General features: G+C 39.2%; 2 protein-coding genes across 3 annotated transcripts; both read left to right on the top strand.

Moving 5' to 3' along the window:
- The first annotated feature begins 12,415 nt into the window (after nt 1-12,415).
- On the top strand, nt 12,416-49,670 carry ahnak (AHNAK nucleoprotein). The gene is made up of 6 exons (XM_088081018.1): nt 12,416-12,665; nt 21,251-21,314; nt 26,398-26,456; nt 26,613-26,769; nt 28,078-28,295; nt 28,419-49,670. The coding sequence occupies exons 4-6, from the start codon at nt 26,613-26,615 to the stop codon at nt 48,789-48,791; spliced, it is 20,748 nt and encodes a 6,915-aa protein (XP_087937144.1). The 5' UTR covers nt 12,416-12,665; nt 21,251-21,314; nt 26,398-26,456; the 3' UTR covers nt 48,792-49,670.
- A 257-nt stretch (nt 49,671-49,927) lies between these two features.
- Nucleotides 49,928-102,594, top strand: klhl4 (kelch-like family member 4). 2 transcript variants are annotated; one of them, XM_042493109.2, is made up of 12 exons: nt 49,928-52,867; nt 62,489-62,958; nt 75,069-75,236; nt 77,681-77,817; nt 78,142-78,338; nt 83,412-83,624; nt 86,432-86,618; nt 88,160-88,384; nt 92,150-92,312; nt 94,795-95,007; nt 99,371-99,542; nt 100,277-102,594. In XM_042493109.2, exons 1-12 carry the CDS (start codon nt 52,787-52,789, stop codon nt 100,334-100,336), a joined length of 2,286 nt encoding a protein of 761 aa, XP_042349043.2. In that variant the 5' UTR covers nt 49,928-52,786; the 3' UTR covers nt 100,337-102,594. The 2 variants fall into 2 exon arrangements, with proteins under 2 accessions (XP_042349043.2, XP_042349044.2); XM_042493110.2 differs by lacking the exon at nt 49,928-52,867 and adding an exon at nt 57,201-57,371.
- The last annotated feature ends 7,647 nt before the right edge of the window (nt 102,595-110,241 follow it).

Raw genomic sequence — 110,241 nt, 5'->3', positions numbered from 1 at the left:
GGCACTAAAACTCAGCATAGTAATTTAGTACTGGAATGGAATGAAGGAGGTCAAAGGTGAGTGTGTTGAGGGGAAATAGCTGAAGAAGGCAGGGAGAGACAAGACGATTCGTTACAGCAACTAAGCAGGCTTTGGTAACGATGCCTGGAAGTAACATCTTGAAGTTGAAGCAGGTCATCATTGTTTAGAAACTGGACTATTTATTAGTTATTTCTTGTGGAGTTTGCGTTGCCCTGCAACAGAGGTTGCCAGTGTGAGAGTGGAGAGGAAAGTGCGTGACATGAGGGAAGAGAGAGAGAGGTACGGCAGAGGGAAAACAGACAGCCCCTGCGCTTTTGGACATGAAACCCCAGAGTTGTCTGTGGCTCATATTACCAGATTCTGGAGGTGGGGCATTGGGAATGATGTTGTCAAACTACAGCAAAACTATAATACGCACTACTATGACTACCATGCGTAGAAATATTGCTCACTGTCTGTCATGGAAAAACAAAATCTTGGGTACAAAATGAAATAAAGATATAATCATGCTAATAGATGCCCTGTCATTATCTTTCCAGTGGATGTAGTAATTATACTCATTATTCAGCATTGTGTATTAAAAAATACTAACCTTAAAAGTGAGTCAGAAATGAATAGCTTTGCATTACTTTGAGGTTTGGGAGTGTACTGAACCTTCAATTTTGTCATTGGCCTCAGGGTAACCATTATCTTCTCATGAAACACAACTGCAATTGTCCCATGTTGCAAACAGGTACTTTTCAGGTTTAAAAACTAAAATCAGCACAGTTTAGAATAACAGATATTATTTCAAGACGTATTAAAAACTTCTTACGATATTCGTTAAAAAATAGGCAGTTTTGGCCTGGAGGAGCTTACTCAACAAACAGGTACCCCAACTTTGCTTGTGAACGGATAGATTGCCATGTCGTGTATTGACTTGTTGGTGGTTTATGCTTTAAACCCCCCTCCACCCAAAGAAAGAGTCGAAGTGTTGGAACATTTACAGCTATGATTGGAATGTGCAGCCGAGGAAGGTATCTACTTGTGTTGAAGCACAACAGATGGCTGGTGAGCCAAAGGGAGGAGAAACTGTTGCAAACCCCCTTATCATTCCCTTAGATCGATGAGTCAAAACAGTTGAACAGTGAGTGATTGTTGGACGCTGTGTAGAAATTGATCACACGGTGGGCTAATCACATGCGAACACAGGTATCTGTGTCTCAATGAATGTGTCAAATCCATGAAGTTACCTCACTTTCCGAAAGGCTGGTCTGTTGAAATAACTGGGCGTAAGTTATGCATCCAAATGTAAACTTAATAACGCTGACTGCACAATATGACAACAGTGGCAAGACCGAACATGTGAAAGGTGTTTCCAGCAGCATCAGTCTGTTAAATGAGTCTAGTGTGCAGACATGAAAAGACTGTTCGGGCTACGTTGGAAGAACAGGAAGACGGGATATTATCTCACCTAAAAGACAGTAACAAAGCAGACAAAAGTTTCTTACTACGTTACAGTCTGCTTTGTGGCATGTGATATTTATCCATACACACACCGGGCATTGCTATGGAAACACCCATGCAAGTACCTGCCCCCTTTGCTTATTATGTTGCTATAGCAGCCATCCCAGAATAGTCTCCTTTTTTCTCTCTGTCAGTCCCTCCCTCCCTCGTGTTCGTGACTCACAACTCGCAGTGGAAACCACAATTCAATCTGTCTCTCATTCCCCTTTTTCCCTTTACATTCTTCTCTGTACCAAAGGAGCAGCTCGCCTCTCTGAATCATCAGTGTGTGTTTGTACGTGTGTGTGTGTGTGTGTGTGTGTGTGTGTGTGTGAGGGAGCACGCGCTGTTGGGGAATTCCAAAATGATTACCAATGTCGAGTTACTATGGTGATAGCAAATATCAGGCGGGGTGACCTGTGTGTTGCAAGATAGTGTATCTTGAGTACTGCACACTGTCATTATCTGACTGTGATTTCTTTGTAGTTGTAATCTCTCCATGGATACACTCGGCGCTCAGTTGTTACGTTAGGTCCACTTTGTTTTGACAAGTCCCAGCTTATGGTCTGCTTACGCACGGGGCCCCAAACACAGGATAGCACGAAATCATATGTACAGTAATGCGTTGCGTACGATGCAGCAAATGATGCATAATATATAATAAGAACGTAAAGGGATAACTCTTTGAACATCATCTCTGATTTTGTTTAAGCTCCATGTGATTTGCCAATCATGAGACAATCCAATTCTCTGTGCTAATTAAATCAAGTTGAAATAAATTGGATTTTAAAAACAGGATGACAGCCATTTTTAAACATTCACATGAATTTTCCAATTATGTTCAAAACTTAACTTTTAGCAAATAAAGATGGGAGGGGGAAAAAAAGGTTCAGATTCATTTGTTAAAAAAGCCAAAGCCAGCAATTTTTGACTGATTTACATTTTAAATTTATTTTGAATATGTTTGGAAATTGTCATTGGCAAAGTAAAATGAAAGAAATTAAAAGTAAGCAGCAGAGCTGCCTCTCTGCATCATGTTAAGATATATTATAGCAATAGCAAGTTGCTTTTTCTCAGAGATTCATTACTTTCTCTCCTCTGTAGAGTGATTTTTGGCAATGGGTAACATTTTAGATTTTGTTAAAAATATGTTTGGAAATTGTCTTTGGCAAAATCAAGAAAGCAACTGAATGGTTTCTTTTGGCATTGTATTAAGATATATTGTTCTAGCACTAGCGAATTTATTTCTACAGCACATTTTGTATGCAGGGGAAACTTAGCATGCTATCATCAAATAGCAATTAAAAACAGTAACTAAAAAAGACAAGTAATATAAAAACCCACGGAGTACTATTATAGATGCATAAACATATATTCAGAATTGTATTGTTGTAGCAGGATGCGGTTAAGTGACTGTTAAGTACTTCTAATATGCTGTTAGTTAAATCATATAATCACATATTAGTGCTGCTGAATTACTTTATTACATCCGCAACTGATTATAAAGAAAAGATTCCCCTTCTCTAGATTAGGCGTGTCAAACATACGGGCCGTAACCAGCCTGCCAAAGGATCCCGTCTAGCCTACTGTATGACTTTACACGCCTAATATTGATGCACTTGTAAGTTAAACAGTGAGCTGACAGGTAAAATGCTGCTTCAGAGGCTTTTCCAGCCTACATGCATACATACAGGTCAATGAATACTTATTTGGTGGTCATATTTAAAAAAAACTGAGCACTGTAAAAAAATATTGCTAGTAAGCATCTTAAGTACAAAAGAATTAGTACCTGATTTATATCTGAGAATTATATAGATGACCCCAATTGCGAAGGCTGAAACTATAAGACAGGGGATAACTTAACCTGTTTCGTTAATAACTTTCACTTTAGTTTGGTGCGGTGATGCCAACATTACTACACAGGAGTGGAAATGTATGGGAAAGTTAGCATTTATTGGCAGTGAGTTGTACACCAACTGAATGTGGGAAAGCTGAGGTATGTTTTTGAAATTTTTTTTCCAACATCTCAGGCTGTTCATCATCTTTTTTTATAAATGGATGAGCGTTTTCAGAATGTACTTGTTTACACGAAAAGGAAGCAAAAACATTCTTTGTTATTAATAGATTATTATGCAATGGTTTTACCGGTCTGGCCCATTTGAGTTCAAATTGGGCTGTATGTGGCCCATGAGCTAAAATGAGTTTAACAGCCCTGCTCTAGATAGTAAAGACCAATATGCAAAAATTAGATCCCAATCCAAGATTGATTTATAAAGCACATTTAAAAACAACAGTTTACCAAAGTGCAGTACAAGCCAAAAATAGCAAAACAACACAGGCAATAGAACACAGAACAAAATAACAATAATGATAAAAACACAGGAAAAGAACACAAGATTATAGAAAATATTTGTACAGTGCTGCATTTCAGGTGTTAATGAATTAGGTGACAAACTGTTTGCATGAAACTTTTTTAAACTGCGTCCTTAGACTTTACAGTTTACTGAACACATACTGTAAAAAGTTCCAATTGCACTTATTTATTTCCATACAAAATAACTGTATTCATTTTCTTTATCTTTAACACCATATTACCTAATTGTATGAAATTATATGATTTAGCATAATACTACCTCACATTAAATTCCTGATTATTATAGCCTATAAATGGGAAGGAGCTCTCCACACAACCTGTGGGGGTTAGTTATTTGATTTGATCAACATTTTTTATCTCGGCAATGCAAACAAGATAGTTTCAAAAATTCAACATATGCGTGTAACCCATTGTGCTTTTTGCAGTCAATCAAACAGAAGAAATAAAAGATAACACTAACACAGGAAATGTTTGTGTTGTTGCACTCACTAAGTTTTGGACTCAGAGCTGAAGGAGCAGTTGCTGCAGGTGATAACACATAACTGGCATTCATGACTATTTTTATACTGGAGGAACTAGCATGTACTTTTTTTATGTTTTCGTGTTCATCTGAAAAATAGATTCTGATCTCAATAAGTCTACCTGTTTAAAAGTCAAGTGCTTGAAATAAACTGAAATAAATAGCAACAAGAAGAGTAAACAGCAGTAGGAAGATGAGGCTATGGTAGGTTATTCATCCAGTATAATTTTGCAGTATTTTTGACTCCTCTTCAGCAATAGCGCATCCAGAACACAAGATGAAACTGTAACAAATTTCCTTTGACATTCTTCGACACTGACAATGCCTCTTTGACAGTGTTTATCTGTCTGTCTTCAGCAGTCACAATATTGACAATGTTGCATTGTGTAAAAAAAAATCTAATAAAGTTGGTAAACAAAGAACTCTTCTATCTGCACACAATATGGTTTGTGTAGTGCCTGCTTTTAATAATGATCTTGACAAAGATTTTAAAGTTTAATGACATTTTTGACCACAAATGCAGCAAACAAGATCAGTTTCAGTGAAAACAGACACTTTGTATAGCTTTGCTATTTATGTAAATCAGTATTTTGTTTGCGATTACTGCAGTCTTCACATTGCTTTTTTTCAGAACAGGTGACAAACACCCCCCGTAGACATTTTCAAAATGTGACACATGCAATAGCATAATTATTGAAGCTATTGGTTACACCTTTAAATACATTAAAAGTAAAATATGCACCTCCAGTGAACATCTGGAAAAAGATAAGAAAAAAGAGCAGCAAACACTGGTTACGTTCTCAAATCTGTTTTGGAATAAAACCCTATTGTATTTCATGTTCTCACAAATTATCTTGATGACTCAAACAAACAGGCTGTGTGCCAAGTACACTGCGTGCTTTGTCTGAAATCAGGAAAGAATTTCAGTTAATAATTGTGACATTTTGCCAGTATAATACATTGGTTTTCTCTCTTTTGACCTCACATAACCTTTATCAGCCAGTCCTCTGGGTTAAAACCTCTATTGAAATGTGTTCAGATAGTCCCTTGTGTCTGATTAAAGTTGTGTTGCACAATCAAATCTGCAACTCCCTCCCATCTGGCTCTTGTGCCAGTAATGGGCAGTTGCTAAAGGAACTCTGATAGAATTTAAATAATCATTACAACCAGGTATGGTGTCATTTTTGTTTGAGCATATCACAAGTTGCAGTTTTGCTCAGGCCAGTGCCACGTGACTTCCCTTATCCTGCGGGAGACATTAATCATACACATACAGTCACATGTACACAAACAAGCAAACGCAGGCAAATACACACACACACACACACACACACACACACACACACATATTCAACCATCCATCCCCACCTAATCCTCTGATTTTCCTCTCTTCTACAGTCTGAGCTCCCCTGTTTTCATTGTAGTCATGGGCCGTGAGTCATCGAGCGTCTGAGCCAAGCTATTTGCGCTGGTTCACACTGGCTGACACACCTAGCACCAGGAAACACACCCATTCCCACATATCCTTGTATTCAACTAAAGTGACCTGCACAAAGCAGTGACACTCAGAGGGGATTCAGTTTGTAAAAACATGCACTGCATGTGCAAATGATTCAGGACATCTCCCTTATAGCTGTTTATCCCGATTGCACAAACCGCATTATCTTAAAGCTCGGTCTCCAACTCTTCTACCAATTTTCATCTGCTTATCTTGATCTTCAGCTCTGGCTGTGGATTGATTTAGATTTTATACAGGCGAATCAATAAGTAATCAAGGCGTTTATCTAGAGTCGCGTCATCAGTGTAAGAATGAGCTCTTAAATAACAGTAAAAGTCAATAATGGTCATTTGGAGTTGTAAAGAACGCACTGCTCAGCCAGTGTTTACTGTGGGGATGACCTTAAACACTAAAACACGCAGAAAAGTTGTTGAACGGCACACAGTTCGGACAGACCTGCCGCTGTTTACATGTGCACACATCTTAGGACTTGTCTGTCTGGAAGCACCAATTGCTCTAAGCTGAAACTGTTCTTCAAAGGCAACAACAGCCACACCTCAGTGGCAAAAAGTCAAACATGCACAGAGCTGAGCAAACAAACGCAGTAGCAGGGAACTTTGTGTTTGATGAGGATAATGATCCTTTTCATCAGTTAAGCAACACAATTGAAAAGCACAGGGCAAGTACTTTAAAAAAGATAACATAAAAGATCTCTGCAGTCAATAAAATTACGTAATGCATGGTGTCCACCTACTCCAGAACTTTCTGAGATCAATTGTGTTTTAAGTTATTTTACTATCCTTCCGAATTGTTTATTTAAAGCACTGTTGAGGTCCAAAGAGTCAAGCAATACCACTCTTCATACAGAGTTCTTTAGGATCTCTGCTTATCTTGCACATAGTTGAGATTACTCCTTCTCTTTTATCTCAGCATGCACAGAATTACACATGCACCCATGCAAACAATCGGTCTTCTTTTATTCACAGAAGTGCACCCCCTTTTGAAGAGATAATAAAATCAGAGCTGTCTTGGCTCATGTGGTGTAATGTGATAATATTCAATTATGTGTATGCACATATGTACAAGCTTGTGTGTTTGTGTGCCACTCCCTGGTCGAGCCCTAAAAAGCCACACAGATAACTTCCTCTGTATTTGCTCTACTACATGCATGTTTGCTATTTCACCTCATTGAGGACAGACGTGACATATATACAAGGAGGTAAGGGGTGTTTCAAAAACGTTCAGCACTGATGAGAGGCTGGTGAGAGGCTCAAGCGACAATGCATTTGCAAAACTAGATACACACAAATTGGTGATTCCCAGCCAGGAGAACTTGTAGCAGTTGCAGTGTACGCAGAAAGATTATAGAGTCACAAAACACATTTTTAAAAATTGAAATTATAGTTTGATTAAAGAAAATTATCCACATATTAAGTCAGCTAAAGTACCTAAAGCCGACACATTGCAATTAAGAGTGTGTGAATTAATAAATGGTTTTAAGAGATAACTTAAAGCAGTGGTGTCCAAATGTTTTTTAATGGGGGCCAGATTATATATTCCCAAAATACATCAAATAGGTAATTTAGGAAAAATCACAAACAGACAAGACAAACAAAAGTGTTTCATCTTAGTGAAAATATATTTAACTATCCACTGTTCCTGAAAGCAATGGACCTCACTGTCTTCTTTACACGTTTTGCTTTTGCTTTGCTGTGGCCATATCTCGTGCAAAGCAGGAAATATCTGTTGTTAGGCAACCGTTCAGTTTGTTTGTTTACTGTCTGTGTATAAAAATATATTTGTCCTTACTTGATGCATGTGTACAAGCTGTATTATAGTCTTGCCACTGTGAGGTGAAGGGAAAAAATGCAAATTGAACTCACTTCTACAGTTCTACAATTTCATTTAGCAGACGCTTTTATCCAAAGCGACGTACAACACAAGCAAGAATTTAGACTTAAGGAAAAAACCCTTAGTAAGTGCAAAAAGTGCTTCAGGTGTGATTGGTCACAGGTATTGCCGTCTAGTGGCAGAAGAAGTGCTGCACAGCGCCACAACCCCCCCCCCCCCTTTTTTTTTTTTTTTGGAAACCTACTTTTGGAAGTAATAACCAGTAGCGATCTCAGCATCTGAGATTCAACAATCTCAGTATCACTACTTACGATGACAATCAACATACAACATCAATTGTATTGTATGAGTTTTCAATTGTCTCTTAAAAGTAGAAAGGGACTCAGCAGGACGCACAGAGTTTGGAAGTTTGTTCCACCATTTGGGAACAACAGAAGAAAAGAGTCTGGCTAGAGATTTAGAGCCGTGCTGGGCTGGAAGCACCAGGCGTGCTTGATTAATCGATATTGTGTGGAGGGCCACATATAGCCTAATATGTTTTGAAAGTCAAGCCAAGGGCTGTTCAAAATTAGTCTACGGACCACTATTAGTCCCCGGGTCAGACTTTGAACTTGCCTGGCTTAAAGTGAAGATAGTTCAACTACTTAGTCAAAAATTGATGGATTTTAGAGATGTAACTAAGTGTAATGGGTAAGCTCTTAATTTAAGGTAATGAATAGGCTACATTTTAAAATAGCTAGCTGGGAGTAGCCTTATGGACAAATGGTTGAAATAGCTGGATAAATTTATGGACAACTAGTTGACAGCTAACTACAAGTCATAGATAGAGGCTGAAATTGTTATTCCAGCTAACAGATGAATGGTTAAAACTGTTGGCTTAAAGTAATTTAATGATGAAACATTTGAAATAGCTTACTAAAATAATGGAATAATTAATTTACTTAGGCTACTTTTTCATTTACTCACACATTTATTTATGTGTTCATAATTTAATTAATTTATTTCTCCTTTCATTTGTCCATAGTATAACACGCTACAGCATCTGCTAAAGGTTAGCATTAGCTTTGATGCAAACCAGCACTACAAAGGCCCAGGAGGAGAGTGACTCTGCCCTTGCACCTCATGTTAAGGTAAGTTTTTTTGTTTTTGGTTTGTTTTGTTTAATTGTTGTTTTACTTTTTTAATACGCCATTTCCTCATTAAATTCACGTCTAAAAAATGTTTGAGGCAAGCAATCACCTGTGTCACCTCCAACATTTACAGTTTTACAAACGTTTTCGGAGTTGAGAAGCTCCACGAACTGCTGTGACATCAAGCTAACATTGGCGCGTTCGACATGGATGTATAATGAGAAAGAGAGTTGGAGATGGGGCCCCATTCATTCCTACGAAAGTCGCTGCATGAAGCCAAAATGGTTCAACTTCTGCATTTAAAATTACCAGGATGAGCAGCATTGCTTCTGCACCGTGCGGCCAATAGAGCAGGTGCCCAGGTACACGGCTACTTCTAACTTTACGCTTTCATAACTTAAATGGGGATTAGATGATTCAATCATGTGACTCTGCTACACTTTCCAATTGTTATGGGACCTAATTGAATATATTCCGATAGTGAAATGAGTTATTTTGCACAGGTTGTGATACTCAAAAAATGTTTTCCTTTTACAGACGTCTCTTTCACCATGTAAGTCTATGGGAAAAAAGGCCTTTCGGGCAGCAGGCAGGGCATCACATGACGGTGTAATTACAATGTTTGACGACTATGAAAATTGGCTTCAAAGTTTGACACACTCCCTGGGGTCCTGTGTTTACACGAGTGATACCCAACAGACTTCAAGTCATTTTGAATTAAAATAGTGAGATGAAGCTTCAAATTTTCGCTCGAATCTCGCTGCGGATGTGTGTGAGTTCTGCAGTGGCTCGGTGATAATGTAAGTGGTCATGTTGTTGCATTTTCATAACGGAAACACTGCATCAGAATGACTGGCCGGCTGGCTAATATTAGCTCGCAACCCTCACAGGCCAGCATCAGAGACTCACAGTTTGAGTTGTCTGGAGCATTTTCAAGAGACCGATCTTACCATTTAAACAACTTAAAAATCAGTTTGGCCCTTTGGACTCTTCTTATATAAAATATGCTCAACTATCCTCTATTATAAGAAATGTGAAGAGGGGACTGTACCTGTTATCTATGATTTTACACCTAAAAGTAACATTAATGGATCAATGATAAAATAGAAATGGTGAAGATAAATAGTTTAAATGTTAAGTTTCTTTTACTCCAAAGTGATAGAAGCATAAAGACTTTCATAGACATTTAGATAGATAGATAGATAGATAGATAGATAGATATACTTTATTGATCTCAAAACTGAGAAAAAAATGATAGATCAGTAGCATGAAAAAATATTCTTGCTGTATTAACTTACATAACATTGTTAAATGATACAAGGTTTAAAATGAACCAGTGAACGCATTTTGAATGTGGCGGGTGGTGCCGATGAGGATTTTCTTGAGTTCACCTGATAGAGCTGTAGGGGAACATCAAAAACAAAGCAGAGAATTACTATCCTAAAAATATCGGTGCAGTTACAGAGTTTTATGAGACATTTTCATCTGTAAGCCTGTAAGGCCTCGTGTGCTGCCCTTAATATTACCCGTAATCCCATGCTGAGTTTTTCTGAGGCACTACCCAAAATGACTCAAAGGCTCATGTCATTTCTTCTTTTACTTCACCACACAGATGCATATAAATACATGCACAAATTCAACTGTGTCTCTCGTACAACTTTGGCGTGATCAATTGCAGTGTTTTCTAAAACAAACGTCACAAAGTGTGGGAAAAACATTTTCTAATATTGGGGCGGGTTAAACAGCGCTCTGTTTGCTTTGGCTGGCCCGGCATTAGAGCTTGTAGAGACAAAGCCTGTGTATGAGCAGACTGAGATGGGTGCAGCATTGTGTGATAGCAAAACTGAAACATCATTCAGTAGACTACATCATGACTGTAAGAGGAACGGCATTGGCTATGACTATGTTTCATTCTAAAAAAAAATCTTTCATGTGACACTAGTGATTACAAATTTTTTTAAGGGAGGAGAGACTCGTCTTCACGCTGACAATGACTGAGATTACTAATACAATTGCAATAATTTCCACCTATGAAATGACAAAATAATGCTTTCAAAATCTTTAATATGTTTTAAAAATCCAAAACAGGCATAAAGTTATTTAACGGAAAACATGCAGCTATTAGTACAATTCAGTGAGACTTGTTTCAGGGTGGGCATTGTTCAAACAATAAACTTTGGAAAATCCTGCCCTGTAAATACACACTTTGTCTTTTGTGTGTAAGTAAAGGACTCACTGCTTAGTCATTTTGCTAATGATAACTTTGTGTCACTTTGTGTGCAGCAGTTTAAATGCTGTAATAACATGTTTATGCCATTGCCTATCATACGATACACATATTGTGGTGTGTTACTTTGTGTAAGCTACTTCATACAAGATTAAATTGGATGAAAAACCCGTTTTAATTTTTTTCTTTCTATTTAATAAATAGATTATAGAATGACAAGAAGTTATGCAAAGATACAGTGAGTTTTAAAGGCTGCAGTGATTATTGTGTAAGATTTTATGCAAGGCATTTAAGCCTTTAAAACCTGAGCAAATAATTTAATCCCTCCAAAAATATGGGGAGAAGGCAATGAGCTACTCAACACATGCCCCAAAAGAGAGTAGTAAAAAAAAAGAAACAACAAAATTAACTAAAAATAATAAGCAAACAAACAAACAAAAAAGAATAGAAAGAAAAAGCAACTAACAAGAAAATGAACCAAAAACTGCAGAAAATGATAATAATAATAATGTAGATTTTTTTTAAATAACATAATTGTAAATTAATAATTATAAATATAGTTTTCTGGACATTTGGCCCTAGTTTTGGATATTTTTTTAATAATCCCACCTCCCCACCCCCTTTAAAAACTAATTTTCAGGTAATTTTCTTCACCACCCTTTACTAATTTTTATGATATTTCTTGACAATGGTCATTGCTGTTATCTCCGTGTTTTTCAGGAAAAATAACACCAATCTGCTCAGTGCTCAGGTTTTAAAGGGTTACATAGCTTGTGAGAGGCATCTGAACGCAGCACAAGAAAGGCCGCCTCTTGTGCATATTTGTCAGTTGGGTAACCTAAAAAAAATGCGTCACATGCCTTGAATTTGCTTAATGAAACAGTCAAAATTTATCTTTCAGTTTTTTATTATTATAATAGGCAGCAAAGGCAAATCTTGCTTGAATAATATATGAATAGAAAAAAATCCTCTCAGCCACTGGTAGTCGCTCACTTTGATATTATAATTACCTTTTATAAAAGCAGTTTCAAAAGCACTGACTGCTGCTAAAAGTTTGGTGATAAATGTAAATACTTTTAAAGACATTTAATGTAGCTATGTTATAGTAAATTAACATTTCTTTCCATTTTTTTAAAGCAGAGGTTGGTTTTCCTACTTCATGTCATTGGAGCCCTCTATGTGAAACAGTGGGTGGTCCCAGGACTGCTGAGAACCACTCCCTCGCACCGGTCCCCTCCCCTGCATTCCCCTCCTTCTGCAAACCAGGAGCCCTACCCCAGCTCCCTGTCCAACCACTCTGCTCAGCCCAGAGGAGCAGCCACACAGAAAAAAAGTTTAAATCAACTCAGAGCTGAGGAGGGAGGGAGAGAGGAGGGGGGAGAAAACGCCCTGGAAACTTGGTTGATCAAGAAATAGGAAAAGAGTGATAGAATCCTAACAGACTGCAAAGTTGTGACTGGAAGAAGAGCTTTCCTTGGGCTGGGGAGACAGGGACACGACACGTTTTCAAGGATGCTCAAGCTGGTGTGAGGCTTCTTGGGCGCAAAGACTGCGCACAGGTAAAGATGCACTTTTTTTCTTTTCTCACACTGAAGTGAATGCTTCTTTTAGAAACAGTTTTTGTAAACTTAGTTAGCAGCTGTGCTTTCCTTCAAACTTAATTGTGCTGAAAAAGAGCAAGTTGTAACAACTTGCACAAGGTTTACAGTTGCAAAATCCAACATTCCTGAAATATTCTAATGGGCACTTGTAGTGTGTGTGTGTGTATGTGTGTGTGTGTGTATCAGTGGTAAGATTACTGTGCCTTTGTCCTACTTTATTGCATGTGTTTATCTCCTGTGGTGTCCTATGGCTTTTCCTTCAAGGAAATTGTGCTGTCTGAAAGTTTAGTATGAAGAGAAAATGTGTAGTAATAGTTATGTTTTTTTCTATAAAGCTGCAAAGTGGCAGTGTTTTTGTGTGAATATCATCATACTATAAGTTTTAAATGACGATTTAAAATTGCAAAAGACCTGAGAAGTGGGTGTGTACCCACAGCCACCACATGAATGCAGAGGACTTGAGTGGAGTTGCGCACTTAATTTTTCTTTCAACTTCACACAAAGGTTGTTATCCAAGGTGCATATGAGTTCTGAACCAGCTGTCATGGAAACAATATAGAGCATTTTCTCATGATTTAAAGAAATAAGAGGTATGCAAAGTACCTCTACTTGTATACTGATTTGACTATTGTGCAACGTGGATGTCCTTTGCGCACACATAATCTCTTGTCTTTGGGATAGTTAACTTTTTTAGCACATACATCCCACACACTGAATGAAAGTTGAACAGAACAAGTTGGAGAAAGGAAAGAGTTTAAGCAAACACCCTTTGTTCAGACTAGGAAGTTTAAAAAGTAAAGGTAATTCTCCTCAAGAGCCTGCAGCAACGAGCTTGGGTGTGGATTCCTCTCTTTCACCTCCCTCCGCCCCCTCCTTTTTCCCCTCCCTCCCGTCTTGCTTTGCTGTCTCCTCACAGAGGCACACCCTTTATAGCCAAAAAAAAAAAACTATATGAAAAAAACCCTATACATGCTGCCGATGTCTGTCGCAGTTGGAAACACATCCAAAGGTCTTTTATGGAGTATTCAGATGGTTTCAGCTAAATTAAAAGTACTGATCATAACTTTTCTCTGCCTGTGCTCTGTGTCGTAGGGTGCTGTATAATTATTAGTCATATGGATTAGTCAGTGGAAATCTCATATGTGGGCCTTTTTTAATGCAGTCTGCTTTTGTGGAATGTGACAAACTTGTATGAGGGTTCTTGATGTGATAAAAATCAGGTTTTGAACAGCTGTGTTACGTAAGAGATAGTTGGATACTATCACTACTGCTTTGCACTGACGCATGTTTGTTTCTTATGACTTACTTTTCAAAAAATCTTGGACGGGGCAAGATTTCTCTCTTTCTTTTACCTTGGGTCTCTTAACCTGGGCGGCAAGCCAGGGTGTGCAGGGGAGGAAAGAAGGGGGTAGAGAGGGAGAAGGAGGGAGGAAGACAGGGAAAGAGAGTCAGGGAGTGAGTTAGTGAGGGGGGATGGGCGGGGCGGGGGCGAGGAGGGGAGTAATGGAATGTAGTGGTTTGGAAAGACAAGCTAATTGAAACCAGGTTTGAGGCGTAGAGGGGGGAACTTAGACTTCGCACTTTTGGAGAAAGAGAGAAACACGCTTTATCTGCCCCAAAAAGTTGAGAGATATTTATGTTTCTGCCAAACTTGTGCACATATTTAAAGCACAAACAGCATCTTTCCAGTTGTGCCTCAAACTAGAATCATAACATATAGTCTGGTCTGTGTTTGATGTGACGTATTTGTTCAAGTTGAGGGAAAAGTTTAGGAAAAATGCAGACCAGATGTAATCCCTTGTCGAATCTCAGTTGAAAGTCAAACTTCTCAGTGTGGAGCAGCCTGTCCTCCACTGCTCCCTCCTGCCACACCCAAAAATCATTTCAGTGTTAGGAAGAGTTGCTTTTTGTTCGCTCTGCACAGCCTTTTTCTACAATGCGCAGTTAACTCATGTCGAGTGCCCCACAGCTGTAAATGTCTGGCATTTCTCAAATTACTCTTGTCAAGGTGATTGATTGTGACACAGTCTGCTTTAAGAACCAAATGGTGACACAGGCCTAAAAGGTCTTTGGGCAGTAAGTTATAATCTAAGCAATCACATGTTTTGTGTTCTCAGCATTTCAAAATTTAATGTTTTACTAGCTGATAATATGGCTCAATATGGTATCCATGATGTTACATATGATAGTGTGGATGTTGAATTTTGCTGCAAGCAAGGGTATGGACTTATACAAACACAATAAATATGAAACAGATATTTCCAGCGCTAAAACTTTCAAAACCGGTTCTTGACTGCCTGCAGCTAAAGCGCTTGTCGGTTAACAGGGCCTCATCTCAGCCCAGGGCGGACACTGTTTGTCTAAATAGTTGTGCTGTCTACCAATGCAGCAGTACAGAGGCTACATTATGTTGTCACCTGGGGTAATATAAGACATTTGAGATGCCAAAGAACCACACTGTGAAATACAGGGGAAGCTTAGTTGCTCAGTCATCAGAGGGAGTGCGCAGTGCCGGTCATGCTGATTTTGTTGCACTTGCCACCCATGTGACAAACAGTGTCTTCCCACTAGCCTTAAGAAAAGGACATGCCTCATGACTGTTTGGAGTTCTAGCCCGATCATGTTAAGATATTTTTCACAGAAGCACTATATATTCTTGGACCGTTGAGTGGCAGTCAAGGCAAGAGGAGTGGTGTTACTCAGCCGTGCCAGTGTGAAACGGAAAGAAACTGGTCTCTAGCACACTTCCTCTGTCATTTCCTCATGGGTTTGTTGAGTGGGTGGTTTGAAGGAGGGACAGCGAGGAGAGGCAAAAAAAGGGAGGTGGATGTATTGAATAAGCTAGAAGAAGGGTGGGTGACTGCGATCAAACTAGCTTATTTTTTTCACACTTCTTTAGAATCGAAGCTCAGCTTTTGGACACCCGGCTGACTCTCTGAAGTCACACCCAAGGGATTGGTTAAATAAAACAATAGAAAATTTGCAGATGGGCAATGGCTCCAGGATGGGAAGTTTAGTTTTCACCCAGCTGCAAATAAACATCTAACTGTAGTGTGCGAGTTTAGAAAGTCTTTCGAGGCAATCCATCCAGCTGCCACTCCCTTCTCATCCATCCAGTGCTGGTTTTGGAATGTGTCAGCACGTCCTCCTCAGTGTGCTCTGTGGAGCACCTATCATTAGCATGGCTTGCCTTGTTGTTAAGAAATAGTGATTTAAGAAGTATGATGAGATAGTCCTCACAAGTCACTCATAATACCTCTGAAAGTCACACCCATGCACATGCATGCAATTCCGACTTGTTTATTGTCGCTCTTAGCTTGGTGTGGCCTCTGCAGGTTTGGGATTTAAAAAGGGTGTGAATCATTTTTTTGATAAGCTGATAACTTTCCCCACTGCTCTGCTACACATCTGCTATATGACTCCATCCAAAAACAATCAATCTTAGCCCTTCGAAACCTAAGCAAACTGGCTTGATTTCCTTCATAAACATGGGAAGGAGGCAATGAGCAACAAAAGAAGTAATTACCAAATATTAGCAAGAAATTAATAAAAGTAAAATAAAATGACCAGAAAATTAGTTCTTGTTTTTTTTAAGAAAAAGGGGGAATGATCTAGAAAAAGTGCTTAAAATTATAAAAATTCTAAATATTCTGTCATAATAATTAGCAATAAATATAGTTTTTCTCTGGCTTTTTCTTCTTTCCTTAGACATTTTTCCCTACTATTACAAAAAAATTCTAAACCTACTAATTTCTTACAATATGTGGAACTTTTTTTTTTTTTACCAAGTTGCTTATTAAATTTTTCCCCATGTTTTTGAAAGAAAGTGCTCCAATTTGCACACAGATCAAAGAGTTAAATTCTTTTGAAAGGTGTTTGAAAGCAGCACAAGAAAAGTGATGTCCCTCCTCATTGACTGTTGCCTTACTGCCCAGTCTACTTGCACCCAAGTAATTGTCTGTCTTACACCCCCAACCCCCATGTTGCCCTGCGCAAGGAATGACGCGCAGCATCTGTTACAGAAACTCTATTTGGAGTGAGGCAGCCAAAATGTCAGGGCAACAGGGCTTGGAATGTAAATTTAGAAATACATTCGGCTTTGTTTAGGTTTTCTTTATCTGCCACGAGATACACAAGAATGGTGCTCGTAACAATCCATCACTCCCTCTTGCTCTTAACTCTGCACCACTCTGGTGTGGTCTGAATACGTATGTATGAAGTTTGAATATGTAAGATATGTAAGTATGAATACATATCCTAAAACTCTGTGCTTATGCTTGAAGCTCCTGAGCTAAGGAAGTCTATATATACATCTGCTGCTATGGTTGCCATCTAACCCTCCTCTTAACCTTCTTGTCTCCTGCTCCATGAAAGGACTTGCATTTGTTCTTGTTCAAACAGCAGCTGCGAAAGACAAACTAAATTGAGTTGAAGTTGTGCAGTTATATGGCGTAGCCTATATAAGGTTTCTATGGATGTCTTTACACCTCATGCAAGCTCTTATTTATGTAGCGGCACTGTGTGAACTCCCCTTTCTCTCTCTCTCTCTCTCTGCTGTAACTAGTTATGCCACTTCAAAATTTGCATACACAACTCAGTTATTTTGCAGCTCTGCTTGTCATCATTTTATTACTTGATTAATTTATTGCTCAATGTGTTTGGCTCTAAAACTGCTGTAGGCACTAGTCCAGGATCACTTCTCATTTCAGGACTTCAGCTATAGCAACACTGTTTTGTCACATTTTTGCAACAATATTATTGTTGTTTTTTTTTTCTTGTATAGCCCATGACACTATAGTGCAACTTAAGCTGAGACAGAGGGAAAAACTCCCCTGAAAAACTTGACGCATAAGGAAAAAATGGGAGAAACCCCAGGAGAGGAAATTCAAAGTGCGATCCTCCCTTTTTGGATGCCTAGGGGTGTAATAGAGAACAATGAGTAAAGATAGGAGCCGTGATTTATCTGATACTTTCCGCCTTATATACTGTAAAACATTTCTTTTACCTTCTTTTTGTGAGGACTTAGAATATCATTCACATGAAACTCAAGAAATGAGCCCTGGTCTTGTTTGTGATCTCATAAAGAGGAAGAGAGGAGCATTTTAAGAGTTTTCTTCAGTTTTTCCATTTTGTGCACAACTCCTGCCAAAGTCACAATAGTTTAATCAGCAGCAGGCCAAGTTGGCGTCAGTGGGCAGGCTTTGGTCTTCTGCAGGACTTGTGGTTTGGTTTAGGGCTATGTTGACTATGGAGTGCAGAAAAGAACCATTTATTTTGGAATGGATTCCTTTTATATGTGTCACACATATGTCCTATCTGCGTTTTTTAGGCAGGGGTTGAACCTACGCTGGGGCCTGCTGTGTCTGTCTGTACTTGCTGCGTCAGACTACAATGAAGAGAGGAACAGGGAGTCTCGTCTGTTCTGGCAACACAAATGATTTGGTCACTGCTTGTCTCTTTGCTTCTGTGCTCTGAGTGCCTTTTTATTCGTTCATAATCAAATCTTATCACGACGCAGCATTGCTACGCCTGATTTGCTTACGATTGAGCTTTAATCATTGTCACACTGCTCGTGTTTTGTTCCCCAAATTGATTGGATTTGGCAATCAACCTGATGGATTGCCTGCAGCCATTTTGATCAGTTTCCAGTGTGCTGTGACCTACTTAAGCACAAATGAGGACAGTCCAGGTATGCACCCTCAAGATATAGAAGACACAAGCGCTGCTGGGATGGGGTGTAAACAAACAGCAGTGAGGTGCTCAGTGCTGTTAGTGCATCTACCTGCTACACAGGTGGAGCCAATTAAAATGTTGGCGGTGACATGGATGATGAAAATGGAATCTGCTGCTCCTGTGCTGCTTTCAGTCTCCATTTGAGCGAATGTGCCTTTAAATGTGCATATCTGACTGAGTGTGGTGTTCTTGTTTATTTGAGCAGAACCTGGAGGTTGGGGGTGATTGCAGGGGGAGGGTGGGCACTCAGACAGGGTGCAGGGTGGGCGGCATAGAATGAAGCTAGAGTCAGAGAGAAAGAGGACATTTCTTTGGAGTTAGTCACTGTGGGGAGAGGCTGGGCTCTCTTCCAGCTGGCCTGACGGCTCTATCAAGGAATGTGTGTGACTAGAGGCCTGGGTGGGGCTGTGGACTGAGCTGCTCCCTCTGTAAGCAGAACACACAGGCAAAGCGACGTGATCCGCCTCGTGGACTCTGGCGTGGTATTTCTACTCTGCAACGCGGCATTTGTTTTTATTTGTTTTCCCCGCCGTCGGTGACCGCGCTTCACCTTACTGTGCATGTTTGTGTGTGTGTTTATGTGTGTGGCCCCACACAAGTATTGACGATAGAAGGAGGGGAAATCTTTTTTTGATCTTTTGAGCCATGTTTGTGGATGCTATCGCAAAGCACATTCATCAACAAATCTCAGGGAGAAAAAAGTCATACGCATTTCTGTCACAATCAGAGACCTCACATTCCCTTTTTCTAATTTTGTTTTGGACACTAGTGATGCACTAGACTGATACTTGACAAAAATGTACCTCCGTCATTCAGTCCGCCCTTTACCTGGGTGACTCCCAACATGGCAGTCTGATTAATACGTCTCTGTAACAAGAGTACGTGTTAGAAAGTGTACACAGCTGCTCCGACGCAAGTCTCCCTACACAAACAAAATGACAACCACGCATTGGCTGGCATTTATCTCAGCTATGTCCCGTCTATGTCAGTGTTGGACCTGTTCAAAAAGGAAATCAACAACAATGCACCCTTAGGCAAATCTTTGAAGAATTTTACAAGCTTTGTTCCAATGATTTAAGGAGTGTGTTTACTCACCTCATTTAGCATTTAGCATAGGTATTCAAAATCAGAAATAGTTGTGCAATCACAGTCATTTGGCAAAGTTTTCATAAAGTAATGAGCAATTTAGTTTATTGAGCAGGAGAGGAGAAGGTTAATGACGGGGTTGCAGAGTCTGTCTCTGAAGAATTTTTGTGAGGGACATGTTCCCACTGGTAGATGCCTGTCTGTACACGCATCAAGTTTGGTTCTGTTTGTACTGGGACTGACAAAGAGAAGGCTTTGTTTCACATTGTGCCGGTGGGCTGAAGCAATAATCCTCGTAAGTCCGGTAAAATTTTGGGCTTGTCACAGCGGGTGAGAGTAAGATCGACTTGGTATGGAGGCTGACACTACATCTAAACAATCTAAATCATGAATATGGTTGCAACATTACTTTATCGATTTATTGGCTTATGCGGCTGCCCATTTTTGCAGTTAAACTACACTAGTTTCATACTTTACTCCTTGGTAGTGCATTCTTGTCTGACAGTCATCATAGAAGTAAATGAAACTCGAGCAGAGGAATTCATAATCATAACACATTTCCTTAAAAAATATCTTGTTTCTTTTTAACAATCAGGTTTAAATTCCATCAAGCTGAACTGGATCCTGGATAGGAAGTGTGCCCATCTATCTGGTCATGTGCACAAGTGAGGGGCCACACCAAACAAGTAGCTGGATTTATTTACTCAAAGGGAGTCTTTTGCATAGCTACCTGCCAGGGTCAATACTGCTGCTACTGTTGGTTAACTATTAAAGGCTCTGATTGGTCATGTGCGGTCCATTGAGCCTGAACGATAAAATGCCATGAGTAAATCTTGAATATAAGTGTGTGTGATTTTGTGTTTCATGTTGGGTCACACCTCTTTACACAACAGTGACTTGTTGTGGAATGTAATTAAGTACATTTACTCAAGTACTATACTTTAGTTTGAGATGCTTAACTTGTGTGTTTTAAACTTTAATCTTATTTTTTTACTTCAACTCCACTATACTCATGAGGGAAATATTGCAGTTTTTATTGCAGTATCTTTTTTTGATAACTTTTGTCACTGTACAGACTTTTGTAAGCAGACCATATGAAAACATACAAGTTTTGCTGAAATGGTTGATCAGTTGTTTAGAAAATGTATTAGTAAATATTTTCACAATTGTTGGAAAAGAATCGAATGATTCCAGCTTTGAGGTCGGAGTTGTTTTTCCTTTTAATTATTATGATTTAAATGTTTATGCATTGACTACTTTTACTTTTAATATTTAAGTATATTTACCCGATTGCATTCAGATGATTTCTTTTGAAATGGCCAATTTCTTCGCCAACATATTTTTAAAAATGATTTTGTTATTTATTGATGATTTTTTAAATTTATTTTACATTTTTTTCCTTTGTTTTTTTGTTGCTAAATTTCAGATAATTTTCTTTCAGCTCACAACCTGTAACTTTTCCCCATGTTTAAAAAAAAAAAAAATCAAGCCAATTTGCTCAGGTGTTAAGTACAATTTTTAAAGCAGGACTTTTACTATCAACAGTGAGGAATATTTTTCGTGATCTGTCAAACATACAACTGAAATATGGCATGCTGCTGTGAATGAGAGCAGCATGATGACGTCAGCGCAGGCTTCTTTCAATGATAACAGTAGAACTTCTTGTCTTCTTGTACTCATATCATTTTAATGTCAATCCCATTTTTTTGTTTTTCTGTCAACAGAAGCTAAGAACACAAGAAACACAGCGTTGGACCGAAGGCCTCGGCCCTGCTTGAGCAATCCAAGGTGAGCGTCCTCAGACATAATGCACAAGATCCAAACATCTGGTACTGGTTCAGTAAAGGAAAGACTACAGTTCTTATCACCCATCACTCCTCTCCAAGGCCATCTAGTCAGTGTCACCTTAGAACAGCGTTTTTTTATGCGGCCAGACGTCAAACCCCTGTTGGAATGTTTGTTGCAAAGCCTCCTTTGAACCTGGAAGGTCATAGCACTGCCATTCAGCTGTGAAAGGCCCGCCTTGTGGAAACCTGACACTCGGCTGCTTCTGCTCCCCTGTGACTCCTCTTTGCACCCCTCCTTCCTGCCCCAAACACCACCTGTTCCGCTCGAACCCCTTTCCCCTTCTTATGAAACAACCCTGTCAAGAGCCAGCCGAGCTCATACTGTTTTAACTGTTTGTAGTCGGCAGCTGTGAGCCATTTATTCCTAAGGAGTGGCGGGAAAGCTAGCAGGAGAGGCTGTACCAAGCGTTATGCAGGCCAGTGACAGGCTATAAGAGAGGCGTTTCCACAAAAGCTCCTTGGTCGCATTCTAGTTAACTGAAGCTTTTGTCTGGCGCACTGTCCTCACATCCCCCCTTGCTCAACACACATACCAGGCCATAATAAAATGTGAGAGATAAACGAGCTGATCTGTTTCCCTTGGCCCCCATGCCTCCACGGTTTCCTCCAACGCTTCTCGCAAAAATCTGGTTTTGTTTCATCTTCAAATATGCTTTTGATGACGTCATTAATCCAATTTACAGACATTTGGCATCAGGAATGTCAATCTCTGGCATGTCGGAGAAATGCAAGGGAAAGGAAAGAGGACGGGTTGATTGTCATGTTGCCTGATTGCTTTGAGTCACAGGCCGCCTGCCTGTCTTATGATCCCAAGAACAGAGCCTTACTTATTTAGAATCCATTCACAAAACAATTCATGCCTGATCACATGATCTTTGTCAACTCAATTGTGTCTCTGTGCTCCATATCCGAAATAGGTTATGCTATGTTGGAGCATATTCTAAGCTAAATAGGGTGATTCTTAAACTTGAGAGTGATAAAGAATGAAGAGTGAGATGTGTAAATATTCAGGATGCCATCTGCGCAGATGTAAGCTGCTGAGGAGACCCTTCAGTTATTGCGCTGTGTTTTTCCTCCTCTTACTTTCAACTCATATGCTGACATTCCACAGAGCGGTTTCACAACCATTCCTCTCCCTTTCTCGCTCTTTAATTTTTTTTATTTTTTTTTACCATTTCCTCTTCTCTCCATCTCCCTCCCTCTCTTTCCTTCCCTCCTATATTGCTGTGAGCCTCAGCTCCTCCCTGCAGCCTGCTGCCAGAAATATGTCAAAGCTGTGAGAACGGGGACAGCTCACATAGTTCAATGAGGGAGAAAGAAAATAAGTTTAAAAATCTAAGATAATTATGTAGGAAAATAGATAGATGGATAGACAAAGTTGTGTCCCAAGGTTATCCCTGTGAGTGAGATATAAAGGAATGAATTAAAAAAAAAAATGTTTTCTCTCCTTTGCTCTTGGGGATGTTTTGTGAACACATGGATGTTGCCTCCCCCTTCCTTCTGTAGGATTTTAAAAAAAAAAAAAAAAAAACAACTTAATCCAGCCAACAATAATATGTGCCTTGTTTGGGAGTGAAATGCCTCATATTCACTGCCCCCCTTTCAAACTGAAACTGAATAGTTCTGAGTAATGTCAGCAAGCCCTGAGAAGCATGTGGAAGGAAAAAAGTGGGAAAACGAAGATCATGTGAAAGGTTTGTCGGCTATTCTTGTCTGTTTTCATTAACTGAATGAAGAGAGGAGCTAGATGTGTAAAATTAACCGTATTGTGACCCATGGGATGAACACAAATTGTTTTGGTTCAGTCCAAATACTCTCAGGCTGGGATCAGAGGGGCTGGAAAAAGATGCTGTCAGTGGCAGTGTCAGTTGACCTGAGCGATATTTGATCTACATGAGCTAATTGGGTGAAGCTGGGTCTTTGGCACTACAAACGGCCTTGTTCGTCCCACTCGCACATTTCAGCTGTGTTTGCTCCACGTTATGTTGGGAATACTGTAAGACTTGAGCTTTACATAGATTTATGTTACTTGCTTCTGTCATGTCACACTGACAGAGACGAGAGAGAGAGAGGAGGGAGAAGATCAGGTTGTAAGATGCCTGCAAGTGTTTGGCGGCATATTTGGCATAAACAACATCCCTATCTCTGGTATTATCATGCTCAGTGGCCCTTGCCCTTGTTTTTCAGTCCTGAGTGTGTGAAGAAAGATATTTTAGTGAGTAGGCTTAATGTTACCACAAAGCATCTCATGCATGTGGGATCAATCTATTAACTGACTAGTGTTAATTGGTGCATTGCTTGTTGCGTGCTCTTGGACAGTGTCCAGTAAGCTAGGGAAACCAGTTTGCAAAACACTTTGCTTTCCAAGCTGTACGTTTATAATGCCTTTTCACACATCCTGACATTCACAAAAATTCTGCTCTGTTAATGTTTGAGAAACAAGTCTACAAGCAAACAAGTCACACACACTCAACGAAGAGCTACTAAATTTACAGTGCACTGTTTGACATCCCAGCAAGCTAGCCAAAACATCAGCATCTTCTTCTAAGCTGCTCATTTGTTTAAAAAAAAAAACTGTAAACTGGCAATGTGGTGAGAGTGGCAGATGGCCGTTGACCAAATGATTCTTATTACCGACCCTTTTGAACGAGCTGTTTCTTTATCGCTGCCTCAGGTTCCTCTTGTTCCCAGCAGCTTGTTATCTTGCAGAACAGTGTGGCAGCTTTAGTGAATGGGGAATGGGGAACGAAAAAAATAACCCTTTCTTCTTCTTTCCTGATCTGTGACTTTATATTATTGAAAAAAAAAATTATGTCACCAGTTATGTTAAAATTTTACAAATGCAATGTCTGAAAAAATGAGTCATGATTGCCAACATCCTATGCCTTAGCATTCTTAAGACTTTTGAAAGATTGATTTATGACATTTTATTGCTAGTTAAGGCCTTTTTTTGAGGAATAAATTTGAAGCATTTCCAGGCTTTTTTAGGATCTGCGAGAACCCTGTAGGAATGTAGCTGTGACCATGCCTGCCCTAAAGAGCAGGAAGGCAAACCACACCAATTTTCAAAATTCATATATGTTATTCCTATGGTCAAAAATGTTAGTAAACATGGATTACAGTCTGGCAAATCAAACAGCCAGAGTGCTAAAACTCAAATGTGTGATGTCCTAAGTATAAAGTCTAAAACTGCTCAAAGACTATGAGTTGGAAAAGATGTTATGGATGACACCCAGGAGGATGTTCTGAGTTTATGGGATTTTTTTCAGGACTGAGAGCATTGTAATAGAATTAGGCTCATTTGAGTTCATTGTTTGTGGAGAAGCTCCAAACTTTATGCTTGATGATATTACAAGTTTGAGATTTCTCTGGTTTTGGGCTTTGAGAGAAAGGAGCTCATGTGCGCAAACACTGATTGATGTTTCTGAGGCCATAGAAAGAAAAATTGTAATTCTTAACTTGTAGTGGTGTGTGGTGTTCCCACCTCTAGTGGGGGTAACATAGGGATGGGAGATACCAAGTTTAGTCAGTCTTGTCACCATACAGTAGTAAAAAGGTGTATTTTTGTAAAGAAAAAGAAATCAAAATACAAACATTAAAAGTCATATGTCCCTCCCCTTAAGCCAAATTAAAAGACAAAGCCCTCCAAAGTGCTTTAAAAATTATTTGACATGCCTTCCCAATTTGTTACCCCTCCCCCTCTGCTCATAAATAACAAATAGTCCCTTATCTGGTTATTTCTACAATAGTATTTGAATACAATTATCACCAGCAGTTTGTTATGTATTATCTCTGCAATCTCACTGCATGTCATCACCTCTAATAATGATCTTGGAGGAGGTCTCCTTATCTCAAGGTAAAGATAGAGGCAAGACATGCCAAGTTATATAGATCACACAAACAAAGTGAGAAAAAAAGGCATATTTGACTACCCCCAAGTATTAAGTGCTTAGCTGACCACCCAGGACTTGTATCTTGCAGTTCTCTGAAAAATGATAAAGCTGGGTGATAAAACTACTAAAAATCCTCTACTGTCCCTTTCTAAGTTGCTCTCTGGTTGTCAGGTCCACCTCATAAAATGTATGCAACCAGTCACCACTATGACTCATATCCTGTTTCTTTTGTGCCAGCCTGTGGCTAGGCTTTTGCCATTTATTTTGGCTGATTAAAGGCAAATAGACAACTTACTGAAACCTACCAAGTTGCTGTGCAGCTTGATGTGGTAAGCTGCACCAGGCAGCTGTAGAATGAGTCTGTTATTGAAATGGCTGTGGTAATATAGCTTTGTCAGTGTCTCATAGTGCAATATCATTCAGCCAAAAAGCTTCTGTACTGCTAAATATTGACTGGTTTCTGTTGGTACAATCAAGTCAAATTCTCCAGCACTGGATAAAACACTGCACGTGGAATAATTTTGCCTTTTTAAATTAAACTATCAACAACAAAATTGTGAGTCATGTTGCACGATAGTGGTTGACAAATGAATGCAATGTAAAACATTCAAAGCATTGCTTGCTAGATAGAGACACATGGGTCAGACAGCTTTATGTAATTGAAGGTTGTGGAGGGTTTGGTAGTAATGAAACAATGATTGTCTGTTCCAAAGAGGTGTATGGGTATGTGTTATGCATTTCTGCGCTTCTGTGTGTTTTTTCATAAAGCAAGGCAGCTTCAACCATCATTTTTCTTTCTATTGACATCGGAGCTCGGGAGCAGGACTGGGCCGCTTTCCTCAGGGCAGGGTGTGGTCTGACTCCAAGCAAATTTCCAAAACATAATAGCACTCAGAAGCGAGGGAGAGAGGGAGGGGGGTGGAGGCTGTGTTGTGTGACAGGGTTTCACTACCATCTAGTGTTGCCCATTGGGTCCTACAAGCCAAACCTACTTGAGTGCTGCTAAATAGGATTTATCTGAAGGGTGACAGATGATCATTTTGTCTGGAAGAGAATACTTTATGAACATAAAGTGATGCACTGTTTTTATGATTTTGTCTTAATGATTATTGTTGTCTTTTCTGAATGCAGGAAAACCAAGATAGCGCTTCCATCACACCGGGGCTTAAACTCAGGAAAGCAAAAACAAGGTATTTTATAAAGTTAAGATCAGAAAAAATCCCTTGTATTTTCTATATTTTATCCTGCATACCTTGGTGAAAATGCACATGCTGTAAGTTCTTGCTAACTACTTTATGTTTTTTTCACTTGAGCCTATTATTTACTGTATATGCTTATTTATACAGATGGCTGAAGAGGAGGAAACAAGAGAGGTGCTCTTTCCAGATTGGGAGGGTCCTGACAAAACTGGCTTGACCATTGAACAGACAAGTGGAGGAGAGCTCTATGTTAAGGAGGTGAAAGGAGAGTCCCCTGCGGCACGATCTGGAAAAGTATATGAAGGTAGAAAATACATTTTGTTTCTCAAATCATTAAGTACTAGTGCAACAGGCCGAGTGCTTGGCCTGTAGTGTTGCTGCTTGCAGCTTTCTCAAGAATTACCCATTCAGACACACTTGACACCACACCTTTTTGGGTCCTGAGCAAGACACCTAGAGCCCAAATAGCTTGTTCATTCATCGACATCAGTTCGTTTGTCTTTGAATATTGCGAACATTAGACACATAGAAAACTGTTTTGTTAGAGTTAAGTTACTGAATATTACATAATATTGCACTGCATTAGCATGAATTTATTCATCAGTTTTTTTCAATTAAATTTTCTATCAATGTGTTACAAACTAAGTTTTGTTTTATAACCAACAGGACACCACTGATGTGTGACAACTTTTTGGGATAGTAAAATTGTTAGAATAAAGCATTGACTATGTTTCCAAACAAAACACCAAAATTATGCGAAATCATTTTTTTCTCCAAATTAGGCATTGTGGTATAACCAAAAGGAGACCACTGATTTGTCATGTGTGAGGTTATTGAATATTTTTGTAGTATCTTTTTTCGGTGCACTTTATAGACTGTCCCTTTGCAGTCATCTCACAACAGGCTGCACAGAGAGAGCAGTGTAATCTGCTCAATTGTAGGACAGCTCATTTTAGACAAAAAGTTGCTTGTTGTCTCAGTTGGAAAGAGGCATTGTTTGTATTTTAAAAAAATTTTGCTCATGAGTTTTTGATCTAGGAAGTTCAAACCCATGCATATATATCATGACATATATGCATGCAGCATAAAGGAACTGCTTTAGTCAGGCAGCTGCTGTTCCCTTTTCCTGGTACTGCACACCCGCACTTAATCTTTTCACAGCACAGAGTAGCGTTCACTGGCCTTTGACCCCTGGTTAGACGTTAGTCAACTATGGCAAAGAAATACACCAAACCTCTCAGATAATGTAATTTGTGGTCAGAAACATTGTGAAATACACATAGTGAGACATATGCTGCTCACAGTCTGCTCTCTGCAGAGCCCTGAAGCCCTGCACCTGTTGCTGCACAGAGTCACAGAGCCTTGTTTGCTTGTTTATTTAAAATGTATTAATACTGAATGTTTCACATGCTCAAATGCACCAAATTTTGACAATGCACATCTTTGGGGTCCCAGCAAAACATTGACCAAATGGGAAGAAGATTGGATGAACAGGGACACACACAAAGACAGACAGAGAATTCTTGTGTTATAGTAAGACGAAATGAGATTTGTCTTACCTACATGTTGACAGGTATTCTAACAGACTTTTTTGTCTCTAAAAAATTCATAGGTGATCAGATTGTGGGTGCCACTGTCTACTTTGACAACATGAGCTCAGAAGAAACGGCTGAGCTACTGAAGACACTGAACCGCCACAAGGTTGGACTGAAACTACAAAACAAATCTCCTTGCTGCTCACCCTTGAGCACACCATGTCGTTCACCAATCGGCACCCTAACATGGGAAGGGAAGACTCGGTTTGGAGGTTCCAGTCCAGACATCATCCTTGTAAGTTGTTGTTGTTGTTATTCTAAATTACATAATTATGTATTTGTTTATTTAGAGGCTACTGCAAAGGACATGTTATAATAACAGTTTCATATGGTACGTCCTTTCTTTTTCTATCAATAGAGTGGGGAGGATGAGGACTATAAGAGAATATACACAAAAAAGATTAAACCACGGCTGAAATCTGAAGACCTTGCAGAAGGAGTGGATGTTCGCACAGAGCGGCATAGCAGCACAAGCAGCGATGGCAGCACAATTACCACCATCACCCGCCGCATCACTACCTACACCGTTGATATGCCAGGTGGCATAAGTGAGCATCTTGAACTTTCAAGCCCAGAGTTCAAGGGGCTAAAGCACGAATCTGGAGATGGCTCTCCTCATATCAGAATCTCACATGGCAGCCCTTCAGGTAAAGTGGGAATAGAAGGGAGTGTTTTTGAGGCAAGCAATATCTCTTACACTGGGCCACAAGTCAGCATCACAGAGACACACTCAGTCAGTGGGGGTGTTCAGACAAGAGAGGTAGAAAGAGAAAAAGGTGCATATCCTGGATTTAAAGGGTCTAACTTTGGAGTAACAGGGGTTAAAGGCCAAGGAGACCTTGAGAGCTCAAGAGGAAGAGGAGAGCAAGGTGACAGAAGTATTCAGGTGTCAGGGACAAGCATGACACTAAGAGACAGCACAAACACTGGTAGTAAGCATGTTTCAATAGGAGGGCTGGTAGGTGCAGAGATAACCTCAACTGATGAGAATGGAGGGTCAATTAGTATGTCTTTGCCAGGAAAAAGCATGCAGATTTTGACTTCATCCACGGATAAAACACAAGAGGGAAGTGTCGACACCAGTTTAAGTGGGGGGACAAAGGTGAAGGTATCAGAAACTATCATCAGTCACCCACAGGCAAAGAAATCAGGCAGTACTGATATTCAGAATGTCAGGCTTGATGGAGGTTCCATACTTACTGATGCTGACTTGAGAAGTGGCAGGATAGGAGGATCAGCAATAACAGTAGGCACTGTTACCTCAGGATATTCCTCAAGGCCAGGCAAGATTTCAGTGGCAGGTGTGGATGTCAACCTCACAGGTTCAAAGTTGAAAGGTGATGTTGATGTCAACCTGCCAAGCACAAAGGGAGTAATAAAACCATCTGGAATAGACGCTGAAGTCCCAGGCTATGAAAAAGGTCAGACAGGGACAGATAGTTTACCTAGCGCTAACATTAAAGGACCAGTTGTAAGCGTAAGTCTTCCAGAGGCTGACTATGAAGCACCAGAAATCAACTCAGGCATTCAAACCAATGTACCAAAGGTTGATAGCAAATACAAAATGGAAGTGTCTAAGGTAAAGAAATTATCTTTATCCGGGCCAGATACAGATTTGAACGTGAGGAGTAGCAAGGCAGATGGAGATATTGATGTAGCAGCGCTAAAGCCTGAGGGGGAACTCAGGGCACCCAAAATAGACATTAAAGGGGCCAAGGAACCAAAAGTTGACATAAAACCACTTAAGGTTGGCATCAAAGCACCAGAAGTTGATGGTGAAGGAGTGAAATCCAAGGTGTCATCCAAAACAGGACCCACAACGCCAGAATGGGATATCGGTCTAAAAGGAAGTAAGGTGGAGGGAGATGTGGATATGTCATTTCCAAAGATTGTGGGACATACAACAAAACCTGAGGCTGAGAGTAAAGGACCAGCTGATTATGGAAGGCCTAAAGGTAGATTTGAGATGCCTGGAATCGAAATCAAAGCATCCAAAGTTAATGTTACTAGCCCTGATGTTGACATTGACATTGAAAGGGCTGATGCAAAACTCAAAGGAGACAAATTCAAAGTGCCAACCATATCAGGAACAAAAATGTCAATGCCAAGTGTCAATCTGAGAGGACCAGAACTTAAAGGACATTTGGATGTATCAGAGAAAGACATGAAAACTCCTGGAATTGAAATCAAAGATTCAGGCATTAATGTTAAAGGGCCAAAGATTGGATTTGAAAAAACAGAAATCAATGTGCCACCAACTGACATAAAAGGTCCAAGGTTGGAGGGCTCAGATGTAGATATAACCCTTCCTAAGGACAACACTGATGTGAAACCACCTGGAGTTGTCATCAAAGGCCCAGAGTTTGATATCAAAGGACAAAAGATTGGATTTGACAAGCCAAAGATAAAAATGCCAACAATTGACATCAAGGGTCCAAAGGTAGAAGGTCCAGATGTGGATATAAACCTTTCCAAAACCAATATTGATGGGAAAGCTCCTGAAATTGTAATTAAGGGTGCAAAACTGGAAAATAAGGATGTTGATATGAATGTTGCCAAAGCAAACATTGACGTGAAAGCACCCAAAGTTGACATAAAAGGACCCAAGGTTGATGTTAAAGGACTGAATTCAACTGATATGGATTTAAATCTGAGGGGTCTCACACTTAAAGGTGATGTGGATGTGTCAGTGCCAAAGATAAAAGGAGACATAGAAACACCTGAAATAGACATTAAAGGTCCGAAAGTGGAGGTTCCAGATGTTGATGCAAAACTTGCCGAAGGCAATATTGATGTAAACATAAAATCTCCTAAGATTGACATGAAGGGACCAGATGTTGACACCGAAGGTCACGTGGGTGGATTTAAAATGCCCAAAATCAAAGTGCCATCCATCGGGTTGAAAGGTCCAAATTTTGAGGGGCCAGAAGTTGATGTCAGCCTCCCAAAAGCTAAAATTGATATAGGAGCAGCTGAATTGGATATCAAGGGACCAGATGTTAACATTGAAAGGCAAGGTGGTAAAATCCTAGGACCAAACATCAATATGCCAACCATTTCAGGGCCAAATGTGGATTTAAATCTGAGAGGTCCTAGTTTGAAAGGTGATAGTGATGTGAAAGTCCCAAATATAGAGGGAGACTTAAAAGGCCCTGAGGTCAACATCAAAGGTCCACAGGTTGATACTGAAGGGCCAAAGGGTGGATTTGGGTTGCCAAAAGTCAAATTGCCATTATTTGGCATCCAAAGACAAAAAGTGGAGAGCCCAGATGTTGACATAAACCTACCCAAAGGCAAGATTGATGTAGACATCAAACCTCCCAAGGTTGAAGGTCCAGAAGTTGACATTAAAGCACCTAAGATTGACATCAAAGGTGCACAGGTTGACATTGAGGGTCCAAAAGGTGGATTTGAAATGTCAAAAATCAAAATGCCATCACTGAACATTAAAGGTCCAGAAGTGGAGGGTCCAGATGTTGATCTAAACCTTCCAAAAGGAAAGATTGATGTAGACATAAAACCTCCCAAGATCGATATAGAAGGACCAGAAGTTGACATGGAGGGCCACAAAGGAGGAATCAAAATGCCTAAATTCAAAATTCCTTCCTTTGGATTAAAAGGTCCAAAAGTGGAGGGTCCAGAAGTTGATGTTAGCCTCCCGAAAGCTGATATTGATATTAAAGCCCCCGAACTGGATATCCAGGGACCAGATGTTGACATTGAGAGCCCAAGTGGTAAATTAAAAGGACCCAAAATCAGCATGCCAAGCATTTCAGGACCAAAACTGTCCATGCCAGGTGTGGATTTCAATCTGAGAGGTCCCAAACTGAAAGGTGATGTGGATGTGTCAGTGCCAAAGATAGAGGGAGACATAAAAGCACCTGATGTTGACATCAAAGGTCCACAGGTTGACATCGAAGGTCCGAAAGGTGGATTTGACATACCGAAAATCAAAGTTCCATCACTGAACATTAAAGGTCCAAAAGTGGAGGGTCCAGATGTTGATGTGGACCTTCCCAAAGGCAAGATTGATGTAGACATAAAAACTCCCAAGGTTGACATAGAAGGACCAGAAGTTGACATGGAGGGCCACAAAGGAGGAATCAAAATGCCTAAATTCAAATTGCCTCACTTTGGATTTAAAGGTCCAAAACTGGAGGGTCCAGAAGTTGATGTCAGCCTCCCGAAAGCTGATATTGATATTAAAGCCCCCGAATTGGATATCCAGGGACCAGATGTTGACATTGAGAGCCCAAGTGGTAAATTAAAAGGACCCAAAATCGGCATGCCAAGCATTTCAGGACCAAAACTGTCCATGCCAGGTGTGGATTTCAATCTGAGAGGTCCCAAACTGAAAGGTGATGTGGATGTGTCAGTGCCAAAGATAGAGGGAGACATAAAAGCACCTGAGGTCGACATCAAAGGTCCACAGGTTGACATCGAAGGTCCGAAAGGTGGATTTGACATACCGAAAATCAAAGTTCCATCACTGAACATTAAAGGTCCAAAAGTGGAGGGTCCAGATGTTGATGTGGACCTTCCCAAAGGCAAGATTGATGTAGACATAAAAACTCCCAAGGTTGACATAGAAGGACCAGAAGTTGACATGGAGGGCCACAAAGGAGGAATCAAAATGCCTAAATTCAAATTGCCTCACTTTGGATTTAAAGGTCCAAAACTGGAGGGTCCAGAAGTTGATGTCAGCCTCCCGAAAGCTGATATTGATATTAAAGCCCCTGAATTGGATATCAAAGGACCAGATGTTGACATTGAGAGTCCAAGTGGTGAATTAAAAGGACCCAAAATCGGCATGCCAAGCATTTCAGGACCAAAACTGTCCATGCCAGGTGTGGATTTCAATCTGAGAGGTCCCAAACTGAAAGGTGATGTGGATGTGTCAGTGCCAAAGATAGAGGGAGACATAAAAGCACCTGAGGTCGACATCAAAGGTCCACAGGTTGACATTGAAGGTTCAAAAGGTGGATTTGAATTGCCAAAATTCAAAATGCCATCATTGAACATTAAAGGTCCAAAAGTGGAGGGTCCAGATGTTGATGTAGACCTTCCCAAAGGCAAGATTGATGTGGACATAAAAACTCCCAAGGTCGACATAGAAGGACCAGAAGTTGACATGGAGGGCCACAAAGGAGGAATCAAAATGCCTAAATTCAAAGTACCTTCCTTTGGATTAAAAGGTCCAAAACTGGAGGGTCCAGAAGTTGATGTCAGCCTCCCGAAAGCTGATATTGATATTAAAGCCCCTGAATTGGATATCCAAGGACCAGATGTTGACATAGAGAGTCCAAGTGGTAAATTAAAAGGACCCAAATTCAACATGCCAAGCATTTCAGGGCCAAAACTTTCCATGCCAGATGTGGATTTCAAACTGAAAGGTCCCAAACTGAAAGGTGATGTGGATGTGTCAGTGCCAAAGATAGAGGGAGACATAAAAGCACCTGAGGTCGACATCAAAGGTCCACAGGTTGACATCGAAGGTTCAAAAGGTGGATTTGAATTGCCAAAATTCAAAATGCCATCACTGAACATTAAAGGTCCAAAAGTGGAGGGTCCAGATGTTGATGTAGACCTTCCCAAAGGCAAGATTGATGTGGACATAAAAACTCCCAAGGTCGACATAGAAGGACCAGAAGTTGACATGGAGGGCCACAAAGGAGGAATCAAAATGCCTAAATTCAAAGTGCCTTCCTTTGGATTAAAAGGTCCAAAACTGGAGGGTCCAGAAGTTGATGTCAGCCTCCCGAAAGCTGATATTGATATTAAAGCCCCTGAATTGGATATCCAAGGACCAGATGTTGACATAGAGAGTCCAAGTGGTAAATTAAAAGGACCCAAATTCAACATGCCAAGCATTTCAGGGCCAAAACTTTCCATGCCAGATGTGGATTTCAAACTGAAAGGTCCCAAACTGAAAGGTGATGTGGATGTGTCAGTGCCAAAGATAGAGGGAGACATAAAAGCACCTGATGTTGACATCAAAGGTCCACAGGTTGACATCGAAGGTTCAAAAGGTGGTTTTGAATTGCCAAAATTCAAAATGCCATCACTGAACATTAAAGGTCCAAAAGTGGAGGGTCCAGATATTGATGTAGACCTTCCCAAAGGCAAGATTGATGTAGACATAAAAACCCCCAAGGTCGATATAGAAGGACCAGAAGTTGACATGGAGGGCCACAAAGGAGGAATCAAAATGCCTAAATTCAAAGTGCCTTCCTTTGGATTAAAAGGTCCAAAACTGGAGGGTCCAGAAGTTGATGTTAGCCTCCCGAAAGCTGATATTGATATTAAAGCCCCTGAATTGGATATCCAAGGACCAGATGTTGACATAGAGAGTCCAAGTGGTAAATTCAAAGGACCCAAATTCAGCATGCCAAGCATTTCAGGACCAAAACTTTCCATGCCAGATGTGGATTTCAAACTGAAAGGTCCCAAACTGAAAGGTGATGTGGATGTTTCAGTGCCAAAGATAGAGGGAGACATAAAAGCACCTGATGTCGACATCAAAGGTCCACAGGTTGACATCGAAGGTTCAAAAGGTGGATTTGAAATGCCAAAATTCAAAATGCCATCACTGAACATTAAAGGTCCAAAAGTGGAGGGTCCAGATATTGATGTAGACCTTCCCAAAGGCAAGATTGATGTAGACATAAAAACTCCCAAGGTCGATATAGAAGGACCAGAAGTTGACATGGAGGGCCACAAAGGAGGAATCAAAATGCCGAAATTCAAAGTGCCTTCCTTTGGATTAAAAGGTCCAAAACTGGAGGGTCCAGAAGTTGATGTCAGCCTCCCGAAAGCTGATATTGATATTAAAGCCCCTGAATTGGATATCCAAGGACCAGATGTTGACATAGAGAGTACAAGTGGTAAATTAAAAGGACCCAAATTCAGCATGCCAAGCATTTCAGGACCAAAACTTTCCATGCCAGATGTGGATTTCAAACTGAAAGGTCCCAAACTGAAAGGTGATGTGGATGTGTCAGTGCCAAAGATAGAGGGAGACATAAAAGCACCTGATGTCGACATCAAAGGTCCACAGGTTGACATCGAAGGTTCAAAAGGTGGATTTGAATTGCCAAAATTCAAAATGCCATCACTGAACATTAAAGGTCCAAAAGTGGAGGGTCCAGATATTGATGTAGACCTTCCCAAAGGCAAGATTGATGTAGACATAAAAACTCCCAAGGTCGATATAGAAGGACCAGAAGTTGACATGGAGGGCCACAAAGGAGGAATCAAAATGCCTAAATTCAAAGTGCCTTCCTTTGGATTAAAAGGTCCAAAACTGGAGGGTCCAGAAGTTGATGTCAGCCTCCCGAAAGCTGATATTGATATTAAAGCCCCTGAATTGGATATCCAAGGACCAGATGTTGACATAGAGAGTCCAAGTGGTAAATTAAAAGGACCCAAATTCAGCATGCCAAGCATTTCAGGACCAAAACTTTCCATGCCAGATGTGGATTTCAAACTGAAAGGTCCCAAACTGAAAGGTGATGTGGATGTGTCAGTGCCAAAGATAGAGGGAGACATAAAAGCACCTGATGTCGACATCAAAGGTCCACAGGTTGACATCGAAGGTCCAAAAGGTGGATTTGAATTGCCAAAATTCAAAATGCCATCACTGAACATTAAAGGTCCAAAAGTGGAGGGTCCAGATATTGATGTAGACCTTCCCAAAGGCAAGATTGATGTAGACATAAAAACTCCCAAGGTCGACATAGAAGGACCAGAAGTTGACATGGAGGGCCACAAAGGAGGAATCAAAATGCCTAAATTCAAAGTGCCTTCCTTTGGATTAAAAGGTCCAAAACTGGAGGGTCCAGAAGTTGATGTCAGCCTCCCGAAAGCTGATATTGATATTAAAGCCCCTGAATTGGATATCCAAGGACCAGATGTTGACATTGAGAGCCCAAGTGGTAAATTAAAAGGACCCAAATTCAGCATGCCAAGCATTTCAGGACCAAAACTTTCCATGCCAGATGTGGATTTCAAACTGAAAGGTCCCAAACTGAAAGGTGATGTGGATGTGTCAGTGCCAAAGATAGAGGGAGACATAAAAGCACCTGAGGTCGACATCAAAGGTCCACAGGTTGACATCGAAGGTTCAAAAGGTGGATTTGAATTGCCAAAATTCAAAATGCCATCACTGAACATTAAGGGTCCAAAAGTGGAGGGTCCAGATGTTGATGTGGACCTTCCCAAAGGAAAGATTGATGTAGACATAAAATCTCCCAAGATGGATATAGAAGGACCAGATGTTGACATAGAGGGACATACAGGAGGATTTAAAATGCCCAAATTCCATCTGCCATCCATCGGGTTGAAAGGTCCAAAAGTGGAGGGTCCAGATGTTGATGTCAGCCTCCCGAAAGCTGATATTGATATTAAAGCCCCTGAATTGGATATCCAAGGACCAGATGTTGACATTGGGAGCCCAAGTGGTAAATTAAAAGGACCCAAATTCAGCATGCCAAGCATTTCAGGACCAAAACTTTCCATGCCAGACGTGGATTTCAATCTGAGAGGTCCCAGACTGAAAGGTGACGTGGATGTGTCAGTGCCAAAGATAGAGGGAGACATAAAAGCACCTGAGGTCGACATCAAAGGTCCACAGGTTGACATTGAAGGTCCAAAAGGTGGATTTGAATTGCCAAAATTCAAAATGCCATCACTGAACATTAAAGGTACAAAAGTGGAGGGTCCAGATGTTGATGTGGACCTTCCCAAAGGAAAGATTGATGTAGACATAAAATCTCCCAAGATGGATATAGAAGGACCAGATGTTGACATAGAGGGACATACAGGAGGATTTAAAATGCCCAAATTCCATCTGCCATCCATCGGGTTGAAAGGTCCAAAAGTGGAGGGTCCAGATGTTGATGTTAGCCTCCCGAAAGCTGATATTGATATTAAAGCCCCTGAATTGGATATCCAAGGACCAGATGTTGACATAGAGAGTCCAAGTGGTAAATTAAAAGGACCCAAATTCAGCATGCCAAGCATTTCAGGACCAAAACTTTCCATGCCAGATGTGGATTTCAAACTGAAAGGTCCCAAACTGAAAGGTGATGTAGATGTTAAGGTGCCAAAGATAAAGGGAGACATAAAAGCACCAGAGGTTGATATTAAAGGTCCACAGGTTGACGTTGAAGGTCCGAAAGTTGGATTTGACTTGCCAACAATCAAAATGCCATCATTTGGCTTCCAATGTCCAAAAGTGGAGGGTCCAGATGTTGATATAAATGTCCCTGAAGCTAACATTAAAGTGCAAGCACCTGATGTTGATGTCAAAGGTCCACAGCTTGATATCCAAGGGACTAAGGGTGGATTCGAAATGCCTAAAATTAAAATGCCATCAACATCAGGACCCAATTTGCCTGAATTTGACATCGGGTTTAAAGGGCCCAAGATAAAGGGAAATGTGTCAGCACCAAAATTTGAAGGAGACATAAAAACGCCTCAAGGTGAGATCAAAATTCCTACGGTTGAATTTGAATCTCCATCAGGAGAACTTAGTGGGCCAAAGGTGAAATTACCTAAAATATCTGGACCAAAAATATCATTGCCAGATGTTGACATCAACTTGAAAGGATCAAAATTGAAGGCCGATTTGAAGGGTGATGTTCAGCTGCCAAAATCAGAACTTGAGGGACCAGATGTTACTGTTGATGTTCCGGAAATTGGCGCAAAGAAATCTAAATTCAAACTGCCAAAGTTTGGATTTAAGGGCCCAAAGATTAAGGGTCCAGAAACTGATGTGAAAATGGCTAAAGGGGATATCAGTATCAAAGGGAAGACTGGTAGTACTGAAGATCTTGATCTTGACATGGGATTGACTGGTCCAAAAATTAAGGGCTCGAAATTCAAGCTGCCGAAATTTGGCTTCAAAGGCCCAAAGGTTGAACTGCCAGAAGTTGATATTGATCTTCCCAGAGCTGACACTGAAATGAAAATTCCAGATGTTGACATTGAAGGAACAGACATTAAAATTGAAAGTCCAGATGCCAAAATTAAAGGCACAAAACTAAAATTGCCAACTATTACAGGACCGAAAATCCCAATGCCAGATGTGGATTTCAAACTGAAGGGTCCAAAACTCAAAGGTGATGTGGATGTGTCGGTTCCAAAGATTAAGGGAGACATATCAATACCTGATGTTGACATCAAAGGTCCAGAGTTTGATATCAAAGGTCCCAAGGGTGGACTTGACATGCCTAAAATAAAAATGCCGTCATTTGAAATCAAAGCTCCCAAAGTGGAAAGTCCTGATGTTGATATAAATCTTCCCAAAGCAAACATTGCTGTAACTGCACCTGACATTGACTTAAAGGGTCCAAATGTTGAAATCGAAAGCCCTGATGCAAAGCTCAAAGGACCAAAATTTAAACTACCATCAATATCAGGACCGAAGCTGCCAGATTGGGATATGAGCCTGAAAGGGCCCAAACTGAAAGGTGATGTGGATGTGTCAGTGCCAAAGATAGAGGGAGACATAAAAGCACCTGATGTTGACATCAAAGGTCCACAGGTAAACATTGAGGGTCCGAAAGGTGGATTTGAAATGCCAAAAATCAAAATGCCATCCTTGAACATTAAAGGTCCAAAAGTGGAGGGTCCAGATGTTGATGTAGACCTTCCCAAAGGCAAGATTGATGTGGACATAAAAACTCCCAAGGTTGATATCCAAGGACCAGATGTTGACATTGAGAGTCCAAGTGGTAAATTCAAAGGACCCAAATTCAGCATGCCAAGCATTTCAGGACCAAAACTTTCCATGCCAGATGTGGATTTCAATCTCAGAAGTCCCAAGCTGAAAGGTGATGTGGATGTGACAGTGCCAAAGATAGAGGGAGACATAAAAGCACCTGAGGTCGACATCAAAGGTCCACAGGTTGACTTTGAAGGTCCAAAAGGTGGATTTGAATTGCCAAAATTCAAAATGCCATCACTGAACATTAAAGGTCCAAAAGTGGAGGGTCCAGATATTGATGTAGACCTTCCCAAAGGCAAGATTGATGTAGACATAAAAACCCCCAAGGTCGATATAGAAGGACCAGAAGTTGACATGGAGGGCCACAAAGGAGGAATCAAAATGCCTAAATTCAAATTGCCTTCCTTTGGATTTAAAGGTCCAAAACTGGAGGGTCCAGAAGTTGATGTCAGCCTCCCGAAAGCTGATATTGATATTAAAGCCCCTGAATTGGATATCCAAGGACCAGATGTTGACATAGAGAGTCCAAGTGGTAAATTCAAAGGACCCAAATTCAGTATGCCAAGCATTTCAGGACCAAAACTTTCCATGCCAGATGTGGATTTCGATCTAAGAGGTCCCAAGCTGAAAGGTGATGTGGATGTGTCAGTGCCAAAGATAGAGGGAGACATAAAAGCACCTGAGGTCGACATCAAAGGTCCACAGGTTGACATTGAAGGTCCAAAAGGTGGATTTGAATTGCCAAAATTCAAAATGCCATCACTGAACATTAAAGGTCCAAAAGTGGAGGGTCCAGATATTGATGTAGACCTTCCCAAAGGCAAGATTGATGTAGACATAAAAACTCCCAAGGTCGACATAGAAGGACCAGAAGTTGACATGGAGGGCCACAAAGGAGGAATCAAAATGCCGAAATTCAAAGTGCCTTCCTTTGGATTTAAAGGTCCAAAACTGGAGGGTCCAGAAGTTGATGTCAGCCTCCCGAAAGCTGATATTGATATTAAAGCCCCTGAATTGGATATCCAAGGACCAGATGTTGACATAGAGAGTCCAAGTGGTAAATTAAAAGGACCCAAATTCAGCATGCCAAGCATTTCAGGACCAAAACTTTCCATGCCAGATGTGGATTTCAAACTGAAAGGTCCCAAGCTGAAAGGTGATGTGGATGTGTCAGTGCCAAAGATAGAGGGAGACATAAAAGCACCTAATGTCGACATCAAAGGTCCACAGGTTGACATCGAAGGTCCAAAAGGTGGATTTGAATTGCCAAAATTCAAAATGCCATCATTGAACATTAAAGGTCCAAAAGTGGAGGGTCCAGATATTGATGTAGACCTCCCCAAAGGCAAGATTGATGTAGACATAAAAACTCCCAAGGTCGACATAGAAGGACCAGAAGTTGACATGGAGGGCCACAAAGGAGGAATCAAAATGCCTAAATTCAAAGTGCCTTCCTTTGGATTAAAAGGTCCAAAACTGGAGGGTCCAGAAGTTGATGTCAGCCTCCCGAAAGCTGATATTGATATTAAAGCCCCTGAATTGGATATCCAAGGACCTGATGTTGACATTGAGAGCCCAAGTGGTAAATTCAAAGGACCCAAATTCAGCATGCCAAGCATTTCAGGACCAAAACTTTCCATGCCAGATGTGGATTTCAAACTGAAAGGTCCCAAACTGAAAGGTGATGTGGATGTGTCAGTGCCAAAGATAGAGGGAGACATAAAAGCACCTAATGTCGACATCAAAGGTCCACAGGTTGACATCGAAGGTCCAAAAGGTGGATTTGAATTGCCAAAATTCAAAATGCCATCATTGAACATTAAAGGTCCAAAAGTGGAGGGTCCAGATGTTGATGTAGACCTTCCCAAAGGCAAGATTGATGTAGACATAAAAACTCCCAAGGTCGATATAGAAGGACCAGAAGTTGACATGGAGGGCCACAAAGGAGGAATCAAAATGCCTAAATTCAAAGTGCCTTCCTTTGGATTCAGTGGGCCAAAACTGGAGGGTCCAGAAGTTGATGTCAGCCTCCCGAAAGCTGATATTGATATTAAAGCCCCTGAATTGGATATCCAAGGACCTGATGTTGACATAGAGAGTCCAAGTGGTAAATTCAAAGGACCCAAATTCAGCATGCCAAGCATTTCAGGACCAAAACTTTCCATGCCAGATGTGGATTTCAAACTGAAAGGTCCCAAACTGAAAGGTGATGTGGATGTGTCAGTGCCAAAGATAGAGGGAGACATAAAAGCACCTAATGTTGACATCAAAGGTCCACAGGTTGACATTGAAGGTCCAAAAGGTGGTTTTGAATTGCCAAAATTCAAAATGCCATCACTGAACATTAAAGGTCCAAAAGTGGAGGGTCCAGATATTGATGTAGACCTTCCCAAAGGCAAGATTGATGTAGACATAAAAACTCCCAAGGTCGATATAGAAGGACCAGATGTTGACATGGAGGGCCACAAAGGAGGAATCAAAATGCCTAAATTCAAAGTGCCTTCCTTTGGATTCAGTGGGCCAAAACTGGAGGGTCCAGAAGTTGATGTCAGCCTCCCGAAAGCTGATATTGATATTAAAGCCCCTGAATTGGATATCCAAGGACCTGATGTTGACATAGAGAGTCCAAGTGGTAAATTCAAAGGACCCAAATTCAGCATGCCAAGCATTTCAGGACCAAAACTTTCCATGCCAGATGTGGATTTCAAACTGAAAGGTCCCAAACTGAAAGGTGATGTGGATGTGTCAGTGCCAAAGATAGAGGGAGACATAAAAGCACCTGATGTTGACATCAAAGGTCCACAGATTGACATCGAAGGTCCAAAAGGTGGATTTGAATTGCCAAAATTCAAAATGCCATCACTGAACATTAAAGGTCCAAAAGTGGAGGGTCCAGATATTGATGTAGACCTTCCCAAAGGCAAGATTGATGTAGACATAAATACTCCCAAGGTCGATATAGAAGGACCAGAAGTTGACATGGAGGGCCACAAAGGAGGAATCAAAATGCCTAAATTCAAAGTGCCTTCCTTTGGATTCAGTGGTCCAAAACTGGAGGGTCCAGAAGTTGATGTCAGCCTCCCGAAAGCTGATATTGATATTAAAGCCCCTGAATTGGATATCCAAGGACCTGATGTTGACATAGAGAGTCCAAGTGGTAAATTCAAAGGACCCAAATTCAGCATGCCAAGCATTTCAGGACCAAAACTTTCCATGCCAGACGTGGATTTCAATCTGAGCGGTCCTAGACTGAAAGGTGATGTGGATGTGTCAGTGCCAAAGATAGAGGGAGAAATAAAGGCACCTGATGTCGACATCAAAGGTCCACAGGTTGACATTGAAGGACCAAAAGGAGGATTTGAATTGCCAAAATTCAAAATGCCATCATTGAACATTAAAAGTCCAAAAGTGGAGGGTCCAGATATTGATGTAGACCTTCCCAAAGGCAAGATTGATGTAGACATAAAAACCCCCAAGGTCGATATAGAAGGACCAGAAGTTGACATGGAGGGCCACAAAGGAGGAATCAAAATGCCTAAATTCAAAATTCCTTCCTTTGGATTTAAAGGTCCAAAACTGGAGGGTCCAGAACTTGATGTCAGCCTCCCAAAAGCTGATATTGATATTAAAGCCCCTGAATTGGATATCCAAGGACCGGATGTTGACATTGAGAGTCCAAGTGGCAAATTAAAAGGACCCAAATTCAGCATGCCAAGCATTTCAGGACCAAAACTTTCCATGCCAGATGTGGATTTCAAACTGAAAGGTCCCAAACTGAAAGGTGATGTGGATGTGTCAGTACCCAAGATAGAGGGAGACATAAAAGCACCTGATGTCGACATCAAAGGTCCACAGGTTGACATCGAAGGTCCAAAAGGTGGATTTGAATTGCCAAAATTCAAAATGCCATCACTGAACATTAAAGGTCCAAAAGTGGAGGGTCCAGATATTGATGTAGACCTTCCCAAAGGCAAGATTGATGTAGACATAAAAACTCCCAAGGTCGATATAGAAGGACCAGAAGTTGACATGGAGGGCCACAAAGGAGGAATTAAAATGCCTAAATTCAAAATTCCTTCCTTTGGATTAAAAGGTCCAAAACTGGAGGGTCCAGAAGTTGATGTCAGCCTCCCGAAAGCTGATATTGATATTAAAGCCCCTGAATTGGATATCCAGGGACCAGATGTTGACATTGAGAGCCCAAGTGGTAAATTAAAAGGACCCAAATTCAGCATGCCAAGCATTTCAGGACCAAAACTTTCCATGCCAGATGTGGATTTCAAACTGAAAGGTCCCAAACTGAAAGGTGATGTGGATGTGTCAGTACCCAAGATAGAGGGAGACATAAAAGCACCTGATGTTGACATCAAAGGTCCGCAGGTTGACATCGAAGGTCCAAAAGGTGGATTTGAATTGCCAAAATTTAAAATGCCATCACTGAACATTAAAGGTCCAAAAGTGGAGGGTCCAGATATTGATGTAGACCTTCCCAAAGGCAAGATTGATGTAGACATAAAAACTCCCAAGGTCGATATAGAAGGACCAGAAGTTGACATGGAGGGCCACAAAGGAGGAATCAAAATGCCTAAATTCAAAATTCCTTCCTTTGGATTAAAAGGTCCAAAACTGGAGGGTCCAGAACTTGATGTCAGTCTCCCAAAAGCTGATATTGATATTAAAGCCCCTGAATTGGATATCCAGGGACCAGATGTTGACATTGAGAGCCCAAGTGGTAAATTCAAAGGACCCAAATTCAGCATGCCAAGCATTTCAGGACCAAAACTTTCCATGCCAGATGTGGATTTCAAACTGAAAGGTCCCAAACTGAAAGGTGATGTGGATGTGTCAGTGCCCAAGATAGAGGGAGACATAAAAGCACCTGATGTCGACATCAAAGGTCCACAGGTTGACATCGAAGGTCCAAAAGGTGGATTTGAATTGCCAAAATTTAAAATGCCATCACTGAACATTAAAGGTCCAAAAGTGGAGGGTCCAGATATTGATGTAGACCTTCCAAAAGGCAGCATTGATGTTGAAATTCCTGATGTAGACATGACGTCTCCTGAGATCAATATTGAAGGACCAGATCTTGACATAGACAGTACAAGTGGTAAAATTAAAGGTCCTAAATTTAAACTGCCATCTCTATCTGGACCAAAGTTACCGGACTTTGATATGAGTCTCAAAGCGCCCAAAATAAAGGGAGATGTTGATGTGTCTATTCCAAAGTTTGAGGGTGACATAAAAGCTCCCACAGTTGATATTGAAGGACCAGATGTTGATATTAAGGGTCACAAAGGAGGATTTAAAATGCCTAAATTCCACATGCCATCCTTTGAAATGAAAGGTTCAAATGTTGAGGGGCCAGATGTTGATGTAAACCTCCCAAAGGCTGATATTGATATTAAAGCCCCAGAACTGGATATGAAAGGACCAGATTTTAACATCAAGAGTCCAAGTGGTAAAATCAAAGGACCCAAATTCAGCATGCCAAGCATTTCAGGACCAAAACTTTCCATGCCTGATGTGGGTTTAAATCTGAAAGGTCCTAAACTGAAAGGTGATGTGGATATGTCAGTTCCAAAGTTAAAGGGAGACATAAAAACACCTGAGTTTGACATCAAAGGTCCACAGGTTGACCTCGAAGGCCCAAAAGGTGGACTTGAAATGCCAAAAATCAATATGCCATCGTTTGAGATCAAAGGTCCCACACTGGAGGGTCCAGATGTGGATGTAAATCTTCCTAAAGCTAACTTTGATGTGAAAATGCCTAAAGTAGAACTTAAAACTCCAGAGACTGACATTAAAGGCCCTGATGGAAAATTTAAAGGGCCTAAATTCACTAAGCCAAACATATCAGGACCCAAATTTTCAATGCCAGATGTGGACATTGAAGGGCCAGATGTTGACATCAAGGGTCCTAAAGGAGGATTTAAAATGCCTAAATTCCACCTGCCATCCTTTGGATTCAAAGGTCCAAAAGTGGAGGGTCCAGAAGTTGATGTCAGTCTTCCAAAAGCTGATATTGATATCAAAGCACCTGAGATAGATATCAAAGCACCAGATGTTGACATTGAGAGTCCAAGTGGTAAATTCAAAGGACCCAAATTCAGCATGCCAAGCATTTCAGGACCAAAACTTTCCATGCCAGATGTGGATTTCAAACTGAAAGGTCCCAAACTGAAAGGTGATGTGGATGTGTCAGTGCCAAAGATAGAGGGAGACATAAAAGCACCTGATGTCGACATCAAAGGTCCACAGGTTGACATTGAAGGTCCAAAAGGTGGATTTGAATTGCCAAAATTCAAAATGCCATCACTGAACATTAAAGGTCCAAAAGTGGAGGGTCCAGATATTGATGTAGACCTTCCCAAAGGCAAGATTGATGTAGACATAAAAACTCCCAAGGTCGATATAGAAGGACCAGAAGTTGACATGGAGGGCCACAAAGGAGGAATCAAAATGCCGAAATTCAAAGTGCCTTCCTTTGGATTAAAAGGTCCAAAACTGGAGGGTCCAGAAGTTGATGTCAGCCTCCCGAAAGCTGATATTGATATTAAAGCCCCTGAATTGGATATCCAAGGACCAGATGTTGACATTGAGAGTCCAAGTGGTAAATTCAAAGGACCCAAATTCAGCATGCCAAGCATTTCAGGACCAAAACTTTCCATGCCAGACATGGATTTCAATCTGAGAGGTCCCAGACTGAAAGGTGATGTGGATGTGTCAGTGCCAAAGATAGAGGGAGACATAAAAGCACCTGATGTCAACATCAAAGGTCCACAGGTTGACATTGAAGGTCCAAAAGGTGGATTTGAATTGCCAAAATTCAAAATGCCATCACTGAACATTAAAGGTCCAAAAGTGGAGGGTCCAGATATTGATGTAGACCTTCCCAAAGGCAAGATTGATGTAGACATAAAAACTCCCAAGGTCGATATAGAAGGACCAGAAGTTGACATGGAGGGCCACAAAGGAGGAATCAAAATGCCTAAATTCAAAGTGCCTTCCTTTGGATTAAAAGGTCCAAAACTGGAGGGTCCAGAAGTTGATGTCAGCCTCCCGAAAGCTGATATTGATATTAAAGCCCCTGAATTGGATATCCAAGGACCAGATGTTGACATTGAGAGTCCAAGTGGTAAATTAAAAGGACCCAAATTCAGCATGCCAAGCATTTCAGGACCAAAACTTTCCATGCCAGACGTGGATTTCAATCTGAGAGGTCCCAGACTGAAAGGTGATGTGGATGTGTCAGTGCCAAAGATAGAGGGAGACATAAAAGCACCTGATGTCGACATCAAAGGTCCACAGGTTGACATCGAAGGTTCAAAAGGTGGATTTGAATTGCCAAAATTCAAAATGCCATCACTGAACATTAAAGGTCCAAAAGTGGAGGGTCCAGATGTTGATGTGGACCTTCCCAAAGGCAAGATTGATGTAGACATAAAATCTCCCAAGATGGATATAGAAGGACCAGAAGTTGACATAGAAGGACATACAGGAGGATTTAAAATGCCCAAATTCCATCTGCCATCCATCGGGTTGAAAGGTCCAAAATTCGAGAGTCCAGAAGTTGATGTCAGCCTCCCAAAAGCTGAAATTGGTATCAAAGCACCTGAAGTCGACATCAAAGGTCCACAGGTTGACATTGAAGGTCCGGAAGGTAGATTTGATATGCCAACAATCAAAATGCCATCATTTGGCTCCCAAGGTCCAAAGGTAGAGGGTCCAGATGTTGATGTAAACCTTCCAAAAGGAAAGATTGATGTAGACATAAAATCTCCCAAGATGGATATAGAAGGACCAGATGTTGACATAGAGGGCCATACAGGAGGATTTAAAATGCCTAAATTCCATCTGCCATCCATTGGGTTGAAAGGTCCAAAATTCGAGAGTCCAGAAGTTGATGTCAACCTCCCAAAAGCTGAAATTGGTATCAAAGCACCTGAGGTCGACATCAAAGGTCCACAGGTTGACATTGAAGGTCCGAAAGTTGGATTTGACATGCCAACAATCAAAATGCCATCATTTGGCTTCCAAGGTCCGAAAGTGGAGGGTCCCGATGTTGATGTAAACGTTCCCAAAGGCAAGATTGATGTGAGTGCATCTGGCGTTGACATTCAAGGACCACAGATTGACATAGAAGGACCTGATTCAAAAGTCAAAGGACCCAAATTTAAAATGCCAACTGTTTCAGGACCACAATTGTCCATGCCCACCGTTGATTTTAACCTGAGAGGTCCCAAACTGAAAGGTGATGTGGGTATGTCAGTGCCAAAGATAGAGGGTGACATAAAAAACCCTGATGTTTCCATCAAAGGTCCACAGATTAAAGGGCCGAAGGGTCAATTTGACATGCCAAAAATCAAAATGCCATCAGCTGACTTTAAAGGTCCAAAGATGGAGGGCCCAGGTATTGACATAAATATTCCTAAATCTAATGCTGATGTTAAAGTACCAGATGTTGATATCAACCTCAAAGGCAAGATGGATGCATCAGTGCCCAAAATGAAAGCAGACATCAAAGGTCCAGATGCCAGTGTTGCAGTACCCACCATCACAATGGAAGGTGTGTCTCTTGATCCTGCAAAGACAGGCGTTACATTTCCCAAGTTTAAAGGTCCTAAGTTTGGAATGAAATCCCAAGAAGTCGAGGGGAAGACACCCACGTTGAGTGTGGGAGTAAAAGGTTCCAAAACAGAAGTTAGTCTCCCTGATACTGAAGCAAGTCTTGATGCCCCTGATATTGATATAAATGTAAGGGGGAAAAAGGGGAAATTCAAACTTCCTAAAGGGAAAGGAAAGTCAAAGAAACCTGGTATTGACATAGAAATTCCAGCAGTAGACCTAGATGCAGACACACCTAATATTCATGTCAAAGGAACAAAGGTAAAGAAGCCTCTTTTTGGTAAGCTTCATTTTCCTGATGTGGAACTAGATATTAAGTCACCAAAAATGAAAGGCGATGGATCTTTATCAGAGGGATTCAAATCACCTGACATAGAGTTTCCATCTGCCAGCTTCAACACCACTGTTGAGGGTTCTGGTATTGGCAGTCCAAATGTTAATTTGGGAGGGGCAGACGTGAAATTAAAGACTCCTAATATTAAAATGTCAAATGTGAATGTGTCCACATCTGATGTTGATACAAATCTAAACAGACAAGGAGAGGCAAGCATGTCTGCAGGTTTTAAAGGCCCAAAAATAAATTTGAAAGGTGGTGCAGGGATTGATACAACTGGTTCAGGGGCTAGTGCAAGTGGTGGCCTTAATTACCCAGAAGGTACTGTAACATTTCCCAAAATTAAGGTACCAAAATTTGGTATTGCTCTGCCTCAGGTGGAAAGCCAGGGAGATGGAGGAAATGTTGAGTCAGCTAGCGGAGGCATAAGTATACAGTCTCCATCTATTAGTTGCCAAGTCAGTTCACAAAATATTGAGGTTCCCAGTCCAGAACTGAGGCACAGTGAAGGCAAAGTAAAGGTAAAGATGCCAAAATTGTTTGGCAAATCAAAAGCAAAGGGCAGTAGTGCAAGTGACCTTCAGGGACCGGAGGTAGAATTGAGCACAAGTGGAGGAGGTGGAAAATTTGAAGCAGAGGGTGATCCTAGGCTCAGTGTATCAGCTAAAGGCAAGTCAGCCTCACTGGATCTATTTCAGAGATCAAGACATCGGTCTTCTTCTCTGAGTGATGAGGGGGGACTTGCAGTTAGTTCTCCTTCAACTCACTTAGAAGCTGAGGGTGGCGACATTTCATTAGACCTAGGAGGAGGCAAGGTCAAAGGAAAGAAAGGCAAGTTGAAGTTTGGCACCTTTGGAGGTTTTGGTTCAAAGTCAAAGGGCTCATATGAAGTGTCACTTGGTGAGGAGGGTGAAGCAGGTGCAGGAGTTTCTCTACCTTCTAAAAAATCGCGATTGTCTTCATCTTCCAGCAGTGACAGTGGTTCAAGAGGTGGTTTCAGGTTCCCAAGACTTGAACTATCTGTTTCACCAAAAAAATAATTAAATATGAGGCAAGTTAAACTTTCTCATGTACACCCAAATAGTCTTTTCTGATGTGGCATTTTTTCATTCTAAAGCTGTTTTAAAGGCGATGTACAGCCATCTCAATATTGTTAAATATAATTGTTTTCAGTAATTAGACAACAGTGCATGAGATTGTTTAAAATCCCTTCAAACTGTAAATAAGATAAATTTGTATTGTAATAATAAATGCTGTTTCTTGTACATAGTCCAGATTTATTGAACATATGCCATCTCACCAAATTTTTACCAATAGTTTAATATGGGATTTGCCTTTTTTGTCATGTTTCATTCTATTACATGAATGGTATTAATAATTGGGTGTGGTATATTTGTATCCAGGGGTCTATTGCACAGAACAGATAGTTATAACAGTAATTTTGAAGGACAGTGTTGCTTATACATCCAGACACAAATATAAACAGTTACCATTTTTTAAATGTATGAAATTATTTTATTTTCAAGCTTTGATATTATATAATCAGTGCAGAAGCATATCTAGGCAATATAGAGCTGGCCCTTTGTAACACATTCTGAAGAGTAATGGTGTTGTATATACCATAATTGCAAAGACAATCACTGTTTGGAAACTATCAACACTTTGAAGTGCTGTCAGTACTTTTCTGTTAATTTTTCAGAAACTTTATTCACCCTCTGATTCTGTGCCATTTATCAAAAATATGCATTGTTAAATTTGTTTTAAATATGTTTTGTCTCCTAATCCTGTGTCAATGTCATTCTTACCTGTTTTGTGATCCTCTTAATTTTATTTCCTGTCACTCTCTCTTTGTACACAGACCTTTTGATTATGTAAAAAGAATGTCACAAATAAACTGTCACTTTTTGATTGCAACAAAATCTGTGTTGATAAGAGAGTTGCATAGTTTTGATCAGATGGAGGTAGAGCATGATTTTTGGGTTTCTTTTGTGTGCATTCTGCCAAATAAACAAAATAAAAAGATTTATATAATTTACCAGGTTTCTTAAGTCAGAATTTGCCAGTGCCTGAATCCCATGATATGACATGGGCAATACTTAATTGTGTTTGTCTATATTTTCTTTTACGTTAAAGTTATTTTATCTTTTTTCTAGTCAAGTAAATTTCCCTCAACTGCATTACCTTTTAATGGTTCCTGTATATATTATGTTTGGTACTATATTTATTTCAGTGACTAGATTCACTGTTATATTACATTATTTGTTATTCAGACTTATTTGGATTGATACATATTTTTAATATTATTGAAGTTTTTCTGAATTTTTAAAGACACATGCATCCGTCTAAAGGAAACATGATAAAACAGATGCTAGAGGGGTATCTAAAGCATCACACTTTGAAGTACAAAGACATAACAACTGTTGTTGGATACAGCAATACACTGAATTTAGTGAGCTGGTTATTACACAAAACCAGAGGTAGGGGAAGTACTGAAGTTTTTTTCACTTAAGAAAAAATACCAATAGTCTATAACAATGTAAAAGTACTCCACTACAAGTAAAAATCCTATTCAAAATCATAGTTTAAAGACTACTTAACCCACATAATGACCATTTGTAAATTAATTGTCATGCTGTGTTAAATTTCTGATGAAAACTTTGTTTTTGGCACATGCCTCCGCAAAAAACAAACAGGTTTTTTGCTGTCGTTAAACATGGTCCAAGGTAACAGGCATTACTAATTTATATACAAATGGCATTTTTTGTGGGTTATGCATTTCTTTAAGCAAAACTACAAAAGAATTGTTAGCTAAATGTATTGAAAGTATCAAGAGTAACATGACTTTATGACTGATCATCATTGTTTTTGCAACATTCTAATGTTGTGGCAGGTTGAGGTGGAACTGTTACAATTAATTCATATACAGTTTTGCTGAATTAGCCTCAAACTGTCATTTAAATCAAACAATTCAAGAAGTTTTGCTTTTTGGTAAATGCTAATAAGAATGTGGGCAGAATCTGCAATCTGATAGGCCACCCCATTATGAATGGCTATTTGCTCAGTTAGTTAAAGCTATTTAAGTAAACTGAATGTTCATTTATAGGTGCAATTCAGTCTTAAATCTGATAGGCAGTAATGTGCCAGGGTAATGTCTAGCCTGACTATTTTTTTTGCATTGTTTCTACATCTCAAGGAGGAATAGACTTAAGACTTTTCAAGGCTGTTTGAATACCAGTTGAAATTAATTGTAAGACCAGTTTGGAGAATAACCAAAATTAAAGAACAGGAACTGACATGAAATACTTAAGGTTGGGGAAGTGACTAAATGTTTATTGTTACATATAAAATAAATTAATGAAGCTATTTTCAATATATAGATCATTTAGGCTCAAATTTAAGCTAAATTTTGGTGATGGAAAAATGACATGGCCATTTAACAGGGGTCCCTTTATCTGACTGACATCTGAATAAAAATGGGTTTGAAGTGTACTCACTGGTCTCCCCTTTACAGACAAGCCCACTTTATGCTAGTCCCCTGCAGTTTTTTTTCTGTCATTTGATTCCTAATCAAGAAAATTTAGTAAGACGTGCTTTACCTGGTAAATTAGGACTTCATAACCATTTTGTAATGCAAAATATTGTAACTGAAAACATGTTATTATTCAATGTGATTAATCATAATTAATTTTTGAGATCCTGCGATAAATCATGGTTTTAAAAATTGATAATTTGGCAGCCACATTTGTGTGGTATCACTCTGTTGTGTTGTGATTGTAGGTCAATTTATCATTTAAACTAGTAAAGATCATAAGAATCTGCAATGTTAGTAATTAAAGTAGGCATGGGTGGTGGAGACAAAAATAGTAAATCAAAGGTATGCAGCACTCATTCTTCATGCCGCCCCTGCATAAGTCAGTGTCCCACTTGCGCTACCCCGGTAAAAAAAAAGTATGGACATGCCACTGCCCACTAAACCAGTATTCACTCTAAACAAAAACAGACCAAAAAAAGAAAAAAAACGTTTTTGATAAAAAATAATCTACTACTAGGAAATATTCAAATAATAGGAGAGGGGGGTTACAATTTAAGAGGAATTGATTTTAAACCTTTTTTTTTTTTAAAAAAAAACCCAAAAAAAACAGTGTTCATACTGTAGGAAAAGTTTTTGTTTATTAATCTGTAGAGTGAAACTAAGGAACAGTTTTAATGTGGAGCTAAAACAATGTCCAAACATAAGCCAGTGAAAATTAATGTATGACAAAATGATTTTCACAAGGCACAGAGATGAAGATGGGGTTTTACAATCACCAGGTCGTTCAGAGGGGTTTCTGTTTGTTTATTTATTTGGTTACTTAATATTTAATCTTTTCTAGTTTATCTTCCTCTTTTTTTCTAAAATTAATAGTGTAAAATGGTTGAGATGTTTGATTTGGGGTATGTGGGTGTATGCATATATGTTTCATTATTTGGAGTATAGGTTTAAACAAGAAAGCTGTTAATTAAAATGACATGGAAAAGGGGTTGGATTTAATAAGTTTGCACTCCTTCTCACTCCCTTTCCAATGTGCGAATAAAGTCATCATGTGTCTGACATTTTCTTTTGCTGTATGTTATACATTGTATGTAAATATTACTTTTTTTTTGTCTGTCTGCTTGTTTGTATGATAATTTCTCTACGTATTTTTTTTACATGTTCGAAATAAATTAATTAAATCAAAAATCAAATTAATTCACATGAACTTTCCGAAATGGACAAACCATCGTAAAAAAAAAAAAAAAGATATATATATTATAGTAATAATCCTGTGACGTAAATCCAGCGGAAGCTTTGAAATTGGGCGCTGTGTTACCGTGAATCTGCTGCTGCTCAGGCCGCTGCTGCTACAAAATTACACGCCGGTTAGTGGAAGGAATATCCCGTGTGCAAAACTCCTTTAGCCGGCCATTCTTCAGGTCGACTGCGGACCGAAACCGGACACTTGAAGGTAGAAAGCGGAGCCTCCTTTTCCAACAGCTCAACAGGTTCTTCATCCAGATGGAGCTCCACTTCACTCAGCAAGCTAAGTCTCCGTGTTTGCTAACATTACATCCTCCATGGCCTAGCAAATATCACCAGGTAATTTGCAGTTGACACGTAAGTGCGTAGCTTTTTCTGGCTTTCGTTTTGCGGCTATGTTTGTAAGCAATTTAGCCTGCTTGTTGCTCTAATATTGCTAATGTAGCCTAATATGAGTTATTCTTCAGGCCCATATGCTGAATTATTTCGTTTTTAACCAAAGCTTTTTGATAAACAAGCTCAATTTGTGCCCTTTAAAACACTACAGCAGTGATACTCAACTTTTCAGGCTAAATCTGGCTCCCGATATGGTGCCAGGTGGCCCCAAACAATTTTCTAATTCACGTTAAAAAAAATGAATGATAAACACTGGGAATTGTTTTTGTACTTTTACTATACTTAAGGTGCCAGAGTGCATAAAACAGCATTAAAATAGAGCTCCTCCCTAATGTCCTAAGATTCTAGAAACATCTTAAAAATCCTAAAAATACTCTTATATTGTAGAAATATCCTAACAAATGTTTTAAAATCCTGGAATTGTCCTGAAGTCCCAGTAATGTCCTAAAATCCTAGAAATGCCCTAAAATCCTACAAAACATCCTAAAATACCCCTACATCCCAGAAATGTCCTAAAATCCCAGAAATGTCCTAAAGTCCAAGAGACTTCCTTAAATCCTTGGAATATAATTTTATAAATGTCCTTAAATCTTAGAAATGTTCTAAAATCTGAGCAATTTCCTTAAATCCTAGCAATGTGTATGGTCTAGTTGAGTATCCTTGCTTTAATGACAATAACAGCTCAAAGTGAGAGGTTTCCAGGGTTTAACGCCTGTGTTTGGCGATAGTGAGGCAGGTGAAGCAGTTTGGGGAATATTGCCCCACGTGCCCATACCTAGAACCGGCTTATGCTTCATACTATGTTCTTCATATCACTAAAGCGCCTCAAGACATATTCTTCACTTTATGTCACTGTTTCATCAGTTGTGTGCTCATTGCCAGTGTAAAATCACGTCATACAGATCGTCGATTGCACATAACGCCTAATTTAAGCATTGTCTGTGTCAGGCCATATAACTGTAAATATACATAAATTCATTGCTTTTTTCTGTACATGTAACCTGCTGCATATCAGGTGGATTCAGTCTAAACCCTAAATCCATCTAAAGTTATTGGTAAAGGGCAAAGCCTTTCAACTCAGCATTGTCCTCACTCATTAAAATTCTAAGCTATGGGCCAGTTAACTTTAGGCAGCTAAAACTATCTGGGTAGGGTCAAAGTTGCAGTTATTGATTTTTCGGGGGTTTGGGGGAAACCAAGTTGTGGACACTACAAAAATGTATCACCTTTTATAGTAATATGGCAGATTTGTTAGAAAACCGTCACTTTGCAAATGTAAGTCCAATATGCACTTTCCTTTTTACAGTTTATGGTCTCTACCAACTTAAAGATATCTCACTCTTTAAGGCCCTGACACACCAAGTCAGTTATTGAGCATCTTTTGCCGCAGTCGCTGAGGCGTGTCCTGCATTGTTGGCCCTTGTCAAACGGCAGAGCCCAGTGGCGAATGAAATCACTAATAGGCAGGTCAGTTGAGCTGAGAGCACAGGAAGAGAAACAGAAGTGAGGAAAGCAAACAAACCGCTTAAGTCAAGAGGGAGTGGGATCAAAAGAAACTTGTTGCTTTAGGTAAAATCCTTTTTCTGTAGCCATTGAGCTCTTTAGCAGAAACTTTTCCTGATGGCTTGTGTATTGTTCAGTGGGATACAGTAAATATACTTTGTTCTGTCAAGTTTGGATTGTGTTTGTAATAGGGGTGTCAACGTTTACAATTTTTTCTACACGTGTAAACGGGACTTCTAACCGACGTGTACCCGGTTACACGATTTATGATCTTTTTCTATCGCAGTTGCGCTATATAACCACTAGATGGTTCTGTCTCCATTCAAATACCTCCTAATCTCATTAAATCAAAGCCATTCCAGTAGTTAGTTATCGCACAAAAACGTTTATTCGGCGAACAGAACTTAAAAAGTAGGCAATCCATCTCACCATTTAAGGCTTAGACCTACTTATGACAGAAAGTAAAATGAGTTGAAAATAAAATCATCAATTTTGACAGACAAGAAAACGTACAAGTGAAAGCTGGAAAAGGTTCAACCTTATTTTTTAATCATTGTTTTAACTATTGCTCACTTTTGTACAATATATTTTTTTAAGCTCCGCTTGTTCATCGCCTGTTGCTTGTTGTCCATGTGGCCCCGAGTCAACTTGAAGTGACGCGACACTGGCTGTGGCTACGTTTTTTTTTTTTTAATATCAACGTAACATTGCCACCTGTGCATCTATTATGTATGTGGATAACTGCATTAGTGGGAACATTTAAGTGTATAGTTAGTTAATGTTATTATCTTAAGCTTTCAGGCAACATTATCACCCTTAAAAATACTATTGGTGAGAAATGAGCGAGGAGGAGGAGAGGAAAAAATGACGTGTAAACGGTTATTGATTTTTCTGAACGGTTATGATTTGTTATCCGTGTACCCGTTTACACGTGTAGATGTTGACGTCCCTAGTTTGTAACACATACATGCTGGTTGCCCGTTGGTTGTGGGCAAGACACAGGCAACGTATCAGTTCGCTTTATCGCAGCTAGTTCGATAGTTGATGTCAGTTTGTCAGCCTTTAGCTGCGCAAATATTCAACTATGTTCACCAGCTACTTTGCGGTTGAACATTTGGTTTACAGTTTTTTTTTGTTGCTGCCTGTTGCAGACAAAAGCAGTGATATTGAACAGAAACAGTAAAGTTCTGGACCAAACAACTAGCTGGTTTGAGTGATGAATTTCTCTGGGTTCATCACTATGAGCAACCCCTTTCATTGTCGCAGTGTTTTTTTTATTTTCATTTATTATTGTTGTAATAATAATAATTATTTTTATTATTGTAATTATAGCTGCTTCAAGGAAAGGTCATGGGCATGGATTAAACATTATTATGGTTACAGGTAACCAACAGAGTGCAGATTGTGGACTAGATGCTGAGGTGATTCGTTTTTGTGTCACCTCAGCATCTAGTCTATTTTATGATGGTTTAAAGTCCCTCTCCAGATATGTTTTAAAGAATGATAAAGTACTTATCTCAATACTGAATATGGTTTTCCCACATAATAGCTGAATAATGCTCTGAAAAAGGACTGGAAGCAGATCCTCTCTTTTTCCTCTCATAGTGAAATTTGCTCACAATGACTTTGCTTTTGCTCTCTGATTTCTCTGGTTTGACTGGTGAAAGAACAGAATGCATCATGATGTTTGCATTAGAGGAAACATCAGAGAGATTTAGCCGTACACGTTTGAGCCTCAGTCAGATAGAGGGTCTGTTGTCCATAAAAATTGGCAGACTAGTGTTGTTACTAGTTATTAGTTATTTATGTTGGTTGTTAGCTTGTAGATCAACAGGCAGTGGCTGACATAGTGTTATAGTGTGTGAAAGATACAATAATATTTGCTACAATGGGATTTTTCCACCTTTGTGACTTCATTACACTCACAATTGCAAGAGGGTGCCTGTCAGGGAAAAGAAAAAGTTTTGTGCTGTTAGTACAACAACACAGTTTATTTTGCTGTTTTGTTGAACCAATGGGATATTGCAATAATGCACAGAAGAAGAAAAAACGATTTATATACAAGGATCACTTCATAGTTCTTTACTTTCACAAAATATTATAACCAAACTGTTCACACTATCTGCACTGTAGCTTAAATTTGCTTAACTGTGAAAATGTTGAAAGAGAATAGGATCATTTTGGCAAAATGAAAATCTTTTATGTCTCCTTGTAATGCCTGATGCTTGAGGGTGAACTTCACTGAACTGTGGATATAGGTCTTCCTCAGTGAAAGTGTTAAATACGCCACCCAGTGGTTGAATGAAAGTGCATCATGACTGATAGAAGAATTAGATTTTTTTTAAAAAAACAATCTACAAAGGACTTCTAGCTAACCTTTTTTGATGACTTGACTTGATTCTGCACTATATTTTAACAGACTCAAATATTCATACAAATGCATGTTTACAAATTTTGATTTGTTGTCTGCAACTTTTTGTGCGACATTATGATGACTTAAACTGCATTTGCAACATACACAAACAGGCTAGTTTTCTTTATAATGTTTTTATTTCAGGCAGCAGTTAAACCTTGTTAACAGAAGTGTTGCAGAAACATGGTTTGTAGGGTACAGCTTTGTGAAAGCAATGTTTTGCCTCGAACACAGGATGTGATCCCAGAGTTCCTGGTTGCTTGAATGCAATTGTTGTTGTAGCACAGAGGAAGGAACTTATCAGAAGCTTCCTTTAAAAGAGGAAAGTGCCCCCTTCCTTTCTGGAGATGCAAACTTTTTTTGTGTGTGGTGAGAGAGGGATAGGAGAGAGGAAAAAGTTGGAACAGTTTAGCACAGTTGTGATGAGTAAATTACTGGATTACGTGCAGTTCGCTTCCATTGGTCATCCATTTTAGAAGATAATTCCTCTGTTTGAGCGCTGAAGAGTAACTGTTAGAATCGGTTTCTCAGGTAAGAGAAGAATTGCTGACATCTGTTCTAAATTTATGTGGATACGAAGCCAGAAGGAGAATTGAGTTTCACCAGCAGTATAACTCTTGTCAGTTCTTCTGTTAAAAGACAAACAAAAAAAAAAACAACACAGTTTTTCTCTTTGCATTCGGGTTACGGTATTTTTTTGTGACATTCAGATGTCTCGTACAGTAACCTTGCCTGCCGTATCTGCCATCAATGGAACATTAAAAGAAATATTCTCATTCGTTTTCGACTGGTCCCCCCGACCTCCATTGAGTGAAAGGCTGTATTTCTACACCCTAGTCATGGCCATGTCAAGTCAGGTATAAAGAATTAGGTATATCAGTATTTTATATAGCTCTGAAATTTCAGATCAGTATTTGTGTGCGTATGTATGAATTGTAGATGCTGTGCGAGTGCCGGTAAGCACGTGATGGTATGTGTGGTTGATTTTGTCATTGCATTTTATGTGGTGAGCTGTACTTATTTGTTAGTCTCATGAATATGGACAATGGTCAATTATATTTGAAATATCACTGCCCAACACAGCAGGAAATTTGACATGCAAGGCCTTTCCCTCTTTTCCAAGATGCATTTAGTTGATACTGCAGTCCATAGGTGGGGGTGGAGAGAGTGTTCTCATTCATGCTTGCATCCCACATTCTCCGATGTAAACCTGTGTATACAATGTACAATATATACACAAACAGCATATCCTGTTGCCAAATTTTTGACAATGCGTGAATTTTGTAGTTTTCCTAACATTTTTCTGGTTTGCTGCCAGGGCAACCTGAGAATATCTACAAATGAATAGCCGTCTCGGCACGTATGTATGTTCGCTGGAGAGGCAGATGTGTGATGATAATGTGCTTTACCACACCAGTCTGACATCTGACATCTCATGTGTCATGCGGAGTGCAGCCAGATGGTGTCCTTGACTCCTGCAAGAATAAAAGAGGTTACACAGTGTGATGGCTTGTTACTATACATTAGATCATATCTCACTCTAACAGGCTTTTATTATGATAATATACTTAGATGTCCTAGACATAAAGATAGTGTCCATAAAATACAGTATTTATTCTGTGTTGCAGTGATTGTAATGGTAATGGTGGATAATGCATTGAAGCTGATAGATATTTGGATACATGGTTACATTTTTTTTTTATTTTCCATATACAGCTTTATTGAAAGATAATTTTATGAAGGCTGCAATTAAATCATGTTTGATTAAAAAAAAAAAAAACTGCAAAAAAAAACGAGTGACTCCCAGACTAAAATAAATATATTTGAGGAGATTTTCTTGTCACTTACACAACAGAGGGGATATTACAGTCTCTGTTTTCATCAGTTTATGCATACAGCTAATGCCTCCTGCAGTGAAAATGACTTCTAGTGATTAATGACTGTGCCAAAAGATTAGAAGAGGCTAAGAAGGGATAACAACAAAACCAAAAACTATATAATTTGATTGTTTAGTCACAAAATTAACCCCTGCCTGAGCAGTAATATTTAAAACTATTATTTGATTTAGGTCAAAAACTACTGTTTACATTTTTAATGCCTGTAATAAAGTGTGTCCCATTCTGGTTGTAGAACAGCAGAGGCAGGTTAGTAATTCCACAGTTTTATGTACATGCAAAGAATATGCATTATTATGGCACTTAATGAAAGTGATTATAGCATCACTTAATGCACTACCATAAAAAATTTGTGCGCATTTGTGATCAATAAATTATGCACATCTGAAAGATCTTGCTGCCTTTAATTAACGGAAGTCAGTCATTCAGTTATGGCAGTACAGATGAACTCTATCTCAGTCGAGAAACAGCTAATGTCAAAAGCTGAAGGTCAGAGGCAAACAAAAAAAACACAAAGGAAAGCCTGGAGCAACCGAACCATTGCTATTGTGGATACACAAAGTCAAAACATGAGTAGAAACTCCTTCAATTATCAGACTCCCCATCAGGGACCAGTTGCTGTGTGCTGGTGCTTTTGGGCTCCAAAATAATATAATACAATGTAAAATATGTTTATAAGCAGAGAAGGCTCTTATTAATAATTCAGTGCTTTGCCTCTTGACTGTGAAAATAATATTTGAGGCTCATCCACTCTTATTGTATCATTAGCATAAACACTTGGATAAAAACAAAGGATGATCCACACACTCCATGTAGCCTCTCAACCTCCTGTAGTTTCTACCATAGAGTTGATTGAATAATGTATAGGCTTGAACATTTTACAATGCCCATTTCTTGATCTTACTGTAGATGTGGGAAAATCCTCATCTCTGTAGTAATCATAATCTTTGTCTCTATTGTGTTGTTTGGCATGTGAAGGACACAAAGGCTTAAAGTAAAAGAGATACTCTGCTCATTTTAATTGCAAAGACTGGTGGAAATAAAATTGTGCATTTCATCCCTGGCATTAAAGGGAGTTGTTTGGCTGTAATAGCTGGGGTTTGTGAACAGGAAGTGGGAACCTTACTGCTTCCTTTATAGTGAAAATGGAGACTGAAAAAACTGAGCTCTGACGGTAAAACAAATAGAAAGATAAATTAAGATCCCTGTTACTGTGTTGCCTATCGCTCACTTCAAATGCTTTCAAAAACATGTTTTAGCTTACTGTAAAATTACATTATTTATTACCAGTTGGTTGCCGTTGTGTCAAATGGACGAGTTTGCATTACGTCACCCACCAGCAGGAGCTTCAACTGGTCAATGGGACCTAGTGCATTCTGGTAGTTGTAAGTTTTCTACCTCTTCAGCAAATGCGAAAGCCATTTTGTGCTGTCTTTGCAGTAGAGCTATGCTGACACTTTTGAAATTGGTGCTATGACCAGAAAAAACGAGATGAAAGACTGTCTTTCCAGCAGTAAAATACATCTGTATGTTACTCATAATAGCAGATTGGAGGCAATCAGTCTTTGAGTGAAAGATATTCAAGCATTATTTTGTTGGTCAGATCAATTCCTGTCCTCATCAGATAATGTGCAGTTATGGTTGAGGTAGATACTAGTGGGCACAATAGCTGGTTGCGTCCACTCTTCCAAACCTGCAGTGGGAGGTTTGTGGAGGCGGGTGAGAGATTGTACAGTATTGAAACGCAGCAGTTTGAGTGCAAGGTCCTCCTCTTACCTTTGTCAAGGAAATGGAAATTAGGAAACAACTACAGAGAGAACAGGAATAAAAGTTCACTGCCATTTTTTATGTCAGTGTGTGGACTTGCAGTGATAAAAAATCATGGAAACAGTTAATTGGGAGCTCAGGTCCCGAACATTAATATTAATTGAGTTATTGCAATATCCATAAATCCTAACTAGATGGTATGCAGTGTTAAGCAGGCAGGTTAAAGCTTGTTGTGTTTCATAATCTTTCATGGCTCACAATCCATTTCTAAATCCAATTACCACCTGCCCCATGGGCACATACAGCTTCCTTTGACAACTGGATCAAAATAAAGTTGTTAAAACACTCAATCCACTAGTGTAGTGTAGATGAAATACCCTATGGCAGGGGTTCTCAACCTTTTTGGATATGGGACTCAGCAAGCTGGCAAAGAGTGGTGGGAGGATGGGGTTCTTTGTAATTCAAAAATCCAGAATTTATCTGATCTATGAATATGCAAATGTGTTGGACAGAAAATGTCTCCTACTTCACTGAAAAGTCAGTTCTCAATTGCACATCACACTTGTGCAAACTGCGGAGATTTAAACTGAGCACGGAGGAAAAATTCACAGCCTACATCAATCTGCACAGTGAATTTGGAATGATCGGCTCTTGTCAGACAATACCTTTGCAGCCCGTTCACCTACACTATGCCCGGTCCCCCCACAGCATAGCACTATTCTCTTTTCATATGCTGGTTATGCAGTCAGCATTGATCAAATCTCCCCAAATTACCTTGTGTACTGTTCCCCTGTCCCTTCGCCTTTGAAGTATGAGTTAAGGTTTGGTATCTCAATTACCTGCATGGTGCAGTATTAACCTTTTCCAGAAGCAGGATCAATTTAAATGCAAAAGACTGTTTTCTGAAGCCCTGACGGAAGAAGAGGCCGCTTACTGACCTTGAAGGTTCATCAGTATGTAGTTTTTCACTTGTAATCGCAGGGGGCTTTCAAGACAGCGACTGAAGGGGAATATTTTTTTCCGCATGGCTACATACACTGAGACATTCCCCATGGGATTGTGTTTGATGTGAGAATGGCAGACTGCACAGATGTGTGTTAGTGTGAGATAAATTTTGCTTGCCTTGAAGAGTGTGTGTTGGTTATTTATGAGAGAGTTATTAATGTATCCTGCTTTTCTGTTTATGGATGAGCGTGCGTGTGTATCTACATACATTAATGGATTACAAGCTCCTTCTACAGTAGTAGTCCTGATCGTACAGTGTAGTTAGTAGTCTTCCCCTTTCCCCTTCTTGAGCAGTGAATTACTTTAAGGTGTGACCTCATCATCCTGGCTCTATGATACCCCACCTCCCCCCTCACTGGAAGAGCAGGCAGCCCTGTTATCACACTCACACACACACACACACACACACACACACACACACACACAAACATACACATACTTACACAGGGACACACAGAGCAGCAGCAGAGGGGACTGGGCAGGGCTTGGGAGATTTTCTCATTTTATTTCCAGAGTATATATGTCCATCTCTCAGAGTGTGTGTGTGCATGTGTGTGTGCAGGGGAGAGACAAGCAGAGAGAGAGAGAGAGAGAAAGCGAAACAGGGGAGACGAAGGGGAGGGAGTGTGGATCATGCATGTGCATTAACTCAGCTCCAGCGGCGCAGCAGCAGCAGCAGCAGCAGCAGCAGCAGCAGCACAGGAGGGAAAGAGAGAGAGAAAGACAGAGAGGGAGAGTTGGAGGGAGGGTAGTAGTCTCAGGCACAGGAACAAAAGCTGCAGAGGACTGCTTTCCATCTCCACCAAAAGAACAACGGAGGAGTAATAGAAGGAGGAGGGGGTGGTCATGATAGTAGTGAGACAATAACGGCAGAGAAGAGGCACATTGTAGTCAGAGAGGACTGAAAACAAGGCTCTTCTCTCCTCTGCTCTCCATGTTTTTGGGGACTCAACGTGCCATTGCCTTCGTCTCCAAAACCAGAGGAGGATGTCTGTGTCGGGGAAGAAGGAATTTGATGTGAAGCAGATCCTCAGGCTCCGCTGGCGCTGGTTCAGCCATTCATCTCAAGGTTCGGCCGGCGGTGGAGGCGGCGGCGGCGGCGGCGGGGTGGGAGGCTACATCCAGCAGGATGGCCTGGACCACAGAGGGACGCCTGTCCAGGGCCGGCTGAAGAGTCACTCACGGGAAAGAGGCATTGGAGGACTACGGAAGACTAACAGCCCGGTCCACAGCATCTTGGCACCGACGCCAGGGCCCACACCTGTCTATGTCAGAGCAGGTCAACAATCATGGCAGCATCAGCAGAACACCATCCAGGGTCTCCAGGTCAATGAGGAATCCTCAAAGAGCAGCTCCTCACCCAGCACCACGAGGAAAGAGGACGCCATCACTGGCCAGGAAGCTGTGAAGAACAGCACAGAGGAACCTGCAGAGGTGGAGGCCAGAGACAGGTACGACTGTGAGGAGACACAGATTTATTATGTGGCGCCACATCAGTCACGCTGCATATCGCATGATCAGTCAGCGGAAACCAGATTATGGGATACTATTTTGGTTCGCTCATGTTTCATAGTGAAAGTATTGCTGCTAGATAAAATCTGCATCTAATTGAGAAAGTCTGATGCCTGAGGCAGCACCCCAGGATTAGAAAGTAGGAATGTTTTGTTGTCATCAGGAAAAATAAGCACAGTTGTGCTATCAACATTAAATGCTGCTTACTTAGCACCTAGCAGCCATACTTAAAATCTGTTTTCAACATTTCTGAGACTATGTACACACACACACACACACATATATATATATGAAGAGTATATCTACAGCTTTTTCACTTTACTAAATATTTGCACTTTCAGCCTGCATGTAGATCCTTTAATTAAGCAAAGATTAAATTATCTGCACAGCTATCATGTTCCAATTTACTCTGGCTCGGCAGCTGCCACCATGGCTCACCTGGGGACAGCTCACTCTCATTGTCCACAGCATGTTAGGCAGGGTAAACCAATAAAGCATCCTTTTAATTATTCAGTTTCCTGAGAGCCAAGGTTTTTTTTCCTGCTATCTGGTCTGTGTTGTGGTCCAGATTATATGCACTGTATGACTTTGCCTGATTCCTTCAGAGCATTTAGTTTTTACACATTACACTAATGCATTCTTTCGTAGAGTTAAAAGTGGATAGCGGGAAAGAGCCATTACATCACGAAACATGTACCGGACCTATAAAAAGAGGAAGCAATGCAATCACATGAATTATCTAGACTGCCACTACAAGCACTTTATAAGCCAAAAGCTGTCATAACTAATGGCTGGCACAGGTTATTTAATTTATTGTCTACTAAAATCTTATCACAAACCCTGATGGCAAACTCTCAGGGTCGTACATGCTTTTGTTCACCAGCTATAAATCCAACCCCCCGCTTTTCCAGGTTGTATTTTCACCCCGTCTTCCCTGTGATGCTACGTCTTCTTCCAGGAAGTAAACAGGTTAGAGGTGTGTGTGTGTGTGTGTGTGTGTGTGTGTGTGTGTGTGCGTGTGTGCGTGCGTGCGTGCGTGCGTGCGTGTGTGCGTGTGTGCGTGCAGAACACTAAAAGCACCTCACATCAAGGATGAAAAGACCAAGTCTCCCTTTTATCTTGTCTGTGACATTCTAAGGTGATTGGTCCTTAAGCTTCCCTGCGTGCTTTTGTTCTATGCACCTGGCGATGAAATGAACAATGAAAGTGAACCTGTCCCTTTGTTTCATAAAGAGCTCGCAGTGATTAAGCAGGCAATTCTAAATACACAATCTCAGTCTACAGCCAAAAATGTGTCAATGTGGATTAAATGAATGCCACAGGCAGTGGACGGTCGAGTTCCCTTAAGAGAACATGAATTATTCTGAGTCAAGATACACTTTTGGAACGGGCTTGACGTTCTGCTCTTCTCGTTGGTATAATTGGCAGATGTTCATGTTTTGGGGTCCCTGTATGTGAGGAGTGCATGCATAAAAGATGTGCCTCACAGTGAAAATGTGTAACTCTGGCTCTCAGGGGGGACCTTGAGTTCATGCTGGCCATGTAAAATACAGCAGAGCCATCATATTTTGACAATGATACTGAAATATTAAAATAGTTCTGCTCTGGTGGATCATAAAATATATCCTTGGCTCGGCTGGACTTGGTTGTAGTGATATCCATTTATGAATTTGATAATCAGCGACAGAACCTGATATTTCAGTATTTTTAGTGGTTTGAATATCTTTTCCCACTCAAGCTTTCAATAATATCTACAGAAAACAATTTTTTTTTTTTTTTTTTTAAATAACAGTGATATCGTTAAAGGTATACTGTGTAGAAGTTGTCTAAAAAAAATAACGCACCAACTCTCAATCATCACTTGTGACCCACTAGAAGTATGTGGCAGTATTTGTTTAATCTACCCACTGCCTGTATTTTCTTCTTATTTTGCGGTGTTCAGGATGGTCCTGGGCATAGTTTCCCTTCCAGTTTCTGTTCTGGTACTCCCACCTAATTTTGAACTGTTCAGAGCATTTCAACCAAAAATAAGTTGGTTCTGATTATGCAATGATTTCGATAGTAGAAAGGCTGCAACTTCAGTTTGACCTGAGTTACAGGGTCCGCATGGTCATATGAAGCATGTAAAAAGTCATACATGTCACAAAAAAGTTGTGATATTAGTAAAAATAAATCAAAGTTTTGGAAAAGTCATTGAATTTTATTTTGTAATGAAATTGTTATTCCAACTTCCACTTAATGTGACATGAGGGCAAATTTATGATCTGTAGCTCTTGACCTAACGTAGCTCTAATGTGAGTCGACTTACCATCATGTACATTTCTCATTTTTTTCCCCACATTCTGTCTCCTTACTCATGTATGCATGTTTCCTTAAAGTATTTTTAGACTTTGAATCTCATATGTTTAAAAAAAAACGCCTGGCTAATGGAGCAAGAAAAAAAAACATTTATTATGGGTCCTTGAAAAGTCATGGAAAATATTTGAAATTTTGCCCAGCAAAATGTGTGGGAACCCTGTAGTTTTGAAGGAAGTTCAGATAGTTTCATGTGCCATGGTGCCACTTTTCAATCAAGTTTGTTCATAATGGAAGAGCTGCTACTCTGTAACTGTGCAGGACTTTGTTGTAATGTTTGGACAGGCGCCGCATCTGTAGATGTTCAGAGTTGCACGGCGAATTAGGCCAGTGACTGCATGACACATTATGGCTTGCATGTACGTCGGCGACTAAGCAGATGTGTGGATGTCACTGAGATATGCACATTCATTTACTCCACCAGCTGGGTGGCCCTATTACGTCTCATATCATAAATCCTTGACACATAATTTGTCACAATCCCTCAGGCCGAATGAAGAAACGAGATCTGCTGGCTGTGAAAAATACAAAAGTTTTGGCCGTTCCTGTGTAGTTGGAAAATATGTGTCAGTCATTTTGTGGTACATGCTCCTCAGTGATTAGTTTCATTCACACAATGTCTACAAGGAAGCCGTCCCATCAGTTTATTTCACTCCGTCATTAATATGGTTTCTTACATTTTGTTATTAATATTCAAGATTGCTGTCAAACTGAGCTAACTGACAATGTCTATGAAAACAGCTCATCCTAACTCGCTGCTGTATCTTATTGGAATAAACCATGTGATAGAAGCATACATTTAGAATTCTGCATGACTTTAAGGCCCTATCTACACATATAGAGATTTTTTTTAAACTGATATTTCTCCCCTCTGTCTTTTAAAAAAATCTGTCCACACAACCTTCATTTTACAGAATATCCACACAAGAAAAAAATAAAAACGCCAACCCCAAGTAGTCTCCACTCGTCACAAAGTTAGTAAAGCCATTCTTGTTGTTTCTAGTGTATGCTCATTACACAAAGCAACAATGGGCACATGCAAATTGAGGAGATTATTTACATGTCCACACAGATAACACAGTAACCCGCGTTTTGAAAAATCTGCCCTTTAGAAAGCATTTTTGTTTGTTTGTTAGTTTTAAATCTGTTTTAGTGATCCTAAACTTCTTTCGTGCATGTAGACAAAAAGCCAAAACATAAAGAAAAATATCTTTTTATTAATATTCCCATTAATTAACAGGTATTTTATATGGTAGGAATAGAGTTATTAGTGCCAAAACTATTAAAAAACAAACAAACAAACAAACAGTAACAGTGCCTTAACAGTGCCTGAACCAATGCTTTTTTCAAAAGAAAGCACAAAATATGCTTTTTTTTCATTGCAAAGGCAAGCTTGCACTAGAAATGAAATATTTTACCTCTTGACAACTTGAAGTAAACTTAGACATTTAAATATAGAATTAATACAAAACACTATTAAAAATTCATATAACACATTCACATAATAAAACTTAACCCAACAAGAATAATGTCACACTAAATAACAGTTACAGTAATAATGACAGCAAAATACATTTTGAGTTGGGATCTATTATTGTCTCCCTAATTCAAGAGAAACTCAGCAGCCAGAGATTTCTCCATCATCTGATTAGCAGCTGAGATTGTCACTACAATCAGGATAGCTGGTCCACCTTAACAGTCCACCTCCCAGACTGCATATAAAGATAGACGATGCATCCCCACTTACCCCTGCTATGCTTAAGTGAAGCAAAAATATCCCTAATGGGAGCGCTGCAATCTTGTGTTGGTGATGTCATTCGGAGCCGGAGTATATGCTGTAGCGATCGCAAAGGTGGGGGCGTTTCACCAAAACACCCATTTGACTACCAATGAGCAGCCCCATTGAACACACAGATTGGCTGTCACAGCTATCAGTAATGATTGAAAATCCCCTTTTTGTAGAATCGAATATCTCATTAAAACCAAACTTATCATAAAATCTATCACTTGCAACAAACATCAGGATGATGAGAACTACTTTCAGTGACTGAAACCATCTCTGAGAAACATTAATTTGGCGTGTACTTTGAGTTTTTAGTTTGGCCAATGTCCCATTCACTAACATGGAGGGCTGGGCTTTACAAACTATACTGCAGACAAACACCAGGGGGTGATTAAGATTGAAAAGTTACACTTTGGGGGGAACTGCCACATTGTCCATCTTAATATACAGTCTATGTTCCACCTTAAGAGAGCCTGGTCAATGTCAATATGAGGCTAACTTTGCGAGCTAACTTTGGGGCTAACCCCCTTTCCTTTTATCAGTGGGTGGCAAGCAAAACACCACAGTTTGGCTCGGGTCTTGAAGAGTTGCAGCATTTATTAACTGTCAAATAGCCTCGGCTATACTGACACTGCACTGCTATGTTTAGCTTCATACTCTGCCCCGGTTACGGCAGCCTCACTGTCACTATTGCATACGCTCTCTCTCTCCGGCTTTCTTTGGCACACTTGCAACGCACATAATGTGCCACCAAAATCTGTGTCATGATTCATACTGCTTGAATAGGAACCAGTGTCAATGTAGCACCAGGTTTCGGTACCTAACCCAAGGCTAGAGGGTTACTGGAAACATTATTGAGTTAATGAAACAGACCTTTTTTATTCATATACTTCACTGTAGTTAATTTAGTTTTTAAGCACATTCTAAAAACTTTCCTGAGTGCCATGAAGTCAGTGACTTATTCATGTTGTGGTTTGTGCCGGTATGATAATTCTCATTCTGTTAGCTTTCTACTGAATCTAGTTAACCTTTCTCTTTCAACTGACTGGTACTCATCTACAGAGCTGCTAAATCAAATGCAGTTGAGCACGTAGATGATACTGTGTTGTTTCCTTCATTTGCTCCTAGTGCTCTTTAGTAATACATATACTGCATATCTGTTGTGTTCACATGACTCTCATCCCAGTAACCTCCACCCACCATTGCCAGAGAATATATGACAGGAGTTAACCTGAATGGAATGGAAACCCTGACCTCTCCCATATAAACACTAACGGAGGCTTGAGTCAGCGGGCTGTTAGTTTGAATGATATCTCAATTCCCTCTCCATCGCCTTGGAAAAGAAATACCACCACCTCTTCCCCTGTCAACAGCAGTAATTCAGATATTTGTTCGATGTCTCTCAACAGCACAAGGCTTATAGGGTCTCGGTCTGCGTGTGACACATCCAGCAGAGGCGTCCTTAAGAGGCTGTAAATTGCAAAATACAGTGTATCTGTTGTAATCTCAAAATGACATCCTTGGGGGTGTAGGAGATTTTGTGCTTGCATGTAATTGATTCTGAGCGTTCCCTAACTTTGCCAAATCAGCATTCTGTACGCAGCATGGCCATCGCAGATGGAAGCTAAAGATCAAGCCAGAGTGTTCAGTAGCCCCTCCTTGTGCTTTTTGCAGAAGGCGATGAGATACAGTACAATTATATGCTGGACACATACCCTCAGTTCCTTTCAAATGCGGATCAGTCACTTATTTCCCCCAAATGGACCTAATTCAAAGAAAATAATGCCTGACACATCTTTCTATGAATTTTACATGGGCACTATTAGTAGGGGCCATGACTCCGTTCAGGAGTGTCCTGAGGCACTCACATCCAGTAATTTACATCGAAAAAGAATCATAGAGGCATGAACAACTGTGATCAAGCTGAAAATGTGGCAATGTAGACAAAAAATAACTTCTAATCATATTCAAAGTAGGGAGGTGTTTTAGAAAATATCCAGTAGAAATTAGTAGGAATTAGTAGAAATTAAATTTTATTACAGTTTACAGTTATGCAAAGTTAATGGCATTGTCACTTTGAGTGACAGGCTGTTTGCAAGGCATAACCACAGTCTGTAGCCCCTTTCCCACTGCATTTCTTGGCAGAAGTGGTATACAGTATTGTTAACTATGCTTTGATTAGTTTATAATAAACTAAAAATAAGAATACTTGAGCGGTTCCTCTTCCACGGTGTCCGCCATGTTATTCTATAAAACCCAAGAATGAACAAACCAAACACTGGCTCCAGATAGGGACAGTTGTGTTTTTGTGTTGGCTACTGTAGATCTCCTACACACAAAGTGCAACCTCTCTGCTAGATGTCACTAAATCCAACACATTGTATCTATAAGCCTACCGCACTAGATGGGTTGCAAATCTAATATATAGTGGGCGAGCGAGGACCGACTGCTTTAATAATTTGGATTAATTTGTTTACCCACTAACATCAGATGTAAATAAATTATGGACAATCCAACAATGATGACAGTCTCATACACTTTGCAAGTTAACCTGCCATCAGCAAAGCAGAGAGGAGCTTTCTGCTAAGATCTGCACATTTTTCACTTACAGGATGTCCCCAACCCCCAACACACACACACACACACACACACACACACACACACACACACACACACACACACACACACACACACACACACACACACACACAGAGTTTACTCCAAATTCCTCATCATCACAATGCAGAGCTCAGCATTGTGGTCACAGTTAATCTAAGATCAAGGACTGAAAATCTCATTATGGAATTAAAATGTGCCATTAAAAGATACCATACCTGTACCGTTCTAGTAATAACAGGCTGGGCTTAACAACAGGAATTTAATCACTATTTTAAAATATATTCATCTCCTGGCACATTATTCCTCAGTGGCTTCAAGCAGATATTTCATTTATGCGTGCAAGTCAATTATGGAGATTTTCATTATTAAACGAACAGATTTTTGACTGATGAGTTTTCATTTTCTCTGTGCAAGATTTAACTTCTCTTGACACAGTTTCTTAATATTCAAAACAGGAATTGGTACGCCACCTGAGATGTTCATTAGCTCCTCGCAGACATTCTGCTGACATGACTTCTCCACCATCAATTCTTCTTTACAACGTGTGCGGTTTTGGGAAAGAGCTGAGGGGAGATGCTATAAGGAGGCAATATTTCATTTCTGTTAATAGCAGTGGTAATTTTCCACTGCACTCTCTAACATAAAGGCCCGCTGGCCACATTCAGAGCAGATTTCAAAAGACATGGTTCCCGTACTCGGCTCCATTTCCTCCATCATTATCAATATTAAGTATGTCCGGTCTAACAATGGCATCAGAAGAAGAATGTCTGTTGTGAGGCCTCGGTGAGATAGTAAAAGTGCATAGAGGAAAATCTATTTCTGCTCAGAGTTATCATCTCAGCCTCACTGCCGGGATCAAGTTATTACAGTCAGTGTGTATATTTCTCTCCACACAAAGCCGAATGACAGTAATACCGACTGTCAAAGCACAGAGGCAAAAAGATCTCATGGAATATATAGACTTGGCACATGCTGCATGAGGCTTTGTATGAGTTGTTGGATTCTCAACCCAACCCAAGCTCCTCAGCAGCCTTCAGGGGCAAATGGCTGTTATAATCCATTTTGAAAGAGACATTTCCCATTTGGCCCAGGCAGGCACGACTTTCCCTCTTGTAGAGAGATGGAGTTGACACTAGTTGGAATAAGACTGAGATTCTCAGCAACATGTCTGACTCACAACCTCTACAGCTCGGGGCTAATCCTGGCTGACGAAAGCACATCCTGAATCGTCCGACCATTCATCTAGGAGGGCAGTTTTCTGCACAGCGAGAGGTTAAACTGATTACAGCAGATGGAACAGAGGAAGAGACATAAAACATGATATTTTAAATATCTCCGATGTTATTAATAAGAGCTGCAACAATAAATCGATTAGTTGTCAACTATTAAATTATATCAGCAACTAATTTTGTTATCACTTCATCAGTTTGAGTAATTTTTTAAGAAAAAAAAACAAAAATTATGTGATTCCAGCTTCTTAAATCTTAATACTTTCTGTTTTCTTTACTCCTCTGAAGCCCAGTTTGTATGGGACTAATAGAAAACTGAAAAATGATTACAAATAATCAGAGGTCCCTCAGTGTGATTTTAATTCTGAGTGAATCTGCCATGTCTGTAATTTTTCAAGTTAAAATCCACCACAAATTACCCACCGTATTTCTCCAAACATAGAGATCGTGTGATGAGATTACTCCCAAGCTAATCGGCATCCTGGTTATTCGGGGTTTTATTTGGGCTTCCTTTTTTCTCCATGCCTCATTTCTGTCTGCCAGTCGAGAAATAAGAAGGCTGCGTTGGCAATTATAAAGAAAGTTTGACAGCATTTTAGGTGCAGAAGGCTCATCTCGCTACACAGCATGGAGACCTGTTTGCAAAAAAAGCAAGCTCAAATCAATCAGGAGGGTGAAATCTCGAAAGGTGATGAGAATGAGGTGACAATATGTGGTAGAATCGGTTGTTTGTTTTACCCACATTTCAAAGAACAAAGGAGGTTAACAGTGTACATCACCACTATAGTGCTGTGTAGTGTTTCAGTGTTGTATAGACTTGCAAATACACCATATGGAGTCACTGTGTGCATCATATCTGGGAGATAATGAGTAAATTCAACTAAAATACAGACTTCACTTATCCCAGGGCTTCCCAGTTAAGGGAAATGGGATCCTGGTACCAGTTTGCATACTAACAATGCAATACAGTAAAGTACAATATGTGTTTGCCTGTTGCCCACCATTAAGTTTATTTTATGGCCCTCCAAGGGAAAATGTGTGGGCACCCTTAGCTTATCCTATCAAAATGCACTGCATGCAACACAGACATAGGGAGTTTCTTTATTAATTCCACAAAGTTACCAGGCAATAGTAGTCCTTTGCAAATATGGCTTTAGACAGTAAACTGAATGTCTTTGGGTTGTGGACAAAACAAGACATATGATGATGTTATCTCGGGCTGAGGGAAACACTAATCAACATGGTTCACCATATTCTGTCATTTTATGGACCAAACAACTAATGGATTAATTAGAAAATAATTAACATCATAATAATCATGAGTTGCAGCCCTGTTGTTAATGGGTGTCATTTCTTTGTATTAGCACTGTATCTTGTGCTCAAATATATATACCATATGGAGTTACTATATCGCAGTCTTAAAACAGACTCCTCACCACACAGCGTCTGCTTCACCTGAATATCTCGTTAGAGTATTTTGATTATGGGGTGTTTTTTTCTCAGATCCAATTAGTCACATTGCGGTGTGATATCTTTGGGAAGGTGTGAGGCGGAAGTGACAAGACTTCAGGTGAAATGTGCTCACTGTAGAAAGAAAACATCATGTGTACTACTGCAGGATAATGTGGATGCGAAATAGAAGCCCCTGTATTCTGTTCTGTTCTATTGTATTCTTTTATATAGGCTAATTTACCTTCTCACTGTTGAAGGAACACAAGTTGGCACATTGAGATGGTTTGTAGGGCACAAAAGAAATCTATAGTCCCTGTTAGGATCTGTGGCTCTCTGTGAATTGCTTAGTAATATGCGATGCACAGCAGTGTCCCTACAGCAGTTTCTCCAGAGTAAGGTGTTCTGGGGCTTTACTGCCTCAATAAAATTGGGCTATACCTCTGATGATCCAACTCTCTACTGAAAGCGAAATACACACCTCAGAGAAATTTACTGCTCCCTAGAATGTGATACCAAAGCAATTAGTGTCGGAGAGATTGGTAGGCATGAAAAATCCTTACAGCATGCCTTGGAGCCAATACAAAGGCAATGCATCTCAGTTTTACGGCCCCATTGCTTATTCAGTCTTGTTTGGTGTTCCTCTCCAAGACTCCAGAGTCATTGGGGAATTATTGTGACAAGGCAATAAATTACTCTTGCATTTAGCATAAAGTCTCCCAATAAAGGTTAGACTATAGGATACTGCAGTGACCGGAGGGCAGTATAAACAATTCCCAGAGGGAAGATGTTGTTGCTTTTGTTAATCAAAGAGGAGAAAGTCACACACTTGGCTAAAAACTTTATAATAGTGTGTTAATCAGGACATCGATAAGAGCCATCGCCCCCTCTATCCCTTCTGTGTTATCAATCTTAGTATGTGCCAATACATTGTGCTGCCAAGCATTACGGGGTTTGCAGTTCATTTGTATTGACAAATCTGCAAGTTTACTAGCTTACACAGCTCTCATATCAGTATATGAGTTGTAATGAGTGGGGGGAAATAATGTGTTGATTTAAGTAGCAGTGACTTTTTTCTTGAGCACAATCAGTCTTTACACAGCCGCAGGACCGTGAGATGACAGTAAATTCCCTTGGAGAGGCAGCTTGGGTCTGTTTATGTGGCGTAACAAACAACCCTAAATGTCAATGAGTGGACTTGCTCTGTGAAGGACACCGAAGTGTCTGGGCTGCATTATTTGCCACGAGTCTGAGGGATTACTTGGGTGCCTGTAGAACAGCATGTAATCTAGCAGCCTGTGGGGACAGGGACTCAGCCTCAGCCACAATGCTGTGAGGAACAGGCTTGTTCACTTGTTAAGTCCCTGTCTGTGGGAAACCCACGTGCACACACAGATATGCAGATGCACACAGGAACAGACACAAAGGCATCTAGGCATACAGACACAGGGAATTCTGTCTGGAAAGCTGTTGCATAGATTGTGGTGCTCGCTTGCTTCATTGGACTGCAGCGCTTAGTTATCGACTTATGTACGGAGTTTAGTCCATAACAGTTTTAATTTCAGCTTAGAGTGGAAAGAAAGATGCAGATACACTGCTGGGAATAGAGGATCCAGGAGTGCCATGTGTCCAAATAAGCTCTTTTGTGTCCTCAATAATTTGCTCCTTATCTTGCCATGTACAGCTTTTTGATTATTTTTTTCATACTTATGATGGTAAACAGAGAGAGAAAACTGTGGGGGAAATTAATTTGTTTAGTTAATTAAATTAAATTTTCCTTGTTTGTTTCACCTGCAGTTTTTTTGTCTGCATTTTGTGAAGCCTCCCTCAAGTGATGTTATTGCTTATGGCTCACTATTTCTTTAGTTTTCTATTACCAAAATAAATACAGTGAAAACTGCTTATACTGATGAAAATTACAGTGATCAGCTGCATATATGCATCAAAACTTTGGCACAGAATCATTCCTAAACAAATCCTCAGTAAACAATTTACTTATTTACTTTACTGTATACAATACATTTATAAGTAGTCGACTCACAGTGTTAATTTAAGGTCTTTACCACCGTAATTCTATTTATTTATTTATTTTTACAGTATTTCCATTATGCTTGCCTTCCAACTTTTTTCCAGGATGGCTACCCGAGACTTGTTTTGCGTGCACACTGAAATCAGGACGGCAAAAAGTAGCTTACAGGATGCAGCAGTGAAACTTGGTGTTCCTCAGGCCACCTTGTCTACTCAAAAAAGAATATGCTGGTTTTCAGACTGTCAACATTGATAGCCTACAGGCTATTCTACAGGCTGTGAAATCATGATGGCTCATGTTTTTGTTTCCCTTTGATTTCAGTAATTGTAAAATTAATTGGTCTCAAATTTAATTCTGAGTGACATTAAAAAAGTCTTAAAATATCTTAAATATATCTAAGCTGTAGAAAGCACGTGTAACAGAAAGCCTAGTTCAGTAAGTGCAAAAGTCTTGTTTTTTTTGTTTTTTTTAATTTGAACCAAAAAATGCATATAGAAAGTACATAAAGTTAAGATGCTGTAGATACCTAGACAAGGTTCATGTTTTCATTCCATTTTCTAATAACATCTGTCTTCTTTTCCTCAGGTTGGCTCTGAGCACCTTCTCCAGAATGAACACCAACTCCTCCGACGAGTTTTTCCAGGCCACAAATCATGCAGAACAGACTTTCCGTAAGATGGAGACCTACCTCCAGCACAAGCAGCTGTGTGATGTCCTCTTGATAGCCGGGGATCACAAGATACCAGCACACAGGTTGGCATTTGTGCTTCTGTCCGCTTTGAAGCCATTAATTACACCTGCATCGGTTTGAGTTAAGAGATACACAAGCTCAGCTGGATTCACTTCATTAAGTTGTCGATGCAGGCGTTCAGGTTTTGGTCTGGACCACATTTCGCATGCTGATATATATTTTCTCAGTCCTGAACCATCTGAGAAATAATCAGATAATCTTTGAAATGCAAAGCAAGTTTCTCTTGAGTTTTTAGGTGACAAGAAAGAAATGCGCACTCTAATGTTCACTGGTTTGCATCTAAATAATGCACACTTCTGTGATCTAATTACACCTCTGCCCTCCCTCATTTCCACATTACATCTTCCCTGTGGAACAGCACGGTGATCCCATACATGGAGGTGTCAATATTTGGGCATCCAGCCCTCGATTCAGTGGCTGAATTAAACAGATCTAAAGACATCTCCTGAATACAGAAAGCATCACGTTCACTGGGTGCATGTGCTTGTGTATGTCTATCCGCCTGCAAATGTTGTTAGTTCACCCAGACAGACTCATGAAATAGAAACCTGAATGCTCCACAGAGAGAAAGAAACATCAGTAACTGACCTAGTTGAAATAATCAGCTCTCTGACTGCCTGTTTCACTGTGACTTTATATCTGCTCAGAGGACACAACCAAGTACAGCAAGGCTGGTGTGTTGACAAAATAAATTACACATTATATAACAAGTACTATAAAAATATTGGAATCCACAACATCATGGAAATATGGGTTGGACTGTGTCACTCGATCTCAATCCCACGGCATGTACTGCCATATGATCTCTCCGTTCTTTCAACTACTGTGTTATGTGAGCTAGACAAATGAGCTAACATAATTATAAGTCTGACCAGTGTGGCTATTAGCTATTAGCAACATGAAGTATGTGGGATAATTTCATTTATTTTACACTGACAGAGTGGAATAATGCAGGATGTGGGGTGACTAGAGGCTAACATGGTGTAAAAGCATGAAAGCAGTATAAATCAGTTAGAAACAATTAGGGCTGTACCAAATATCTTTTTTTTTTTTACATTCAAAGCTTTTATTGAGATTTTTAAGTGAAACTAGTAATTCAGCAAATGAAATGTGTTAGTCTTTCTTTATTAAACCAACTCCCTTTAATAAGACTGCCTTGTTATTGCAGTTGTGTCATAGAAGGATTGCTGAATGGGCTCACTGGAAATAGACCCAGGAGCCCAAAGTGTATGAGAAGCCTCCTGGCCCTCACTTGCAAAATGTCACTCAAACATGTACTGAAGAGCTTCAAAATTACCACAGAGAGATGCAACAGAACTGAAAAGAGACATAAAGGAGCATAACAACCACAAAGAGACACAAAATGTCCCCAAAAGACACTAAATTACTTTATAGAGATACAAAATGTCCACAAAGAAGCTCAATAACCTCAAAGAAACACAAAATGTTAAAAAAAATACACACTGAATTATCTTGAAGACACAAATTATCCAAAATAGATGCTAAATTACCTTTAAGAGACAAAAAATGCTCAAAAAATATACTGAATGACTTTCAAAATGTCCAAAAAAGACACTAAACTACCTTTGAGAGACACAAAATGTCCAAAAAAGAGACAAATTATCATAAATTTCTTCAAAGACACACAAAATGACTGACAATAGATATAAAACCATGCAAAGATGCATTATCACCACAAAGACATGCAAAACAAAGCTGAGCAACTATTAAGTGTGTGTGTGTGTGTGTGTGTGTGTATGTGTGCGTGTGGGTGTGTGTTGGTCCTTTGAAGGAGAGATGGGGGGCCTATTGCATATCTGCGCCCAGGGGCCCGTTGTTTGATAATCTGCTCCTGGGTACGTGCCTCCCTTTGTGTGCGGAAAGCGGTCGAGCAAACACTTTCTGACTGCAGTGAGAATGTTGGTTTTTAGAGGCTAAATGCCAAAAAATCTGGATTGAAGCAGAATGTTTAGTTAGAGAAAAACACATTTATTTGGGAAATTATGACATGATTCCTTTTCTTTATTTCCAAAAAATGTTGTCCCTGGGACTTTACAAAACTTTGGAGTTATAGGAAATATTTGGATCGCACAAGTCTGAAACAATCCTACGCAGCCACGACTGGAATCTAATTCAAACAGTATAAAACTAGTAATGTTAGTATAGCCTAATTGTTGACTGCAACTGTGCAAAAATAAAGTGTTCAAAGAGACAGATCAGACATGCAAGGTTGGAAGACGAGAAAGGCGCTATAGAAGTGCAAGTCCATTTACCATGGTTGCACTAACAGTACGATGACGATATGCTGTTTTCTTATGCAGCAAAGCTACGTACATTTGAGGAAACACAATCTCAGGATTGATTCAATAACCACTTAAATAATCAGCATAAAGATCTCCCATAGACCAGTAAACTAATGTACGGTACTGCATTTTGTTTATGGCAGACTGGTCCTGAGTGCCGTGTCGGACTATTTTGCTGCTATGTTCACCAGTGACGTGAGAGAGGCGAAGCAGGAGGAGATCAAGATGGAGGGAGTTGATCCAGAGGCCCTCAGATCTCTGGTTCATTTCGCCTACACCGGTGAGTGCTCGTAAAGACGTTCACTAGCTCTTGTAAGTAGTTATGAGACTTCTGAAATCCAGCATGATTAAAATGGATCAATAAAGCAGTTCATCACAGGGTTGACTGACTGGGCAGCACTTCAACATAATGTTGCTTTATGTTATGGGACAAATCCCCTTTGATAAGTGCTGTTGTTAGGAATATCCACCCCCACAGTATTTAAATTGTAAAATATATAAAAAACCATAATGATGATTATCTCATTTGCTTGTGATACTTCTCTTCCTCCAGCTTCCACCAGTCTTGACATAGATATTTATTTAATGTGTCCTGACATTGCAGGCGTCCTTGAGCTCAAAGAGGAGACCATTGAGAGTTTATTGGCAGCAGCTTGTCTCCTCCAGCTTTCACAAGTCATCCAGGTCTGCTGTAACTTCCTGATGAAACAGCTCCATCCCTCCAATTGCCTGGGAATACGCTCCTTTGCAGACGCCCAGGGCTGCGTGGACCTGCTCAATGTGGCTCATAACTACACCATGGTAGGAGGGCGGACACAGCCAGACCACATTTACATGGCTGGGTGGGCTAAATTATTTATTTTGGAAGAAGAGATCACACTCTCAAAGTGTCTCTTTATTGCAGGAATACACACAGGTAGCTGTGGTAATAAAAGCTCTAACAGTAATAAGAGTATTTAAAAATGTAGTTTGAACATTCACTTGAAAGGCAGCTCACAATGTGAATCAAATTAGCTGTGTATAAATAATCCAAGGTGCTGACAGGATTTTCTCTGATCCCTTTTCTTCAGTGCATATCTGATTTAATTTTCTTCACATATACTCTGATTATGACCTGTATATTTTAACTATTGTTATGAGTGCAATATTTATACAGAGTTCCCACGGATCCTTACACTGACTTAAAAGACACTGAATTCCTTAATCTAAAAATAAGGCCTTAATTTGTATTAAAATGACTTAAATTAATTTTTCAAAAGTCTTAAAAAATGACATGGGAGGTAGGCTGCTATTGTGCGTTTTTTGGGGGGGGGGGTTGTTTTGTTTGTTTTTTTTAATCACGTTGCATTGTAGAATCTCACTATAACTGGAAACATCTATTTTTTGTTAAAAAACCCTAAAGCAATTTCTTGTGCTTAAACTTGTAATGATGGGAATCTAGGCATTGGAATCTCACATGCAGAGTAAAAAAAAAACAAAATCACCAAGAAAACAGGCCAACAATTGTCGGATATTTATGAATTTGGTTGGTAAACCAAATAGATCATTATAGTGTGTTCATTGTCTTCGATGTGTTCCACTTTATGTAACGTTTGTTACTGGACAAAAAATGTCCAGTTTGATGTTTATGTTTTTAAATTGTCCTTCAATTTTGTTTACAAAATCAGTCTTTAATTTAATTCTGATTTGCAGTAAAAACTCATAGAAATACATTGTCTTTAGCTGTAGGTACCCTGTGAATATATAACGTCATGGCTTATTGAAATATCCGTGGCCATCCTTTGTTTTGAGGCTAGTAAATTTAAATAACCTGTCATAACCTGTAAAGTAGTGAAGTGTTGTCCTGGTTATTTATATGATCTAATTTCAGCAGAGAAATGGGCAATGTCCACATTTAAATAGAAATTGAATAGTTTCATGCTTTCACTTTATCTAATTTGGTTTTGTAGCTGTCAGTAACAGATACCGCGTTGCCTCACATTGATTAGTGCTCTGCCAGACTTGTGGAAATGCGATTTCTATATATTACTGCAAGTAATATTTGCATTGGATTAAAATTCATGCACATATTTGTCAGATAACGTCTTGCTGGCCATGCAGAAGTGACAGCATGAGGCAGCCCTTATCTCCTAAAGGACATCTGCTCAGGCTGTTTACATACGCCCCATCCAGGACCAGGAGGTTAATCTAATCATCAAACTGCACAAGAGGGCCAACTTCCTGCTCAATCACTTCAGTAATGAACAGCGAGGGCTGTGTTCTTCCTGGAAGTCCGTCCTCAGGGTTGTGAGTGGAGCGAGTTGTGTTATGATAAGCTTGTTTTGAGCATGGCAGCTGACATCCGCCTCTGACATCCTTTTCCTCTATGAAGGAGTTGCCCTTTTCATGTTGTAGTAGATAAAAATGTGATGTTGTATTGTTTGAGATGACAGTATTTCTTTCCAGCATAACGCTATATTTCAGTTACATATCTCAAAAAATAGAGAAGTTGTATTTGGAATACAAAATCTATACAAAATTTGTATACAAATCTATCAATTAGGGATGGGAACTTGAGGTTTTACTGGTAACAATACCATTATTGTTTCTGCTTATTTGTAAGATTCTGTTTGTATTCCCTCATTGATTCCTGATTAATTTTCTGTGTAAAAAAAGCATAGCCCTATGTGGGTTTTCAGTATCAACACATTTTTTTTCTCTGAACACAGTGTTGAAATGGAGAAGAAACAAGGCATGCATGTGACTAACATTGTCAAAAACTGACTTCTCAATACCTTTAAATTCTGCAGGGTTTCCCAAACATTCATTTATTTGTGGTCAGGAATGCACGATAATATCAGCAAGTCATCGGTATCGGCCGATGTTGGCTTTAAAATGAAACGTCGGAATCAGCCGACATACTGATTGCTGCCAGTATCACAAACCCACAAACCATTTTTTTCCTTGAAAATGTGAACATGTACAAAATAGTAAGTTGAAGTATTTTTCTTACTTTGCACTGAATGAATGAATGAATGAATATTAACTACATAAAAAAGCACTGCATTTTATGTCTCAGTCTGCTGGTGGGCCATCATAATGAAAGTACGCATAATATGATTTTAATTCCACTACAGACGAGAATTGAAATATCGTTATCATTAATCATTGTTGGCCACACGGGGTGATATGTAGCAGCATATTGGACATTTGCAAAATCAAATCCAGTATCATGTATCCCTATTTGTGACAGTTCGCCAAAATAACATCATTTTCCGCCACAAAATTATTTTTTATAATTGGAGTTAGACAATTTTTTCATGAGTTCTATTAGAATATGTACAGTACATATACACTGTTTGGATATGCATTGTGCCAAGAGCATTATCTGGGCCTAGACGGAGCAGCAGAACACCGCGGGGCAGTGAAAGTAAAACTTAACTGTTAACTGCGCTTGGTCTAAATTTTTGCATTCACTCGCTTTTGCAGCAGCTGCCTCTCTCATCCATCAATCTGATCTAATCAGCTCTGATAGGATCAACTGATCAATTCTCCACCCGTGACTCAAACACCACAAACTGCTGCTGGGGAAATAAAGAACTCATGAAGAGCTCCAGTTGCGCTGCATTCATTGACCTGCAACAACCTGAGAATTTAGAGAGGGGACACAGAGTGCTGCTGACCCAAAACCCACAGTTGTCAGTTACTGCCAAACATAGATTTTTTTTTTTGGCTGAAACACAGTAATTAAAAAAATGAAATGGTTTTTAATCATCATTTTGTGGAGTATTATTAGTATACACTTGCACCAGCATTTTCTCACTCTTATTATTAGTGTTTACTACCGTCATTCTGCTGTTATCTGCTACTACCCAAGAATAGAAAGTCCTCTTTATCATGTTAAAGCAATGTTTGTTTGTTTTTGTTTTTTTGTTTGTTTTTCAATTACATGGCATGCCCTCAATGTCCATTTTTGCCCATGGTATCATACAATAGTATTGAATATAGATATTTTTCAAAGTATTGTATCAGAGTTGGAAGATTTGGTGTTGTGACACAGTCTGTCATCATCTAAAAGAGATGAAAAGAGAGAATATTTGTACAGTGTTTGTTTTCATGTAGGTTTTTAGTCAAACTTAAAACCTGCTAAGCCTGCCTGTGTGGTGCTAATGTTATTATAACATAGAATATTTACCATCTGGAACAGACGAGCTGCTCGGTTGGGAAGCAGTGGCACTCGTGTGTAGAGTATTATTAATGGCATTCCTGGAGTTTAAGCCCATGTTGCGTAGAAAGATGTTTCTGCATATTGCTGGTGTTTCCACCCTGACTTGAAATCATCATTTTACAGATATTTCAAGCATTTTCGCCATAAAAAGAAGTCACGCTTTGGACCGTTTCTTCCTCTCTGCCATGAGACTCCTTCATGTTGCAAGATTTCAGCAGCCTAGACACATGAGTTTGATGTTGCAATGCACAACTATCAGAAAAAAAACATTGATAAAAGGAACTGATAAGCTTGAAGGCACACTATTTGAATGGATCGGATAATATGGAAACTACTCTTAACTGCAACCAGTTCTTGATTCCCCTCCGTGGTAGCAATCTGTCTTTGCCAGCCTCTGCAAATTGCATGGTAATCAAAATGTTGAAATGTAATTCTCCTAGCCTCATTCCCATTAAACATCAGCATTCACCCTCCTCAGAAAACACTGTTATTACACAATTACTCTTTTGCAGTAGTTAAATCAATTAGTATCCTCTCCTGCTGATCTTGTTTTCCAAGCAGTTTACCCACCAATGAGTTTGCCAGCGTTTGAAATCACATCCTTTTAAATGTTTATAAAACAAACTCACTTGAGCTTTCAATTTTGTTGTCAGCTGTTCGAGACTGGTAATTACAAATAATTGGTCTAAAGCAATGTCAGTGAGTTGGCTGGCATTTCTCCCTGTGTTACCACAACAGATCGATAGATGTCCCTCATTTCATTAAGGCTGTCTGTGTTAAGCTCTTAAAACCCACTCTTATAATAGATCAAACCGAGACGTTGTAATTTGCTGCAAGTTGATGATCAATAGCGTGCCTGTTTTTCGTAATTGTTGAGCATCCAGTCTAAGTTATTCAGGCAGCTTAATAATTAATGCTCAGCCGCCTCGTTCATAAAGGAATCAAGGCGTGATTATGGCCACAGATTGCTCTGTATGTCTTTCGTGTGTCTTAATGTTAGATACAACATAAATGTAGAGGCGTGGAGGCAGGAGGGTGTTTTACACGATATCATCTCTAATGGAACTGCCCTGAGACAATGTCCTTGAAGAGGTAGTCATGCAGCGCTGTAATATCGCCTGGGCTTCTGGCCAGTAAATGGAAGATCAATCATAAGAAATACAACAGTGAACAGCTTTCCACAAAACTTAGAGCTGGACACTGCATTGGTGTGATGGTAATATTGGTGTGCAGTGCCTTTCTGTTTCTCATTAAAAGGATTATAGTGGTTTAATGGTGTCATGTATGATCAGAAGCAAAACTGTTGTATAAGCTTATGAAGAGGCTTTTTTTTGGAGATGCTTAATGCCAGACTGATTTGCAGCCTGCTGTTGTTTGGATCATTGGAGCTAAGTGAGACAGACGGCATTATCATCTGTTCATTCAAAATTTCTGAGAAATTGAGTTTTTCACTGTGGTCATCAGTTATGTAAGAAAACATCACTAGAGAGCGCTAAATTGGCGTCCTCTGTATGTTTGTGCTCATTTTTCCACACCTCTCTGTCCTTGTGCCATTTGGTCCTCATAGGTATAGAAACATGAGCACGCACACACAACGCTGCACCGACTGACTCCTCGGCTAATGACTGATGATTATCTGCCTCCTACACGTCTCCTCTGTGTTCCAGGAACACTTTCTGGAGGTCATTCAGAACCAGGAGTTCCTGCTGCTCCCCACGGCGGAGATTGTTAAGCTCCTCTCCAGCGATGACATCAATGTCCCCGATGAGGAAACCATCTTCCAGGCTTTGATGATGTGGGTGCGGTACGATGTCCAGCATCGACAACAGGACCTCGGGGTGCTTCTGGCTTTCATCCGCCTGCCTCTTCTTCCTCCACAGGTGAGATATTGGGTAAAGGGGTGGAGGCGGAGGTGGTGGCTGAGGAAGAAAGGCGTCATATATTGTGCTGTCCAGGGTGCAACTTCCTTGATTTATAATCCACGTTTCCCATAATGTTGTCTTAGTATTTATACAGGATTTCAGTAGTTTATATGGTTTATGGTTTATATAAATGTCAGGAAAAGGAAAATAAATAAATAATAATAATGATTTTCCAGAGCATTAAGTGGGATATATCCTTCTGCGTTGATTTGAAATGGCACCTACAGTGTAGACTGAGTAAACACTCACCCTTTGCCGTAGTCCAGAAATGTAAATACATGTGGTGGCAACGTGACCCCATGTTTTTTTCTGTAAGCTGAAAATTATTCCCCTCAGAGGGAGCAAAGCTTTTACTTACTTACATTTCACAGAAGAGTCACAATAAATTGTGAAAACAATAAAGCACCCAAAACATAGAGTTTCAAGTCCTGTGTGTGATTTATCCTGGGATCATATCAGTGGAAGAAAATCTGCTGGACACTGTGCTAATTTATGCGGTGCTAAATGTCATAGGCTTCTGCTAATAATGTTAGTTTTATTTGTGGGGATTTGTGTCCAGTAAAAGACTCTTGTTTTGTCGGAGAAACTTGTGAGATGTCATGGAGCCAAATATTGTAATGTTACCTGTTAAATGTTTATGTTGTTCATGGCTTCATATGGGTAGAGGGAAGCTTGTCTTGCCATCAGGCTAATTTATGTTATGTAAAATGTAGTAGGCTTGTGCTAATAATGTGAGCATGTTGTAATTGTGCGTAAGATGTGTCTGGCAAAAGACAAGTGTTTTGTCTGTGAAACTTGTGAGTTATAATGATGATTTGTATACATGTGTTTGTAATTGTTGCTATAGAGAACCCCAGGAATGAGTCCTAAAATCTGGTAATCTGTTAGCGTTTTAGCGCCTCCGGTTCCCTCGTCCCTTTTTTTTTTTTGTTAGAAGCCTGAAATAAAGTCTGTTGTTAACAGCAGTATGAGACACTTTCACGTTTTGTTATACCACATAAAATTTGTCAGTAGATACCCCATGTGAACTTTGAAGTTTTTATTTGTCTTAAAGGTGGTTGCTAACAAGGGGCTAAATCAAGCCAAACCTCACCAAACACGGCTTCATGTCAGTGACGATGCAACCGTAGTGTAGTTGCTTTAGCCTAGCAATAACTTTTTACCTTTGGCAACTGCATTTAGGATTCAAAAACCCTGCAAGTGGTATTCATTTGTGGAGATTATTTTGATGAATAAGACGTGTATAAATATTTGTTCAGTACAGAGCTTATTTTCTGCAATGATCAAAAATCCAATGGAAAAATCCCATAGGCTTTTTGATGAAGGAACCATAGCTACAGAAAAACATCATCCCTGGGGCGCTCTTTTAAGCCATGTTTTGTTTTGTTTTGTTTTGAATCAGTCAAACTGCACATTACAGAAACTCCATTGTCTCTATTGTTTTGGAGGTATAAATGCAGAGTGAAACAGACACATCGTCTTATAGTATATGCTCTCAGTGGTGCAGGCCACTTGCATAGGCTACGTCTACCAATCAATGAATTGACGACTTGTTTCAGTTTAAGTACCATACATTTATGGCAAAAGAACCACCCAGTTCACCTTCAGTCCTCCAGCTTACCACTGAAAGGCAATGAGCTACAGCATTGTCAATAATCACTTTGTTTATGCTAGTGGTTGAAGAAAAAAATCTCCCCTCTCAGTGATAACTCAAACTAACAGTATGACAGCTGCACATGAGTTTTTATAAGCATTGTCAGCCTGCTTAAGTTTGAATTATTATTGTTTAAAACACTGCAGCTCATGTTTTATGAATGCTGTATTTCTGAGAGGAAGCACAACTGTGTCATGTCTGTCTAATTTGCATAACATCAAACCCAGATAAGCAACTTTTGGCAGATCTGAAGTGTGAAAATATCTCCCTTTATAAATCAAGGCAGCTTTATCTTCACTGACAGATTTCCAGAACTAATTATGCACACGTGTATTTTATTTTTTGTATTTGCATCCATTTATTTTGGGTGAACAGATGCAGGAAAAAAAACAACTTGCAACACTGTTGTCTGCAAACAATGATAAAGAGAATGTTTTTATGAATAAAAATGATGTGGAAAATATGATCTAATACACAATTTATCTCATCCATTGGCTGGGGAGATATTGTTGGCTGTGAGGCAAATAAACAGAATGAATCACTGTATTTGTCAAAACTGAGACTGTATGTTGTATAACTGAAAAGATGAGCAAAGCAGTGCCACTGACATTACTTGCAGGCATAACAAGATCAATAGATATATACAAAACCTTCATTCACAAAAATAAAAAAGGGCGTTAAAATATTCAACAAAACAACACAGGAAAATGTTCTCTTGTAAAAGCAACTGCTTCAAACTTCACTGTGGGCGAAATATTTCAAACAGATGCAAAATAAAACTACTGTGGCTACAAATGTTTTTATGAAAATGTTGATTTCCAATAACAATAATATTTTAATGAAAGACTTGCTGCTACCAAATTTAAAGACTTGTTTATGTATAAGGGTCTTTGTGTTACATGAGTTTATCTCTTATTCAAGAAGCTCTTTAATGGTACATTCACAGTACGCAAGGTAATTTTGAGATTTTAGATTTACAGGCATTTCACAACATTTCTTAAAGGTGATTTGTGAATACACTGAAAAATATGGCACTTTGTCTACATAGTACATTTTTAGGGCATTTTTATCTTTACAATGTGGCCTATTAATGTGATCTCTTGAAATTTAGCTCCTTGCAGATCTAGAAAACAACAAGATGTTCTCTGATGATCTGGAATGCCAAAAGCTGCTGATGGAGGCCATGAAGTATCATCTTCTGCCTGAGAGGCGTCCCATGTTTCAGAGCCCAAGAACCAAACCCAGAAAGTCCACTGTGGGTGCACTTTATGCTGTAGGAGGGATGGATGCTACAAAAGGTATGGCCCACACACAGTATTTAGTATTTAAAGATCCCCTCCACTCAAAAAGTCTTTGTGTTGTCTTTGTCTTTGTTTATGTCACTTGAAATGTGTGACATTGACCATACTGACTTGAATTTGTGCAAAGTTTGTCTCAAGTGAGGTATTTTTACATTTCTCTACTGGAAGGAGCGTTCTCTATGCATTTCACTAAAATTCAAGATTGAAATTTACACCAAGCAAACTAGATTAGGTATGTCAATAATATGAAAGTCATTTGTTGTCTAATACAAGAAACACATATTGACTGGAGAACAGACTTCGACACAACACCATCAAAGAAAAAAGACATCTCCAGTGCAGAGTGAACTTGTCAGTACAGAGAGCAGAGTTTGCCAGAGGGCTCCCACGGACATGAAATTCCTTGAAAAATTATTAAGTACGAAAAGCTGTCTTCCAGGCCTGGAAATCGTTTTGGAATGAAACAGGTGTTTGGGAAAAGTTCTGAATATATATTATTTTGACTTTTATAGAAACATGTCTAACATTATGTGAAATATGTTCCTTGTGTTATTAATTTAAAATCTAATGCTGCATTGCATGATTGTGCAATGATGGAGTAGCATGTGATTCACAGATGAGATCAGCATTGTGTCAGTGCCAAGGCCACGCTCCCTTTTGAGGCAAAGAAACGCTCTGTCACATCAGGAGAGAAAAAGGAAAATACTGAATTAGCTGTTAAAGTTGGTCAACCAAGGTTTTCGTTTTGAGATCTGAGGCACATAAGATACATGAATATTCACTGTCAGTTGGGTACATCAACAGGCTGTTTGGTTTTCTATCCTGCACAAAGACGGCTTTAACATTTTTCAAAGTACCCATATGTGCCTGTATGGTCTGTCACCATAGGCAGGTATTTGTAATTTCTAATGAGCATGTAAAGTTAGCAAGCGCTAGCAGTTTGCTTATCCACAAATGCCTGGGAAATGTGTGTTCAATAATTTATGGCTGTATTGCTATATAAGCCCATCCATTGTAAACTACTTCAATAAAGTCATGGAAATGAGGTTAAATATTATGAAGAAATTTTAAAAATTCATGAGCTGAAAATGTGTGGGAACCCTGGTATTAGCATAATGAAAGTTTTGACAGCAAGCATAGTAGTGTGCAGTTTTTGGATGTAAACTTTGCCAATGTGAACATAGTGTAACAGCGTAGCAGATATTGTATTTTTCATAATTATAAACACTGTATCAGCCGCTGTATCAGAGAAACAAAACATGATAACTAGACTTACCATTCTGCTAGTCGACAATGTTGGTGCAAAATACACTCCTCATCTGAGTCTGGGTCTGGATGAGGCTTAAACATGTACGGATGAATATCCTGATGCTTCCTACTGGCGCTAATGCTAGCTATCTTGATGCATACTGTTCTTGTACCGGTCAGCCTACTACAGGAAGCCGTGGTGAACAAAATTGCGGAGTCGTTTTTACATACTTTAAGCATGTCTGGAGGTGAACTTTAAATTGTAGTACTTGCTGTCTCTGTGGTTTTAGGCTCCACCACCATAGAGAAGTACGACCTGCGGACTAACACTTGGGTCCAGGTTGGTGTCATGAATGGACGCCGGCTGCAGTTTGGTGTTGCGGTGATAGACAACAAGCTGTATGTGGTCGGAGGTAGAGATGGACTCAAAACGTCCAACATGGTGGAGTGCTACAATCCAATCAACAAAGTGTGGTCCACCATGCCCCCCATGTCAACACACAGACATGGACTTGGTGAGTGTGTTCCTCCACATATTTCATTATAAAGAAAGGGAGTCACTGCAAGATAATCGAATGATATGGGCATGAAACATTGCTTTGTTTAGGTCAGATAATCAAAAAAGGGCCAAAGCCATTCCAGAATATATAATCATTTTTTTTAGTCATTAACATTTTTTAAACCTAGAAAGAAATGTGGAAACTCTAGGATGGCTAATATGTCAGTAGGGCTGCATCTAATGCTGACTTTACGCCAAACAACTTTTCACTGTCACATACAAACTTCAAATGTTGCTATAAAAAGTCAGTCTTTCTCATGACTTGATTTTCCATAGCATCAAACATGTTTGATATTATTCTAAGTTATCAGTCTTGGCTTCTGAAAGAATTTGGTGTATCTGATCCACCAACTAGAACTTATTTTAATGAGAAATCTTAATTTTTTAAAGCTGTTTCACAGTCCCTCAGACTCCTCACACTAAAATAACCCCAACTAACCAACAGAAGTGGACAGGGAATTGAGATGAGAAAATCCAAAATGTAAAGTTTGTTCACAAATACAGTTTTTATTAAACACAGTATATAAACTTGTACAGTTTTTACAACAAAAAAAATCCCATCAATTTTGGGTGTATGCTAGATTGATAGTGCCTTCACAATGATAACATGGATCAGGATCAGTAATAATAATAATAATAATAATAATAATAATAATAATAATGATATTGATAATAAGAATAGGAAGAAGAAGCTTTATTTGTATAGCACCTTTCATACATAAAATGCAGCTCAAAGTGCTTTACATGCAAGATTTAAAACCTAACAGTTAATGAGAAACGTGTTATATCAATACATATATAATCTCATACATATGTACATATACATACATACACCCACATATTTACATATACACAAATAAAATAAGATGAAATAAAATAAAATCATTATACAACACATGTATGAAATTATCTCTGGCAGTAGTTTCAGAACAGGTCAGAGGTGGAAAACAAGTAAAAGAAATAAAAAATATAAAAGAGCTATTAAACAAGAAGAGTCAGGTGCAAAATGATGCGCTTTATCTTGTGTTTCTAGAGTTATGTGTTTTTGTGCATCATATATCATATTTTTTAAAGGGATTTTCACATAATATTTTCCACTAGGAGCAGAATTGGAAATAATCTTAAAAGGAATCTTATTATAGTCTTAATTATAACAAAATCCCCAGTCTTTGAAAAATCTCAGTGTGACTAAATAATGTCATTGTTTTTTTAAGTCCAGTCCAGTTTGTGGTAGGCATAACTGTTGTTTAGTTTATAATTATTTTCTCATTTAACCAATGAATAGATTTGTCTATAAAATGTTACAAAACAGTGCAAAATACCCATGACAGTTTCTCAGAGCCCAACATGATTGATTCTAATTGCTTGTCTTATCTCTTCTGCAGTTTAAAACAGAGGGACATTTAGTGTACTATTATGTATGACATAGAAAATCATCAAATCCTCTCATTTGAGAAACTGCAACCAGTGGATGTTTGGTATTTTTGCTTGATAAATGACTGAATCAATTTAATAATTACTAATTATTTAATTACAAAAACTCATCCAGAACATTGTTATCATCCTCAAAGTCTTTTTGTCCACTGATGGCATTATGTGTATTTTCAGTAAGATTCCTTGTAACTGACTGTTTTCAGAGGACGATGACAGTATAACACAATTCTTTCAGCTATTGCAAGGTTTGAGGTTTTAGCTTGGTCAGGCTACCTGGTGTTATGAAACACCAAAAACTGTAGGATGCAAGTTCAGGAGGGTCACAGCCGGCTTGCTGTTAAAAAACAAAAAAAAAAAAAAAAATCATACATTTCTTTGAGATAGACCTTTGATATTTTCCCATTCCCCTATCAAAGCCTGGCAGGCTGTGCTGGCCCTGCTCTTCCTTACCCTTCCCTGCCCAATAAATCTCATATCAGAAGCGTTTTGATTCACAGTTGAAACAGTTCTGGGTAACAGAACAGGGAGATCTTGTCAAAGCATTCAGCTCGCTCACCCAGTGTGGTCGGAGGTATCAGCCAGCCCAGGAGATCACACTGTACAGATTACCTGTGTTGTCTTTGATGTTTCCCGTGGCAAATATCTCTTGCTGCTTCGCTTGTGGCGTGCATATTTTGAGCCTGAATATATTTGAGCTTAGTGTCTACCAATATCCCTGCCCAACCATTTCCTGCTGTGTGCATTATGGGTATAGGCAAGAAAAAAGTATTTCCTTTTTATTACAAAGCCACTAGTCGGTAAAAAAGGAAGTCTCACTTCGAGAATTGTTTCTATCTGACAGTGTTTATGTCATTTGAGGTTCTCTGAATGTGGGCTTGCCCTCATGTTACCTCCAAATAATTGAACTCTCACCAAAGGAAATAAGGCTGGTAATATAAAAATCCATTGTGTTAAAACATCCTCGGCATTGTTGCTGAGGAAAAACGGCTTTCCTCTGTGACTTGGGAGTGAGGTGTAAGAATGCAGCTCTGTAGTCTTCCTGTTTTCTACATAGATTTGGTCAGCAGTATGACTCACTCTGCCCACTACTAAAATGAGAAATGGACCTCAGCCTCAGGTCTCTCCAAGAATTTTTGAAAGAAAACAAGTGTGTTTGAGAAATATTAAATTCCATTGAGTATTCACAACAATCATGCGCAAATACACATATTCATGTAGAATTAAGCACAGAAATTAATGGTACCATCAAAGGAGTACTTCACCCGCCAGATGTCCATTTGTACATCATTTACTCTCCTCTTTCACTGCCTCCACTGAATGAAGAATTCAAAGATGGAGAAAATTCTTGATGAATTTACGCCGTAGGTGATTGTGTCATGTTTACAAAGTCTCACGCAGCTCGTGTAGTATAATCTGAGTCTTATTTATCCAGTCGTATGCTCAATTATTCCCAAACAGAAAGCCCTTTCTGACCAGACACTGAACTTCAAAGCCAGTCTCCAGTGATAAAAACATACTTTTACCTCACTGACCACGGGAGATGCTGGTCTATCACTGCCTCCATTGTAAGTTTCTTTGTGTTATTGTGTGACTGTGGTGAATCTGAACTAACCCTTTAAAACACCAAAGTCATACAGTAACACAAAGAAACTAACTAATCAAGGCAGTGGTGGACCAGCAGCTCTCATGTATAGCCAAGTTTCACATTTAGTTCAGTTCTCCATCGAAATAAGCCGTTTGTTTGGAAAGTACTGAGCATACACCTGGAAAAATGAGCCTTGTATTATACTGCACAAGTTTGTAAGTGATTTTTTGATGTAGTTATGCTATTTGTAAGCGTGGACCCTTATGAATTCAGTTTATTAAGAATTTTCTTCATTTTTAGATTATTTGTTCACTTTGGAGGCATACGAGAAAAGCAGTTTTCTTTAGGAATTCAACATAACACAGGGTGAGAAATTATAATAATAATAATAATAATAATGATAATAGAGTTAATACAGTTTTACTTGTATAGCACCTTTCATACATGGAATGCAGCTCAAAGTGCTTCACAGGGAGATAAAATCAGATGCATGAAGGCATAAAAAACAGCAATAAAGTATACAGATTATAAGAATCAGAGGGCAAAATAAAACATTTAAAAATAATACAGAAATTTAAATAAAAATAATGTACAAATCGTCATTTAGATGGGCAAAGTACTTTTGAAATGATCTAAAGGGAAAATATTCTCTTTCTTTTTTCCAAAATCACCTTTCTGTATCTCTTGTTTCTATTTATGTAGGTATCGCTGTGCTGGAGGGCCCCATGTATGCTGTGGGAGGTCACGACGGCTGGAGCTACCTCAACACAGTGGAGCGCTGGGACCCGCAGGCCAGACAGTGGAACTACGTGGCCAGTATGTCAACGCCGCGGAGCACCATGGGAGTCACAGCTCTCAATGGAAAGTAAGTTGCTTTATCGAAACCTATAGACCCAGTGACATTTTATTGCTAAAAATGTGTAACCTTACACTTTGAGGCAAAGTTTGTTGTTGTATTTCTGCTGTTTTGAAATATCATGGGGCCTGAGGCCAAGGTTGGGTAAAGCCACAACTGACACGAAGGAGGCAGACAAGAACAGGCAATGCACAATAAAAAAAAAAAAAGGAATGCCAGTGTTAGTCCATGATTTTGAAAGGGCCCTGTCTGTCTTAAAGATACAGTTGGTAACTTTATATGAAAAATATTTTTTCATATTTTTTTTCACTGTATGTATACAGAACTAAATGAGATAGATAATCTGATAAATCACCTTCCTCTGCCCTTTTTATTACTTTGTAGCACTTTGAAGGGCCTTACTGCCCGAGAACATAAACTACAGTGGCTGTACGGCGGTACTTCAGTCGACTGTATTGAACACAAAGTCACAAGGTTTCTCATTATACAGCTAAACAGTACACTAAAATATGTGTCTGAAAACTTCTGAGGTGATGATTTGGAAATTCAGTGTCAGAATTTTGATTCACATTTGATCAACGCTACCGAGTTTGATGGTTTGATCGCAAGTAGTGATTGATTGACAGCTGTGTTACAGACTCCTCGGCCCTGTTTTGTGTGTGTGTGTGTGTGTGTGTGTGTGTGTGTGTGTGTGTGTGTGTGTGTGTGTGTCTGAAGCCATATGAAGAAAAGGGATAGGATTTTTTTAAGACTATCAGTTTCATGTCTTCCTTAAGAATATAATGAAAGTTTGAGCAAATATGATACAAACATATTTTCATGGATGTTACCAACTGTAGCATTAAATGTTTTTGCATTTTTAATGTAGAGAAGTCGATTATTACAGTGTTTAAATTGGGGATGCACAAATCCGGTACTGGTACCAGGCTGAAGCTGACTCAAATAGTTGGATCAGGTATTTGTGACAATGGGGCCAATCTAAACAGTTCAATACTCCGTTTTACCTGCTGTTTTGTTTTATATTGGAATTTAAATTCCTATTTGCACTAACTGTTTCAAAGAATTTGATTCCTGTTTATTTAGAAATATGTGAACTAATATGTGAATTAATTGTGATTTAATGTTTGCATGTTTTTCCCATTTTATGCAGTTGTATTTTTTTATTCCTGTTTAATTTTTGACCAGTTTGTTGCTGCATTAACAAACGATTCCACTTGAATTGAAATTTCAGTTAAAAAAAAACCCAAACAATACCAAGTAGCTGGTGCACAATATATTATTTTAATGATAAATATTAATTCAGAAAACATGTATCTATGTATTTATTGGTTACATTGTGTTTTACAAAGTTAGGAAAATAATCTCTAAATCAAACCTGATGTTTCCTTACAAATAAAACAATGAGCTAATCACTTCCACATGTGAAGCATACAGCTTAAAAACTGAACAGTGGGATCAGATGGGTACTCGATATTGGTATCAGGACTCAAAAGAGTCAGATCAGAGCAAAAAAGCAGTAAAGATCACCTTGTTTATAGGCTTAAAGGAAGAACATCATGCCTGCATTTAAAAGCCATCTGTTGTTTTCATGCAAAAACAATGTGACTTTGACAAAAAGCTAAGGCAGAGATTATGCTTCTGTCCACCATAAAGTTGTCTGAAGGCTGATCTGCAAACTGCACTGAAATGAATAAACACAAAAAATTCCAAAATTTGCTTTTGAAAATGGTCAGCAGTAACGTAATACGTAATTTGGAATGGAGCATGCAATAACACAGGCATGGTTATGTAACTCACTGTGCACTGGTCCAGGAAAAGCTGAAGTGCAGCATTAGTGCAGTAATAGTTTGACAACATTATACCTCTTGAATGCAGAATCGACCTTTGTGGTCTGTGTGAGACAAATTCCAACGTGGCTGCGGTAGTCAGCAGCTCACAGCAGAGGCTGTTATGATCAGTGTGGTAATTTATACAGAGTAATCTAGACTCTATAAAAGCAAACCGCTTTGTGTATTTGTATGTATTAAATGCCTAACAACACTACTTGAAAGTAAATTAAGCAAAGAACAGGCCGGCTCTCAGCCTAATTTAAATATGTTTGTGTGCCGAAGGAGGAAAGAGGCTGCTGCTCGGCTACATCCAGCATTCAGTGTTAAAGTCGATGCTGAGTTATTTCTGCTGCATCTAGGTCAAAAATAGACAACATGGAAACTGTTTCCCTAGTCTCTACTTTCTTGCTGTCGGGCCGGTGCGCTACAAGCACTTAAAACGCTGGTGTGATCTTTCTGGGAGAGAACACTCTCAAGGAAAGGGCCTTTGAAAAATGCTATCCACTGCTCACTGCTGTATCTCACAAAATCTGTCACATTATCACTGCTCTGTCATTATTTCTGCAAACATCTGACAAATGATGTGAGCTGCCAGATCCAGTAGTGCTGTACATACACGTCAGATCTTTGAGATTTTGAACCCATTTTGTTTAATTTCTTAGATTGTTTGCAGTGGGTGGCCGAGATGGCAGCTCGTGTCTGAGGTCGATGGAGTGCTTCGATCCACACACCAACAAGTGGAGCATGTGTGCTCCCATGGCCAAGAGGCGAGGAGGAGTGGGTGTGGCAACGTACAACAACTTCCTGTATGCTGTAGGCGGACACGACGCCCCGGCCTCCAACCATTGTTCCAGACTCTCTGATTGTGTTGAAAGGTCGGTAAACGCTTCTTCTCTGGAGTAAACACAAAAATGTTGCATAAGTGGTTTTGGATTGCAGCTGTGGGTAGGGACAACGCTATGAGAACAAAAGGGAGACACTACTCTTGATCCACACCCTGTTTCTGCATTTTGAGACTTTTCTGTAGTGTACTAATATGATACTCACTTGAAGAGATCATAGTTTCCACACATGGTTTTATTTTATAGTATCTGGCACCATCTGGTGGCTGCAATATCCTCCTGTATCTGAATCTGATGTATCTCACGGTGGAGCACCTTCAGCTTTGATTCACTGCTAAGAATATCTTTTCCCATTTTTGACCACAAATTACACTAAATTTTTATGTGCTTTCCATTATTTGTGTATTTAAAGGGAAATAAAATCTGATGCTGCTTCCACCTTAGTATTTATGTCAAATAAATATAACTATTTTTTGTAACTTGGAAGCACAGTTATTTCCACCATATAATGTTTAATTTCAACATCTTAGTACTTTCCCAAACATTCATTATAAATGTAAGCATACATCCCGTCAGCTTCCTCATATTTTCTGAGTTTAGTCAATGTGACTGCACTTCAGTGGTGGTCAAAACAGTGATTTTACTTCTGGAAAACATTGTGGCTCATTTGTAGGGAGCTTTTTCCAGTCAGTTCGCCTCTTATATTAGTATAGAAGTCTCCAAGATTAGATGGAGTATTTTAACTGTTAGATGCAAAATATTTGATGCACTGGAAGTTTGCATGGAGTCTTTTCTATGTACAAAACTACGCACAAGGCAAGGCAGTTATGTTTTTAGAGCACATTTCATACGAGGTAGATTAGAAGTGCTGTAAGAAGTACAGAGAATGCAACATAACACAAAACAATTAATTTGTTTTGACATTAAACACAATCACATTTCAAATTGAAAACTCTACAATTAAGTAAGAGAGAGAGACAGAGATACAACAACAAAAATCAAAAATGAAGTAAACAATTTAAAATAATATAATGATAATAAGACCTTTGGTTTAAAACACAATGAGTTAAAAGCGACCGCGGATAATAAAGTTTTCAGTTTGGATTTAAAAACTGCAATTGGTTCCACTTCTGTGCTGCTGTATAACACAGCACAACATACAGTATAATGTCAAATAATTGTGAGTATATTGGTACTTGCTAGTGCCTGTGGTGGAATGTAACAAAGTCAAGTACTGTACTTAAGTACACTTTTCAGGTACTTGTACTTCATATGAGTATTTCTGTTGTGTAATACTTTATACTTATTCTGCACCATATTTTGGGATCTAATATTGTACTTTTTTGCTTCACTAAAACACCATAAACTAATAAATGATGATTTATTATTATAGATTAAATTGCCCAGCAGAGTAATTACAATGACCCCCCCCCCTAACAAACTGCAACATTTAAAGTGATGAACATATTAATGTTTCACTAATTATAATTCAGTAATTAATATATATGAATCTGAAATTGGCCATTCTGCATAATGAGTATTTTTTTCTTTTCACACTTTCAGTGTATTTTAATGTTGATCCTTTTTTTTTTTTACCAATTTTTAAAAAATATTTTCCACCAAACTTTCAGGAATACATCAACCAGTAACTGCCCTCAGTATCACAACACTTAAATATCAGAGCAATTAAAAGATAGGTTAACTAAAGAGCACACAAACACAACAGCAGGACATCATAATTGCTTGTTAATTGATAATACTTTTATACTTTTTGAATTTTAGTACTGGACTTACTTGTAACAGTATCCCTTTAGTATTGCTTCTTTTACTCAAGTAAAATATCGCAATACTTTTTCCACTAAGTTTTCTGACATTACGGCTGTTTTGCTTATTATCAAACAGTGTTATTGGTACTGTAGTTGCATCTGATGTTAAAATATTCAGAATACAAAATTTCCTAATTGCAGATCAATTTCTGTCACATCATTATTTGACCTTATTAACCTAAAACGAATACAAAAACTGCGCGAGGAGGCTTTAAACAAGTCTTAGCAAGACATGACTTAATTTGTAAACATATATTACTTTAACACCCAGAATTCATTGAAAGAAAATCATATAATATGTCTTCACTTTTCTCCTCTAAGCTGTTTTTTTTGTGCCTCCTCTGTATCGAGCCGAGCTCTCTGTGGACCCAGAGGCTGCCAGCTGCTGTTCAGGAGACAACTTTTTGATATATTCAACATTTTATATAAAGTTAAAACAAGGGCACAAGAACCACTCCACTGAACAGGAGATCTATTGGAAATGGCTTCTATATACACATGCACAAAATAAGCAGGATGAATAATTTTAAAAAAATAATTAAAAAACCCAAACAAACACACAGTGGCACCTACTCCAAGACTGACCTCTAAATTTTGCTAACAGTTTTAGCAAAGCAGTGCAAGCATAAATAACATGATAATGATAATTTAACTGTTGTAAAAGCCAAAATACTCATTTTCTTTTAAAATGAGGACATGTCATAATCCTAGAGTACCAAAGTTGAGCCAAAATATACAGTTAAATAAACAGCAGAGACTTGGAATTTCATGTTTAGTAATTTGAAAATAACCTGTTGGATATTAATCGACCAGTGTCTAAGTACTGGACATGCACAGAGTATATATGCCTCTTTGCATTTTAACCAAGAGTCCATTGTTATCAATTCCCACTTATGTAATTTTGTGATGTCTGATGCCATCTGTGCACTATTTTCAGATGGATAAACCAAGTGCCCATTTTTTTGTACATTGTATTTAGTTCAATTAAATTCTGTTTTCTTTATAAAGCCCAACATCACAAATAACAGTTTGCCTCAGAGGGCTTTGCAACGTTCAGCATCCCTCTGTTCTTGGATCCTCAGAGCAGATGAGGAAAAGCTCCTCCCAAACAAACTGAGGAAAGGAAAAATTAAAAACCTCAGGAAGTGCAACTTAGGGGGGATCCTCTTCCAGGACAGATATGCAATAGAAGTCGTATGTACAAAACAGATCGATACAGTAAGATTACAGTAATCCATATGACAAAATACTAAAAGAGAGAAAGACATGATGTCCAGTCTTAAGGAGATGTCCACTGCCCGATGTATTTTTTAAAAACTTTTATGAAAGAGTTACACAATCTTTCCCCCAACAAGTGATAGATCTTGGTAGCAGTGCCCCTTCATGATGATAATGTTTCTTTATTCCTAACAGATGTAGCGAGTTGTCCCAAAGTAAATTTAGAGTGATTGTATCAAAATCTTTGGGAGCAAGACTCAAGGTTTTTTTTTTTTAAAAGTACAAATCACCCCAAATTTCAAAATTTAGATTTTCCCTTATATCTTTAGTGACCTATTTTAAATCACCTCTTAAAACCCACTTTTATATACTTGCTTTTATGTCATGTCGTCAGTTTTAAAAAATATTTATTTATTTATTATTTCATCTATTTTAGCTCATATTTTATTTTATCTTTTGACTTTTTATTCTTTATTCTGCCCCGATTGTGTTTATTTCTACTATCAGTAATATTATTTCTGTGTTCACCGCTAATATTCTTCAAACAGCATTTACTCTTATTGGTATGGCTTGTTGTTGTTGTTTTTGCTCTGTAATTTTCTGGCCTTAGTTGGTATTATTGTTGGCTCACATTATTGTGTTCTTCTGCAAGTAACCCCTTTTGCACTTTGTAAACTCTGTTTTTAAAGGTGCTATATAAATAAAGTTATCATTATTATTATTTAGCACTATTTATAAATCTAGATTGTTTTGGTGTGGATTCCTGAGTGTTGGAGATATCAGCCTTAGAGATGTCTGCCTTCTCTCCAGTATAACGGATCTATATGTCACTTGGCTTGTGATGCTCCATGAGCAAAAAAAAAAAAAAAGAGAGAAAAAAAAAAGTAATTTAAAAGTCAACAGCAATGTCTCATTCCAGAAATCATGACCCACTTAGGATAATCTACAGACCTTTTTGTGAGCAGTTTCATGCAGGAACTTCTTTTTTGTTTTTACTGAACTATACCTCCTAACTGTATCATTGCACAGATCCATTATGTTTGAGTGAAGGCCGACATCTCTGTCATTGATATCTTCAAATCTCAGCAAACCACAACAATCTAGGTTGTTAAATAGCACTACAGGTTAGAGAGAAAATATGTATTTTTCATTTTGGCATAAACTGTCCCTTTAAGTTTCAATCTGTTTCTCTATATGTGCTAAAAGGAGTTGCCACCGGTTACCATTCAGTCATTAAAATGCAGACATACGGATGTCTCAGTGGAGTCGGGACACTGTTCACCTTGTCAGATTCATGCTGATTTGATAAAATATTTTTCATCCATTATGCAAAAACTATCCAAAACTTACAGGTATGACCCAAAGACGGACACGTGGACCACTGTGTCCTCCCTCAGTGTTCCCCGGGATGCAGTGGGTGTTTGCCTGCTGGGTGACAGGCTTTATGCCGTGGGTGGATACGATGGCCAGTCATATCTGAACACTGTCGAGTCCTACGATGCTCAGAACAATGAGTGGACTGAGGTAATCACATCGACCAGAACATATTCATAACAGTTACACAACAAAGTGCACTTAGAGTTATTTTTTTAGGTATAGATAAAAATAGGGAACTTTTGACATTTTAGATGCTTAAGCTAAAGGTAAAGCTTTTTTTGCCAGAATTTGTTACATGTAACATAAGGCTAGGCAATATATCAATGTTATATCGATATTGTGATATGAGTCGAGATGTCGTCTTAGATTTTTGGATATTTGAAGTGTTGTCTTTTTCTGGTTTTAAAGGCTTCATTACAGTTATGTCATGTCATTTTCAATCTTAGCAGACTCATCTAGCTGTTCTGTTGAATGCCTTTACCCACGCAGTCATCATCATATACACATTGCTGATTATCAGTTTCTATTTATCAATTAATTATTCATCAAAAATCTAAATTTACATCCCAATTTCTCAGTTTTGAGATCAATAAAGTATATCTATCTATCTATCTATCTATCTAATCAAAATCGAGATATTTGCTAGAAATATCCAGGTCCTAATGTAACATCAGGGTTCCAGTTAAAACCCGTCAGGAACATAAATCCGCTGAAGTCCCTGAATCCTATCAATATTTTATAGCTTTCTTTCCTTTTTTGTTGCAATATGTTTTTCCAATCTTGCTTCTGTAACCCTCTTATCGGCATGAAGTAAAATAGGATTCTTTTTGAAGTCCGTCTCAGATGAGAGGCTGCATGTTAACCTCTCTGTCGTCCTGTAGGAGGTCCCTCTCAACATTGGCAGGGCAGGCGCCTGCGTGGTGGTGGTGAAATTGCCTTGAGCGTTTTGTCTCACGACAGCATGGGAAACAAATGAGAGAGCGGCGAAGAAGAAGAGTGGACAAACAAAACAACGGATCAAGGACATATCCTTTGAGAGTCGTGTTTTTTTTCCTCCTTCTTCTTCTTTGACTCGGCTGTCCACATTTTTCAGAGGGGAACACAGACAGAGCCTTGCCCATAAACCATTGTTTCTATCATTAGTGGACATGCCTGCCCACTGGGGAGGACTTATTCAGAAACTGGAATGCACTGCACATTCTCCACATTCTCAAACGATCAAGAATTTTCATAGACTTGGCTAAGCTGTAGCAAGTGCCAAGCCTTTGTTGTACTGCTTTGTTATACTAGTTTTATGAAATGTCCTGTGTTTGTCAGTAAGATTAAATGTAAAAGTTTTGAGAAAAAGACCCTGCAGGTTAGTTTACATCTTTACAGAGACTTTTCTTATCGGTGCCATCACATGATACAGTCTATTTTGGGGTTTATATTTCACTTTATAGCCACTCAAATGAAAGTTGTTATGATACATAAATGATACCAAGTACCTGTGTCTTTTCTCAGTGGGTGGTCTGAACAGTTTTCTTTGCGAAGATGACCACCGTGAACACTGAGGGTGATGAGGCTAGTTTGAAGAACACGAATGAAATCAAACTTATATCGCTGAATAATATATTTGGACATTTCTTTTCTGTTTTTTATTGAGCCTGTAGCTACAGAACACCAAAGTCATTTGCTTGTCTTAGACGTATTGTTACAAATTAAAGGTCCAGTGTGTAAGATTTAGGGAATATATTGGCAGAAATGGAATATAATATACAATAATAAGTATGGTTTTTTTTCATCTTTTTTGAGTGTGTAAACACCTAAAAAAAATAAGAACTGTGATTTTGTTACCTAAGAATGAGCTCTTCAAACCACATAGGGAGCGGGTCCTCACCTACAGAGATCGCCATGTTTCTCCAGTAGCACAGAAGGGACCAACTAAACACTGGCTCCAGGTAGGGCCATTCTTATTTTAGTGTTTTAGCGTCAGCCACTGTAGTTAGCAGCTCCTCCGCAACAGGCAGCATTGGAAAAAACATGTATTATTTCAATATGAAACTGCTTTATTCAGTGTTTTTACCGTTTTAAATCGCCTGTCTTATTTTGTCTTTACTGTTATGCACAGTATATGTTATATACTGTAAATGTTATAATTAAGTACTGGAGCCCAGGAATAATAGTGGCAGCTATGCTGCAGCTTCTGGGGATCCTAAATGAAACTAAACTAAACCTGGTCAGTTTGTTTTTGAGTCAAGGAGAACCTCTGTGGATAATGTGTGGTCTGAATCTTCAGTTATCAGAGAAAAAGAGCTAGCACCAATTAGCAGGGTGCTGGGAGTGGCCTGTGTCCAACATGCCAAACAGCATGGCGAAACACAGGTCAGTAACGTGACAACTCTTTATTTAGTGTTTTTACAGATTTTAACCTGGACCATTTGTTTTGGAGGGGAAGAGACCTCTGCAGATAATGTGTCTCCTGGTAAAAAAAAAAACCTCCTGAACAATGAGCACTGAAGGATTTCTAACCAGGAGAATTTTAAGCTGGTTGCAGTCTGCAACCCTAACCCTGGATGCCTCTAAATCCCCCTAAATCTTGCACACTGGACCTTTAAATAAAAGTTTACAAAATTGTGAATTACAGAAAATATATCATATTGATATTACACATTGCTGTACAGATTATTTTGTGAACTTTCTGAAACTACATTTGTGTTGATAGAATCATGCCTAAACCAGTGCACTCTGGTCACAATAGATATTCTTTTGTCTTTATTTCTGGGCATGCTGGCTGAGCAAATCTTTTATTTGATTTATACAGTACTGTATATTAAGATCACTGTTCTGTACTTTTAAGAAGATGCCTTTTAGGTCATATATGATCTTATTATTTACAACACAAGCATTGGATTAACCCAGAAGAATCAGCAAACTATAGCAAAGTGGCACCACGTGCACCTAAACCAGCTATCTGAGTCTTATGAGCAGCACTCGGAAACCTGATCTCGAAAGCACTTCACTGATGTGACTGTGATTCGAATTTTTAGGTTCGTAGTTGGTTGTTCTGCTCATAAAAGGTCAACATTAGTAACTTTGTCACAATGAGAACAATTTGTAACTGTAATTATGACATGTTTTTGGGGCCAAATGTTAGTTTTTATCATAATTTTGTACAGCATGCAAACCTATAAATAAAACAACTTCAGTCTTCTCTGCACGTTCAAATCCATGTTTCTGGCTGATTGTGGCCCCTCGGCAGGCAGATTTTGATTCCTCTTGTTGTTCTGCTAAAAGTAAACCAAACTGATTCTTTGACTAAACAGACTTGGAAACTACTTTGATGTCGGCATTAACCTCAGCGTTCTTCTCATTGCGGCACCCACTTTTTAAATCAAGCAAGCATGTTTGTTGATTTCACTCGACAGACTGCGGACCAACTGCTGCTGCTTGCTTTTGTGTTTTTTCATTGTTTACCCTCCAAATAGTTTCAAGGTCCCCCTACCCAATCCTCCTCCTGCTTGTTTGGTTAGATTTTGATGGTTTTTGTGCACAGAATACTGCCTTATGTGCTCACATGGGCAGTTTTAATTCTCTTCCCAAATACACAAAATATCACACACCTTTATCTTTTTTCATTTTGAGGTACAGCCCTTTTTGCACTATCTCAGCTGATGTGAAGATAAATCTCCTTCTCCAACTTTCTATTTTTGTTTATCTGCATCTCCTCCTGTCAGATCTCATAATGGAGATCAATAAAGGATAATAGCTTTCACCTGAGTTCACCTCTTCAGAGTATAATATTACTGAAAGCCCCAGCATGTAGAATATTTATCTCTATATATCTCTGTCCAATTAATTCAAAGGCATAGTGTAATGGCTGTAGAAACATGAGCCCATAGTGATGAAAATAGCTTTATTCAATTTGTCCCAGCAATGGATATGATTGTTGCAAATGTGTAACATTATATTCTACTCCTGAGGGTTAGCTCAGTATTGCATCTTAAATTCCACATCTGTTAGACTAAACTGCTTTGCCGACTCAGTTGAGTTGCCACCCGTAGTTTGGCCACCACAGTTCGAAAACAAACAGTGATCTAAACGCATGATAAAAGAAAAACATTATCTCAAAGTTATCAGTTTCCAGAGAGGGATATAGAAAAAAAAGTGCTTTATCGGGGCATCTGCAAGTCTCCTCATTTATTTTTATTTTTGCCAAAATGAATCAAGTTAATCAGACACTGATGATACTTATCTTCAAATCCACAAGTGAACCTAATGCTGTCTTTTTACTTTAATGTTGTACTTACCTGTTGAAGTGAAAAACCTGTTGAAATATAAAAATGTAGATTAACCTAACTCATTCTAATGACCATAAAACCCACCTCTACAGGTTACCACATGTATGCTAGAGCTTTATATACAATGCTTGAATAAGAAAAAGATGATCTGTCCAAAAATTCATCTTAAATTTAGTTAAAAAATGATCTTGAAAAGGTCTTAAAAATCATTGAATATAAGTTTCCGATACCTGACACCCTGTTTTTTGCCACAGTAAAATATAACAATGGCAATAAATATAGTTTCACTCGAGTAATTTTACTGTTGCTACATTTTTTGCTGGAACTGTCGAGTAATAAAATTCACTGATATTTTAGAGGTAAGATGATGCAGCACTGACTTAACTCAAAGCTACCTGAAGTCGAGGAAGCTGATATAAAAATCCTATTAGAATTATTCTTAGAATCCTCTAATTGAACCATTTTAGGTATTTTACATGATCTGCATTTAATAAAACACATTATTACACAAGAGGAACCTTATTTCCTACTTAAATTTAATTCTAAGTACTTAATGTGTCTGCTAAGTAAAACTATATTTGAGTCACCTTCAATGATATATTGAGATTATCACTGAACTTAAAGTATTCACATCAGATAACAGGCCAAATGTAATGAATAAGTGAATAACTAAAGACAGACACAACAAAGTAGGACATAGAGACAAAAAGAAACAGATGATTTGAGATGATGGGTTTTGGGATTTGAGACAAAATCGAGGCTTTTTTGGGGGGGGGGGTTAGCACAGAGGTCCCACAAATGTAGTGTCGACTCCTACTTCAGGGACTTTGTAATAAAGATATGAAAACAAAGTGATTAAATTTGCATGCACACATTTTGGCGTTGTCACTGATTGTTCATCTTTGTTCATCTTATTGTTCTAGTATATTCCACACACACACATGCTGTATGCTCCTTCATGGTGATGTAATCGTATCATAAATTATCAAGAGAGGGTGCTGTTGCACTGCAGAGAACATGCCGAACCACACTTAACCACCGCAAACGGCAAATCAAAGATCTCCAATACCATTACTGTTCATAATAAATGTCAGCCGGCATTAAGAATGCCAAGGACAAATACTTGAGCTAATAACCCTGCATAATTATTGAGACACGATGATGAAATGTTGGGAAATTGGATGTTAAGGCGTCTCCTTCTCTTACTTTCAAATGAGCATCTTGCTGAGTTTTAAGGGGAAGCACGGAGACGATGATGAGTCCTGACTTGAGACATGATTTGTCAGGTTTTAAAGGGATTTTGGCGTCACAAAAGTTTGAACAATCTCTCATAATAGTGTGACAAATGTAGACAGTTTGTTCTATTTTTGAGCTCTGCTCCTAGCCTTTGTTTGATATGTTTTTTTTAGGAGTGAGAGAGCAGCTCTCCCTCGTATGTTATTCTCTTTTTTTGTGTGTGACAGTGCACAGAGATGGAAAGTGATGAGAGAAAGATGCAACAGCACAGCGTGTGTTGCAAACATTGTACCGTATTGATTGTTAGTTGTGAAGAAATGAACGTACAAGGTTGCTTTCTTATATAACATATGATATATTAAGATTAAAAGTTTTTGTCAGTTGCAAATCATTGCATTACAAAAATAACACTTTACAGGCACAGATTGTTGGATTTCACCAAACACATTTTCTTCTGCCAGATAAATGATAACGCTGCATAATTGTTTGCTGTCAAAATACAGTCTCAGAACTTCAGTGCAGATCAGTTGGCCTAATGCTCACTGAAGAATGCCTGAGGAAAAAAAAGGATTTGGATGGTTTATTTGTCAAAACACAGTGTTCTAAGAAAGACAGAATAAAAAAAAACAGCGTGCGAGGGATCATCTTCACCACGGGGACAAAAGACAAGATGGATCCCTCTACAAGTGCCACAACAAACTGTCAACTTAGAATAAGATTGTCTCGTCAAGCCTGCTTAAATAAGCCTGTTAACATGGCACGTTTGACATCTTGCAATGGAGTGCCATGTCAGGCAAAATGTTGCGTCTTCTCTTCCCAGGTGACGGCAAATTGATTTTATACTGCTGCAATTTTTTTTGTCAAGCGACAGAATTCAGAGAGAGAAAAAAGATTTAAGCATACCACATGGGGCAGCAGGACAGTCACCACAGAGATGTGTGTTCCTGTTTGGTGAACCTGAGAAATCTCCTGCTTGGGGAACTACAGTACAAACTATAGCCTCTCAGTGACACTGATGCTGATAAAGTAGTTAGCTACGCTTTCATGAGTCCGGCGCCGATACAAAGAATGACAGTTGCTTTTCTTGTCTGATCAAAGGCTGCAGACAAGTGCTGGAGAATGTTTCTCCCACTGCCCCCCCACCCCCACCACCACCACCACCAAACCCTGTCTCTATCTAATGATAGTTGAATACATTGTCATCTCATTATCTTTGAAGAGGGGAAAGATCCCTCCCATATGAGTGGGCACTGTGTCTCTTGCCATCATACGGGCCCTAAGATTGGTGAAGCGCATTCTCGTCTCATTATGTTGAGTGAGAGATATCAGACACATCCCATCTGCCTAACGCCTTCCACACACATGCCGCCATGCTTGAGCCATACAAGCTGGTACAGGAATACTGCGAGCGGCTTATCAGTAATTCTATAACGCAGCCATGAGACTTGATTTTTAAGCAGGTTTGGACACTGCTCTTAACTAAATCACTGCATGGTTAAATATCGCTGTCAGTATTAGCCACGGGCAGAAGTTTTGTGTCAACACTGGCAGTAGGATGTATGAGACGGGGTGTTTGAGGGTTCTCAACAAGAAAACTTTGAGCATCTAACGCTCGATTTCAAGCACTCTGAATTTTCATGCACCAATTTGTGCTTTTTTCTGCATCAGTTAATGGTTGTATTTCTTTAATTTTGTCAAAATAAAAGTCCTTTGCTACTTTAAAGATCCCATATTGTTAAAAGAAAAAAATTAGAAAAAAAAGATTTCCAACCAGTGTGGACATGTCTATTCCCATCGAAATGTGTTCCCACCTTCTCCGTCTCCCTCAATTGTTAGGGTTACGGACTGTTCATTACTTATGAGGAAGGAAGGGGTGGTGCAAAACAGGTAAGGCATTTTTTTTTCAAATTAAGCACTGGGGCCCTCCCTAGTGCTTAATTTTTTTCCTTTGTGGTTTTGTTTTTTGCTTAGGTGAGGGACACAAAAGTTGTGGTATTTTGTATTTATTTTAAATAACCTCTGGACCCCAAATCCAGCTAGCGAGTTTGAAAGGCATGTTTTTTTTTAAACTGCAAAATCACACAATTTATCATAGCCAAGAACTGTAAAAACAGAAGAAAAAAAAGTTACTGACATACTTTTTAAGGAGGATTTGCATTTTGCTTAAGAAAATAGATGTTTGTTTTGTCAATAACTAATGCCTGAGATGTTTGCTTGTTGCACCTGCTCCAATACAATCTACATTTGGTGTGAAAAAAAAATTATTTATGGTGGAGGGAGGGATTGATTGTTAGAAGTAAAAAAAAACATTTATAGCTTCAGGGAAGGTCAAGATGAAAAATAAAAAGTCACACCCCAGCTACCCCCCTCCTCTGATAAGAAAGTACAGTCTCTTTGAAGGTTTGGGTCAGGTCTAGGTATCGACTTGAAAACAGTCTTTAACACAACACTGACACGCTAAGCTGAGCTAAGCAATGTACTGCTGTGGATGAGGCTGCAGCAAAAACATTTTATCCCTGTTAAAATCAATCAATTGATCAATTGATCGATCAATTGATCACTCAGTCTCTATTTGACTGTTTGCTCCTTTTTACCTTACACAATAGCTGATTGAGGCACTGGCAAACCAGCAACTCCACCATTTAGTGAAGTGAAGTCTTAATGCAATCTGGTGTTTTTTATGTAACAGCTTCAAATTTCTGACGGTAAAGGCTGTCTTACAGCAAGGTAAAACAATGAAAATATTCTAAATATAGCGGATACTTATACTGATATTGATTCCTTTAGGTGGGCCTTTTTAAGTGGTTTGAAACTAATCAATGAAGGCAGAGTTTGCTCAGAGCTGTTTGATTACATGTACATGACGCAGCATTTTTCTGCCTGTAAGTTATCGTGAATACACATCTTGATTCGGTCTATAAATGGTTCCCCACGTTAAATGCTGTTTTCAGGTCTCTTGATACATTAATGCTTGCCTAGCAATGCAATCCCAGTAAAACCTTCTATAAAAATAGAAAGTGCTGCTACCATGCCGTAACAGTCATTCCCTCAACTGCAATGACGATGCAGAGATGCAGAGATGCTGAGAGTGAACATCTTGAAGACCAAGAATCTCTGACCAATCCGAGCAGACTGGGCTTTTTTGGTAGGGGGGCTTAAAGAGACAGGCACTAAGACAGAGCAGTTCATACAGAGGGTGAATACAGGTATGTTCAGGCAGACAATATAGGAAAAACAAAATGTTTTTTGAACATTAAAGCATTTACACTTGCTCTACTATAAATCTAAAATACAGGTAAGAACTTTTTAGGTGAATGTGGTATCCCCCTGGAATGCACACCTATGATATTAAGAGAATAAAGAGTAGCAGCGCTGTTTTTTTTTTTCACAGTAACCATCAAAGAGCCCCATCTCTTCAGACACGCATCTAGTCCGCATCTCATATCATCATTAATATTGCAGAACCATGTAGTTTATTTCTTAATGGTTTTAAACTAGTACACAACACCCATTTACCTCAAGGCTACTGGCTGCAAGTTTTTTTTCTTCTAGTTCCTTCAGACAAATAAAAGGAGAACAAAATCTGCAGCCCCTCACATTTTTCCAATTTGCAAATCCTCTCCAGGGTAAAGAAACAGCAGAGATTTGGGGGAAACATACAGGAAGACATTATAGAATCACACAATCTGATGCAACGGCAGCTTAAATTGCACCCTCAAAAATGATCATGAATGAATATGATTAGCTTCCTATACAGTGGCTTACATATGTTTTTGTTTTATTCAGTTTAGACATTGTAATTACATTCAGGATTGTTTTTGTGTGACTATTATAATAGGCATGAATAGTGCTCAAAGCCAAAACGCCAACAATAACTTGTGACAGAAATGCCAAATTGGTCCCAGTTTCTCTTGACTGACTCTAACAGATGTCATGGGCCGATTGCCAAAACATCTTATCGTGGACACAGTACAGCGACGCCACAACACTGATCTACATGATGGATGTCAGATCAAAATGAATCCAGCCATGGTTTTACCAGCTTTGAATTCATGCATGGGGAAGCCTGTCAGGGGCGAGAGATGATGTGGACACTGGCTCTCACTGTTTGTCAAGATTTTGCATCCCTCCCCCTCGCTACTCGTTTGAAGCTAGTCATCTGCTGTCTAGCAGCTTGCTGCCAATACGCCTGAGAATCTAGATTCAACATTTGTGGACTTCTTACAGGAATGAATGCAATTAGACTGTTTTGTGGGTGTAAAGCATCCCTTTGCATACACCATGCAATCTATCATTTTAATGGGCCTCAACTTTCCCAGGGAACATGCTTTAATTTGGTAACAACACTTGTCTATTCCCTATTTTACGTGTCTAATACTGACAGTAAACTAGTGACCCATCAGTTGCACATTTTTTCACTGCAGTTTTGCCTCTTTTGAAGGCTGGGCAGAATAAAGAAATACAGAGCTAAAAGCAGACTTTTGAAAGTTGAACATCAGATGATGTTTTGACATCAAATGGGATAATGAGGGGGGAATCAAATCCCGAAGATCACCTACACAAACAGACCGATCCTTTAAATGAGATGTGTTGTTTGTTTTCTGACTGATACAGCCGTGACGATAAAGTTGCTCTTGTCCAACTCACTTTCTAAGCCTTTGCAACATCCATAATTCAGAAAGCATCATGTCCACTTCAATAACACAAGCTCTCCCTCCCCTTGAAGGACACACACAATATATATTTTACTGCCTCTTATTTTCAGATAAATCTTTGCAATGGAAAGGGGGGAAAAAAAATCTGACGTTGCTTTGCGCCACTATTGTGTCTGCTATGCCTCTTACCCCATATGATCTTTCTCTCGGCACATTACTGCTGCTCCTGCAACGCCCGCTTACGAATTGCCTCCAGAACTAAATCACTTCCTTTGTCAGACACGACTGCCTTTCTTTCCCAGACCCATTGCTTACTGCTATTGTTAGTGAAGATGAACAGCCCACGACAATTAAAGGTGTGGACCATTACTTCTGCTGTGAGGAAGGTTAGGCCTCATGCTTTACAGCCTGGGGGAGAAAACCGCCGTATCTACATCTGTCATCCGGAGCCATAATGGAGAGCCTTGGAATGGATGAAGAGCCAACAAATGTCCACCGCTCTGCAGGCACTGGGTCAGGTTTGTGTGGCCACGCTGGAGGTCTGAAGGATGCAGGGAAAGAATATTGTGGAAATATAGTAAAACTAAAAAAAATAAGCCTACTGCAAATACAAAAAAAAAAAAAAAAAAAAAAAGTCCAATACAATGCTATGGAAGTTTCCGGGGCACACAAAAA

This window comes from Plectropomus leopardus, chromosome 8 (assembly GCF_026936395.1).
Source record: "Plectropomus leopardus strain MGB_pleo_1.0 chromosome 8, ASM2693639v1, whole genome shotgun sequence".
Taxonomy (NCBI): domain Eukaryota; kingdom Metazoa; phylum Chordata; class Actinopteri; order Perciformes; family Serranidae; genus Plectropomus; species Plectropomus leopardus.
Note: the sequence above shows the minus strand (reverse complement) of the source record. Positions and strands in the feature narration are given on the sequence as shown.

Coding starts and splice junctions, on each gene's coding strand:
- ahnak (XM_088081018.1), top strand. CDS start 26,613: ATGGCTGAAGAGGAGGAAACAAGAGAGGTGCTCTTTCCAGATTGGGAG. Junction 26,770..28,077: donor ATCTGGAAAAGTATATGAAG/GTAGAAAATACA, acceptor AAAAATTCATAG/GTGATCAGATTGTGGGTGCC. Junction 28,296..28,418: donor CCAGTCCAGACATCATCCTT/GTAAGTTGTTGT, acceptor TTCTATCAATAG/AGTGGGGAGGATGAGGACTA.
- klhl4 (XM_042493109.2), top strand. CDS start 52,787: ATGGAGCTCCACTTCACTCAGCAAGCTAAGTCTCCGTGTTTGCTAACA. Junction 75,237..77,680: donor CACAAGATACCAGCACACAG/GTTGGCATTTGT, acceptor TGTTTATGGCAG/ACTGGTCCTGAGTGCCGTGT. Junction 86,619..88,159: donor AGGGATGGATGCTACAAAAG/GTATGGCCCACA, acceptor CTGTGGTTTTAG/GCTCCACCACCATAGAGAAG.